Source organism: Cnephaeus nilssonii, assembly GCF_951640355.1.
Source record: "Cnephaeus nilssonii genome assembly, chromosome: 13".
Lineage (NCBI taxonomy): Eukaryota > Metazoa > Chordata > Mammalia > Chiroptera > Vespertilionidae > Cnephaeus > Cnephaeus nilssonii.
In genome coordinates, this window is record NC_137084.1 from 9,874,212 (window position 1) to 10,018,390 (window position 144,179).

Below are 144,179 nucleotides of genomic sequence, written 5' to 3' on the forward strand. Positions count from 1 at the left end.
TTTCCCTGAAGAAACCTGGTGTCTTCCCTCACTGCCAAGAATCAGAGCCCTGGCAAGTAACAGACGAAAGTGTAGAGGGGCACCTGGAGCATTGGCTAGTACAGGCTCTCCATGTAGGGAGCCTCTCTAGGAGTAAAGGCAGCATTATCCCTGCTGAGTCAGAAGAGTCTATCAAGAAAGCTCAGATTTGGGGGGAAGGCCAACTGAGCTCTGGGTTACGTGCTTGTGTTCATGTGATATGGTTGGAAAAGAGGCCAAATGGGGAAAGAGGGAGCAAGGCTTCTTCCAGCTGAGTCACTAAGAAGTTGTGATTAATAATCTATATATATATATAAAAGCCTAAGCAACTGTTACAACTGAACAACCAGAATGACCAGAACGACTGGTCGACCAGTTGCTATGATATGCACTGACCACCAGGGTGCAGATGCTCAAGACAGGAGCTGCCCCCTGGTGGTCAGTACGCTCCCACAGCCAACCTCCCATGGCCAGCCAACCTCTCCTGGTTCCTCCCCCTGGCCAGCAAGCCTCCCGCAGTCCCTCCCGCATTCTCTCCCCGAAACCAGCAGGCCCCGGCTAGCAGGCCCTGGCCGGCCTGGCCCTGATCGGGACTGGGCGAGATGTCCCCGATAGTCTCTGATCCCTGGCCAGGCCTAGGGACCCCACCCGTGGACGATTTGCATGCACTGGGCCTCTAGTGCTATGATAATACTGATGAGGATGATGACAGTTCATATTGACGGAACCCTTACTATATGCCAAGTACTGTGCAAATTACCTTATGGATGTTCTCTCATCAAAGCCCCTATATCACAGGCATGACTAGCCCCATTCCACAGAAGAGGAAAGTGAGGCTAAATACACAATCCAATGGCCCATTTGCTAGGAAAGGGACAGAACCAGTATTCAATCTTGGTTTGCCACCGTGCTACCTCTCATTCATTTTAAATTAGGGTATCAATTTCCTCCAGCTGCAAAAAGGCATGGCTACATTTCTCATATTTACCCTATGAGGTCCCTTCTGGACTTAAGAGTCTAGAATGACCTCTCTCCTCTCCACCGAGAGGAGCGTCAGCAACTAGAGAAGGGAGACGGAGTTCCAGCTGAACTTTTCACTCAGATGAAGGCAATTTGGAAATTCCGCGGCCCCGCCCTCTGGGAGCAGTCAGTTGTCCAGGCCTGGAGAACATCTGAGAGGTGACAGAAGCCGTTGGAGAATTCCAGGAGGGCCAGCTCATGCAACCACCCCTGCCTGCAGTTCTATATTTGCCTTTTCCCTTCGTTGGAGGACGCTAGGTTTTTCCAGACAACATTTGGAAGGCTAAACTCTGGTTACCCCGAATCACGGACAAAAATAGATCTTAGGTTTTACGTATTCATTCCGACCCAGTAAAGAGAGAGGGTGGGACACAGTAACGCTGTATGTGTCTGCTTTATGGAATTCGTGAGAGTTCAACGTCGTCGCTTTTCAACGTTTGAGTGCAGGAACAGTATTTACATTGGACGGCTTCATTCCGTTTATACTCTTTTTGGACAAGCGGTGTGGACCCAACCAACACTCCTGAATTTAAAGCCTGACTCTGTGGCTCAGCTTTTCTTAAAAAAGATAAGGGAATTAAATATGCCCCCTCACTGATGCTGTGGCTCAGCTTTGCTTAAAAAGACCTGGGGATTAAATATGGCCCCTCACTGCCTGGGTGGGAGGAGGAATGAACTGAACTTTAAAAAACTACCAGGAAGTAAATAATTATGCCAAAAACTTGCGTTTTTGCCAGGGACTCCGCAGTCTTCAATTCTTGCAGGGCTCACGTCAGAGGTGCTGTGGGCATCTCCACCCCAGCCTTCCTGTCTGGGCGGAGAGGCGACAGTGGGGAGAGCACTGACTGGGTGCCGGAACCTTCTCCCACCTGTAGTTCTTTGACATACAGAATCCTGGCTTCCTGTTTACGTCACTGCCTAAAAGGAGGGATGCCCAGGAGGTTCGATGTCTTAGTGGGAGCCACACAGCTTTTCAGAGACACTGCTCTTTATAGCTCTCCAATCCTCCGTTGTGGAGCAAGGGGCTGCAGCTGAAGGGCCTGCAAGAGGTTCTTGGCGCAGGTGGAGGGATTTGTACTTCCTGTAACTTTTCCTGTCAAACAACTGTTCACCTCCTAGCAAAGAGCCTGCTGAAGTCAGGTGGAGCAGGCCAGGCCCAGCACACTGCTGTTCAGAGAGATTAAAGACACACTGGGCCCCCTGGCTGCCATCAAGCTGTGCGCAAAGGCCTTACCCCAAGAGCCTGAGGAGAGAAGGCTTCTGCTTTAGACTTAAATTCCCTTCCTAAAAAGGCTCGGGTTTTGCCTGCCTCAGCATTGCTGTTCAAGAGACAGACTCTGTTAAACAGCGTATGGATTAACAGGGGTTCAACAGTGGTCCCCACATGGGCCCACTGAGGAGCCATGGACAAACAGGGGGAAGATGTGAATAGGAACTTTCCAGTCACACGCGTGTGCACACACACAATTTAAAAAAATATTGTATCTAACAGCACATGTGTCAAAATGTCCCTAGGTTATATACCCAGGAGACAGACACGAGAATGTTCAGAGCAGCACTGTTTGACATAGAAAAATAACTGGAAATGAGGCAAATGTCCTTTGGCAGGAAAATGGCTAACCAAAGTGTGGTGTATTTACACACTATATTATACAGCAGTGAGAAACGAATCAATCACCGCCACTTGTAACAACATGATGAATTGAGAGAAATAATTATTTACTTCCTGGTCGTTTTTTAAGTTCAGTTCATTCCTCCTCCCACCCAGGCAGTGAGGGGCCATATTAAATCCCCAGGTCTTTTTAAGCAAAGCTGAGCCACAGCATCAGTGAGGGGGCATATTTAATTCCCGCATCTTTTTAAAGAAAAGCTGAGCCACATGAGAGACACATGTTAAATAGAAAAGAGACATGTTCAAAAAGACTCCATGCAGCATGATACTCTTTTTATAAAGTTCAGAAATGAGCAAAGCTTGTTTAGGCGTGCGAACGTGTGAGATAAAACTTTTTTTTTTTTTAAAGGAGGGGAATGATAAACACAAAACTCCTAGTGGCACTTTCCCCTGGGGAGTAAAGCAGATGAATGGGATAAAGGAGGCGCGCAAGGTCAAGGGAAACTATTGGTGATGCTCTCATTCTTGCCCTGGGTAATGGGTTTGTGTGCTTCTACTTCATCTGGTATTACAACTTAGATATATATGTTTACATATATCCTGTTGTATGTAGGAGATGTTAAAATAATATTTAAAAATAACCTATGTGGCCCGACTAGTTGTTTTAAGTTGCTGAAATTTGAGGATCAACCCATACTGGCTGATCCACAGGGATCATTTTGATTATATACCATATTTGTCCAAGTCCCTAATTTTAGATCGCGTGACTTCAGTCTATATCTAGGCTTCCTAGGAAATATTCATTTGGACACTGCAGTTTTCAATCCTAAAATTTCTCCAAAAGGAACACCGGAGGCCCTTACTAGGAAACCAACAGTAGTTTAATATGTGAATTGAAGGCAAGACAACAGCCAAGGGAAATTGAAATCCACATTTATTGATGAGAGATATATACACAAAAGTTAAAACACTTAGTGAAATCTTGGATTCACAGATTATTTCCAGTATATAAAGAATATCCAGTTATTTTACACATGAAATGTTACAGTAATCAGTTCACATTGTTAGAAAACTAAAGGTGAAAACAAAAGACCTCAACTACCCAAAATGTGCTTTGCCAACAAGGCATCTCCTAGTACCATAGATAAGAAACAACCCAAAAAATTAGTTGAAGTTTTTACCTTTTTTCATTCATTAGTCTTTAAACACTATGTGCTATAGATGCTCTATGCTACACGACTTTAGACTAATAATGGGGATTATGAATGTGAGGGAAACAATGACTCTTATCTTTCATTCTGGACACACAAGAATCTTCAGAGAGAATCCTGCCCAAAGGCTAGCTTTCTTTCAATACGGTTTCTACCTTGAATTTGGACAGGAGTTGTAGAAGCCACATTTCCCAGGGAAAATATGGCTGTCTACCCTATACAGACCTTTCACTCCACTGAAAATTAATGTGTTCTGTGCCCTCAGGAGATCTCTTAGGCTTCACTCCTCTTGTGGAAAGAGGGGAGCACTCAGTGTTCCTAACTGCACGTGGCCATTCTTCTCTGAACTCGCAGAGGAGAAAGAGCTCGCAGGAACTAGAGACCCCACGGCATTACATGGAGTGATAATTACACAGAATGCGTGTTTCAGGCAGCAAGTGTATCATTGCATTAGTTCATCTCATCTTCAATCACTCAAAACATGCACACAGAGCCTATAGGTAGAGTTCATACTCCCTTCACATATGTGGGATCTGTGCTTTATCCGTTGCCTTTCTGCAACCCCAAAGCTGTACACTGACCACCCCTGTGCTTCTAGCGGTCTTTCTACAGACGTTTACCGCCAGGACTGTGCTTCTGTGGGGTTTGGCTTGCATGGCAGTGGGTCAGTAAATATCTTTCCTATGTCCTGACTCAAGACACCAAGGGAGACAAGGCTCTTCAGAGCCTTGAAGGCATGAGCATCATGATCAGCATGTGGCAATCAGAGAGGCAGGCCTTTACATAAGGACATGATGCTAACATGCACAGAAGCAGACTCACTTGTCTCTCTGAGCCCAACCCACCAAGCAGGGGAGGGCTGCAGATCCATGTCCTCATTGTAAACCTAGCTAAGCGTAGACAATCAGAAGTCCTACAGTTGCTTTCGCCATGCATCAGACAGATGGCAGATGAACTTTCACTAAGAATCATGGCCCACATCTAACCCTCCCTTGCTCTGAATTGCATATCGACAAAGATGCTGGATGCACACAAACTTTCCAACAATCATCGGTACAAAGGATTCATAGGTAAGTTCTTCACGGATATACACCCCCAAATCACATTAAGGAAAAGGAGAAATCATTCACCACTAGGTATCTAAGAAGGAAAAGAAGGGTTTTCAAAACACCAATCAACAAGTCTACTACATTTAGTTGAACAGCGAAAATTAACATTTAAATTAAGTTAACATCTACGCACCATCACACTGTAATTACATATAGATACCTACATTATAGCTACACAAGTGCATAGGCACTGTTCTTCATGCGTGAACCAAGTGTTGCTGTGTACACACAAGAACTTCATGCTTTGACAGCTATCTGTACTTGAAAATCACAGGTACAATCGTTGCCAGTTGAGGGGAACTTCTAATCTGTTTGCTTAATGAAGAGCAAGTTCAAATATATCCCAGTACACTTTCTATGTAACTGACTATGTCTGAAAATGTGGCAAAAATACTAGCCCTACAACCATATCAGAAAGTGTGTTTGACAGAAGGAAGACCCTCCTTGCCTTTGAAGTTGCTATTGGTTTGCCTTTGGGGGAAATTCCATAGATTGTTAGTCACCTGAGGACAGAATCTACCTGGGCTGTTTCTAAAGAATTTCAGCATAACTTTAAGCTCCCACTTACAACCCCAATATTGCTTCATTGTTTTCTAAAACGATGTGCTCAATTGACATAACACTTTGACACTTATTACCAATTTGCTTGGCAAGAATGAACTACGACAAATCTGTCCTGATTTGCTTCCTCGCACTAACCCTCAATCTCTGCTATGCAAATTTTCCCAAGCCAGTTTTTACACAAATTAGTAGAAAGGCATGGGAGATTCTGATATAGACATGATCCCGCTATTATCACCTTATTTTTCATCTTCTTGGAGAAAAGTACAATTAGAATGCTTAGCTGGCAAAACAAGGCCTGGTATCAAAAATAAGAAACCAGCACCATCCTTTGAGTTAAAAAGACTAATTATTAAGATGCAGAGCTTAACCAGTTAAGTTAGGATGTAAGGGATCGCTTGTTCTTTATGGTTCTTTTGTTCATTGCATCGCAAAGGACTGGGTCCTTATATTTTTAAAATGTGGCTGTATGCTCAGGAAACAACTGATAGCTCTAAATTGCTGTAGAAACTTCTTGTGCAATTGGTTATAATTGGTTATAATTCTACATATGTGGTTATATAGAAAATACCATAAGAAAATATCTATCTGCAAAATTACAGATACTAAATAGAGGAATTCAGTCCGCACTGAGTTCTGTATGATGTATGAAGAATAGATACAAACCTAGAACATTATTAAAGGCTAAATCAATATTAAACATATAGTATTCAGCACTATAAATACATGTTCTCCTGCTCTTTATAAATAATAGCAAAGAAGCCCGGGGATTTGTTTAAAAAAAGAATGTAAGGTTGGGCTGGAGGAATCTGAGAGTTTGGGATGCAATACTGATCAGAGGGCAATATGTTGGCCCTGGTAACATAGATTCTTATCAGGAAGCCAAAATATATCTGCTGGCAGCAAGGTCAAATGAGATTCACAGTTTGCCAGCTCTCTCCTCAAGCTGTAGAAAACAAATAGAAAAACAATATACAAAAATCCTCACAAAAGTAGTTTTTCTTTTTTATATATACAAATCTCTATAGTGACCAGATCATCTGGTCTGTGCTGTGCAACATGGAGATACAATGCTGAGGTTCACCAGGGGAAGGAGGAAGGGTGTGTGGAAGGATCTGGATGCTGAAGGGTGAGCTCCTGGCAAGGGATAGAACGCTCCCGGAGCACCAAGCAACCAGAGGGCCAGCTTTCTGATCACACATCTCAGGGAACTCCCTCCCCGGGGAGAAACCTGAGACCTCGCTAGACCGACTTCCTTGGCTAGTGTGCGCATTTCTCTCCTACCAAAGGCAACAGGCTGTTTGAGGCAGGCTAAGTGGTTGCCATGAGAAGAAACGGAGCCCCAGAAGGAGCGAGGCTCTGAATGCACATCCCCGTCTCCACGGGGGATGATGACAAGGGCAGCAGTGAGCTGTTATGTTCCAACACTCACCCAGGAACTGGGGTGTCTCCAGAGGCGGTGGGGACTTGTTGCTACCCATGCTCTGGGTCCAGTGCCGACTCTGCAAAGCAGTGGAGTCTGATCCAGCGGCAGGTTTTATTTCAGCACAGAAGGGCCCCATATAACAATCAGAAGGACTTTTAAAAATATCTAAGTGGATACTTGGTCTGGAGGTAGGAAGGTGGAGCAAGGCTGGACATAGTAAAAAAAAAATGATAGGTCATTATTGAGAATATTATTTAGAATGACTGAAATAAGAATGTGGGGCTTCTCTTACTTTTCCACAGATGCATATTTGGGTCAATTAAGAGACAGTCTTTCTTGCTGCTCTTGCATCAGGCCTTCTGCACTAAGAGTTAAAAAGCAAACTCAATCCTTTTAGTCCTGGTTTTACATCTGGTTTCCCCCAAATCTAAAGAGCGGAAGTCTTCTCTGGTGGTAAAGGTGCTCACAACACAATAAATACTAAACCCATTCCACAGTTAGCTAAAGTTTGGACAAAGAGCAAGGATGCAAGCAGTAGCCCATTGCAGCAGAAACAAAAAGTGCAACAAGGTTGTTCAAAGGCCATGTCGGCATGCACCTTGCAGACAGACCATGTTGTCTATCAGTCCCAGAAACTGAAGAGGGGTGATAGCCAGCACAACTCCATCCTTGTCAGACAGAGCTTCTCTACCTGCAATGTGATGCAAACCAAGAGGAGAAATGGAAAATGAACTCCCTCAAATTACCCTATATCTCTCTGCAGAGAAAGGTCTTGCCCGGGCTCACTTGTGCGTGGGTGTGCATGTCCACCTACAGGAGGAGAGAGAAGGCGTTTACAGACAGAGGCTGTTATTGTGCAAGTCTTGCACTGAATTTCATAAGACTGTTCAGGTTGATTTGCCAAAGGCTCCTGCATGCGATTAGGACTGTCTGGGGAGAACTGTGTGTTGGGTGTTAGGAGTGGGCCCTGTTGTTACAGCAGGAATGATGCAAGAGCTTGAGTGAGGCTGTAGACGCATCCGGTCCCCTCATGGTGACTCTGGCAGCATTTTCCCTGAGCTGAAAATGGGACAGTGAGTGTAAGCAAAGAGCAGTTTTACAGAAGTGGGACAGTGAGTGTAAGCAAAGAGCAGTTTTACAGAAGTGTGTCTGTGTCTCAAAACACCACATGGTCGATTAACATGACCACCTTCCAAGCTTGTAATCCACCAAATAAAGACAGAGGCTTCCCCCAAAGGGGACGGGAAAAATGCCAATTGATTATATTTTAAGTCAAAGGGACCCACAATAATTACTAAAGTCATATTTTATAGTAGGAAACCTCTTAGGAAAGAAACATTAGAGCAGAGATCATAATATCATGGATTCTTAGGGCTGGGAGGGGGTTTTAATCATTTAATCCAACCCCTTCTCTTTACATATGGGAAGGAATGAGGCTTGGGCATAAAGTGACTTGCATAAGTTATACAGCTGACAACTGGCAGTGTAAGTCACATGTTTCCTCTACCCAACTGTGTTACTTCTCACCATCTCTGTTATTACCTGAATTAGCTGTGTTATGCTGTACAATCAGATAACTATTCAATTAAGATTACGTCATCTTATTCTAAAACCAACCATTGGTTGTTTACAATTGTCCCTTACCGCAGCAACAATGATAAGTGGAATAAGAAGAAAGGAGGAGAAAGAGTAAGGAATTGGGCTTTTCTTTTGGGAAAATCATAGGCAGCTTTGAATTCACTCCATTCAAGAACAACCTGCCGATAATGTCACCTGCCTGGCTTGGCACTCAGTAGCCTTTCTTCTAGGTTTTAGCCAGAAGTTACCACAGATACAGAGACCACTAATCTCCTCTGACAACTAGAATTGCAAAACTCTCACTTCAGAATTACTTCAGGCTCTTAGCTTAAACTTAATCTTCCTAGGTCTTACTCTTCTTATTCAAGGAACAAGTTATTGCAATAACCGAAAATTCCCATTTGGCCCTTTTTATTGGCTTGGAATGAGTTCAGTTGGAGAATAAGCAAAACAAAACCAGCAACCCAGACAAGTGCATGGCCCCAAGAGTTTGAGAGCAGTGAAGTGGGAAGAGCTACTGCCTCCACTGGGTGTAACTGCTGAGCACGTTTAGCCATGGAACCAGGCAAGAGCTGCCGAGACTTGTCCAGCAAGAGTCTGAACTACAGGGAAGTCTCTCTGAGCGTGTGCGTTCCTATTTGGGTTGACTGCTGCATTCATGGGAAAAGAAAGTGCACACAGAAGCGTTGACTCTGACAAAAGTGAAAAATCGTACCATAACCTTCACTTTTGAGAACGTAAGGAAGTGTGGTATTTGCAAAAGCATGGCAGGGTTGGGTTTCCTTTTTGGGGACCCAGTAGATGAGTTACCCAACTCCGGAAGGGCTTCTTGACTTTCAACACACATGAAAATGACATACTTCTCCATGCACAAGTGCAAAGGACCTGACACCCCCTAATCACTCAGTGGTGGGGTTCCTGGCATTTTCTACCAGGACTATATTTCCCCGAGAAGTGAATTTCCCCTAAGCCTTTCTCAGCTTCCAGCCTAAACCCAGGAGCTGGGCATCTTGGCATCTTGGCATCCTTGCTTTAGGTTTTCATAAACAACCAGGCTAACGAGTAGTTGGAGAACAGAAGTAAATATCTGTCTTTTAGGAGACATGGTGACTTCCACAGGAAACGAGACTATAGGCTATGTTCCCACACCCAATAGCAAGTAAGGAATTGAATCTGATAGCTACCTGGTTCAGATATCCTCCCTGAAGTCCTGTATTGAGGACCTGTGTGACCGAGGTGATTGCCCTGATTGTCTGATGCCCTTTGCATGGGACGCACAGCCTCAAAGACCTCAGATAAAGCCTCACCTTGAGAGATAAGCCATTTTTCTCACTGATTGGATTGGATTGGATTCACAGAATTGTAAGTAGTTGATCTAATGATGATTCCCCTTGGGTCTGCCAATGGGCAAAAATGAGACAGGGAAGGATTAAAGTCTGCTCAGTTGGTTTTCTCCTGAAACAATTCTGATTCCTAAAAAGAGTGAATGAGTCTGTAACAAAAACAACAACAACAACAAAATACAAAACAGACCTTATAGGATGTGGTGTATGCATCTGGCCTATCATATAAATATAACATTTATGCATCATCAAATATTAGTGGGTGATAAGCATTTATATCTGTGTTGGAGCTATTACTATAAATCTATGTATATCACTGGCAGATCAAACATATCCTATTTAGAAAAGGTTGTTAGAGGTATACTCTGGATCTATTTGTTCTGTTTATGGCACATGTACTGGGCAAGGAAAATCCCAATGGGCACAGCATGAGAAGAATGAATGAGGCCTAAAAAAAAATCAAAGGACACAGTCATGTCAGCTCTATCTACATCCTGGATTTTCAGGCTTGTCTTGAATTTGAAAAAGTATTAATTTTTAATATAATTTGTTGAATCTAGATAAATATGATCCTACGTGTATTTTCATGGAACTATTCTATTGCATAGAATCTCAAACCAGAAATACCTGCTTTGTTAAACTGTGCACTTATACATTTATGATCTCACTGGGTAACGAGGAAAACGCTGAAGACAAAGCAAACAGAGACGACATCTAGGCAGCGTCTTGGGAAGATAATCCTGAGACTGTTCTATCAAGAAACATGTCAGCCTGTACATGTGTGCTAAGCTGGTCTTAAGTAGCAAAACCGCAAGCTCCTAGGTGCCTTGCCCATATCCTTCTCCTCACCATAAGTCCCACTTATAGACAAGCCTTACCAGTTTCACAGCTGCACCCGGGAACTGTCCCCCTGACGCACAGTGTCTGCTGCAAGGGATACATTTCCCACAGCTGCCTTTCAGCACATCCTGGGCCACCCTGCTCACTGTCCACCTAATGAAAATGAAGACCAATGCCATTCTTTAAAAGCAAAATCTGCTTAATACTGCTCAATAATGATCCTTATCCAAAAATAACTAGGGGCTAAGAGACAAAAATAATTGAAATCTCGGGTATTTTGTATGTTCCAAAGGTGTCTGATTTGGAAGAGAAAAGTCACAAGGACTAGGTAATAAAGGGGATGTGGTGTTCATAAACATGCTCTCTTTAGAGAATTTAGACCCTATCACAACTCATCAACATCTCACCATCCATCTGCTGGCCTCAGAAGACCACCTGCCGCCCACATGTGAACCAAAGTTCTACACACTCCTTCCAATGTGCTTTATTTCTCAGTGATTCATGTTCAAGTCCTCAGCAAACTCCCAAAGCCAGAAACTTTAGAAAAATACTGTGGGTTATTCACTAGGAAATGATAGTAGAGACACTGAAACATTTAACCTACATAATCATTCAGGATTCGTTGGGTGTCAACAGCATGCAAGGCACTGTGCTGCTCCTATTATATTATTTCCCCAAACTTTCCCAGCCTTGAAAAGGTCCCATCTGTGTTGTTCCCATTTCATGGTTCAAGGCTGCCTTGACTTTGCCATAGGAATGGCACCTTTTAAGGATTTTGCACATATGTAGTTTCCTGTTCTTTTCGACAGAGAAGACTGGGGAGGAAGAAGGTTGGCTTTGCTTCCAATGTGTCCTGTAATTGGATTTATGTGCTTTGATATAATATAACAAAAGCTTTCTACATATTAGATAAATGACAGTCTTTTGTTTTTATCAAGAGACAGTATTAAAAGAGGCACAGGCAATACAACTGTCCTCCGTGTGTAAGAAGAACACAATGACTAGGCCTTCTGGTTTACTGAGAATATGACTGAAATAATTTGGAGATAAAAAATGTCTTTTTGGTAGAAACCCAAACAAGAATTTTATGGGTAAAACAAAGAAAGTGAAGCAGAGATCAATATGATCTCACTTGATTTCACGTGGACAAGATGAATGCAAACCAAAGGCCAACAAATTTGAATATTTGAATCCGATTAACATGTATGTTGACTGTGCTCTCTTCCTTTTGTCAATATATACAGTGGTTCTATGCAAATTACATTCTAACCCATTATCAAATTTAGAGCAGATTATGCAACATACTCTGAGAGTTCAATAATGCATGTTCACAGACTAGGTGGGACAGAGCGGAGGCTCACTGGGCTCTACAACCAGCTGCCTTCAACAGGTCCACTCCCACTGCAATGCTCTCTGAAACACTGAGCTAAAAGAGCAGACAGAAGACAAATTGTCACAGTTCCTAAGACAAGTACTTGCTTTTATCAACACATGGGCAAACCCTGCAAGACACGGAAGGAGAATTACTTCTAGAGGCTCCTAACAGAATCTCTTGTGCGTAACAAGGCGAAGCATGGAGAATACTTGGAGAAACAACACACGGTGTGTCTGCTCATTACCCCAAATCCCTGGAGTGTACCACACAGCTTGAGTCACGTCCCCTGGGAAAAGAGCATCCATGGTCCTGCATCTTGAGAGAAAAGGGAAGCTGGCAAGAATGTGTCTTCAATTCAAGTGGTTCCTCCAGCAGCATCCATTCCGACAGTAACACACGCGAGAACATTAGACGGTTACGAAGCATTATTTGGCAAAGACACAGCACCATGCCTATCACTGACTCACAACAGGTCCTCTAAGCCTCGGCTAAACAGATTAAGTAAACATAGAAATATAGGTGTTTTTTTTTTTCCTTTTTAAAGAAAGCTTGTTTATATCCTCTTTTTACCATGACATACACTGGGGAGTTTCAAGAATTTGCTGAGAGTCACATCCTTATTTTTCACGTTTCCAAGGTTCTTCCTCAACACTGCCGTCTGCTGACTTCCCATTGGCTGCCAGAGTTACCTGAAAATAATCATCATCAACATCCAGCTTACAGGCCATGGACCAGAGAACCACCCCGTGGGTTACGTGGAGGAGCACCAAATCCGGCTTAGACCACATGACTTTGATATCGGTTTTAAATATTGTCCCTTCCAACCAGATTTTGAGCTGGTCTTGGGTCTCAACACTGATTTGTGAACATTAAAAAAATACTTATTTGCCTTGGGGGCCTATTGAGGGACTGGAGACACTAGGCAATTTGGGGGATAACTTCTGCTATGCTTTTAGGGTTGTGGGGGTGTCTAACTACTTAGAGACCCATCACACAGGAACGCAGTCCTTAAACAATAGTGCCCGTGTGCTACTCCATACAACCACAGAGAAAAAATCCAGAACTAGGCAGCTAGTTCTACTCATGCACGTGAAAGGTTCAGTTGCAAGAAGGCCAGGTGAATTTGACACATGTCCAATTTTAACACCAGAAGGCACGCTGGTCTGGATAGCAAATAAGCTATGCGAGCTTTACAAATGAAAAATAAAAAGGGGGCATTAAATGAGCCTGAGGCCATTTACTAATCAAATGCAATCAGCAGACTGTCTATACTCTGCTCCCCTGGCTCTGAGCGAACTGAACCCTTCCACACAATGGGAGGTTTTCCCCTCCACGTCTACATTTTTCCTAGCTTACCTTCCATCTGTCTGTCCTCAACGTCATGTGCAAACTTAAACCCACGACTGATATTCCACATAATGGAGAGACTGGATTTATGGAAGCATTAGAACATGGAGACATGACAAACGCAGCAATGTTTGAAAGAAATCTGACCTTCCTCCCCAAGTGGAAGTGAAACGCATGCGTCATGGACACACACAACATGCTGGGAACAGAAAACCCAGTGCCCCTCACGAACCAAGCGAGTGAAAATAAAAAGGAGTCATTCCTCCAGTCCCCATCAGGCCCCCACATGCAAGCAGCCACGACCGCCTCCCGTGCAGTTACTATGATTAACATACAAAAGCTATTGCGTCACTTTCAAACTACTTCACAAGGCTAGCGATTGGAAACAGAGAGACCAAGGTGAGGTAACGATGCTTGATGTGGTTAAAGTTTGACCAGAGCTGCAGCAAAGTGGCTTCCCCTTCAGTGAACTGTCAGGACAGACTGCCAGGAAGGGGCACGCGGTCTGCCTGGAGAAAGCTGCCTGTTCTCTCTGACCTTGGATGTGCCTATTTGGCTTTCAGTGAGGAACCAGATCCGTAGCTGAGCAAAACTCTCAATCACAGTGTGGTGCCTTTGGAAAACCAGACAGCACAATGGATGGAGGAGAGGGGAGATGGGGGGCGGGGGTTGTCCTTTTGTTGTTGTTGTTTTGATGCTGGGGCCTGTGTTTGAAAAGTAGCTGGGAAAAAGCAGCTTTTTGGGCATTTCCTTGTCTGGCTGGATTAAAGCAATCTGGGACTCCACTCCCCGATCCATTGCACCCCTCCTGCTCCAACCACCTGAGTAACAGGAAGGCAAACACAGGGAGGGAACTGCCAGTAAGCACTGATGTCTCCCATCTCAGTTTTTAAAAAAAGTAAGACGGAGGATGGACCAGAAGGAAATTCAAAGGCATGAATCAATGTGATTCAGGTATTCTGGGAAAGTGTGCTAATTCATCTCCATAGCTCTGGCTGCCTCCCCACGTCAGTGTCAACTCAGTTAGTTGGTCTAGAGTGAGGAGAGTCAATTTGCCTCACCTAGCAACGCCTGAGGACCAACTAACCTTCACTGAGCTGAACCCAATCTCATCACGAAAAAAATCCAAACTGCCGAAATAGCCATTAAAGCAATATGGCCACTGATTCCTTTCCATGACATGCTCAGTTTCACTACTTGACCATCTAAATCAGGGGTGGGAACCTTTTTTTTCTGCCAAGATCCATTTGGATATTTATAACATCATTCACAGGCCATACAAAATTATCAACTTAAAAATTATCCTGCCAGATTTTTGTGGATGAACTGCTGCTCTTCCATACTGCCGGCAGTATTGGAATAAATGCTCATATATGATTTTAAAAAATTACCCTGCTACATTTGGTCATTTAATTAACTCACCCCTAATGCCTTGGCAGGGACAAACCAAATGATTTCTCAGGCCTTGTACAGCCCACATGCTGGACGTTCCCCACCCCTAATCTAAATGCTAATCCAACAGCAAGTTTGCAGGTGGTTGGTTGGGTAGTAGGTTATGGAGACTGAGCCACTATCTCTATGGAATTTTCCAGCAAAAAAAGGTTACCTGAATTAAAGCATAGGGTCAAGATGCTAAAAGGCTACATTCAACAAATATTTCTAGAGCGCCTACTGCATGCTTGGCGCTGCTTTAGGTGCTAGGACACAGTACTGACAAATGGGAACACAGTTCCTCTCCTCATGGGCTTACGTCCGACTGATAGGGACAATTGACCAACATCTCCTTTTAGAACTTGAATTGTTTTGCTTTAAAAAAAAAAAGCAAATTTCTCCTGATGTACTTGATATTCTTTAATGGAAAAAAAAATCCAGGAATTCTGAAATCTAAAGATATCCCCATGCCTACATACCTTCTTCAATACACGTCCTATACAATATTGCTAAGCCTCTTATTATGTTCCAATAAAGGTCACAGCATAGACAGTTAACAACTAGGAGTCTTCTTATACATAATTGCAAAATTAGAAAATATGTGATTTCATTTTGTTCAGTACTACTATGTTTCCTTGTATGTAAGTAATTTGGGATCAAAACTTAACCACCACTTCAAAATCGTACATTCATTTTCCTGTTCTCCCTTGCCTAATTCAAGGCTTTGCAGATAATGGCCACTCAATAAACACTTGATGAATGTGATAAAAATATATCTGGTCATAGGAATGAGATGGGGTTGCTCAACTAAACCTCACAAGGCACACAATAAATACTTATTGAATATAATAGAGCATAAAGCCATTCCTTGGGAATGTTGATCCTTGTTGACCCAAACCAACATTTTAATGGGAAATAATCCAGCATTTATTTAGATGTATGAAATACTAATTTTCTAGGAAAATGGAGTATATTCTTTAGATACATCTGAATTACTAATAATTTAAGTCATTTTCACAGTCAATTAATTTATGCAATTGCCTCCTGATGGGTGGGGTCCCTAATTTGTATCAGAGCCCTGGTTCACCTACTCATGGACCTCATATAGAAGGGAAGAGCAAAAGCTGTGGCTGGTCCATTAGACTTCTGGACCTATGTTACACTCCAGTAGAGAGGGTTACTTCTGTGTCATCCTAAGTGGTCTGGCAGAAGCCATCGTATATATTTAGAATGACCCAGAAGTAACACATAAAGAAATCAACTATTAAATGAGATCTCGTCAACAGGAATTAAAAAGGTATCAGAGATATTTGTCGGGTTCAAATTTTCCTCAAATGCTACCTGGGACCATTTTAGCAACCCAACCCCCAGAGTTGACTCTGCTCACCTGCCAGGGTTTCTCCAAGTTTGCTTCGCTCTGGTCATGACACTGCCTTTGACAATGTCAAGTTAGTTACAATGAAGGCTAGAAAGAGCTTATCGAGCTTGAAGACTTAGCGCCCAACGGCTTAGGAGAGTCCAGAACATCCTTGCTTCAGGAAAGAGGGTGCTGCCAGGCAGTGTGTGAAATGTAGTGGTTTTTAGAAGACATCTGTGGATGATCATCCTGAAGGATAGTTATCCTTTACTTGAAAATGTCCCCATAATCGGAGCAAAGTGACTGCCAGGTCACAACTCACATTCCCACCAAAATAATTAACCGAAAGCAGCTGCACAGTTATGTGGGCACGTTTTTGACCAATACATGATTCATAGCCAGGAGGAAAACTTGTGCTATATAAATTAAATGAATCTGGGTATTTCTCTTGGTGCTTCACTTGAGGAACAGAAAAGTTGAAAGCCAGCAAAACCCTAGAAACCACAAATTCTTGGGCAAAATATTCAAGAAAAACAATCAAATTTGTGGAGTGGGTGGATTGGGGGAATCAGAATGAGAGTTTGTACATCATATGGACGAGAGAAGCAACTGATTGGCTCTTTCACTGTTAGACCTGTTGATTCCCAGCCATGTTAGACAGAGTTAGATGATCTGGGACTCACAGAAGCTTGGGTTACATGATCCTTTAGAAAAATAAATGTGAACAATAATACATGCAGGGCTTTGGTGTTCATTTTAAGAAATCGAGCATGCACTATCATATACAGGTCTCGATATCCATGAATGGGAAAGGTACCTTGCACTCATCTACTATGACAGAGTTGTGTGCGGCATAGACACATTGATTAGAGTTGCTTTCCCTATGGTTCTTCATGTCGTCATAAATGGACTGAGTCTTGGTCATTTCAATGTCTTCATGCGCTCGGTGCTGGGAGTCAATGGTATCCAGCTCAGACTTGGAGAGGTGATAGACAATCCCAGCCCCGAAAGAGTCACCCACAACATTGACGGATGTTCTCATCCTGTCCCTGGAGACAAAGAACAGAAAATGTTTAGTGAGGAAGCAGAATGCCATGGTAGTTGAGAGGTCAAGGTCTAGAACCAGAGGGTTGAGTTCAGGCTTTACCTTTCCCTCTGCCTGGTCTCGGGCAAGTTGCTTAACCTTAATTTCCCTGTTTGTCAGTTAGAGATAGAAGTCATACTTCTCTCATAATCTTGTGTGAAAATTAAATGAGAAAATGTACATAAATTGTTTAGAAAATTGTCTGATGAAAGGTAAGCACCCAATAAACAATAGCAAAGAAAAAGGAGGAGGAGAAGGAGGGAAGGAATAATTAGAGGAAAATAATGTGTCTAGATCTCAGAATTAGTGTCCAGGCTCCAGACACTTCTAGCTACATCCAGTATTCTTTTGTTTTTTAATCCTCACCCGAATATATTTTCCCACTGATTTTTGAGAGAGTGGAAGAGAAAGGGAAAGACAGAGAGAAACATCAATGTGAGAGAAACACATCGATAGGTTATCTCCTGCACTCACCCTGACCAGGGCCCGGGCTGGGGAGGAGCCTGCAACTGAGGTATGTGCTCTTGCCTGGAATCAAACCTGGGACTCTTTGGTCTGCAGGCTGACACTCTATCCACTGAGCCAAACTGGCTAGGGCTGCATCCAGTATTCTTGATTTAAATTGTTTGTAAAAGACTCTACTTCAAAGATTACTTCTACATATTTTATTTATGAATTCTACAGAAAAGAATAACAACCTATGAATTTCAATGATAGAAAATTCATGTTTTTGTAAGGATTGGAACTAACACTGCCTTTCCCCTGCACCCCAGGGTAACACACACATATACACAGACCCAGCTGTTGGGTAAGAAACTCAGCCACGATTTTCTTCCTGACCAATATGTGTAGTGATTATGCATCCTGGAAAAACCAAATTACTTTGTCTTGTTCTCTTTATTAACCTAAAATAATTAAATCTTCCCAAGTGCCTCTTGAACAAGAAACTGTTAAGAAAAAACCTTCCTCAAATCTTGCTTTTCAAGTTCTGATTAAAAAAAAAAAATAGGATGGTTGATAACTCTCTCTTTTAGAAGATCAGCAACCGGAAAACTAATTAAGTTCTTAAGAGTAAGCTGTGTTCTCTCATCCAGAAGTTCAAATGTTGATGAGACACTCAAAATCCTAGAGAGAATAATGCTGGAAAATGAGAGAGAGAGAGAGAGAGAGAGAGAGAGAGAGAGAGAGAGAGAGAGAGAAAGGAGGGAGGGAGGGAGGGAGGGAGGGAGGGAGGGAGGGAGGGAGGAAGGAAGGAAGGAAGGAAGGAAGGAAGGAAGGAAGGAAGGAAGGAAGGAAGGAAGGAAGGAAGGAAGGAGGATTTTCAGTAAAGATTGTGGTGAGACATCTTAGTCCACGTCAGGGAAAAAGCTGGTATTCGAATTCACATCAGGCTGCCTCCAGAGTCCATGCTTTTTCTTAAATACTATCAGGTATTTTTTTTTTTCTTCATACCCTTATATTGGGGCTTCTTAGCAATCTCTACAAGTGCCTGATTTTGTGAATGACCTCAAGACTCCATCTCTATTCATGTTTTCATGGGGAGATAATAGCTGGGACAGTGAGCTACAGAGAAGAGGAAAATAATACATGTTAAATCTAGGTGGTAGAAGCACTCAGGAGCATTCGGGATGGCTAATGAATGCAGTGAGAGGCAGAAAGTAAGAACTGCCCAAATCATGTAAGGCTTTATCAGCCCAGTTTGGGAGTTATGACTTTATCCCAAGGGTAATGAGAATCCATTGAAGAGAAAGATCACCCATGTTCCATTCTGAAGAATGGACTGATGAAGGACAAGACAGAGCAAAGTCCACTTAGTGAAGAGGTGGTGGATCTGAAGAAAGATGAATCTGAGAGAGATTTGGGAGACAGACTTACAGGACTTGAGAATTGATTGGTTATAGAGAATAAAAGAGAAAAGAGTCAAGGATTCCCTCAGGGTTCTAGTTTGGGCAGCCAGTGGACATTGCTACCATATTTATGGGTCCTAACTGATTGTGGTGGGAAAGACTCTGGTGTCATACTGAGTGAGGTGAGGGCCTTGACCCAGCAGAGGGGAGATGTCCCACAAATGGTTTGGAGTGTGGACTAAAGAGCAAAAGGGACATGTGAGCTGCAAGTAGTGAATTAGAAGTCAACACCTAGAGCGGCCATGGGTGGATGCCAAGGGCATGTTTAGTTTAATCCTTGGAGAGAATGTAGAGTGAGAAGAGCAGACAACACTTAAGGAATGTGTGAAGGAACAAGAGTCAGCAAAGGTGAAAGGAAAGTAGAAGAGTTTAGGGGAAGATTGTTTAAAAAATAAGGGTGTGATGGACAATGCCCACTACTACCTAGAGCTCAGGTAACATAAGAAAAAGAAGTGTCTCTTGGTTGTAGCAACCCAGAGGCAAGTATTGACAGGCAAGGGCACCTTTAATACAGAGGCAGAGAGAGAAGTCAACTCCCCATAGGTGGTACATTGAACAAGAAATGAGGAAGGGGAGACATTATAATCAACTTATTCAGGAAGATGACTGAGAAGGTGAAGAGAAGGAATGGTAGATGGAGGGAAACAGAAGATAAAAGAATTTTTGCTTTGTCTTTGAGGCCACCAGGGGAATATCTGGCCAACTCTGGGGAAGTCCGACTCTGGCCAAAAGCAGGATATGGGAGTTTATGGTTCACACGTGGAAAATTCCTTCACAGGCCAATACTTTCATTTTCTCTTGAAACCCTCTCTGAGCATGTAGGAAACCCTGCTGACCTCAGGAGCTTTTAGGCTACTTGGTAAAGAGAATTTTAGAGCATTTGACGCTATCCTTGGGTCTGGATGTTATGTCAGGACTGTGAGAAGGAGGAGAGATGAGAGCAGAATGTTTTATTGGATTGGATTCATGACAGGTGACATAGCTTTTGGAGCCACCAGGAACCAAAGCCAAGAGAGGGACTTGAATAAGCTGCTTCACGCTGAGGCACTGGGTCTGGCTCCCTGGAAGAAAAGCCAAGGTGTCTGTCTCTCCTGTCTATCTCTTGATCTAAATCCTCTGGCAAGAAGACATGGAATTGTCTGAAAGTCCTGCTTCTCACAGAAGAACAGAGCCAGGGAAGCAAAGCCACCCAACATTCATCTGCTTCCTTCTATTGGGTTGAACCGTATGAAATTGCCATTTCTCTAAGTCCTGTAATGTTTCATATGATTCAACTTAACATTCATACAAACAAGCCATCGTGTCTGCCTCTCAGAAGGCAGGGTGCCCAGTGTGACAGAGGGGTCACCTGAGGCCCCAGAGCTGAGAAGGCTGGCACAATTCTGGGAATCCGAGGGCTTAAGCCACTTGAGTTTGGGAAGGGAAGGAGAGGCCACAGAAGCATTGGCTGAGTGTGAATTTGGATTCGAGCCTGGATTACCATCCTGGCTCCGGCAGGGCAAGTTACTTAGCCTTTCCCGCTCAGCTTTGTCCTCTGAAAAACAGAGAAAGTAATACCCACCTCCAAGCACATTGAGAAGAAAATAACTGCTGACATGTACTGAGCGCTTGTCATCTGAGAGGCCCTCTGCCAAACTCTGCATCTAAAAGACCTGGCATGGCGCCTGACATAAACGCAGTGCTCAACCCTGGCTGCTCATCGTCATCATTGTTTATTATCATCATCATCATCATCATCATCATCATCATCATCATCATTATTCCAACTAATAAGGGGAGTATCTTTTCCTCTTTTATTCCTCCACCAAGTCTTACACATTTCTTTTTTTACACCTAGTACATTCTGTTGGGATTTTTTTGACCACATCTGTCCCCATTACTAAACTATAAGTTCTTTGAGGGCTGGTACCATGTTTTATCTCTTTAAGACATGGGCAGGTACGGGGGAAGGGGACAGGCAGGTGTGTGAAGGAGGTGTGGGGGGGTGGATTGTTAGTTTAAGAGGGCAGATTAAATCTAGAAAAATAACTGTTTGTTTGTTTGTTTGTTTAGTAAACATCAGTTGGATGTTTTTGTGGTGAAGAGTTAGGACTCTGGGAAAGATCTACAAAAAAGAGGGAGACACAGAGAGCCAAATGACCTCACCTATGAAAATAAGAGCAGTGCCCTGAGAGCTGGGGAAAGATGTGGAGACAGAGGGCAAGGAGGCCCAGCACGATGAGGAGAGACTGAGGCTGGGACTACACATGAGTAGGAAGAGATTCCCAGGGGAATGTAGGGAGAGATTCCCAGGGGTGGGGAATGCTGAAGGATTTTCTTTTTCAAGAAAAGGGATGCCTAATATTAAACTTTTACTTTTCTGTGCTACCTAAAATTATAAAGAGTGATTTCTTCAGAGAAACAAGGCTTCAGATTGTAGGGGTGGAAAAACTGTCCCTCCTTCCCTTCTAGGTTCTTCGGCTGGTCTAGTGATTAAATGAACATAAGACAGATGAACAGGAAGAAAACAAGTTTAATTTTGTACATATGGGAGCCCCATAAAAATATGAGACTCCCAGCAGTCAAGCAACGAGGCTCATATACCATCCTGAGCTAAGGGTAAGGGCTAGGGCTGGAGTTTCAAAGGGAAGGAAGAGGATTCACAGGAAGACGAGAAGAACAGATGTTTGGTAAACAGATGTTTGCCCTGCCACACAGATTAGTCTCTTCTATAAAAAGTCATCTCTGGTAAGAGCTCTCTTCCTGGTACAGGCCCCCTTTCTAAATTCTTTTAGCAGTTCAGGGGGAGGTAAAAAGTTTTTCCTGAATCTGCTGGGACTTGATTGCCTTCAACTAAAAACAATCCACATGCCAATTGGAACATTTTGGGGTGGCCTGTTCTGCTCTCCTTCATGATCGGATTGTAGGCGAAGGAGATTTTTTCCTTTTTCATTTTATAACTCTTTGGAGATTTCCCCCTCCCCTTGTTTTTCCATGAGCATGTATTTCTCTGGTGAAACATTAAAGAATGATTTTGCTGTGCAGAACAATCACCCTACTGCCCTGATCTGCAATTATACTGCATTGAATCAGGGATACTTTGTCAGTGGAGGGAAGGACTAAGTAGAAAAGGGTCACATTCCATGCTGAGGTTGACACAGACTGGAGATGAGGTAAGATGTAGGAAAAAAATGAGCAAAAGACTTCAGCCTAAACCCTTGGGATGTTCAGAGATATGGTGAATGTAAGAATACCTTTTCTTTTCCACCAGACATGTGTGTGTGTGTGTGTGTGTGTGTGTATGAGAGAGAGAGAGAGAGAGAGAGAGAGAGAGAGAGAGAGAGAGAGAGAGACAGAGAGAGACAGAGAGATTGTGTGCATGTATCAGAATAAGAAATGAGAACCCAATTGGCAGGTCTGGAACCCCCAAAGAACAACAGCCTGATCATCTGGGTTTGAATTCCAGTTTAGTCATTCAATATCCACTAAACTGGGATAGGTTACTTCTTTTTGAGCCTCAGTTTCCTCACCTGTAAAATAGGCACAATACTATTAGCTGTCTCAAAACTTGCTTCGACTTTTAAAGGAGTCCATATAAAGTGCTTAGAACAATGTCTAACACTTAAGGAGCACTCACTAAAAATTGGCTAGCTGTATCCTGCATCCTTTCCACCGGTTTTCATTGTATGGATGCATGAACTGTCAACTCTGTCAACTGGTGCTCAGAAAAGTATAGAGATGCTCAACTACCCACAATGGAGAACTCCTGCTCCCCTTCCCTGTCTCTGGACCATTGCTTCTAGAAGTGAGGTCCCTGGACAGTATCATCAGCATCACCTGGGAACTTGTTACCAATGCCCCCATTCTTGGTCCCCACCCCCGCCCTTCTGAATCTCCAGGAGATAATGGTGCATGCTCAAGTTTGGGAATCATTGCTCTATCTCAGTGGTCGGAAAACTCATTAGTCAACAGAGCGGCAAACCACGGCTCAGGAGCCGCATATGGCTCGAGAGCCGCAGTTTGCCGACCACTGCTCTATCTCTTCCAGGGAGAGATGCTAACAGGGGAGCTTCACAGTATCCACTGCAGGGTGGAGGCTCTTTAAGGCCTTCCTTATAAGTGCCATCTCAACTATATGCAAACTAGTAAAGGTGTCCCCAGAAATGGCCTCACCAGCAGTTTCATGTGATAAATGAGCCATCAATCCACTCAGCTTTTTACTTTACTTTGGCTTTTCTTTTCCCACCTGTGGCCAGACCCAGGTATTTATCACTTCTCCCTGGTACAAACTCCCAGTTTTCACTCCATCCTGTCTCCTCACCGTGAGAGGGGTGTCAGCCAGGTCGCTGAAAAAATATCTGCTAAGGATTCCCGACACAAAGAGCTTCCTGGACTCTGGGGAAGGTTCTAGTTTTACCAGCCCTGCCCATCCGGTGTTCCTAGGACTCAGGCATTTTTCGGGGCCCAGAATCTTGGTTTTCACCATGACATTTACAGAGCAGCTAGCCTGCCCTTTGGAAAGCGCCCAGGGCTTGGCGGACAGTGATGGGGTGGCTGGTCTCCAGCAGTTGGCAAACAGCGTGGCACACTAAATGTCACTGCAGGCTTTGTTTGGTTTTAAATTGAAAAATGGCTAGAGTTATGAAAGCTTATAATTCTTGCCTAGAGGAACAAACATCCCACTCTACCCCGGAAATGAGCAGCCTCCCCCTTTCTCAACTCATCCCCCTTCGCCACTCACACACTAACGGGCACCCAACAGCCATGGAGCCCATGACTAAGAGCGTGTTTCCGGAACTTCTCTGGCTGCCGGCAAAGAATGCAGCACCATTACTAATTCAAAGCAGGTCTGACCTATCTACGCACACACCCCTATGCACATTTTCCCAGGATCCTCTACCCTTCCTTTTTCTTCTCTTCTTAAAAGGAACATTCATGCCTTCTTTCTTTCTTTTCTTTCTTTCTTTTTTTTTTTGTATACAAACATCTATCACCTGTAGAATCATAGTCTGAGTCTTACAACCAGAAGGACACTCAAGGGCACAGAGTCTAGACTCTGCTTTCAAAGTGGTAAGTTATTGTTCCCTATTCACATGATGAGGTCCAGAGAGTAAGCAACCTGCCCAAAGTCCTACAGAGAGTAAGTGTAAAGCTCGGACTCCGGGCACCTGCCTCTTTGCCTCTCTTGCCCTGATCACCAGAGAGCAGCTCCCAGAACTTGAGGACAGCTCTTCATTCGCTCGTTCCTTTCCAGCCCAGCCTGGGACCGAATTTGGTGTCAGCAATATAGTTAATCCTAATGTGTCATCATTTTGGTTGTCGTTCAGCCAACTCCCTTCTGCTAGCGCATTTCAGCCCTGGAGTGAGGATGCCCCACGCTCTATGCAAGTGTGAGCATGCGAGCACCTGTGGGGTGATCTGGGAGGACCCAGCCCTCCTTTTCCATTTGCTAGCATTTGGGTCAAAAGTAGGCAGAGTCTTGGATGGTTCATGATCTGAGTCCTATCCAACAGGCTTGACTGCCAAGACCAGGCCCACAATGGCTGACCTCCTGGCACCAAAGAACTTGAATTCTAAAAGTGGCTGAGACTTTGATTGTACCCCATTTGTCCCTACTTAGGCTTTTTGTTTTGTTTTGTTTGTTTTAATCCTGAGAGGAGGAAAAAAACAGGTCAAACAAAAAATCCTCTGGTTAGCATGTAGAAGCAGCGGTGACCCTAATAGGTCTGTCTTCTCCAACCTTTCCAACTCTGGACCTCTCCACCTCAGCTTCCCACTGTTAGACCCGCTTGGTACTAACTAGGGTGCTGTGTGGGCTGGGGTGAAAGGCCTTGAACTGGCCACACAAGCTTTCCTGTGCCCCAGGCGAGAACCTGACCCTTCTGATTCCTGGTTTCCTCTGTGAAACACACTCTTGGGCTCTTTAGAAATTAATTGTCAACAGATGTGAAGAACGCTGTGGTACCCACAAATACAAGCTCCTTTTCTTCATTCCTGGATAACATTAGTGCATTTTTCCCCCAGTCAAAAGCTTTTGCATTATAATGGGGGGAGGCAGGTTCTATAATAATAAGTTTTAAAAGATGAATCTCTAACAGGTGAATTTGGGGCCTCAGAAATAAGCCCAAGAAAGGACTAGGCAATGTCGTCTTAGTAGGCAAGGGGCACTTGATGACAACCCAGGTTTGAGAGGCTCAAGGGGCAAAGAGGTGGAGGACTCAGTAAACAAAGTCACAGGAGAACTAGATGGGATTTTAATAGCTCGCTCTGTCTTTCTTCTTGTGTACAAAGGGCCCTGGTTGTTATGCAGCAATTCTGTGGTTGCGTCTATTGAACTCCTACTGGGTTTTCCCCAAACCATTGCTAATGTTGTTATTTTCCCTTTGTCTTCTTCCCCAAATCCTACCCCACTCCTTTGTCTCCTTTCAATCCTATTCTCCCTCAGTCCTTCCAACCATACCCCACCACCGGGCCTCAGCTGCCCAAGGCTGCCTTGTCTGCAAATGTCATGAGAAAGGGGCTGGGACAGGAACTGAAGAACAATCAAGCTAGCATGAGGCCCCTCCCTACCACCACCACCACCACCACCTGAGAGAGATGGGCAGAGACAGATAAAAGTTAATTTCACATGCTCTTCACCTTCCCTCGAAAGGCATTTCCAGAGAATTTCTCTGCTGACAAAAGAATGAGTCAAGAAGATTCATAACTTTCCTTACAAATCTCCTGAGTTAAGGAGAATATGTCCAGGAAGCCACTTCTCATTTTAACCTAAACCTCAATGGCAGGCAAGTTTTATGGAGAGACCAGGCTATCTTCTAGTCTTCCCCGATGTCCTTCAGCCTCGTGCATGGTTCTCTCTTTAAAATATAGCACCGGGGAAACTCAAGTCCATAAAATGTGGCTTCTGGCTCTTAAAATCGATGCCAGTCCATGTCAGAAGAACTGCCACTGGCATGTGGAGCAGTTTTTAAAATGTGTACTGTGGCTGTGGACCTCTGTGCCAGTCCTTGCCACTCTGTGCCTCTGACATTGAAGTCAATGGCACCAACCAGCCCGTGGTGCAGCTCTAAGACTGGACAGGAGGCATTTGTGTACAGCCCACAGAACAGCAGAACCCTAATGCGCCCTTAGCAAGGATCAATTACAATCTCCTTATTGGGGACCATCTGGCTAGACTGGCCCACCTTTGTGAATGTGCAGGGCATGCCCTACACTAGGAAAATGTCCTTCACTGAGAAAGGTGCTGGACCATGTGTGCAGTCAAGTTCAAGCTTCCCTTCGTGGCCTTTAAGGCTGTCCATCTTGCTTGACTTTTGACACTTCCTGCCTCACACTTTGTGCTCCAACAATACTAAACCACTCATTGGTCCCCACAATGCCTCAGTGCCTTTGTACGGGCTGCCCTGATTGGAATGTCCTGTTTCCCCTTCCATCTATGTATACCTGGGCAACTTCTACCTACCAGCTGTGATTCAGCTCAACTATCACCGCCATTATAAACTTAAATATGGTCAAAATTATGAATGTGGTTGCCTCCAAAACCAAGCAGCCCTAGGGTCAAATCTCTGTTCATTTCCAAGTCACATTACCACCCTAAACCTCAGCTTCCTCATCTATAATTTGGGAGTGATACCACCAAACTTTCAGTTGTCAGAGGAAGATGTAAGGCGCTCAGTAGAGTAGCTGGCACCTAGTGAGCACGCAAATTCAGTAGCCATGCTCATTGTTTCCTGATTTCTCCACTCTGCCTTCCCATCCTAGATTGGGATGGCGCCTTTATCCATTATCCTTTTAATCTACTCTATTGAAGAGTTATTTACACACACTACATGTAAATTTTCAATGCATCGTTTGACAAATGTAGACACCTATACACACCTATGCATAGGGAACACTCTGTTACTCCTAAAGATTTCCTTAGGCCGCTTCCTAGTTAATCCTCTAGCCCCTACCCCTGGGCTCAGGCAACCACTGATCTCTTTCTATTGCAAAGAATTATAATGCCTTTCATAGAGCTTCATCTAAATGGAGTCATACAGTATATACTCCTTTGTGCTTCATTCACTCAACATAATGGGTTGAGATCCTTTGCGTGCCGCAGTATTTGGTTCCTTATTACTAAGCTTCTAACCTTGTATTATAATTTTTATCTGATTCCTCCACTAGACTGTGAGGCTCTCAAAGATTCTATCTTTTTTTTGCCCCCTTTGGTTCCCAAATCAGCACTCAGTAAATGTTAGAGGGAAGAGGGAGGGAGGAAGCGAGGGAGCTGCAAAAAGGATCAGCTAAGCTCTTGGCTGCAACCTAGCATGTAGTTCACCCCTGGAGGCAGTATTCACGTCCCCAGCAAAACCCCATGCGCAAACACTTACAGCAGCCAGTCCACAGCCACCAGCAGGCTGATGTCCTCCGTTGGCAGGCCCACGGCTGTCAGAATGAGGAGCATGGTGACCAGCCCAGCACTGGGGATACTGGCTGCTCCGACACTTGCCAGTGTGGCCGTGAGGCTGTGAGAACAGAAAAGGTCAGGTTACAGGAAGAGAAAGTGGCCTTGGCAAAATCATCTCTGCCAATTTTAAGCTTTCATGTTCCTAGCAATCATAAATTCCCTTTTATTCCCAAGAAATAGAAAAATCTAGAGTTCCAAGACCCAGGAATTTGAGTGTATTTGGATTCTGCTTAACTGCAATGAAAACTTATATATTCATGGATTGGAGCTTTATCCCCATCGTGATATTCCAGTAGCCTAGTTATCACAGGCTAAAATAAAATAAGCGTGGCTCTAAAATCAGGTAATGAAATATTAAAGAAGAAAAACAAGTCACTTTAATGCTCCCACAGGAACACCACTGCATTCTGCTTACGCCTTTATGTCTCTTTGAACACCAGAGACTTCTGGACTACGTGGCAAGAATCTGAGACCATTGCCAATGTTAACATGAGAACTCAGAATAGCAAATATCCAGACCCAGTGGACATCGGGGGAACAAATCAACAGATTCCAAATGACATTAGGCTTCAGATGCCTGGACAGTTCATCATGGACTGGAAAATCCATCATTCAGACAGAGGGTGCCAACAAATGATAATGAAATAACGGAAGGTTTCTTTTTGAGGCATCTCGTCATTTGCTTTCCAAGCAATGCCAAGGGCACACCCAGCACCATTTTGAAGTTATCTCTGGAAGAGGGGTTAATCTAGGGTTCATGCTCCCTGTGGAAACACCAGGGGCCTCTGTGGTCCAGCAAAGGGCAGTGACTTTGTCTCCTCCTTTCTAGGTGCCGTTTACAAAAGCTGTCATTTCTAAATGGAAGGATGCTTCTGAAAAATACAGATTCCAAACTTGCTTTTGTGGGTGCTGGAAAGAAAGGGGTGCTGATTTCTTTGCAGTAATAAAATTCTAGAGTTTCTAGAGGGACTCCACCAGGCTCCTAAACTGGGGTAAGCAAGTCTAGACCATGAGTGCAACCAAGCACAGAATCCTGGGGTCTTCCAGTTGGGAGGGACCTGAATTTATCTAATCTCACTATGAGGAAAGGAAAGACCTGGGACATTTTGTGGTTAGCCTTATCTTCCCATATTGTCCTCCTTCCACACTTAGGCCTGTTACAGTTAAGACACCTTCCCTTGGAGGAATCTACAGGACTCTTCTGTACTCTTCCCTGCCCCACCAATACAGTCTTGGTGTCAGGGTTTAGAGAACTCCATTTTCCCTGGATCCATCTGGGTCACAGGAAGTAGCAATGTGCTATGATCATCATTGAAGGTTCTGGAGTTGAACGACCTGGGTTCAAATCCCAGCTCTGCCACTTATTCACCACATGACTTTAGGCAACTTAAACTCTTTGTGTTTTGATTTCCTTATCTGTGAAAAGGAGATAATAATGGGGTCTCACGCATGGGGTCCTCAGGAGCTAATAAATAAAAAGCACTTAGAAGATACCATTGTAACCCCCAATAAGTGCCCAATATTATTCTTACTGAAAAATCGGCACAGGGTGAGGCTGCTTTGCAATGAAAACTTCCCTTAAACCCCAAGAGCTGGAAGGTGGGAATTCTCAGCCACTTCCCTGACATGGATAAAGCACCAGGGAAGGGGAACTTCCCAAGTTCCAATGACCTTGGCCTCAGCCGTTTACAACCCCAGCTGCTTCTGTTATGAGTCACTCTTACACATGCCTTTGCACTATGGCCACATTGTCTGGTTACCGCTTGGTTGTGTGTGACAAATTCTACAAAGAGAATGCTTCCTGGCAGCTGGTCCCCCTCAGTTCCTCCACCCCAATCATGTCCTTATGGGCTGAGTGTCCATGCAATTCTAAGTCCTGCAGAAGCTCCCTGAGCAGTGATCTCCCCTCCATTCCTCCGTCCCTTTTCCTGTCCTTCCCCTCCCTGGCTCACGTCTCTAGGGCTGGTTCTTGGATGCTGTGCAAGGCACTGCACACACATTAGCAGAACCTCAAGATAGCTCTGCAAGGCTCATATGGTAGTACTTGCTTTCCATGAGGAAATCATGGGTCGATGGGTGGAGAAACGTAGGGTCCCACAGCTCAAACATGGTCTGTTGGGATTTGAACACTTGCCTGCCTGATTCCAATGCCATGCTGTTCCTGCTGTCCCTTGATTCCTCCCCACATTAAAACTCTGAATTAATGAATCCCAACCACTTGGTCACTGGTCCATTCTCCCATCTCTATGTTCTCATTTAATGGTGTGAACTTGATGGGCAGTGTGGTTGTCTTCAAGGCCAAGAACTCAGGGACCAGAAATCATCTTTGCTTGGCTCCAAAAGAGGGGGCTTCACTAAGGCACCCTTTTCATCTTTGAGTTTTAAAGCAAGGGAGGCTGGCAGTCTCACATGCAGTTAGGACATGATTTCAAAGGCCTGATACTCTGACCTGAAGCATGTCTTCCCTCACTATGTCGCTGTCATATTTTTCTTTCATGTTCTGGGAGTATTATATTTCATGCAGTATCAATAACAGTAATAATTCCGGTAGCTAGCATTTATTGACAGGTGACTATGTACAAGGCACAATGCTCTCAACCTCCCTAGACTGTGTGATGATTGTTCCCATTATACAGATGAGGAAACTGAGGCTCTTCTATAGTGCTGCTATGAACTGAGTTATATCTCCCCAAAATTCATTTGTTGAAGCCCCACTCTCCAATGTGATGGGCTTTGGGGAGGTAATTAGGTCATGAGGGTGGAGCCCTCATGATGAAATTAGTGCCCTTATAAGAGGAAACTTAAGAGGTCAGCTATTTCTGTCCACACATGAAGGACAGACCATGTGAGCAAAAACGGTGAGAGGAAGGTCATATGCAAGCCAGGAAGAGGGCATTCATCAGGAGCTGAATTTGCCAGCAACTTGATCTTGAACTTCCAGACCCAAGAACTATGAGAAATAAATTCTATTGTTTAGCCGTCTAGTCTGTGGTATTTTATTATAGCCGCCTGAGCTGACAGGGTGGTTGTGAGAATTGGATAAATTAATATAGGCAAGTAGGTGTGATCTTTAAGTTTATGGAGAAGCCATGTGTTTTTAATGATCTCTTGGAAAAGTATTCCTTCTAAATTTTTTAAATGATACATATGGTAAAAATAGCTTTATTAAAAACAAAACTACTTGCTATTTATTTGCAATTAAATGTTTTATGTTGACTGAGGAATCTCTTCCTTGCAGTATTTCATCATTTCATCCATCACCACCTGGAATGCTGAAGGGAGCATGTTTTAATGAAAGACAAACTGGATCCAGAATCAGATAGCGTTGGCCCCAGACTCAGCCCTGCTAGCTCATTACTAATGACGTAGCCTTGGACAAACGTCCAAGCCCCTCAAAGCCTGCACTTCCTCATCTATTAAACGAGCATAGGGAATAACTGCCTTGCGACATCACAGGGTTGTTAAGATTCAAATAATATCAAGTTTCCAAAGCAATCTCAGATGCCCAACACAAGCAGAAGGCATTGGTATGAGCCTGCTTCTCCCCTGCCACAATCTTTTCCCTCTGAGACGGCCAGTCATTCCTCTCCTCTGTTATTTCCTTCATCATTCTCCTGCCAGGAGAAATGAAATGCAAGTGGCCCCTGTCAAAGAGAGTTCGTGTGGAAGGGGACAAGGTAAGAAGGTTGTTTCAGGGCTTCGCCCCACCCACCTCACTCACCTCACGGTCACAATCTGGCCTCCGTCCAGGACAATACCATTCATCTGGGCAATAAAGATGGCAGCCACGGCTTCGTACAGGGCTGTACCGTCCATGTTAATGGTTGCTCCGACCGGGAGGACGAATCTGGTCACACGCTTATCAATCCCCAGGTTGTCTTCCAGGCAACGGAAGGTGACAGGCAAAGTTCCAGCACTGAGGGACAGAGAGAGAGAGAAGGAGAGGGAAAAGGAGGGAGGGGGAAGAGTTAGGTCCACTGTAGAGAAGCAGAACAAAGAAACTTGAATGCCACCACCACGTCTTTGTTCTTCTGTTTCAGTTGAGCAACGTGACATGCAAAAATGCAGAGTCTGGAGCCAAACTGAAAACGAGTAATTTGGAGGCTCAAATTCACTCTTATTAACATGCTAATAGGCAGCAAAATATTTTCGTTGGTTCAGGTTTTTTGAGATCTACTCAGAGCTGCAAGTTCTCTTTTCCCTTTGGTCACTATTTCCATCTTGGATTAATATTGAAGCCCACATTAATTGGAATGGAAGGGGGAAAAAAGGTCAGAGAAGAATCAGCTGTCAACTGTGAAATGGAATGAGGAATTATTGAATGACCCATAATTTCATGTTAGAGGCACTGATTCCAAGAAGATGACTATGTGGGTTGCGTCCAGCCCCTGGGAACTGCCCTGAGCTGTGCCTGCTAATTTTGCAAAGACAAACACATTCAGCACCATTCAGCCTGAACCCAAGCTCCTAACAACTCACGGGGGACCCTCACAGGCATTCCAACTCCCTGATAAATGGCCAACTCTACAGTCTCTCCAAAGACATAGGGCAGAAAAGCATGTACTTTGTAGCTCATCAAAGACCCAATATGGAGTGACTTCACTCCCACTCCTCCCAGGCGTCATGGGGATTCATGACCACATGACCCAGCTCTCAGGTCAGAATGCCTGACAAGGTCATGCGTCTTCTAAAACAAGAGACCTGTAGGATAAGGTTTACGGAAGGCCAGGATATTATTACCATGTTAGTAGAGGTGCCTGGGAGGGTAGGAGGACATGAAAAGCAATGCAGAATACTCATAGTGCCACTGGAGTGCTTTGCGGTCTATTCTATCATGTGTGGTTTTTTTAAAATATGTTTTTATTGATTTCAGAGAGGAAGGAAGAGGGATAGAGAGATAGGAACATCAATGATGAGAGAGGATCACTGATTGGCTGCCTCCTGCATGCCCCACACCCCCGGACGTGTGCCCTGACAGGGAATTGAACCGTGACCTTATGGTTCATAGGTTGATGCTCAGCCACTGAGCCATGTTGGCAGAGCCTATTCTCTTGTTTTTTTTGGTGTGTTTTTTCTCTCCTGCATTTATATCCTTAGTCATAGTTCCTCCTTTTACTATTTAGAATTAGGGCTCCAGCCAAGCTGCACTGTCGCCTGCTGAGATCTCAGTTTCTCAGAGTGGGAGAGGACCATCACCTTCAGAGAACCTACCTGAAATGCAGGTTCCAGGGCCCGCTCCGAACCAAGGAAGTGGAAGCTGTAAAACTCAGGTCACCTAAACCTGCATCTTATCAAACCACTGACCCACAAGCTACCAATACCAACCTAGAGAAGCCAGAGTCATCTGACTGGAACGTTCTTTGTGAGTTCAGGTTAGGGGTCTGTCTCGGGCCCCCTCCTTGGGCTTAGGTAGGGAGAAGAAATAAACCCAGGGAGAGAAGTTGGAGTCTGGCTTCATTCGCAGGTGGATATGCCATGGTACCTGGCTGGCTGTCCCCACTGCTTTCATGAGAAGTTAGCGTCCCTTTCTCACCTGCACCTTCCCCCTCCACCCTTTCTGGGACCCCTTCGAAAGGTTGCCAGGACACCACGACTGGCCCAAAATGGCTGCCCAACCAACCATGGCTGGCGGCCAGGATTATCAATGGTGTGACTCTAAGGACACTTTTGGGAGGACTGGAATACGTTAATTTGTATTATTTCATCCATGTCCCCAAAATGTCATCCAAGGGGTCCTTAGATAATTAAACAGATTAAGGAAAATACTGATAAAGCATGAAGACATTCTCCCTTTCTATACGGGACAGGCTGTGTGCCTTCACAATCCGTATATACCCAACCAAGTCAAACTGATTCCTGAGCATTTTAACTCTTTCCTGTCCTTCCACATCCATTGTTTTTTGGGCTCCTGCCTCAATGGCTGATGACAGTCTTCAAATGTTGCCAATAATAACTATCAGATACTTGAGAGTTTTTTCCCCCCAGGTTAGTTTTAACAGCGTGCACTGGAGTTGGAGGGAGGCAGAGAGGTGTGTCCCAGGCCATTCCCCCTCCGTCCGCCTCCCTGACACTGGCCTCTGTGCCCATTGAGAAAAGCAGGTCAGCCCCTTGCACATCCCCATTCAGTCCAAGGTCCCAGGGGCGGAAGGATATGTAGCTGGCTGTCCTGCGGCTCTGTATTTTCCCCTCTGGCCATGATGGCAAAGAGACTTCTTGGTAGGGTGACTCCTGTCACATTGGCTTAAAAAGTTTTTTTCTTAAAAAAAAAAAAAATTCCACATCCACATTTTAACTGAAGATTAAAACCACACTGGTTTCTTTTTCTGTTTTCAAATGAAATACAGGGTAAGGAGGAGAAAAGGGTCTCACATTTGGTGTGGCTTTGGTCAAATAACCCTAGCATTTGTCTGATTTAAAGACAAACACGCCTTTAAGATTTAGCTTGTCTTGTAAAGGTACTGGGTTACATGTCTAGTTATTCAAAGAAAGGGTAATAGTAATATTTTTGAAACACTCTCACGATCAAAACCATAAATGTATTGGAACAAAATATAAAGTAATGTTTTATAATCTTTTGTGGAGATGTTCCTAAGCAAAACTGAAATTCTAAATACTAAAGCAAAATACTGACCGCTCCAACGACACACAAATTAAAAACTTCTATTGGCAGAAAGTATTGTAAAATTTCAAGATAAATGCAAAGTAGAGGGAGACCTTATTTGTCACATTTGACACGGGTTAATATTCTGACACATGGAGAGAGTTGAAAACCAATCAGAAAAGGATGAATACCCCAACAGGAAATTAAGGTCACAAACAATTCACAGAGTGGGGGAGCGGAGGGCGGGATGGTCAATAAGAACACAAAAAGATGCTTCCTCTCACTCGTAATCAAAGAAATGCAAGTCCAATGAGATCACTTTTCACAATAAGACTGGAAAGTATTGAGGTAACTGATACCCGCTGGTGCGGGTGAGTAGGCGGTGAAAGGCATCCTCTCACACCCATGTAGTGGGACTTCAACTAACATACTTTCCTGACTAGCAATCTGGCGATAGGTTTTAAGCCACCAACGTGCTGACCATAGCACTCAGAAATCCCACTTCTAGAAATTTATCCTGAGAGGGTCATCCGACAGCCTCGCGGAGATGTAGTTACAAGGATGCTTGTCACCGTCCAGTTTAATAGACACGCCTTCAATGTACATCAAGGGGTGTGATGGGGGCGGTAGTGTGGTACATACAGAGTACTGTTATGTAGTTTTTTACATAGTGGAGAGATCTATATTATAGGATAGGTATAATTTTTATGATGTGTTGACCAGTGAAAAACAGCAGTCTACATATCTATGTATAGTAAGGACTGGAAAGCTATGTAACTGTAAAGATTAACTAAAAGGTTACCTACCACCAATGATCCCTGGGTGGTGGGATCACTGGTGATTGTTAGATAGGAGCAGAGCAAGGACGATGCTCCAGGGACAGAAACTCACCAGGGCAGAAAGCCCCGGATGCCTACCAAGGGGCAAAACTGGGAAAACAAGAACCTCGCCTCCAGAGTAACCTATGCTCCCTGAGCATATCACTGGTCAGGCGGTTTAGACCCCTTGACCTTTTCCTCCCTAAAGATAACATCTAGGCCTCAGTTGTATTTCAGCTCCAGGCCCAGAAAAGTAGCAAAACTAGACAGGTGACACTGTGGCTGCCTCAGGACCAGCTGCATTGACTTATGATCCCCTGCCCTGACACTGACCAACCAGTGGAGACCTGGACCCTGAAAGACCACACCTGGAAAGCTGATGAACCTTCTATTGACACACTCCCCTGAGCCCTCCCCTAAGATTCCCACCTGCAAGAAAGAGATAAATATACCCCTGATGCACTGACGATGCAGGACCCAGTTTGCACTCTCCCTCCAAGGCGCATGCCCATGCCATTCCCTCTTCCCTTCTCCTTCCCCCACAGGCATGTATCCCCTAACCTCCATGGGACCCCATAAGACTTGCAACCAGGGGAGCATTGGGCAGCGACAGCTTGTCCTGGGTTAACCCCTTGAGCCTGTCTCCAAGGCCCCCTTTTCTCTGACTTCTCAGTGAGCTAAAGCAGTCCAGCCCAGGCTCTGCTGTTACTTCTTCGGTGCCCTTCCTTGTTTCACTGTCCCAAGTATATTTTTGCTGCGGTCATGACCCCAATGCCCTTTGGCTCAGTGCTGTGTAGCCCTTCCCTTTGGACAGCCTCATTCCTCTATCCCCTTTTCCTTAAATAAATTTAATTTTTCTTTATTCACCGTCTGAGATGGCTATTTAGACTGCCTGCGCACTACCAGTTTAACCTTTCAGTGATATTCATTGTCTTCTTCAAAAATTTATTCACTGTCTGAACTTTTCACAAGGAGCACATACCGTGCTCATAACCAGAAAGCAAACATAAAACTCAACATAATTGTTTTTACGTTTGGAGGAGGAAAAAAAAGATTTACTTTTTCTCCAAAGAGAGAGGATCTTTATGGATAGAGATACATAGCCATAGGGAATGTATAGGTCCCCAAAAAGAAAAAGAAAATTTTGAAGTGTTTCCTTTCACCTTAGAAAATGATGCAGAATCTAGAGCCCAGGATTTAGATTTCAGATTTTCCTGAAACTCCACATTCTACTAGTCCTGAATCCTCATTGATTTGCAACATGGAAATATACTTTGGCTTCCCAAACAGTCACCACCATGTGCCTGTTAGGTCACTTAAGGAAAACCTGGCTGCCTGCTCAGTCGCCCTGTGTCACGGAGCGGCCACCTCACTGGCAGCGCGGGGTCACGGGCTCTGCCACAAGGGCCTGCCGACGTGGCTGCAGAGATAATGCTGAGCCTCCCTGCCACCTGCTTCATGACCTCAGTCTTAGCTTGTGACCCAAGGAAATACAAACCACGACTGCAGACCGGAAGAATAAATTACCAGGCATGTCTTATGTATCTGTGCTTGTTTGTTTTGGTTAAATTCAGTCCAAGATGATATAAAAAAATGGTTTTCTCTGAGTATCTCTGGGTCCTCATTGGCTTCTGAGGTGGCTGAACTAGTTAGTAAAGGAGAATGTCGAGTCAATGTCAAGCCTGATTTTCTCAACATCAATGCAGCAGAAAGGTCAAAGACTGGACTGATTTCTGGTTTGTTTGAAAACTCTCACCCAGCATACCATTTATCCTCTAAAAGCTCATTCTCCCATTTTTGAAAAAATTACTCCAATAGACTGTATTTTGTGATAGCATTTTTTTCAAATCACAGGTGGCAGAATTTCTTAAATAGAACAATACCCTGTTATACCCTTTTGAAGAACATTTAAAATAACTAAATGCTACATGTGGCAAGTTAGGCATTATAGATTAACTAGAGGCCCGATGCACGAATTTGTGCATGGGTGGGGTCCCTCAGCCTGGCCAGCGATTGGGGCCGATGGGGGCTGGCCAGCGGAGGGGGGCGGGGCGGGAGGGACCATGGGAGGTTGGCTGTGGGAGCACACTGACCACCAGGGGGCAGCTCCTGCATTGGGAATCTGCCCCCTGGTGGTCAGTGCATCATCATAGTGACCGGTCAACTGGTTGTAATGGTCACTTAGGCTTTTATACATATAGAAAGCATGCATTCATCTGGTAAATTTCATGTGAAGTCATGTTTCCAACACAGTTTGCCTAGCAGCAAAAATGTTGATAAGAAAGCTCAGAAGTTCCTAGTAGGAGTCCAGAATACAAAGTGTTCACCTTTTTCAAAAAATATCTTACTAAGATGTGAAAAGTGTTCTCACTGAACTTTGTGTTGGGAAGGATTTTGAAAACGAGGAAGTGGCAAAGAGGGTAAAACAGTGAGCAGAGAGAAAGAAAGGTGATTTCTGGGTTCTCTACCTGGAAGCGGTGCCCAGGGCAGTGATCCAAGCTTGGAAAATGCCAGCAAAAAAGGTGAAAGGGTTTTTCCTGGTCACTAGAAAGTAAATCAAGGGGAGAAAGATGCCCCCATGGATGATAAGGCCCACAATCACCGTGACCATGTACATCCCCAGTTGCCGAGCAACCACTTCTAAGTCCTTGATGGCAATGATCTTCCCACAGATTAAGCAGGCAATACCCAGCGGGGAGTACCTGAAACACAGAAAAGGAAAAGAAAACACTGATGAAATCATTATGGGATTCAGAACTTACATCTGGGCCTTCCTATGTTGCTGCAGCCTGATGTAAACTTTGCATTTGGTCAGAGTTTTGCTGAAAAGGCATGAGACTCAGTAGATGCCACATGTTGCTTCAGACTAACTGCATCATCTGAAATCTGGCCCATTTGGTGGCTCCTGCTGATAAAAAATCCAAAAGCAAGCATTGTTGCTCAGGCAATTTTTTAGGAATAGCGGAGACAAGCTTTACCATCTCTTCGGGAAGCACCAATCTCAACATTGAGAGACCACAGGTTACATCTTTGTGAGTCTTGTTTGACTTGTCTTTCCACAGCTCCTGCCTTGAAACTTGGGAACAAATTTTGAGTTTCTCAGAAAGCTCATTAGAGTTTTGACAAATTATGAACTGGTGTTTGTAAATTTGCTTTGTTTTCACCTTGGAAGATAGGAAATCTATTTAAGAGGGAGAAAGAGAGAGGGGGGAACACAGAACAAGAAAATCATCTGAGTCAAACGGTACCTTGAGAGAAATGTGGTTTATCACTTCTAAGTCTGAAAGTATTCCTTTCCATACTGACTCTAGCAATAACACTGGCTCTCTAACAGAGCCCTCCACACACATCACCTCATTTAATTCTTACCATAATCCTAAAATATAGGTATCGTTATCTCTATTTGGCAAATGAGGAAATTGAGGTTGGACAAAGTTAGATAACCAGCCCAAGACCATGAAAGTAGAAAGAGAACAATCTCAGATCTGTAAACCTGCATGACTAGGGTTTTTCCCCCCTTACCAAGCCAAACCACTTCCCTTTAATGAGCAACCGTAGCTCTTTGTAGATAAGCAGACGATTCACTCTGTACCGATGTATCCTATATAAGCTCATTTTAACATCTTCATTATTATTATTTTACAGAGCACTTGGGAGCAATGTATTGCTGTCCTCACTCTTCAGTAAGCTAATCATGTTCTCTCTCATTTCAAGGGTATTTGTCACATGTTTGGCGACATCCCTTTTTTCTTGCCCAATTTGGGGCTGTTGGAGCTTGAACTTGCTCAGGCTGCAACACTGTCTGACTGAAATGAAAATGTTTGTGGGAACGATGCGATCTTATTAAGAATTATGAGTCTCTGAGGAAAATGAAATCCTGGGATGGGGCTCCCAACTGGAGTAAGGGAGCCAAAAAAGGGAGAGAGCACCTATGACAGATTCGGGAGGTTGGTGTTTTTTTGTTTTGTTTTTGTTTGTTTGTTTGTTTGTTTGTTTTTGTAACTGTGCCTGGAGCAAGCCCTTCCCAGGCTACAGGGAAGCTGTGCGGAGTAGAAGAGAGTCATATACACAATTACATAAAACATGGAGCTCATCCAGCCACTTACCAGCTGCATGACCTTGCTTAGTGACTCGTTCCCATTTTACAGATGTGCCAGTCGAGGCTTAGAGAGACCCCTCCAACCTCCAGGGGTTGCTGGGAGGATTACATTGTGAACCCGCACATGTAGGCACTGTCAACCATCTTCCCCCCATCCCTGCCAGCACCATTACTTCTCTGACGCCTGACACAGGAATCCTTATATGTTCTGTTTCCCTAGATACACCTGTGTCCTCTCCTCACCCATGCTTACTGAGTCAAGTCTGAGTTACTGAGGCTTTCTAAAACATCTCACAGGCTACTGTCACCCAAGTGTGGATGTTTTTATAAGCAAAATATTTTCTCAAGAGGAACCTTCTCCTGAAAGAGGCACGTTGTAACTGAATGAATTCGTTAGGACATTAGCACAGCAACTGCCCTCCTCCCTGAGGAGCTGCTGCCGGTAACCGCACTTCTCCTTTCCCTGGGGCGGAGGCTGACCACGTGTGAGGGCTGCTTCCGCAGGCATCAGGAGGTCATGTCTTTAAAGCCCTGGCTTTCCCACCATTTTACATGCTGCTGCCGTGCCTGTGGTCACAACAGCTCACAGATCAGCGGGGGAATCTCGGGGGCCAGCTCCTTGTTCCCTGAGATTTTAAGTAACTGAGCAAAATGTGCCTTCCCATAAAGCCAGCAAGCATTTGTCTTCATAAGCCAAGAGATTAATTCTTTCCAAAGCACCCATCACCTTTTAAAGATGTCTAAAACACACACACACACACACACACACACACACACACACACACACGCTGTTTGGGGTGCCATCCAATTTTCCCGCTCTTTGGGGACAATTTGTAGACTGGAGAGAAAATGGTTTCAAGGCTCTTTGCCAAGCAAGACCAGCTACAGAGTCCCCTGGAGAACACACCTGAACCAGAGCCAAATGGATTAGAGAGGTAACAGGTTGCCTCGGAGCACTCAGCTCTCTGGAAGAAACAGGAGTTCCCGCTATAAATGGGGTGTATTCAAAGGCCAGAAGGTAGAGTGTTAGGGGAAATAAATACGGCAAGCAGGGCTCTAGCTGACCCAACACCTTGATCTCCGGAACTAGAATGAGCATTAATTGGGGCAAGGAAAGAGTATGTTTTATGACATATTTTAGGGCCATTACTTCTCTGCACCTGTTTTTAAAACACGTAGCTGAAGCCTCAACTCAGAAGCTGAAGCTTTTCAGTTCTTGGGTTTCCATATTAATGAATGATCTCATTGAAAACGACCCGGCATGGAAAAGAAAGGGCACATGCCCAGGGTCCAAGGTCACCACTGGAAGCTTCTGAGCCGAAGCAAACCATCAAAGCCATAAACCAACGAGCATGAAGAAGCTGAGGGCTCCAGCGAATGTTCTGAAGCCAAATGATGCCCAGTAATTGTTGGACCAGTTTTTAAATGAGGAGGAAATAACTACAGAGCTCATAGCCCTTAGATTGGTTGTATCTTTAGCTCTGGGCACTGTTTTCAAAGTCATCAATTCATCCAGGACTGGCCTGTCGAGTCTCTTCCTTACTGTTTCATCACCCATTCTTTCCTCTGGGCACTTTGTCCCTCCGTCCTTGCCATCCTAAGGTTCCCACCAAGATGCCTCTCTTAGAGTCTGCTCTCTAGTCCCCAAACACAAACTCATTCACAGCATTTCTGGGTTCTCTACCCAGAGCTCAGTCAGTGTCTCTGTGCCTTCGTAGACACCTGCTTCAGAGTCACCTGGCGTGCCTGGTAACAATATGGATTCCCCAAGCCCATCACATACCTACTGAGTTAGAATTTCCTGGAGCTGGCCTTGAGACATTAACATTTTAAACAAGTTCCCAAGGTAATTCTGATGTGCTTGGAAACCAATGTTCCAAGGAATTAAATCTGATCTGCAACTGAGGTAATGCAGATATTGCTTGGTTAGCCTTTGGAAACCATTTACTAAGCTTCAGTTTATTCAAGGCCTGTTTGGTCTTAACCCACTAAATTCACTCAGGACTTTCGGGCACAGGACAGATGGTAGGCCAGACACTTGGAGTGGAGGTAAGTGGAGTTAAATCTTTAGGAGTTTTGGTTTCAATGAATTAAAAAAATGTCTCAGTCTTGCCATAAAGCCACTCTGATTCTGTCCCACACATTTCCAACAGCAATGCCAGCCTGCCAGTTTGGAATGGATTTCAAGAGAACGCAGACTTGGAGGAGTAGCTCAATAAAGAGTTAAAGATACATTCCAATTACTTGCAGGCACTGTCTGTGCTCAGGCTCAGGAAGGAACACAAATCTCCAGTTTGCCCACTTAGGGAGAGGTGGTCTGGCTATCCAGGGAGTGACTTTGGCTGAGAGTTACCATATGTGGGTTAGAACTTTTCATCAGAATGGAAAAGGCATTAGTTCATAGAGCCTCCAGGCTGCTAACCCTCCGGGGACTGCCTTTGGCAAATGCATAAAAGCTCAACTCATGACGGTGGCCTGTGGGGCCCTGTGGGCTGCCCACCTCTCCAACTTCACCACCTTCCACCACCACCCTCCTTACCAACCACATTCCAACGACTCCAGACCTTCCTTTTGACTCTCTTCCTTTTGTTCCCCCTGGAAAATTCTCCTCTTGATTCTTCTAGCGCTGCCTCTCTCTCAGTCTTCAGGTCTTCATCAAAAGTCACTTTCCCAGACAGCCCTCCCTGACCCCACCTGTGAGAGTTCACTCCTTACTCTCTATCCCAGCTCCCAGTCTACTGACTTCGTAGCAGTGATTACTATATGGATTTTTGTTTCCTTCCTTTTATTTTTCCCCCTCTCTCCTTTCAATAGAATGTAAGCTCCATGAGGGTGGGAATCTTTCTCTGTCTTATTTAGCATTATATCAGAAGTGTCCGAAATTCTTATTGGCATTGAAGGAATATTTGTGGAGTGAAAGAATAGATGGATGGATGGATGGTGGGTTAACTTAGAGGGATAATTGAAAAGGTGAGCAAAGATTTCACTTCTTACTTTATGTTTCTATCATGGTGAGATTATAAAGAGTTTCCATTTCTGTTTAAGTTTTTACGATTAAAAAATATTTGAAAGAACTTGGCAAAAAATGAGGATATGAAAATCACACCAAAATCAAGGGTCTCTCACTTTCTCTCTCTTTTCTGAGAATCAGAGATTTTTTGCAGGCTTCTTAAAGAATCCATAACAGAGAGAAACGAAGGTTATGGATTGAATTGATGGTAGTAATATGAATCAAAATACAACAATAAAAATACTAGTGCATGTAAAGTGCTTAGACAGGTGCCAGCACGGAGGAAAAGTTCCACAACTATTGGTCGCAATTTCACTTAATTCTCACAGAAACTCTCTGATGTGGATTTTATAATCCATCATTTCACAGATCAGGAGGTGGGGGTTAGAGTGTGTTTAACTTGCCTGAAGTCACACAGCTGGTAATACTAGTAGGAAGAGGACCCTGGATTCCATCCAGCTTGAAGTCAGACAGAAGCTGAGTTAGGTACGACTTCCACGCAGCTCCTATCACTTAGGCTGTGCAACACTGAGCAAGCCAACCTCTGTGCTTAGTTTTCTCATCTGGAAAATGGGGCTAACTAAGTACCTATTTTTCTTAGGTATTATTGTAAAAAGTAAATTAGTTAATGCATGTAAAGTACTTGGAATAGTAGTAAGACTAATTCAGGAATTTGGTGAGTCTTAGTATGGTTTAGTAATGATTATAGCTTGGCCGGCGTGGCTCAGTGGTTGAGTGTCGACCTATGAACCAGGAGGTCACGGTTCGATTCCAGGTCAGGGCATATGCCCGGGTTATGGGCTAGATCCCCAGTTGGGGGTGTGCAGGAGGCACCTGATCCATAATTCTGTCATCATGGATGTTTTAATTTCTCTCTTCCTCTCTGAAATAAATAAAAATGTATTTAAAAATAATGGTTATAATAATGTTATTATTATCTTCTCAGTAATAAATAGGTGCAATACAGTAATTGAAATAGTACAATTGCATATGGCAAGAAGTTAATTACGCTAAGCTATAATTTAATAATTATTAGAATAATAATAATCTCCTCAATGTTAAATTTGCTATTATTACTATTCTTACTAAAACATAGAGAAGAATACACCAAGAACTCTATTTAAGCTTTGAGGGAGTCAGTTAAAGAGTGGTTGGCTCTTTGTTATCAAATGCTGACAAGGCAGCTTAAGAATGAAAGAAATGTGCAGAATTGGCATCTCATATCTTGTAACACCCTCCTGACTGCCTAGATGAGATAACTAACAGCTGTCAGAAGTCATCCCGTAGGTCTTATTCCTGACTCACAATTGCTCTATATCTCCTGGGATATGATGCTACATCTTTAGGAGTTCTGATTTCAGTGAATAGGAAACTTCTTGATTCACACCACCCTCTCTCTATCCCTGGGGAGAAGAAAGGCTGCATTTTATCCCATGACTCATCTGATTTCCTAGAAGATTCCCTTTCTTTCACGGGCTCAGTGGAAATGACGTTGGTGCAGATGAAGGAAGGAACTTTCATACAACACCCACATCATTAGCATCATAAGACAGAGATCTGAACTGCATTTTAAGGGCAAGGATGCTCATTCTGCCATAAGGTCTAGGAAACAAGAGTTCTATCCTGCTTGATGTAACACCATTTATTAAACTCTCTGTGAGCTCATAATGGATTGAAAAGACTTTTTAAAATTTTTACAGCATCATATTGTGCATGACTTTAAATCTTCACACGAAAGAAATATTCAGAAACCTAGTATTACCCGAAGAAGTGGCAGAATCAGTACAACAGACAACCACACAGTAAAACAATGATCTGAACAAGCCAGGTGTATTAAATGTGGTTCATGAAATCACGAAGACCATCTTCACGATCTGAGACTCTGGGGTCTTCAGCTAGTCCACTCAGTTCTGAAGTTTTCCTAAGACCTTAGTACTACAGGCACATCAGTGTGTTCCATTTGGTGGAGATTAAAAAATCAAGAATAGATTTTTGCCTTTGTAAGGTGGGAGCCGGGACCAAGGAAAGAAGAAGAAAGATGGTAAAATTTCATGGAACACCACAGAGAAGGGGAAGAGGACCAGAGGGAGGTTGGGGGCGAAGGTGGGTAGGACTGGGACATGAAGAGATGGGGAGTTCGTCACCCAGAATTCCTGTGGCCAATGGAACACAGATGTGGTTTGGTCTAATGTTTTGTTTTGTTTTGTTTTCTAGTCAGGCATACAGGACCATCATAAAGGTCTGAAACAAATGCATGTAAAAATCTGTCAGATTCGGGACCACTAGAAGGTTCCAGCAACAGAAGATGGCACGGCTTCCTTGATGAAGGAGTGGACACTCATGATCTCCTGGGCTACCCCAAGACTTCAGAACACAGGTCACAAACACACATGAAATGAAATGGAAACATTATTGCTTAGGTCAGTGGTCGGCAAACTGCGGCTCGCGAGCCACATGCGGCTCTTTGGCCCCTTGAGTGTGGCTCTTCCACAAAATACCACGGCCTGGACGAGTCTATTTTGAAGAAGTGGCATTAGAAGAAGTTTAAGTTTAAAAAATTTGGCTCTCAAAAGAAATTTCAATCGTTGTACTGTTGATATTTGGCTCTGTTGACTAATGAGTTTGCCGACCACTGGCTTAGATGATTCAAATGAAAGTCTCCCACCCACTTTCCCATCAAGGATTTTTATAGCAATATGATGAACTCCAGCTCTCCCTAGCTATATAATCTTAGGCAAGTCCATCCACCCCAGTGAGCCTCAGTTTATTTTTCTGTAAAATGGGAATAATAATTCATCTTTGCAAGGTTGTTGGGATTACATTTGATAGGTACTAAGCACCTATCCTGGCTCTTGGATGATAAAAGAAAATCAATGAATGATAGCTTTTATTATTACCATCATCATGATGTTAAAGAATCAAAATTTAGTGTGTTCAGGCCACAGTTTTCTCTTCTGTATAACTAGAGGTGGCCAGATTCCTAAGCGTACTTACAGTTCTAATATATCTTCTGTGATTTCACTTTTGCTTGCATGGTCTGAGAGCTGCCTTTTTTCTTCTATTTGTGTCATGAGTAACTAGGTCAAAGATGCACTGCTTTCAGACACCAGGATACTGGAGCAGTGGGTCATGCCAAATCCCTGGTATCTTGGGCTTATTTTAATTTCCTGATACTGCTCAGCTTCATTATTACTGATTGGTTTTTCCAGCTTATCTCTCTTTCTCTCTCTCTTGTATTTTCCTCTTCCAGGACAGGGATCAGCAAACTCTTTATGGAACGGGCTAAACAGTAAATATTTCAGGTTTTGCAGGCTACACAGTCTTGGTCAGAGCTACTCAGCTCTGCCGTTTAGCACAATAGCAACCCTAGACAATATGCAAATAAGCAGGGGTAAGCTGGTGCCCATAAAACCTTATTTATGGCACTGAATGTCAATTCATATAATGTCCGTGCATTTTAGAACATTATTACTCTTGATTTCCCCCCCTCCCCCCAAGCAAAATAAATACACAAAACCCATTCTCAACTATCAGGCCATACAAAACAAATGACAGATAGAATTTGGCCCATGGGCTAGTTTTTCCATCCCATTTTTTAGAAGAAACTCCAAAAAAATAAATAAATAAAGATTTGCATCCCTTTCTCAAAATCCTTCCAGAGAGCTCTTTGCTTGGTCCACACCCAACCCACTCTTTCCTGCTGGGGGGGCTCTCATATTTTCTGGGGACCCCAAGACCTCCTCACCCCCACCCCCACCGCCACAATGAAGGAAGAACAAGCCCACTCACCACATGATCATGATCACTAACTTCATTACAATCTCATTCAAAATGCTGAAGAATTCCACCATCAGCTTGGCTTGGTCGCCCATCTTCCCCATGGCGATGCCGAAAGCAATGAAAAACCCTATCAGACCTGTTGGGTGAATCACATTGCACAGAAGGACACATTATAAAGTCTGTGTTTCTTCTTGCTTGTTCTTTACCATCCCCGATGTATGGAGCCACATGCTCATGCCTGCTACCCACCCTGTGAATGAGGCATGAAGAGACAAAAGCATTAGATGTCAAAAGCATTTGTCATACCTTCCCCCAATAATGATGGCTTTCCTCAACACTGTCCCTGAGCCAGTTGAACTATCCGCAGTGTTAGCTCCTTAAAGAGAATGAATTCATTTTCATTCCAAATTAAAAAGTACTCTCTACTTTCTCCTCCTCACTTATGGTTTAATGTGTAAGCAGATTTTATTAGTGCATAGATTAATGAAAAAAAGGTTTGTTGGGACTTGGTGATTAGCATGCATACTTTGGAGTCAATATGAGAATAGGAGAGACCAATTAGCCAATAAAGCCTCTGCCAGGGTTATGTCTATATTGGTTCGGGGTTATCCCAAATTAATGCATGGCTGGTATGTTTCACTCTAGGAAAATGCTAAACATAACATTATTTTTCTACGGCTACTGCCTAACCTAAGAAGGAAGAGGAATGTTGAGAAATCAAATGGAAAGCAAAGAGAAATCCAAAACGGCTGGGAAACCCCAACTGACCTAGTTTGTTGGGTTTAATCTGTTAGTTATTAATTCATCATATTTTTTTTTTCATGGTCAAAGATAAGAATGCTTTTTAAAATTGTATTTTTTTCAGGATCTTAAAGACAGAATTTAGAGTTTGTTACTTCCTAGCCCCTGAGCCCTTCTCCCTTCACTTGATATTTATCAGTTTGCTTACATCTAAGTCCAGCCCCACTTCAGCCTCCAGGGTCCATCTTAACACCCCCACCAGAGGATTTGAGGAGCTCCATCCCCGTCTCTTAATGTTAGCATCAAATTGCAGTAAGGCCTCGACCAACTCCTACATTCAACCTTAGGTCTTATTCCTGTGTTTGTTTTTGCCTCATTCCCTGTGCCTGAGTTTTTAGTGCTAGGAACCCACCCTATACTTTAGTTCCTTTAAGGCCTGGCTTTTCTCTCCTCACCACCGCCAGTCTGGCCTGGAGTCTCACTCAGATCGCCCTGGGATGGAGTACACAACATGGCTAACAAAAGTCCCCATGACTGCCTGGGGACTGTCTGGATTTCTGATTGCCAATCAACATGTGCCCACCCACCCGCCCCTCCTGGCCCAGTATTGCTCCTATTGGGGCTCCATTTCTGACAACTTGCAAGGACTATACATCAATGTTTTTGTCCCCTTGGCTACAGGATCTTGCTGCCCATCTGCCTTTCCTCTCTGACCTGCAGAGGGCCAGCCTCTCTCCCCTCTCCCTTCCCCCTCTTCCCCACCCTTAGCCTGTGCTAGTTTGGCAGGCCTAACTTCCAGTCCCTCCCTCTGATAGCCAGTTTCCTGTGGTGTCCAGTTATACGTAAAGTCTTGAGCTATATCAGGGAAATTGTAATATAATCTGATTCTTAGAGAGGAATTCTTTCTCTGAAACTCTGATTTCACCTTTTCCCTAGTCACCAAATCCACTTTCCACCCCACACCAAGCACATATCAAGCCAGATTACTCAGCTGCCCTTCACTGGACCCTCTCCGTCTTCAGCAAAAAGAATCCAGTACTTGCACTGGGGCTTGTTAATCCTCCACATTTACTCTTCCCCTTTTCAGCTCCTGGCCAAGAAGATTGACAAGTGACTTACAAGGGAGTTGTTGGCCATGAACGCAAGGGCTCAATGAGAATTAGATCCAGGAGAGAGTGGCCTAACTCAGCAGCAATGTACGAAATCAAATCCACGCTATCCTCAAGCCCTTCTCTTGAGCCCAGGGAGAGGAGTATGCGGGGTGCATGGCGAGAAGTAATCTGAACTTTCTGGCCGAGAGCAGCTAGTATTACTTGGTTAATCCCACTTGGAAAATTTAAGAGAAAATGAGCAAGTTCTCAAAGTCCCAAAGAACTGGAATTAAAAAGTTCCCCTTGCAGCGTCAGCAGAAACTGGAGGTATCCTTGAGTACGAGAGAGAGCTGTTTAAAGGAGCCATCAGTGGGTCGAGCAGCCTAAGGCACTGGATTAAAGGCGCATTCTCCCACAGGTGATTTAAGCAGTTGGGATTAGTGTGCAGCCCAGAAGTGCTCTGGAGGTTTTCTGGGAAAGAAATGAATCTTTAAAAAAAAGTGTGAGGCCAGAGCCAGGGTTTTATCTTTATTTATTGCAATGCTTGATTGATCCTTGGGACTTCCCAAAGCCAAAAACAAAACACACAGAAATTCACCATCTCCGCCTTTGGAAAACCATGGAAAGAACCGTTATTTCAGCCGTGATTTGTAAATGGGAAGTTTCTCAGCAGCCTAACGTCCCTTGGCTTTCCAGAGCCTCAAAGTGCACTTGAAACCCCTGTCCAGCTCGCGATTTCCCTCTGGAAACACTGACTCACTGCACTCACTCTGGCACGGTGCTGCTTCATTTGAACAAAGCCCTCTCAGACTCGGTCACTGGGATTGAGAGAGTAGTGAGTTGTGCTGAAACTCCCCAGTACAGTCAAAGGTTGCGAGAGTCTGGAAACGACCTTGAAAGTCTTCTGAATGATTCACTCCAAAGCTCTGGAATTACTCATGGCTTCAACTTCCTCCAGCAAGACCAGGGAGCCATGTGGACCGCTGGGTTTGGGAAAGCAAGGGTAGTTGGGAAGGTCCCGAAATAGTCACAGATATCTGGGCAGTGGGAGACGTGAGCTACTCAGGGGTGGATGCTGAGGAAGTTTGCAAACCCTCCTTCTCAGAGGACTCTTCCACTCTCTCCTCTCTCCTTCCTCCTTCATCTCACACTGATGTCAACAGTGTTTATTTATCTTCTATTGCCTGGCAACCAAATCAGCTTATCACCACCCTTACTCCTACTTACTCAACACTTACCCAACCTGCTTCCTGCCAGGCCAAAAAAAAAAAAAAAAAGGAAAAGAAAAGAAAAGAAAAATCTCTACTGAAATTTCTGCTTTTCAGTAGCTGGACAATCCCACCTCTTCTCCCCCTACCTCTTCAGACCATTCTGGATAAATAGAAGTAGGGTTATCAAATTTGAAATAAACAAACAGGATACCTAGTTAAAATTTGAATTTCAGATAAACAATAAATAAAAAAATTAATTGATTTTAGAGAGAGAGGAAGGGAGAGGGAGAGAGAAACATTGACCCACTGCCTCCTGCACGCCCCCTACTGGAGATTGAGCCAGCAACCTAGGCATGTGCCCTGACTGGGGATATACAACGACCTTCTGGTGCATAGGACAACATTCAACCAACTGAGCCACACTGGCCAAGGCACACACACACAAATTTTTTTTTTAAATATCAGTATGCCCCATGTAATATTTGGGCCATACACTAAAAAAATATTTGTTGTTTATCTGAAATTCACATTTAACTGGGCATCTGTATTTTATCTGACAAGCCTACTAAAGAGACAAGGGCATTCAATCTCCTAGATGGCCAAGTGGAAGGACCACTGAGCTCTCCCTAAACGACTCTCCCTCAAATCCTTAGAAGTCTTGCTTGCATGGATCAACATACTTCCTCCACCCAGATTCCCCATTTCCCCCAGTTTGTGGCCAATGTCCCTCTTTCTTGTCTTGGAGACACCATTCTAATAGTGGATGGGGATTAGGTAGGGAGTGGACCCTGGGGGAGTAAACTGAGCAAACTGGAGTCGCTCACATTATGGGGAACTCTCTCCTCTGGGGAGGGTGTTTCCTTATTGAATTAGTTCCTCAGCTCACCTTTAATAATGATAGTAGCTCACATGCATGAAGCACATGGCATGTACAATTGTGTTCTACATGCACAATCTCATTGAGCTTCATAATGATCTGCAAGGGAAATGCCATCCCATCCCCACTTTACCAATGAAGCTCGAGAAGTGAGGCAGCTGCCTATGGTCAGACAGCCCGTGAGTGGTCCATAAGGGACCCAAACCCAGTCTGTCCAACTACAGAGTCTAAGACCCTCTAGGATGAAATGCGAAGAAGGTTCCAGGCTAGGGGAAAGGGCTCATTCGAATTCCAGAAAGTTAAAAAACAAGATAGTCTCCTTGTGATAAACTTCTTTTGACACAAACACTTTATGTTCCTGATGGCACTGCATTTGTTTATAGACTGTGAGAGCTGGGGTGGGACATCCCCCATGCCCAGCACAGTACTGGTATACAAGGGCAACTCAAACACAAATGCTCAAGAAATGAAAGATTTGGATGTGTAACTGCATGAAATGGAGCGTCAGAGAAAGTGACTTGCCAACGCCACGCAGAAAGGCAGGGATCGTGTCCAATGCATGTTTATCCTGTCTCTTTCCCCATCCCTGACCTCTACTCGTCATGCCCCCTCCTGGTATTGCTGCTGCCCATCTCCCTCTTCCTAATCCCTCTGCTATCGGCCCCAGCGGTCCTCCAACCACTCTCCTGCTCCACCTAGCGGACAGCAGAGTCCTTGGTTTCCTGAGGAGGGAGTGAGGGCTGCTGGGCTGCTGAGATGCAGGAGAGGCTGGCCATTGTCTCTGAGGCAGAGATGCCTGCCCCAGGGAGATGAACACCAGGTTGCCTACCTAAGACATTCATGCCGTCCTTGAACTCCAGACCCTTCTTGATAACCATCTTCATTTCCTCCGGTGCCTCTGTCGCAGTCTCGGTCAGCAGGGAGACCACAGAGGTGGTGACGTTGCTCTCCTCTTCTGACTCAGGTGCCTCCAGGACTTTCTTCGTCACTGTTTGAATCTAACGGAGTGAAAGAAAAACACAGAAAGATGAGGTTTGCTCTAAAAGGTTACCAGAAGCCTGGCTGCTTACGTGTTTTAAAGTTCTCAGGTTAAAAAACAATTAGGAAATGCCAAAACAAGGTTATGAAGATGAGGGAACATTTTATGTTTGTGTTTAACAGAGTTCTTTTTTTTTTTTTTTAACACACATTTGGTGGGATACGACTGTCCTCGTCACATGACAATTACAGGGCTTATAACACGCATTGGTACCATACTACAGACAGAAAGCTTCAGTAATGGGACATGAGCTTCAAGTGTGTGTGTGTGTGTGTGTGTGAGGGGGTGTCTGATTCTTTTATTCCGGTGATTGTAGCTCTATCCCTCAGCACAAGGTCAAATGTCCCACATGGACATTCTTCATAACTGTGAGGCTCCGTTGGATGACCCTCCCAGCCCCTCATGATGGAACCTGGTCGAGAAGAGGAGGGCAGGGTCTTGGTGGGAGGTAGACCAGCACCACGTGATCTGCCTGTTTCGCTCTTTCCTGTGGGACAAAGTCTGCACAGACCAACTCGTGTGGGTCCGCCCAGGGCCAGGCTCTGCTGGGATCTCCATCTGGGTGCCAGATGTGCCAGCCGCCAGCAGCCACCACGGCAGGGGTGTTGGCTTGTATTTCAGATCCAGATGTGAGGTGGGGAGACATCTGCTCCTTCTAGATAGTGATGCCAAGCCTTACTCGATGTCCCCTAGCATCTCTGCGCAAATGGCCTCCCAAGAACCGCTCATGCTATTCCTCGATGTCTGTGGCAGCCATTCTATTTTTAAAGGTGCCAGGCACCCTGCGTGCAGAGTGCTGTGAAAACCCACATCTGAGCCCAGAGAAACACTACCGCCAGGAGCATTAAAATAGAACTCATGCGGGGTCCTAGAATGTCAGCACCAGCACGTAGTAGGCAACAGATGGCTGAACCCTGAATAGCTATGGAAAAGGAAGCACGGAGAACTCAAGTGACTTGTCCGACGTCATAGAGTTATTGGCAGAGCTGAAACTTGAACTCAGATGGCCTGACCACCACTGAGTTCTTTCCTCCGCATGTGCTACATGATAAACTCTATGGGCCCAACCCTGCTGCAGCTGGACCCAAGGCTAGGCAATGCTTGTCTGAGAATTGATCTGAAATAGGAGAGAATGAAGCACAGGGCTCTCCGAGGGGTGGCAGGGTGCTCTCTGCTAGCCTGGCCACATGCTCTTGCTCAGGGAGGGAGGAAGCCCAGGCTGAGTGTGTGATGTGGGGAACAGGTAGGTGTAGACCCCTTGGTCTGGGCAATGTTGGCATGAAGACAGAATTCAGGATTGCCCAGCTGGTGTGGCTCAGTGGTTGAGCATTGACCTATGAACCAGAAGGTCATGGTTCGATTCCCGGTCAGGGCACATGCCCAGGTTGCGGGCTTGATCCCCAATAGGAGGTATGCAGGAGACAGCCGATCAATGATTCTCTATCATTGATGTTTCTATCTTTCCCTCTCCCTTCCTCTCTGAAATCAATAAAAAAAAAAATGTATTTATTTTTTTTAAAAAGAGAGAACTCCATGAGCATCCATGACCAACAGAGCCATGCTCCCAGGAACAAAGGGGCCACAGGAGCCAACTGCAGACCTATCCTGAGATACTAAAGCAACAAGGCTTGAGTTCAAAGCAAGTGACGTCATCTTCTAAGCAGCTGGCTCAGGGGCCAGCACATTACACAGAGAGAGCGCCAGTAAGCACCCTTTCCTTAGCCAATTTCCATCCGCTCCCCATTCGGCTTCCCCAGCCTGGAATGGTTCCTGTTAGTATGGCTCCTTGTTATAAGTGGCACCAAAGTGGCATTGGGAGGCAGAGGACAGATCCCAACCCAGAGTAATTTAGGATCAGCAGTGGTTGGCAATTGCATTTTGGGGGCAGCTGGGAATATGGACTTTTCCTCTCAGTGACTATTTCCTAAGGCTATTCTTCTGGGATCCCCTGGAAATGGCTGAAGGAAGCTTCTTGCTTCTAGTTTAGTTTCTACTGGAGCTGATGGGAACTGAAGTGTATTCCAACCTGAGCTGGCCTTGGGGCCAGACAGCAGGCTGGTGAGTGGGCGCCACACAGCTATTTCAGCGGTTCCACTCAGCAGAATCATCTGTTTTTAAGAATCACAGTTTTAAAAATAGATGTGCCTATTGGCAGTTGGTAGAAGTATACATCACTGTAAACTTTTGTAGGGCCGTTTTGCAACACCCAGCAAATTCAAAGTAGAAAACTCTTTGGCAGGACATTTTTGCTTCTAGGAATTTATCCTTTAGAAATACTATGCAATCATGACAAAAGGAAGCAGGTGAGAGGGTGGGGGGGGCGGGGGAGAGAGTGTGAGATAGAGAATGCTAAAACACTTACATTTTTAAAAAATAAACCTTTATTATTCAGATTATAACAGATGTTTTTCTTTTGAGATGGGACAAAAAATCTTACACCTATGGATGAGGACAGTGGCGGGGGGTAAGGGCATGGGGTGGGGGTGGGGAACCGGGTGGAGGGGAGCTTTGGGCGGGGGGAAAGGAACATCTGTAATAATCTAAAACACTTTTAAATGAAAAAGCAAAGTGCAACACAATATGTATAATGCAGTAGCTCTTGGGTGGAATTACATTTTAAACATTAGCCCTGGCCAGTGTGGCTCAATAACAGAGCATCAGCCTGAGAACCGAAGGGTCTTAGATTTGATTTCTGGTCAAGGGCACGTACCTGGGTTGCAGACTCATTCCCCACCCGCTCCGGGGTGGGTTCAGGAGGCAACCAATCAATGTGTCTCTCTCACACAGATGTTTCTCTCTCTCTCTCTCTCTCTCTCTCTCTCTCTCTCTCTCTCTCTCTCTCTCTCTTCTCTCTCCCATTCTCCTTCCTTCCCACTCTCTCTAAAAATCAATGAAAAAACATCATTGGTGAGGATTAATAAAAAAATTATACACACATGCATTCTACACATACACACACAAAGTCAACATGAGTAGCTCTAAGGAAGGGAAGTAAAGCCTTGAACTTTTACTTTATTTACATCTATACACTTTAAACTTTTCACAAGTCTCATGTGTTACTTCCACCATTTTAAAAATACCCCATTCCCAGGTTTTGATTCCGTTAAGCATATGCATTTTTTAAACACACCACATGTGGGTTAGCTATACTGCCAAGATCAAGAACCAGTGGGAACTCTAGAGGGTTGTGGGCAAAGGTGATTAAAATGTGCCCTTGAATGATGCAGAGATGGGAACAAAAAAGAAAGGCAAAAAATAAAAAAATCCACAATAAAAAAATCCAACCCTCAAATCACCTCACACACCCCTAAAACAGAGATAATTAAGTGCTAAGAAAATCGCTCTCCAGATATGATTCCTTAAAACAGATTCTCAGTTAGCACCGGTGTAACTGGGCTTGTGGAGAGGCAAGAACATCAAATCATTGGCGTTACCTGTTGAAAACAGGCTTGGACAAGATTTTCCGGGAAGAGATTTCGAATGAGGTCCAGAAAGGCATCCAGGCTGGACACTTCGTCATTCTTCTTCCCAGGCCCCAGCTGCTTCTTAAGCTTGGGGTTCCCTGGGTGGATAGCCAAGACCAAGATGACGCCCAGGACTGCGGCGATGATGGTGGTGGACATGTAATACACCATGGCTCTCGTGCCCAGGCGCCCACTGGCTTTAGCATCCAGGCCTGACAACCCTGGATTGGAAAGAAATCGGAAGGATTAATTCCGTGATGTTTCTGATAACTACCCATCTCTGCATACCTAGAACTTGGCTTCCTACTATTCAAATGCATCAATGCTAAGTTAAACCTCTTTCTACTAGCTAGCTGGTCAACCCCACAGTTTGCAATTCTGTTTTGCAAGGACATGTTTGACAGAACTGGGGAGAGCTGGAGACCTCTGGTCCAGAGTGTAAACACTGGTTGGTGACTACTTTTTATCCATCTGCAATGTTGAGTTCAAGTTGAATCAATTCAAGTTTTAATTCTGAGATGATGTCCTTCCCACTGATTTGGTGTCAAAATATCCCTTCTTTTACGAAGGCATGGTGCTGGTGCATGCTAGTTTTTTACTTGCCTTCTTTGTTGTTGTTGCTTTTAATGTCCTTACGTGGGAAAATAAGAAGCTGGTAGCCCTATGTCAAGCCTCAACATTTTTTACTATGTTACTGGTCATTGAAACGGAGCCTGGAATACTGATGTAGCATAGCCCTCTTCCAGTCTCGGTCTTGTGTAGGGATCGAAGGACACATGCATAAGCCACCCCAAAAAGAGGGGTGCTTCATCTCTACTGGGGGTGGTTCTGTGATTGTTGAAGGAAATCCCAGCAAGTCACAAAAATTCCAGCCTTCATGGGTATTTTCCAGTTGTTACTTTAGTTTTTCTACTTCTCAGTTTCAGTTCCTGCTTTTACGACACAGAGAGAGTGCACCCATTTTTGGCGCAGGGAGGAAGTCATTGATGTTAACTTTTTTGGATTAAGCTGACCCACATATGACCCACTTCTCCTTACGACCTACATTCTAGCTAATGGAAGCTAGGTTTCCTCACCAGGTTGGCCAGTGTACAATCTGTTAAACAGGCATGGAGAACGTTTTGTCTGTGTTGGAAAGGGGCATTTAAGGTGAAAGCACCGCTTCACTCAATCTGGGCTGAATGAAATGATAAGATTTTCTGGAAACCGAATCCCAGCATTTCCAGTCACGGGGCTCACTGGTCGACCAGCTATGAGACTGTAGAACAGCCTGGCTTAGCCTCATAATGTCTTGGAATGACCAGAGTCCCACTTTCTTCACAAGGTGGGCAGTCCAGAGGGACGACTTTCTTAAGGCCACCCAGCCTGTTGGCACCTAGATATACACCAAAGCCCAGGGTCTCACCCTTCACTCAGCACTTAGTCTCTAAACTATTACAATATATATACTGTTATAATAATATCATTTGATAAGAAGGCGAGTACCTGTATAAGTCCATGGAGAGAAAAAGATTCTTTCATAATTTTTTTTTCAGCCAAAACAAGTGACCATGAATATACATAAGGGTAACTTTCTTCTGAAAAAGTCAAACAGCTTTTATATCTAGTACTTCATTTATTTTAATACTTACTTCCCTCTACACACAGTTAAATAGTAAAGAAATATTTCCTTTCCTATTTATTACCTTTATCAGTTTCTGAACAAACTATAATCTAGAAAATGAGAAAAGTATACATTAAATATTGAAAGCACTACAGATACCATCATTTAACCTAAGGCTGTTTTCTTTTTATCATTTGTTGCTGGACAGATGGATGGACTGACCAATAGATGGCAAACTTATTTTAGGGTTGATGGTCCCCATTTTAGAGACAGGAAAACAAAGGCTCTAAAGTGAAATGACACAGATGATCACATTCACCCCTTCAACTAAACTGATATTCAATGGTCAATCCAAAAGCCAGCGCAAGAGTAGGACCCACTTGGCCAGGCACCAGAGAAGGACTTACCTGTGATTAAACTGGAGATGATGAGAGGGAGAATGAGCATTTTTAGCATCCTCATGAGTATATCCCCTGGGAAGGCTATTAACATAACCACATCAGGATGGATAGGAGATGCCAAGCGGAGAAGCCCTCCACTTACTGCCCCCAGGATGACACCTATAAGGAAGGGGGGAAATCTGGATTTATTATTGTTTCTTACTCTAGTCAAGTAAACAGCTTTAAGAACTTGTTTCAGTGATATTCCCCTTTCTCATACTTCTCTTTTATCAGATGATGAATAGCATGTAACAAAAATACCACTGGGTAAGTGAAGCAGATGTTGACTAGTAAGAGAATATTTTGTATCTCCAGCTATTCTAAAAGGCAGCTCTGGGAGAGTCAAGGAGAGCGTTCTCAAGGCTTTATGGGAAATACGTCATGGCAACTGGACTCCAACATTTTTGAGGCCATCATCCACGTGTAGAGTCAGAGATTGTCAGTAGAAACAATCCAAGTGCCAGACATTGCTTCTCCTTTCAGCCCAGGCCTGGCCACATGGCGTGGGGTTGAATGTATTTCTTTCCTTTTTTAACTGGATACCTGGTAAAAGGAGCATTTGATTGACTAAGCTGAGGTGAGTTTCCTTTTTTCTTCCAATTCCTTTAATTTCCAATAATTTCCCCGTGAGACTTTTGTCCTGGACTTCTATAGCCTCTTATATATTCGTTCGACTTGCTGGTCTTATGGGAGATCAAGGAGGGTCTCTAAAAAGGTGTCATTTGGGAGGAAACAATTGGGGCAGAGATGCTGGCTGGAGCCTTTCGCTTTGCATATTCAGGGATTCCACAAGAAGAGCTTCAGATCTCTCCAGACAGGAGGCCAACCTAAACAGTCCTTGTGCCAACCACAGGTCATAGCACCACAGGCTGTGAGGGAGGGAGGGAGGAAGTTCCAGGATCTTTGGGCAATCGTGTTAACCCCTGGCTTGCAAAGGGAGGGACATGGCCCAAAGCCGGATCTTTGCTTCTTCTCCAGGGGAAGACTGTACTTCTTCAAGCCCTATGATGAATGACTTGTGCTTTTGTGGAGGGTAACCCTTGGAAAACCCTACCAGGCCTGTGGTTTCTTTTTATGAAGTGAACTGAGCTATGGCAAACTCCCACCCAAGATGACTGACTCAAAGCAGGAGCCATGGAATGAAGGGTGGGCGTCTGTGTGTGGGGGTGGAGAGGTGAGCTGTTCATTGCTTCTGTGTGCTGCCCAAGCAAGAGCTGAAGAACAAGGGAGGGGTTAGGGAAGGAAATGGTGTGGTAGTCATTACAAGAAACTGCAACCATATTTTCAATAAACCCTGGTTGAAAACCTAAGGCCAAAATTATACTAACAGTCACACATAAAAAAGCAACTATGGCGTGGGTGAGGCCTGAAGCAGGGGAATAAGACTTTTGAGACAGACCAGGAGCAGATCAAGGCATCAGACAAGCCTCCCCGCTGCTGGCCTCATTAGCTAATGTGCTGAATTAACGTAAGTCAGTGAGATGTTTGAAGAAGGTTAGACTTCGGATGCCGTCTTAGTGGTTGCCTTTGTCTTGATGTGGGTATTGCTCTCCATGCAGTACACTGACCACCTGCTTTGGAATCCTCTAAAAGGTTTGTTAAGATACAGAGTCCAGGACTCACTCCAGGTGGCCCAAAGCCAAATCTCCACAAGTAGGTGTCCCTGGGGACCTGTGTGCTGCCACACTCGGGGGCAGTGTCTGTGCAGACTGAGACCTGAGGACCACTAGGCTCCCTAAGAGCAAACACCTGGCTAGGGCAGGTGAGGGGGATGGTGACACCACTGAGGCCTGGGCAAACGGGGCCTTCGCAGAGCGCTCGGAGGGCTGGCTGCAGGAACCAGCTTCCCCACGGAGCCAGGAGGGAGCCAGACAAGAGGGGCCGGTGGGGAGGCGCCCGCCACCTACCAAACACTGTCAGAGTGAGCAGCAGGTTCTTCCCCAGCTTGCTGCACAGCCGCAGCCCCAGGTTCCGGTGCTTGGGCGGCTCCTCCGAGCTGAGGTGGCTGTGGGGCATCCGCACTTCGACCTGCTTGGGCATGTTGTTGGCACTACAACAGAAGGGAAGGCTGTGGTTAGGGACCGCTGGGCACCGCCCTAAGCCATCGGAGGGGCACAGCTAAGAGGAGGAGTAATGGCCTCCCCCAGGCACACCTGGGAATCTGGAAACATTGGCAAGAAAATAAAAACAAAGGAAGCAACTCAGGGTACCCTGAATTCCAGTTCACCGATAAGCAGGACACTAGGTCCCACCCAACAGCTACCTGCCAGGTGCTTTTGTCCCTATTACCTGGGATCATCATAGCAAAGAAAAGAAAGGCCAGAAATATATATATTATTCTTAGAGAGAGAGGGAGAGAGAGGGAGAGAGAGAAACATCGATGTGAGAGTATAACATCAATTAGCTGCCTCCCGCATGCCCCCTACCAGGTATCAAGCCCGTAACCTGGACATGTGCCCTGATGGGGAATCCAACCAGCAACCTTTGGGTGCCTGGGACAATGCCCAACTGACTGAGCCACACTGGCCAGGGCAAGATGGGGGTTTTCTAAGAACTGCCCACCCCGTAACTCTCAGAGGCAAGTGTCCCTGTCCCATTTGACAGAAAATCACTTGCCCAGGAATGTGAAAGAAATGGAGATCAAACCCAGATATGCTCTTGGCACGAACAAAGAAGTGAAAGTCATGGTTAGAGACCACTGGGCAGAAGGAACGAGCTCTAAAACCTGAAGCTCTAAAGTGCATAGTGGCACAGCCTAAGTCTCGCTAAATTAAAATGCCTGTGAGCTCAAGCCTTCCCTGTCCCGGATACAGAGAAGTCATATAGGATGGTAGTCCAAGTTTTGTCTCTCTTTCAGAAAAGATGGCTTATCCAGTTTTTTTTTTTTTTTAATTTAATCCTTTGTGGTTTTTAAAAGATCACTCGAATGACCAGGGTTCTGCTAAGCTGTCCAAAAGTCAATACCACTTAACGGCAAAGAAGTGTGGTCGGAAGAAGCGTGTGATCACCTTCATTCCCGGATGCAGCCCAGCCCTTTTCCAGATAAACCCCAGTGACCCAGGCTGTGCTGGAGTCTGCAATGGAGCCCTTGCCAGGAGGACGCGCATACTGCCTCTTCTCCCAGCTTTGTCATTTCCCAGGCCAATAAGGTTTAAGCTTGAGGACTGACATACAGAGGCCAAATTTTGACTTTGACAACTTGGGACACTTTCGTTAGCTGCCATCTTGCAATCACCATCATTTAATAAAAGAAAGACTAGTCTTTAAAGACAGGCTGAAGTCTCTGAAGACATGACAGAGCCTTGTAAGAGGGGGTGCTAGCCTTACCCAGATATTTCCACCACAGACTGGAGAAAACGTCCTTCAGAACCAACACCCATCTGCAGACCAGTGGCTTGCCATCACTGGTTATAATGGAAAGAGCATGGGTTTTACCATCAGAGAACCTGGGTTTCAGACCCGGACTCCATTACCTGCTAGCTGTGAGGTGTGTAGGAACAAGGGCTTGCTGCCAACCTTGTGGAAACAAACCTGATTGTATATGGCAGAGGCCTGGCATGTGACACAGGTGGCTCCTTTCTCCAGAGAATATGAAGAAGAGACACGTAATACTACTGAAGTTCATGACAAAGGTGACATTTAACTCAGGGATCTACCCAGGTGCACCACCATTCCAACAAGGCACCACGCTTAGCTTCTAGTCTCAGAGTTAAGGCCAGGGACCCAAATACAGCTGCGTACTTACTTTTACATAACAGGCTGCTTAATATATTTGCTAACAAAATGCTTTAAAATTTGGAATAGTGTCGCATGGTCTGGTAGAATACCCAGATGAAATGATTAGTCAAAATATAGGCTTCATACTGTTCCCCCAATGCCCTCATTTTGTACTCATTTAGTTAGTTTTCGGGCAACCTCTGACTTTCTAACATATGTGTGTGCTAATGATCACTCAGACCATCTAAAGAAGAAAATAGGACACGACTGCTCCCAGCAAGCAGATGAGGTCCTTTCTGATCAGCGAGCAAAAATACCACTTCCTCTCAGCACCCAGTGAAACACACAGAAAAGTTCTTGTTACAACACAGCAGGGGAAAATGATCAAAATGATCTTTTCAACGTGGATAGACCATATTTTTATGTTTGCATTGGGATCTTTTAATATATTTAAACATTTTTCCAGCCAGTAATCTGAAGCTCTAAACCAGAAAATTGGCAACAGAGAATAGCGGTCACGAGTGTTTGGAAACGGTGACTGTGTTCCATTAGCCAGCCCTTGGCAAAACCCCGTGAACCCTTCAAGGGTGTCATCCCGCCTTCTGCTTCCATGGGATCCCTCCTGCCATTGACGTTAGAATCAGGCACACGGTTGGTACTGAAGTAAGACCAACAAGTACTTAAAGCAAACATTCCGGCAAGATCCATATGATGTAATGAGAGTGTCAAGCATCAAAACAGCCACGTCGAAGTGAAAACACACAAATGTTAGGTTAACGTACACAACCAAGCCAGCAATGTGGTTGGATGTCTGTTGCACACAGTTCTTAGCTGCACAAAACTGCTGCGTGTTTAATGGTGTGTTTCTTAGGCCATGACAAAATGTCCCCAAAGCCCTGAATCAAAACAGCCACATCAAAGTGGCAACATCAAAATGCTATAAACCCACAAGTATTTATTGAGAGAGTTAAACAACTGCTCCAGGCCCATCGGAGTTCCTAACTTCTGCAAATAGAAATATAATTTTTAAAGTACATCAAGGCTCCAGCTTGCATCTGGGGACACAGGGGGCCCCTGAGAACTCTCTGGAAAGGTTCGATACCAGTCTAAGTGATCACTGCATCCCCAGAGCCCCCGAACTGGGGAAGATGATAGAATATAATGCCACATAACATTATATAACACAATATAGAGATGCATCTAAGCCTTATATATCTTCAGAAGAACAGATACAGTTTTTAAAATTAGATCACACACATACAGAGCTACATAAATCCTGGTTACTGAATATGCATAGCAACAATGGCAAATAAGAAGGATACCGGTATTTATTGCGTTCTCTACTCGGTAATGGGTAAGGGGCAATCCTTGCTCTTAAGGAGCTCATAAGGAGAGACAGAAAGTGCATTGCACCTTACTGGTCTTCTTCACATATGGGCCATGATAAAAGTCTGCCCAGGATGCTATGGAAAATGGTAAGAACGGTACCTAACCTAGCGGTAGAGAAGAGGAAGAGTGTTCTAGAATGGTCTCCAGGAGCTGCTGATGCTGAGTTGGATCTTAAAGCATGGATTGGATTTAAATGTCTACATCCTCCACCAATCTGTGAACCTTGGGAGGGCAGGACTGTGATCTTGAGAACCTGGTACCAAGTGCTTGATAAACGTTTGCTCAAAGCAATTAAGACCTGGAAAGCAGCTATGAAGGACACCTTGCTCTCCCTGGAGCGAGGCTCTCAGCAAGCCTCTTACCTTCCTGCCTTTGTTCCACACATTTCCACTGGGCACGTATTACAGGCCCCAAGCTGTTCTAGGAGCCCAAGATATTGCAAATCAACAAAATAGACAAAGCCCTTGCTCTCACGGCGTGTACGCTTTAGTAGAAGAACAAATACATGGATAAATGCATTTCAAGTGGAGACTGCTGGGAGGAGAGGACCTGTGGGAGGAAGGTGGAGGCTCCTGCATCCGGGGCCAAGGAAGGCATCGAGGATAAGGAGGCATCTGAACAGAAACCTGGAGCAAGTGAGGGGTCTCCTAGTTAACTGTGCAATGTGTCCAGAGCTTAGCAAATACATGGGATACACACAGTTTGGAAATTGGTAGTAAATTCAAACTAGAGCCCAAAGCTCCCACCAGATGTGACTCCTGGTGTCCATGTGCTGGTTTTGAGCACCGACTCAAATGAGTGACAAATTAGTCATGCCGGGCCCTATTACCACCATGAATATGATGGGCTTTCAACGACTCTCCCCGCTCCCAGAGGAAGAAAATCAGTCCCAGGGAGGGGAGAGCTGGACATACAGGCAGGGGTCTGAGGTCACAGTAGCCTGCAGTTTGCTTCCCTGGCGATAGGCAGAGAGGGCAGGAGCTGGACTGGGTAAGTCCACTGGGTAAGCACAATAATTATTTCAAGTGAGCACACTTACCCCTTATGAATACTCCCTTCCTACCACCTGTGGCTGTGCAGTCAGATCCCAACACTAAGCACCTGGAAAGCCCAGGGGTGGCTTGGTTAGACCAAATCCACCGAGCCTGATGTGTTCCAACACCAGGGACCACCTCTGTTTCCATTTGCGTGTCCTCTGGATGGAAGATTTTGCAATGCAATTCCTTAGCAGTGGAAGTTTCTGTGAGCCGACACTGTCGGGTCTCTCTCCATTGCACGGCAAAGTAAGGCCATGTGACGAGACAGTTGTTTGGATAATTAGAAACTTGAACAATGAGCCTATAATTTTCTTCAGCCGTAACTTCTCCATTAAAAGATTTAAACAGCTGTTAATTTTGCAGTGGCTGCCCCGTTGTTCTTTCTTATGCAAATCCACGGATCCTGCTTCAAGGACAAGCTGGAAAATATATTTGTGTGTGTGTGTGTGTGTGTGTGTGTGTGTGTGTGTGTGTGTGACTCAAAAAGGAACATATAATGGGGCTGGTGCTAAGTTTTAAACTATTCGCAGAACCTGCTTTGTATTAGCATTTGATTTCCCAGGCTCTGCCAAGAGCCTCTAATAATAGGCTCATTAGATGTGGTGGCGGACTCAGATCTCCTGCCTGCACACTGCAGCATCCTCTTATCTGGCACCAGATTCTTTTCTCCTCCTTCACGGTTCAGTGTGGTGCTAACAGAACATTTCCCGAGGAGCCTAAAAGCAACTGGTGTGTATTTTGCGTGAAGGATGTGAGGTCTGTGACAAGCATCACCCATCGGCCCTCGGCTGCCCAAGTCCAAGAACCTGGGGAGGCAGCAGGAGATTGTGTCCAGAAATCGCCCTAGTGAGGAATACTAGGTCAGACCCTTGAGAACAAAAAGGGGCTTTCCCCTAAGATACCTAGCGTGTTTGGAAAACAATGCTGGAAATACCAGTGGTGTCAGCTCTGAGCACTGGACACCATGAAGTGGTGATTACAGCGGTGACAGACCCACATCTGGGGTTTTCCAAGCTCCCTAAAGAATGCCAACCTTTCTGCAAAAAGACTGAAACTCCAAAACAGCTGGGCATTTCCAAAGCCCTCCAGTCCCTCCACCCTTGCTGCGTCCTACAGGACCTGGTTGATGTCAAGGATGTTCACTGACCAAGAAGTCAGAATCTCTGTCTGACACAACTGGGTCTCATAGATCCTGAGAAGGAAACCTAAAGGTTCACAACCTTCCAATCGCCTTTAGTTCCTTCTTCTGTTCATTTTTAGGCACTGTGTACATTTCCTGATCATAAGAACATGTTCGGGAAATGAACTCCGGACTTCACAAATGAAGTCCTGCCAGTGAACTCCGGACTTCACAAATGATCCATCTTTCCTATAGCTTCTTCCTGAATGGTGGATGGTCCAGCTAATGAGCACGGTTCATAGTTGTCCCTAGTCATGACGGGATGGGAACTAGTGGTCAACATAACACTGAAACTCGCAGCGGGAGGGGGGCGGGTTCTAATTCCAGGGCTGCTGCTAACTGGTTGTGTTGGAAATAGCACGAGTATAAAATGGATTAAAGTGACTTGAGCACAGTCAACAGACAGAAGGGTAAGGGCTACGAAATGATAAAAACACACTCTTACTGTAAGAATGTACCAATAGGGTTCAGGTATCAATTTTGGTTGATTTTTATTTCTTTAGGTGCCAGGCTTTTCATCTTTAAAAGGAGAGGGTTGGATTAGAAATTCTTTAATGTTCTAAATTTCTGTGATTCTCTAATTCTCGGAGGGAAGGGGGTTATTAATAGGCATCAGTTCCAGAGATAAAGCCTCCATTCTATTCTAGTATATCCAGGACTGAATAAGCTTAGAATTTACCATGAGACAAATCATTGCCTCAACCACAAGGTCACAGCCCAGTCACTGCATCACGAGCCTCCCAGCGAAAGGCAGACGGGTAACTTAGAGACAAGAGACAAACCAACAATAACAAACATTTCTTTGCCTTCACCTCCCCCTTTCCTATCTCTGCTACAAAAGCATAATTTTTTAGCACTACTAAAGCTGAGTTAGGGGTCAAATTCAGTACACAATTCATACATAGGTATCTTCTTAATCCCCATCCATGCTTGATCAATTATCAGTCTAGATTTCTAAGATGGGCAGGTCAATACCATGAGAATATAGTTGAACAGGTGAAATAGGATTGGGACCAGCTAAGTCACCACTAAGTCATCAAAAGGCCACCCATCTCGTTCATAGTCAGCTCCTTAGAATTGGAGAGGCAGTACTCACAGAAACATCCAAGATGAAAACTTGAGGGAAAGGAATCTTCCCTCCATATCACTTTCCAGGTCAAGGCACCCAAACTAATGAGATGAATGGCAAATACGGAGCCAGCTGAGGCCTTTGGGTGTCCTCACATAAGGGGAAGGAGGAAGTAGTAGTAAAATTGTGAAGGGATCAATAACAATAGCATTCGTTTTGCCCAGGAACAGAAGTTAAAACACCAGCTCTGATTAGCAGCTTCCAGAAAACAGTTTAGTGGAATACAATTATATAATTACATGGCCATTGGATCCTTGGTTAAAATCTCCATTTTCCAGCTGTGGCTGGGACAAGGCATTTATTTGCTCTCTTGAACAATAATACCCAACTCACTGTGTCGTTATAGAGCTTAAATAACACTTATGAAAGCAGGGACAGTATTTAACATAACTGATACTCAATTTTAGTTTCCTTGTCTTAAGTGACTAAAATGGTGCACAACCACCTTTAAGCCAGTTTATTTACGGTTGTGTTTTAGTAGATCACTTCGGCAACAAGTGATGCTTGTGCTTTTTACAAAAAGAAAGTCCCAGATGGGCCCACGTGGCTGGGGGCCTGGGAAGTTCCCAATGTTGTAAGCTTCCACACCGTGGAATGACTGGACAAACTCTCAGGGGACATCAGGAGTGCAGCCTTAAGTGTAACACCTCCGGACTTTTGTGAAATCCTCCCCAGGGTAGAGACTTAAGCTGGCCTTGACCCAATGGGTTTGCCCATTTCCAGAAAGGAAAGGCTCACCACCAAAGCAGAAATAAGACTCCAAGGAACAGCAAACCTCTAGGCCTGAGTGAAAGACTGGGGTGGGGCGTTTGATCATCCCAAATTGGGGACCTCTTCTAAAAATAAAGATTACACCATGGCCAAGGCGCACACTGGCCAGCCCAGTCCCCATAGGCATGTCGATTCTGAAGTAATTGCTACCCGCCTCTGGTTCATGGAACAACATGAAAATGCATTTGAAAACTTCACACAGCTCCAACAAACTGGGGGAGATTCACTGGCATTCATTCTGCGTTTGAGCCACAGAGAACGTGGCCCCAGTTCCAGTGTGCCTTGAAGCAAACAGTCTCCTCCAGCTAAAATGTCCTCCCTACCTCCCCTCCAACCAAGTTCTTAGTCTAACTTCTATTTCTTCTTCGAAACCCAATTCAAGTGCCATTCCCTTGGGAAGTCTCTGTTGACTCCCAAGTTTGTTTTTTAGGTGCTCCTCTTGTAGCTTCCCTGTGCTTATCTGTGCTTACCTCTCTCAAGGTATTTCTACCTGGGCTGACCTCTTTCAAGGTATTAATTACAATTTACTTGTCTTTTCCCCACTAGAATATAAGCTCTTTGAGGGCAGGATATTGATTTATTTGACTCTCTCCCCCACATCCAGCATGGTTCCTTGCATATGGTAGGTGTTCAACTATTATATGTTGAATGAGTAAATTAATGAGTAGGCAAATCGATTTTAAAATATGTTATAGCTACAGGTTCTGTGTGACACTCAGTTTTAGGGGGTAGAGTTCTGAAAGACTGGGAAATCTGAAAAGAAGCAAGAAATAAGAGCAAAAGCACAAACAACTGCATGAGAAAAACCAGTGGGTGGCAGGAAGGTGCTGGTCAGCACCTCACAGGACTGGTTGTTCCCTGCTGGTGGCTTTGATCCAGCTGCCTTGCCGTAGGCTTGGTGGCCCCAGTGCTCATGGAAAGATGCAGCCATGAACCAATCTGGGCTCAGCTAACGAGGCCTTCAGGGGAAACTGCTAAGGATACAGGAAAACAACCAATTGCTAAGGTCAACATCTCTACATCTGGACCCTCCAAAATATGGTCCTTCTACCAAAGAGCATGAGCACTCATGACAGTCATGTCCAGGACTGGATGGAATTTTGATTTTGAGGAGCTCTCTTGATTAACAGAGCTCTGGATTTGACCCTTGGGCCTGGGAGGTTCTTTCTCTTGCCCCTGAAGCTTCCCAAAATGAGCCTTCCCAATCAGTCCCCTACACAGGGGAGTGGTTGGGATGTGGACTGTGGCTTAATTAGCTGCAGTACCTTTAGGCACCAGCAGAAACCCAGGCAAGATGTACATAGCTGCTTGGCTCCTTTTGAGCTAGCAGTCCGTGTCTCATTTAGTTTCACCATGTATAGATGAGGGCTCTCCTTTTCCTAAATAAACCCCCCGCAAAAGAGCAAATCTTTATTTGCCACGCTATAAAGTAGGTATAGTATGGTTCAACAGAGTGAAACACGTTGTTAGTAAAGATGCCACATAATTTACAACTTTGAGCAAAGTTTCCCAGGGGACAAGTGTGAAAACATAAAAGCAAGTGACCTGGGATCTCACCTTCCTTGACAGAAGGTAGAGGTGGTACATGAGGAATAATCAATGACTGGCTAGCGGATGACACAGGGCGGAGTAGGGTTTTCACTGTCTTCTCAGCACACCTCCTTATTATCAGTAACCCGAAGATTAGAACTCTCCAGAGTAATGACTCAGCATGTGCTAAATGCTGGGAGTGACCTCAGCCTTTTTTCTTTTTTTTTTTTTTTTTTTAACAAATCTACAGTGGGGGACTGGCATGCAGATTTGGTAATTTGGACTCCAGCCTGTATGATCAGGCTGGACAGCAGCTCCTTCCAGTATCTCTTAAGGAAGATATTTTATACAATGTGAGGAGTGATCATTAGTCATTTTACAGATGAAGAAACAAGATTAAGTCATTTGTCTATTGTCAAATAGCCAGGAAAGGGCAGAGTTGAGAATCACACCCTGGTCTGCCTCTATCAAAAGCCCAATCCTTTGTCACCACGATATGGCAGCTGAAGATCCTGGAACTTTAAGATGAGAATATATAATCCTTAGATGTTTCTTCAGTTAGGGCATCATAGACCAACCTCAACCTCATAGCTCATAATTCTTCAGAAATACTTATAAAACTAAGTTATTAAAAATTATATTCCCCCAGGATGTTGAGCATATAGGTGGCTTTAGGCCAAATTCTTTCCAACTTCAGCCATAGCAACAAGAGATGCAACATCAAGGGCAGCAGGATGAAGTCACCGGGAACTAATTAGCCGAGGTCCCAGAGCTCCTATGGCCTGTAGTCTCTCCTCGCCCCTGGATCTCAGGCCATGTTGATGTTCTTGACCTGAAACAGATCATTTAACTTAACTCTATGGTTGAAGAAAATGTTCAGAAAAGAATTTTTCATTTGAGATTTTTCACTGAATGATGTGAGGCCTCACTTTCTGGAGAAAGGAAGGTGGTCAGTCATGCTTTAGCACTAGGGTCTTAGCAATAATGCAAAGCAAATATGACACAGGCTCAATTTTTTCTCATAGAAGATGAGAGTGAAGACAAGTTACTGGTTAAACTACACTACAAAGCTGTAGTGATCAAAACAGTGTGGTATTGGCATAAAAACAGATACAAAGATCAATGAAACAGAATAGAGAATCCCATCTAATAATAGACAAATATGCAAATTGACCATACCTCCGACACACCCACAAGCCATGCCCATAAGCCACGCCCACCATCCAATCAGAGCGAGTATGCAAATTAACCCAAACCAAGATGGCTACAGCCACAGAGAGCAAGGTTTCCTAGGTAACAGAGGAAGCCAAGCTTTCCATCTGCCCTTGCCAGGCCTAAGCCTCCACTCAAGCTACAAAGTTTCAATTGTAGAAGGTAAACAAATTCAAACAAATGGTGGCAGGATGGAGCTTGAGAGAGCAGGCCAGGGTTGCCGCCGGCAACAGGGGAAGCAAAGCTTTCCGCACACCCTGGCCAGGCCCACCTGCTTAAGGCAACAAAGTTTCAATTATAACCCCAACACAAATGGTTGCCGGCCTTGGAGGGAGCCCCAGGCTTGGCTCTGCTCCAGGCTACAAAGTTTCAATTGTAGAAGGAAAATAAATTCCAGATACCAGGGCCTCTGCTTGGGTTGCCAGGGGGCATGGCCGGCCTGCAAACCACCACAGGCCCCTCGCTCAGGCCGCCCCACGCCCCAAGGGAACCCCTACCTGATCCGGGACGCCCTTCAGGGCAAACCAGCTGGCCCCCACCCCTGTACCAGGCCTCTATCCTATCTAATAAAAGAGTAATATGCAGATTGATCATCACTGCAACACACAATATAGCTGCCCCATGTGGTCAAAGATCCTGCCCCCATGTGGACACAAGATGGCCAGCAGGAGAGGGCAGTTGGGAGGCACCCGGCCTGCAAGGGAGGGCAGTTGAGAGGGACCAGGCCTGCGAGGGAGGGCAGTTGGAGGTGATCAATCCTGAAGGAGAGGGCAGTTAGGAGTGACCAAGCCGGCAGAGGAGGGAAGTTGGGGGCAAACAGGCTGGCAGCGGAGTGGTTACGGGGTGATCAGGCTGGCAGGCAGAAGCGGTTAGGGGCAATCAGGAAGGTAGGCAGGCAAGCAGTTGGGAGCCAGCAGTCCTGGATTGTGAGAGGGATGTCCGACTGCCCGTTTAGGCCCGATCCCACTGGGATCGAGAGGTCCCAGATTGGAGAGGGTACAGGCCGGGCTGAGGGACAATCCCCCTCCATGCACGAATTTCGTGCACCGGGCCTCTAGTGCAGAAATAAATCGATACCTGTATGATCAATTAATCTATGCCAAAGGAGGCAAGAATATACAAGTGGAAAAGGACAGTCTCTTCAACAAATGGTGTTGAAAAAACTAGACAGCCATATGCAAAAGAATGAAACTGGACCGCCATTTAACACCAAACACAAAAAATTAACTCAAAACCTATTAAAGACTTGAACAGTATTAAAGAACTGATACTAGAAAACTCATAGGAGAAAACAGGTAGTAAGCTCCTTGACAGGTGTTGGTGGTAATTTTTAAAAATCTGACACCAAAAGCAAAAGCAACAAATGCAAAAATAAAGCGAGACTAACTCAAACTAAAAAGCTTTTGCACAGCAAAGGAAACCATCAACAAAATGAAAAGGCAACCTACTGAATGAGAGAAAGCATTTGCAAATTATGTCTGATAAGGGGTGAATATCAAAAACATATAAGGAACTCAATAGCAAGAAACAACAATCCAAATAAAAAACAAAACTATGAAGAGATATTTTTTCCAAACAAAACACACAATTATTCAACAGGTACATGAAAAGCTGCTCAACATTATTAATCAGCAGGGAAATGCAAATAGAAACAAAATGATGTATCACCTCATATCTGTTAGAATGGCTATTATAAAAATAAGATAAGTAGCCCGGCTGGCATGGTTCAGTGGTTGAGCATCGACCTATGAACCAGGAGGTCAAGGTTCGATTGCTGGTCAGGGCACATGCCCAGGTTGCGGGCTGGATCCCCAGTGTGGGGTGTGCAGGAGGCAAACCATCAATGATTTTCTCTCATCATTGATATTTCTATCTCTCTCTCCTTCTCCCTTCCTCTCTGAAATCAATAAAAATATATTTTTTAAAAAGGTAAGTGACAACAAGTGTTGGTAAGGATATGGAAGAAAGAGAACTCTTGTGCACTGTTGGTGGGAGTGTAAACTGTGCAGCCACTATGGAAAACAGTATGTGTTCCTCAAAAAATTAAAAATAGAACTACCATAGGACCCAGCAATTCTACTTCTGTGTATTTATCTAAAGAAAACAAATCCACTGACTTGAAAAGATATATTCACCCTCACATTATAGCCAAGAGATGGAAGCAACCTAAGCATCCATTGATGGATGAATAGATCAAGAAAATGTGAGAGAGTATTTTGTTAGACCCTTAAAATCATGTTTCCAGGCATGTCCTTGGTTTGGTTGAAATAAAATCTAATAGATGCTTATTAAATTTTCCATAGGTTTCAGTGTTCTAATATTGACAAACTCATGGATAAAAGAACACTCAAGAGCAATTAAAATTATTTTGTAATAAATGGACATGAAAATACAAATTACCCAAAGTTGGAGGGTGCAGCAAAATCAGTCTCTATAGGGAAATTTATAGCATTGAAGGCCTATGATTGAAAAAAAATCTATAATCAATGACCTAAGTCTCTAACTGATGGACTTAGAAAAAGAAAAGCAAATTAAACCCAAAGTAAACACATAATGAAAAAAATTATTAAAATCATTTTAAAAATTAATTAAGTTATAGGAAATCAATTGAAAACAAAGAGAAACACACACGTATGCATGCATGCGCACACACACACACACACAATATTATTCAGCCAGAACAAAAGAATGAAATCCTGCTATTTGCAAAAACATGGATGAACTTTGAGGGCATTATGCTAAGTGAAAAAGTGAAATTAGTCACACAGAGAACAAATACTGTATAATCTCACTTATATGTGGAATCTAAAACAAATAAATAAAGAGAACAAAACAGGTTGATGGTTTCCAGCAGAGGCGGAAGGTGGAGGGTAGGAGAAATGGGTTAAAAGGGTGAAAAGAAACAAACTTCCAATTATAAAACAGCATGATGCCTATAGTCAACAATACTGTATTGCATATTTGAAAGTTGCCAAGAGAGTGGATCTTAAAATGTTCTCATCACAAAAAATATTTTTTATAACTATGTAATGTGATGGGTGTTAACTAGACTTATTGTGGTGATCATTTTGCAGTATGTACATATCATTATACTGTACATCTGAAATTAATATAATGTTATATGCCAATTATGCAGCATTTTTGGAAAAAAAAATAAACCTACACTAACTTCTGCAGAGTTTCCCTTGTTGAGGGAAACAGGCATTCTTAATAAATGATAAACATTTTTAAAAGATGGTTTCTTGGCATTCCCCACCGAATTCTCTTTGAAAGTTACAAGCTGGGTGTTGCTTAACTATATACTATTGAATGGTTTCTTTTACCCATTGGACTTGATTATCAATAACAGTACTGGGGGTACTACTTCCATTTAGAGAGCATAGTAGCTCTGCAGTGACTTTCTTTGCTTGATCCTCAAAACAAGTCTATAAAGGGGACTATTATTATTCCCATTTTATAGATGAGGAAACCTAAAGAACTAACATACCTAAAAATTACCCAGTAAGCAGAAGAATCACAGAAGCACAGAGCTAAGCCTACATCTGTCCAACTCCAAAGCCCAAGTTTTAAGGATGACATCAAGTAACTGAGCAGCCAATTCAAATACTCCATCTTTGGTCTGCTCTTTCTAACTAACTAGAGCTTAGAGCAGGAGTCAGCAAATAAATCATGGCCCAGCAGATGGCCACAAATCCTAAAATATTTACTATCTGACCCTATACAAAAAAAGTTTGCTGATTCTTGGCTTCGAGGAATGGTAAACCAAATCCCAAATGTTCCATTCTGTTTATTGAGTTCTTTGTAGTACTTGGGATCTATGACTTGTTTTTGAGGCATTAAAATATTTTGTCATTGACCCTGAGTAATAAAATAAATTGGGGGTGGGGGGACAATAAAAGCTAAAGAGATGTGGTTCTAAATATTTACCTCCTGGATCATGGCAGGGCTATTGGTTAACCAAAACCCAGGAGGGTTTTGCCAGTCATGAAGAACTTGGCCAATGGGGTGGACCCACTGAATGTAGATCAAAGTGCCCACAGGCCTCTCTCTGTCCATGTTGATGGGGGATTTCAGGGGCATCCTTTCACCAGCTGGCAGCCAAACTGAAAACTAGCTGTTTAGAGGGCTGCCAGCATGCTGAGCCAATAGAAACAGTGACAAAGAGGGCAGAAAGTGAGGCAATGAGTAACTATTTATTTTATTCATTGTTTTCAAACATAGAGAGAGGTGTTTGGTAATCTTCATGTAAAACAGACATCTGAGTCATCCCAGAAGCAGGGCGTTCTCAAGTCATAAAGCACACGGTGGTCCAGAGTCAGGTCTTTCCACTGGCTTACGACTGTGCCAAGAATCTTACCAACACTAAATTGCCACACAACCCGGTTTGGATCCAAAACTAAAAACTAAAAAAATCAATGGTTCTTTATTGTCTGACTCCACGTATGTGCCGAAGATTGACCTGTAAAATGAGGCACTGGCATTGGATACCTCCGTGGGTCCTTCCAGCTCTATGAGTGTGTGGAGTGGAAGCTCCACTAAGAGTGTAGAAATAATCCTGGAATACATTGCTATTCCTCATGATTCATTATAGCTCCTTTACCCAATTAGTGTTCTTATAATTATCATCAATGTTATCATTGTCATTATCCTTACTTACAGCATAAATAATAAATAGCCAGCATTTGTTAAGTGCTTTGAATGTACTAGATGTCATTTGTTGAGGTCACTGGAATATGTGTGAGAACATTCTATAAAGGGGTCAGTAAACTATATCCAGCCCACTGCCTATTTTTGCAAATAAAGATTTATTAGAACACAGCCAGGCCCATCGTTTGTTTACCTATTGTCTGTGGTTGCCTTTGCATTATAAGAGAGAGTTGAGTGGTTGCTGACCCCTGCTATGCACACCTGCTGCTGCTCTTGCTTACCTAATATCAACTTACTGCTCTTTTGGTTGTAGCCTCTTGTCTTCCCCCAGAGAACTTCTCCTGATTCTGTGGTTTGGGTGGAGTTGACCCATTGCCTATCTCAGGCCTGGCAAATCAAGATCCTCACTCCCATGGCCGCAAATATTCAGGGTGGGATTGGTCCTAAGAATTTTATGGGAAATGGTAGGAAGGAAAATCTCTTTTTGCTGGAGTTTCTGAGCTACTAAGATGCAAGTCCAGAGCTACCAAAAGCCAGCATGGAAATGACCTGCCTGTAGTTGAAGACAAAGAGAAATGGAGAAAGAATGAGGTCTGATCATTGATTTTAGCTTCTAGATCCAACTATGCCTGATGCTACCTCTAGACTTTTCAGCTAATACGCCAATACATTCTCTTGTTAGCCTAAAAATTAAGTTAGGTTTCTATCACCTGCAACAGAAACAAAACAATCCTTTGAAATAGACATAGTTACACTCCAAACTAAGACTTACTTGCCCAAAGTCACATAGCTAGTGAGAGGCAGAGGCTAGGACCCAGTCTACATTGAGCTCTACAAGGTGAAGGAACCAGTCTAGAGCTCTCCAGAAGATCTAGGACCAGGAACAGAACTAACAGTTGGTTTTCCTGTGTTAGAAGAGGGAACTTTCCAAACCACATCACTGTTCTCTAGAGGGAGTTTCTTTGGGGAATCATCCTGTTTTCTACTTGTGACTATCCCACAACAAGGCCCAGTGGAGTACTGGCTTCTCATGTGGCAATTTGGAAGAAGTTCTAGAAAAAAGTGGTTCCACATCCACTTTTCAGCTCCCCCATTCTTGCCATACTCAACTGGGACAAGAATTTTCTGGGGAGAAAGCTGACTTCCCTCTATGGAGCATCTAGTTATCCAGCAATCAACATATGTAAACAGTCTGTCTCCATGCAGGGAGCAGGATTGTGGGCCAGCCCCTTCTGTAGAAAGAAGTAAATTAGGGTAGCCTTTGCTGAAACACAGATTCCATGAAATCTCACCCAGCTGGAACCATCCATCCTACACGCATCTTCTTACATTCTGCTTTGAAGAGATGGAGATGCTCCAGGAGAAGGACAGGGCAGGACATGGAAACAGCTCTCAGGGAGGGCTCTGGTGGTGTGCGGCTCAATGCCACACCGTCACCAGCTGGAGGACTTTGAAATCAAGACGAGGCCTCGTGATAAATGAGTCAAGATCTTGGGGGACATGCAAGACCCTCCTGTATTCTGGTGCCAACACACTAAACCAAGAAGAGGGTATTAATTCAGGAATTTCTAACAATTTTCAACCAAAGAGTTAAGTGTAAGTTGAAAAGAAAGGAAGGATAGATGGATAGATAAGTGGATAGATGGGTGAATGATTAGATAGATTAATAGATAGATAGATAGATAGATAGATAGATAGATAGATGATAGAGATAGATAGACACATAGATAGACAGATGATAGAGATAGATACATAGGTAGATACAAAAACGACATACTTACATTTGTATTTACAAAGATTACAGACAATATTTCTGGAAGGTTCGCAGGACAAGTTAATAGTGGTGGCCTCTGAGGAGAATGCGTCAATGGGCATCAGGTGGCCTCTGAGGAGAATGTGTCAATGCATCACTGGTCAGTGCACATCTTTGGCAGAGCTTAAATGTTTTGCCATGTGTTTATTACTATTTCAATGTAAGAGCCAAAAATAAGAGGGAAATATCAAAATACCTAATGACAAACCCCTCTTGGCTTCATCTCCTAATGACCAGAACCCCATTTCCTTGCGCTTCCTGGTTAAGCTTTTTCCTCTGAGACTCTGTTATATAGGCCATTGCAGAACTTACCCTGACGTGAGCTCTACTCACGTGTCATTTCACCTCGTGCCAGGTAAATAAGTTGCATGGCACCTGCTATTTGGGGGTTGGCCCTAGCTCAAAGGTAAAGGAGAGAGGGTGGCATGAGAGTCCAAAGTTCGGGCCACAAAGCCCCGGGTCACCTGGGCACAGCCAGGTGCAGAACAGAGTTTGGTTTCCCTGGCTGGTCTCAGCCTGGTCCCCAAGGCACTCGAAGTCCTCAGGAAGATCTGAGCTCCCAATTGACTTTCGATGGTGGACAAAGTTGGCGACTTCAAGAGAATGGGATATGAAACAGAACTGTCCAGCATTACTCCATGCCCCGTGCCCAAGTCTCTCTCCTCTCTCTCTCTCTCTCTCTCTCTCTCTCTCTCTCTCTCTCTCTCTCTCTCACACACACACACACACACACACACACACAAACACATGTTCCATGGGAATAACACGGATGGCTTTGGTGTTATAGCCCAGTGCTACCACTCTGCTGTTCCATGATGCCCAGCAACTCACTTTCATCCTGAAACCTCAGTTTCTCTTTCCAAAAGGAAAGGGAAAGAGAACTATGGAGAAGGTTACATTGGATGCAATAATTTCTGCTAAGGAGTGTACCTGCCACATGGCAGCTATACTGCCCCTTCTTGCTTCCCCTTCGGCTACTTCAGAAACAAGGGAATGCTTTGTAAAGAATTCAATGACTGAAAGACCACATAAACCTCTGTCCACATGAACTTCCAGGCTTAGAAAACTCTGCAGACACTCCAGAGAGTCTCTGATCTCTGTACTCTTACGTAACAAGTTACATAAGGGCCATCTTATTCCCCCAACGTGCCCTCTCGGATTACAATGTGCAGGCTAAGGTCAAAGGAAATTATGTAAGCACAATCCCAGAAATCAGCACACAGAGCAGGGACCAGTTCAAGAAGCAAACCAGCAGCATGTATGTTAGTGTGAATCGCTCAGAGGCCAGCAACTGCTGCACATCATAAAACATAGGTTCAGTACATTTGGTTGAGAATGGGGAGGAGATCATCAATATATTTTTTAAATGGTACCACAGGGCACCAAACAATCTGAATAGAGGCTGGGACAGCAGTAGACCCCAGTCTTGAAGGGCTACATGTTAACCTGTTAAGTGCTGCCTCCCAGGGAGGTGGGGCAAGGGCCAGAGAGGCTGTGGGTGGAGGGAGGGAGGAGTAGCGAGGGAATTGAGACTTGGGGCAGGGGCACTTTACCAACAAGTATGAAAATATTTCAGTATTTTAACCACCAATGGCTTATCAGCCCTGGAGGAGAGACAGTTCTGAAATAGTCCTATTAGTGAAAATGTTTGAAACCATGTCAAAAAACCACCAACACATGAAGCATCATAAGCAACACACAAAAAGACTCTCAATCACCTTAGAAATCAGGTTTTTCAATTTGATTTGCCCCACCCTGCATTTTTGTACATTTTTTTCTTTTTTCAGATTTTGACTTTTAAAACAATGCTACATTCATGTGCCATGCTGTATAATTAAATTTTATTTTGAGGAATGGTGACTCAGCTGTCTAAAGAACGGTATCTGGAAGAGATACTGGAAGAGAACAGTATCTATTTTTTAGTGCAGGAAAATATGAACTTTCTACAAGAAAAAACTAAGAAGCTGTTGTTTATAGAGGGTGTTGTCCGGGAGGTCCTCTGCTCTGTGCACTGAATTTACTTCTGAGCTCCCCCAACACAGATATTGACAAAAGATAACCTCTGTCTGAAGTGACTCTGAGGTTTCCCCTCAGGAAACAAAGCTGATAACCTGCCCAGAAGAGATCAGGGTTTATTTCTCTCCAAGGGAGTGTACCTCCTGGAAGAGTGTGGTACCTTTTACTCTCTCCTTTAAAATTAGGTGAAAATGCAGACGGTCTTTTCCTAGTCTCAAATCTACTTCCCCTGGTGCACAGAGGCAGTGGTGACCTAGTCACACAGGAATCCATGCATCAGAAAACAGTAGCCCATGCTGGTTCCGGACACTGCAGTTCAGTCCTGGGGCATCTTCCCCAGAACTAATAATTCCGGATGCAAGTGGGACTTCCATCACGGCCCTTCTCTGACACATTGTGAACCTCAAACAAGTCACAAACACCCACACTGGCACATCTGTAATGTCAGCAAACCATCTTCGAGTGAGGGCAACCCATTATCTGTGCACCAAAATAATACCAATTAATAATAATAATAACATCTGTAACATCTGTGCACCAGGATCTGAGCCCTCCATTTACACACACACACACACACACACACACACACACACACACCAACCAATCTGGTGTATTTGAAAGACGGATGAACTTAATGATATTCCAACGTTGTGAAATTCCTAGAGGACTTCTGCCTAAACTTCTACTATAGTGCCCAGTGATAATTTCACAGCAGATGAAACATCTTTGGGAACCAAAGTACATGCCTGAGAATTGGTCCCACTGAGAACTCAGACCTTTGTTTTCTGTCATTTAAAATATATATATATATATATATATATATATATATATATATATATTATATATATTTATATATATACACAACACACACACACACATATTTTTTTATATCTGAGACACAAATATTATCAGAGTTATTAATTCGTTCTTTCACACATCCGTTCATTTGACATTTACTGAGTATCTACTCTGGGCTTGGCACATGTGACAGATATAGCAGTGGACACAATAGAAGCTTAAATACTACAGGAGGGAGAAAGTAAACTAGATTAGTAAGTACTGTAAAAAACAATGAAGTGATGTAGTGGTGGGTGGGATAAAGAGTATTATTTTATATAAGGCAGTCCAGAGGGTGGCATTTAATCAGTGACAAAGAAAGTAGGGGTGACCAGAAGGGATCCTAGGGAAAAGTATGCTGAGAATAGCAGGTGCAAAGGCCCTGGGGCAGAAGCAAGCTGGTGAATTCTAAGAACAGCAAGGAGGATCTCCTCACTACTCTGCCCACAGGCAAAATTCTGTGAGTGCTTGTTTAGTGGGATTAAGGGGCTCTCCCTGAAAATGCACATACAGAAAAGTATAGCTTACACCTTACGACCCCCGAGGCCTTTTATTCTGTGGGCCCTGGTTAAGAACCTGTTCTACTCCCGCCACTGAAGACTGTAGCTTCACAGCAGCTCCAAATGACGGTGTCCTGGTTGCCATCCCTCATCGGGTGAGAGAGAAACAAAGAGGAGACACATCCATTCCCTAGGCCACGTGCTGGGCTGAATTTCCAAAAGAACAGGAGGCCCCGCCCTCAGTGTGGGGCTCTGGGAAATTAACCCGGGGCAGTGACCAGCACAACCATGGGCCTGCTCACTGCCCCCGTCTCTCTACAGAGAAGAGCCTGAGGAGTCCTGAGCACCTGATGGGCCCAGAGTCCACCGCTGCTCTGAGTTGGCAGGAGGTGGTCAGAGAAGTGAAGCGCTCCGTTAGGTGAAGCAGCTCTGTTTCAGACAGAGAGCAAGTAACCGACTGATATTTTGGGTCAGTCTCTAAGTAAAGCTTTGCATGCCCCAAGAGCAAAAAAAAAAAAAAAAAAAAAAAAAAATTAATAACAGGAATTTAAAAAGCAATTAAGTAGGGCGAGTCAAGCAGCGTGCTGAATCCCAGCCACCCACTCCAGGACCAGGACGCTTAGGGCGCCTGTTTTACATTCCGGCTTCCCTCCGACCCCTCGGGACTCTCTGTGCTAAGACCATCACGCCCAATAATTCTTGCTAAATACCAGGGCTCCAATTACAGTTCCACCATAAAACACTTCATAAAACGTGTGGACTTTGCTCCTGCTTTTTGCAAACACAGCCTGGCCCTCCCTCTTGCCTCCCCTTGGCAGGCACCCCACCTTCCTGCTCAGAGCCCTCTGCGGAGCCCCAGGAAACCCAGCCCTCGGCCTGCTACTGTACTGCCGATGATGGCATCTGCTGGGCGGAGGGACCGCTGGCTGATTTCACGCCCGGATCACAGCGCGAGGCTCGCTGGGTGCCAATCGTGACACCATCCAGGAAGGCTGGGGCCTCCCAGGGACCCTGCTGTGACTGGGAGGGTCCAATGGAGACAGGCAGGGGGAGGGGTGTTGAAGCTTATCCCCCCACCCCCACCAAGTGCACCAAGAAATACACGCCCCAGGCAAAGGGCAGGGGCTGGCAAGGTCAAATATGACCCCCTTACCCTCCAGACTCTTGCCTCCCCTTGGCAGGCACCCCACCTTCCTGCTCAGAGCCCTCTGCGGAGCCCCAGAGGGCTCTGAACAGGAGAGCCTTATCTCTTAAAAAAATAACAAAACAGTTTTATCATGCTCTGCAGATTATATAAATAACAGGCACTTTGTTTACAGAAAATGAAGTGCTTGTTATTTATGCATTTTATGAAAATCACAATAAATTCTATTGCTGGTGGAGTCTAAGTAACAGCCAGTGTTTGAAGCGCTTTACATTCATTAAACTCATTTTCTCATTGAAGCCTCACAACCATCGTACAGGGGTGGCATTAGTTTAAGACCCACTTTGCAGATGAGAAAACTGAGGCACAGAGAAATTAAATAACTTGCTCAGGTCTCATCGTTGTTAAGCAGAGGAGCTGAAATTCATACTCAGACCCATGTTCTTAATGCATTTTCACTACGACTGCTGACTGCTTTCTGTTTGAGGCTCCCAGCTCCTGCAGCTCTGGGGTCTGGCGAAGAGCACAGATGTCTATCTCCCTGAGCCTCCATGACTGGTCCTTCTCCTGCCAGCCCTCCAGCCCTCCGTGAGCTTCCCAGAGGGCCGCATAGTCACCAGAGTCCCCAGCAGCCCACGCAGAATGGGCTGAGCGTCTAGTAGGTACACAGGACTGTGGGGGGACACAATGGTTGAGACCCAGCCCCTGACCACAAGGGGATTGGTTTATAGCAGAGATGTGACATGTAAACCAGGGCAACTAACCAGAGAAATGTGACCAGACTCCAGGCTCCGTGAGGGCAGGCTCATACGGTATTCACTGTGGATCCCTAGAGGGTGGGTGCTCGGGAACTGTTTGTTGTTTGACTGAAAGAATAAAAGTCAGGACCTCAGCCCATGAGGTGTTCTTCTGGCTTGCTCTCTTCTGAAATAACCAAGTCAGGAATGACTTTCCAGGTGCAGTGACAGTTCGGCTGAGACGCCGAGGCTTGGTAAGATCTGACAAAGCAGACAAAAGGAGCAGAGGAGTCGGGGCGAGACTCCCCATCCTGGCTCCACACGCCTTGGGCCGAGGCTAGAAGAGCCTGTGTTCAGAGCAGAGGTCCTGTAGGCAAGGAGCAGAGAATGCTGGGTAGTTGGAAAGATAGTTTCAGATCACACAGGCGCCCCAAAGCCGAAGGAAGTTAGACTTTGGGGAAAGACATATCTGAAGATAGAGATTTAAGATTTAACTATTTCAATTAGCTCTTCAATGGAGAGAACAGGCAAGAAAAAAAAATAACCGTAAGAAGAATGAGAGTTGAATCTTGCAAAACAGCTCCCTGTGGGGAAAGCGGAGGAAGAAGAATCCTCCGAAACTCAGACAGGAAGGAGCCGTGAGGGAGTGTGACATGAAGGTGTCATAAGGAGCCATCCTAGGGGGCTTCCCCAACAGCAACTTTGGAACACTCCCACCAAAGGGGTCCCCTAGTCTAGTCTGCACGGGACAGATGTGGCTGCTCTGTACGCTGGCTCTTCTGAGACACCTCCCTCTATCTCCGTGGCCCTTGGACCACCTTAAAGACAAGCACAGATTTCAAGCTGATTTTCTCCCAGGGCCAAAACCCCATCCAGTAATAGATTCTGCCCGGAGCACTGTGCTGAGAAGGGTCCTGAAGCTGAATCCAGAAACAAAGTTCTAGGATTGATCAGCCATCTCTGCCATGGACACAAAATGGTGTTGTGGCCACATATGTGCCATCCTGCTTTCAGCAACGTGCATTTACTTTAGTTCTTAGCTCCAGGCTCCTGCGTTTGCTTTACTTCCTAGTTCTGGGCTCACTTAGAGCAGAAACTATGGTGTTTAACTTTGTGTCAGCCCCCTGCTGGGTAGACACTGGGGAAACAATGATCCCCGTGCTCAGTAAATGTTTGTGAAATGAATGATCACACTCCTTTGTTCCTAAGAAAAATACAGACAGAAGCTGGGTGCTGGGAGCTTTAGGAACACAGAAGTGACAGAAGGGCCCTCTCTCTGAAGCCGGCTTCCCATTCTGTCCCTGCCTGGAGCCAAACTCGCCATGACAGGCCTAGGCTCCACTTGGGTAGAGGGTGGGACATTGCTGTTCAGGGAAGCGCCCAGCCCGTGGACAGCACCCAGCCCTTGTTACCGGAGGCGGTGTTGCTAACACAGCGAGTGAAATCTGGAATGGAAGAGTAGAGCCTCTAGGAGCAGCCTGTGAGCCCAGACTAACAGGGAAGCATTCCTCGGGCATCTGCTTTGAAAAAGAGAGATACTCAATGCAAAAACAGGAGCAAGCCCGGCTTGGCTTCCTCTGTGGTTGGTGACAGAACTGTCTCGAACTGGGCTGGGCCAGTGAACACTCATTTCTGAGGGCCTCCTCTCAAGCAGTTATTGATGAGCAAACCCAGTATTCCTGTTGGCTGTCCCCCAATCCTCAGCAGGGTGTCTCATAGGTAGGGATTACTCAGTGAACAAGACAGAACTATTGCATTTAAAGAACTCCTCACTAGAAGGAGAGGAAGGCAAACAGGTGAGAAGTTATGGTCCAAGAGATAAATAACGCTCTAGGAGGAGATAAGAGGAAGATAATGATTAATTGCCTAAGGAACCGATATAGACGCATACCAGGGCTGCTGGAGTTACGAAGACAGAGATGGATGGAACAGTTTGAAACTGAGTCCCGAAGGAGAAGGACGTGTGCTGGGTTCGGAGACTGTGGGTAGACTTCCCACAGGGGGAGGGATGGGGAGAGGAGACATCAGGCAGAGGGAATGGAGAGCGAAAGCTCAGAAACAGGATGGGAAAGGCAAGGTTCAGAGACAGGAGCATCATGGGAGATGAATCTAGGAGCAAGAGTCGAAGCAGAGACATGAAGCAGGGGTCACTGCAGGAACCCAAGCAGTGAAGTAAGAAGCTCGAATTAAAGTGTGGACTATACAGTTGAAAAGAAAGATTAAACACCAAGGCCACATTACGAGGGAGAATTGGGAAGACATCAACGATACAAAGAGAATCAAAGGCCTAAGGCCATGGGGAAGAAGAAATGAAAGGAAGTGATGGATTAAGGGGCACTTTGTTTTGAGTCCTTTGAAACATGGATTCTTTCTGTGGCCCACAGACCACCAACTCCTCCAGCAAAGGCCCAGGGCTTGGTAATCAACAACTCAGATGGTTCGTTCTGGTGAGACCATGGAGCGGTCTTCCATGTCTCACCGCCTTTTTCTCTGCCTTGTCCTCATCCCAGATTTTCAGGGCCCTTCCCTCCACCCCAGGAAAGTCCTGGGCAAGTCCTGGTCTCTCCATATCGAAGACAAGTATCCAGTGCGCTTACTCCTCAGAGGACACCTGCGTTTTACAGACGCCTGGCCCAGGTGCTTGGATTTCCAATTGGTCGCTCATGACTTCTTACTTGCTGCGTGCCTGGGAGGGGGGTAGAGAGGGCAACATGCAGTCCGTGGGCTCAGGGCGCTCACAATTTAGCAGTTACAAAGGCCATTCTAGTCCATTTTGTGCTTATTTTTTCCAGGAGTGGGCAGATGTCCCATATTTGGGATGGTTATGAAGATGGGCTCTAGAAGCAGAGACCTAGATACAAATCCCAGCTCCACCTCTTACCAGCTGAGAAACTTGGGGTGAATTTCTTAATGTCTCTGAGCCTCGGTGTTTTTCCTTTTTGAAATGCAAAGCCCGAGGGGCTCACCCATGCAAAGGGCTCAGCACAGCTCTGGGGACATGGTAGATACTCGGTAGCTTCCTGCCAGGATGTGCCGGGAAATACTGGAGCCTCGCTACTGATTTTCAGGAAATGTGGGCTGGCAGTTAATGACAAGAGGGCATCCCCCCGGCCCCCAAAGGCTGAGGGAACCGGTAACTCATGAACTCTTCTTGTTCCAATTCCTTATTACAGATCAAGAAACCAAAAACCTCTTCCCAATCCTGTTTTATCTTTCAGGATAGAAGACGCTGTCAACATTTACTTTGACATTGCCTTCGTCAGCCTGGTGCTGGCCACCTCACAGACTTCCTCTCTTCTGATCCCTACAAAAGCCCGTAAGGTACACATGTTTGCCCTGGATTAAGAGAGAAGGTAAAGAGAGACTGTGTTTGTGAAACTCACCCAAGGTCCTAGAGCTAAGAAGTTGCAGAGCTGGGATTCAGACCCAGGTCTCGCTCACCACCTCATGCTGCTTTCTGCCTCCTGCCTTGAGCCAGACCTGAAGCCCAGGCACCAGGGGCTCCTTCCACAAAAGTGTGCCGAGATAAGATTTATCCCAGCTTCTCAATTCCAGGCCCTTGGCTGAAGCAACGAACCTTTTGATGATTCATTCCAAAACCCTTAGCTGCCCTATCAAGCTTGATGGGGAAGATGCCTGACTGGGGTTGGAGCATCTCTCTGGTCTGGATGTAGACCTTGGGGTGGGAGACCTCCTACCAGGCCTGGGAGGCATCCTCAACTCAGAGCCTAGAAAAGGTCAATGGAAGGAACCTTAAGATTCCCTTCTTTGACCTCCTAAACCTTGAGCCCACCATCTCTCTGGAAAAACATGCTAAGCCCACCAACATTTTTATTTCCATATAGAGATTGTCTTACAGAGTGAACCCATCTACCCATTATCCTCTTCTAATGGATTCAGCTGACCCACCTTTATTTAAGAGATTAACCATAATAGTATACTAATGATCACTAGCATCTATTGAGTACTTAGTCAGCTATCCCCCAATAACCCAGTGAAATAGATAGTATCATTGCTCCACGTTATAGATGAGAAAACTGAGTTTCAGAGGGTTAGGTGGGCTAATTAAAGTGTGACAACTGGTTAGTGTGGCAGAGACAGAATCCAAACCAGAAATACTTTCCTTAGGAGCCCTCACTCTACTCACTGTCCACTGCTTTCTCCAGGGAGTAGGGCGATTCCCCAACCCTTCACCTCCCTGAGGGGCCGCACATCTCCCCTCTCCCAGACAGCACAGCAGCTCCTCCTGGGACTGTGGATCTGTCTGAAGGACATTCCAGACCGGAGCATCTTCCCACCCACATGGACATGTGTGCCACCATCCCACCCACTCAGCCCTGGCCACAAGGATGTCAATCAGCTAAAAACGGCCTGGTTTTCAGGTAATATGTGATGACCTCTTAAAATACAATACCATTGTGAGCACTTTGTGTGTACATTTAAAATGCAAGGCAGAAAACTGCATAGGATCGTCGTTTTATAAAAACTGAATGTGGTATCGAGGTAGAGAATAAAAAGGCCCAGAAGGGTTCCAGTGGCTGTTCGTGAAGTTAGGATGATAGATGGCTTTTATTTCCTCATTGGCTATTGCCTTTATGTTCAAACTTCCTACCACAAACACGAATTAGCCTTTATAATAAGAAACCAAAAGTTACCAAAATAAGCTGATTGACCATAAAAAGTGTCTGCATTATTCAGGGTAAGGACAAAGAACTCCTGAATCTATAGGTCACCTCACTGGCGCAGGCTCCCTCACCTTGCCGCTCACACATCCTGCCCGGTTATGAACGGACTCTCCAGCCTGCCGCTGATGCTGAGCGGAGAATGTCCGTGTTGGGAGGGAGCTACCTTAACCCGTCCACGGCCCCTGTCCAGTCCAAGCCACAGCCTCCTGCGGAGGGAAGGTTTAATTCCTGAAAGCCCGGTGACGCAGTCAGCCAATTTGGGGCTGGCAGGTGGGGCAGGTTAGCTGGTTACCCACTCCTGCCTCAGCCCAGCCTCAGAGGTCACAGGGAGGAGGCTGTTTCATCCTGCCCTGCTGCCAAGCCCATGTTTCTAGAGGCCACTCCAACACTGCCTCCCAGGAACCAGCCAGGCTCCAGCTCACTTCTCCCAAGGCCTGCCACGCTTCCCACTCCAAAGGTACCACCCCAGCTAGAAGTGTGAAACATCGTGGGGTGAGCTCTACTCAATCAGTGGGAGAGAGAGCAGCCCTTGTTTTATAATACACCTGAATGGACACATTTCACTATGAGGGTTAGGCTAAGATGGTGGGAGCGAGGTAATGAGATGCGAAATGCACAGAAGGAGAAATGAATGGGAACTCAGGGAACTGGGGCCCAGTGATCAAGGGAGGAAAAGGGAAGGGCCTTAGCAAGGCCCAAGAGGTCCTATCAACAAATGAGGGAGCCACAAAATGAAACGATGACCAATGAAGACCATCCCAACTGGTACGAGTGGCCAAGGGACCGTTAATAATAAATCCCCATTTAAGAGCACAATATGAATTTCAATAATTTTCTTGCTTTATGAATAAATCTGAGTCTCTAATATAGAGCCAGAAAACAGAATTGAGTCCTATTTCAGAGGATCAAAAGTTCCTTTCAGTCGTCCTTGGCAAACATCACCAACAACGGGGTGGACATGAGCCAGCTCTTCGGAAGAGGAGACGGGCTTGTCACCTTCCTACCAGCATTGGCCCATGTTGATATCTAATCCACTGCATGTTAAATGATACGTAAGCTTTATTTTTATTGGGGCCTTTTGCTCTACTGGCTCCTAGTGACTCCTTTTTACTCACTCCTGTTTCATTTATAAGCCAAAGCTCATTTGAAAGGCTGTCAAATAAATAGAGAACATGACAGCTAGGTTTAATGCAACATTAATATGCATTGTAAACTGAAGAAAACTTCAACAGAGGTATTAGAACGGTGATACAGGTTGTCATTATTAATATTCTTTAAAATCCTATAAGCTTATCAACACATTGAGAAAAATTTCACACCCAGAAGGGTCCCTAGAAACCCTGGGGTCTGGCCATTTTGCAGATAATGGGCCAAAGACACAGTCAGCTACCAGATGACAGAGGTGTCCTACTGGGGACCCACTGGGACAAGAGACCCCTGGAATTAAAAAAAAAAAAAAAAAGCTTGAGCCCGGCTAGTGTAGTTCAGTGGTTGAACATTGGCCCATGAACCAGGAGGTCATGGTTCGATGCCTAGTCAGGGCACATGCCCGGATTGCGGGCTCAATCCCCAGCGTGGGGCATGCAGGAGGCAGCCGATCAATGATTCTCTCTCATCACTGATGTTTCTATCCCTCTCTTCCTCTCCGAAATCAATAAAAACATTTTTTTTTAAAAGAAAAGCTTGAAACCAAAGGCCCTGTATTGGCCCACTTCTTCAGGGGTGTCTCTTCTGCCCTAGCATCATGGCTTTCAACCAGGGGCAATTTTGTAACATCTGCAGCTATTTCTGGTTGTCCCAGCCAGAGACTACCGGGATGCTATTCCTAGATAGAGCCTGGGATGCTGTTCAACACCTCCCACAACAAGGAATTATCTGGCCCCAAATGCCAAGAGTTCCAAGATGGAGAAACCCTGCCCTCATAGAAGTCAGAGAAGGCAGAAAGACCCAGAATGAGCACAAACATTCCTCACACTTCCCATCCCTGACCAGAGCCCACTCCCCACTCTCCACAGCCAAGGTACTCGTCTAACCCCATGTGTACATGAAATATACCAGAAGACAGGCCCAGCCCTACCAGAAACATGCCACATCTCTTATTCAAAATTCACTGAGTTGCCTCAATTCTAAGATATACACTGTCCGCACATTTTTATATTTCTGAAAATGGAATGTGACCTATAATTAGTTTCCCCCCAAAAGGCTGTTATGAAATCAATGGAAACGTTTATGAATAATTACACATTAGATCAGAGAAACATGGTAGTTTAAAACATAATGTTTAGACTGAAATAGACTCCAGTAGATGATAGCGCGTGATGTAGAATTTGCTTGAATTCCAAGAACAAGGCTCCCAAGAATTTCTCCCTGGGCAAGCTCCTGCGACCAGTGTGAGTTCACACTCCTCCACCTGTTGGCAGAAAAGCTTCAAGCACAGACTTTTCTTCAGGATGAAAAAGGGTCAGTGGCCAGAGGGCTGGTGGGTGAGAACAACCCTGTGGGCTCACCTTTACAGCTCAGCATCCCGGAGGCCCGCTCTCCGTCCTCCTGGCCCTCAGTGCCTGCTTCCCGCATCTCCCCTCTTTTTCTCTCCCACAACCAGCACTATTTCCAGGATTAGCACTTAGGGGCATAAGGGGGCTCACCAAGAGCCCCTGGGTCCTGCCTGCTGACCATCTTGTGTCACTGCAGGGATGTTGAAAATCTGCAGGGGGTGCTCCCCACACCAGCTTCGGAGTGAGGCCGGTCCCAGACCCAGACTCAACACCCTCGCTGACTGTCTCCCTGGACAAGCTAGGTAGCTCTGCGGGGGGGGGCCTCGGTTTTCTCACGTAGAGAGTGGCAGGGGATGAATAACAGTCCTGCCCACGACAGACTTGTTTTTCTCTTTAGATGGAAATAAAATAATTCTGTGAAACACAGGGCACATGGCCAGCTGCCCACTACAGTTGGTGGGTCTTCTGATCAGGTTGTAAGACACCCGGTGACAGTGATTCTGAAGACTCTTCAGCCTTGCACGGGCCACCCTTTGGGTTTCCCGAGTGGATGGAATGGCACCAAGTACACAGGAGTTAGGGGAGCCCAGGACGTTTGTTTTTTCCAAATTCATCCTCATAAACCTATAATCAACCCATAGAAATCACAAGTTTATTTTGAACAGAGATGTTATAGGCAAGTGTTGCTTTGTTCTATAAAATTTACAAGGATAAGACCGTTAACATCCCTCTGGTGTCCCTGGATCATAGAAAGGCTCAACTGGAAACAATTCACTCATGTTCATGTGCTTCTCTGGCCAAGTGTTGTGGCCATGCACGTGCAAAGATTGCTAAGGCTCCAGGCAACCCCAGGGCTCACCTGGAGCTCTGGGCAGAATGCCCGTGGTTGGGACATGGGCAGAAAGAGAGATACTTTTGGTCAAGAACATATTGCAACTTTTCTCTCTGGGGCAATGAAGTTCAAGGACCCTTCTCCATCACTTGAAAGGAAAATGGTTCTGAAGGTCTACAATATGACTTTGCTCTTGTCTAGGTTTGTCTGGAAACATATAGGGCAAGTAGGTGAGTGGCACTGAGAGATGTAAACTTTCTGACAATTTGGGGAGAGGATAAAAAAAGGGAGAGAGATGAAAATAGAAGCAATCCTTGTTCTTTCAGGACTTTTCCCAAACATGAAGTCACTATGGTAATTTTAATTTTCCAATAACACATTATATTTATTGTCTATGTAGGTAATAATGAACTTGTTACTCATTTAACCTGTATATTTTTATTGTAAGCATTGTGTGTAACTCTTGCTATAAAAAGGTAAGAATTTAAAAAGTAAATTCAAACCTATTGAACTCAGTTTTAGATCCCTCTGAAAGCAGCAAATATGAATAACATGACTTTCACTAGACAGGATTTGGCTTTGTGCAAACAAGTTCATTTGGAAATCATGGGTGACAATATCAATTGGATGTAGTTTTTCTGGAAATAGGTAAAAAGTCTTAAAAATCTGTTTATGTTCATGGACTTGATAATCTCATTTTGGAAGGATGTGCATAAAACAAACTCCAAAAAGAAATAAATTCAATTCAAACAAAGATGATCATTTAGGGATCTAAAACTAAATTAAATAGGTTTCAGTTTACTTTTTAAACTCTTAACTTTGTGTAGTAAGAGTTACATATAATGCTTACAATAAAAATGTCTAAATAAAACAAGGAAATTGGAAATAACCCAGTTCAATCACTGCAAAAAGGTTAAGCAAATGATGCCACAGCAATAGTGAAGTATAATAGAACCATGAAAAGATATAATTTCTTATCCATATTCCCATATGGCAACCTAATGCAAGTTCATAAAGCAGGTCCTATACTAGTACATGGCCCACACAATATGAGAGGGAACATAAGAAAGGAATATAGAATAAGAATTTATACTAAAATGGTTTAAGTTCTTTTTCTTGAAATAAAGGCAGGGGTTGGCAATCTAAAAAGCAGATCTAAGCCTAAAGGTATGTACCATGATGTCAAATATGCATCATCATATATTATGACCAAAAGGAGATGCATTTTAATAGTGATAATCTCTGGTAGAAGGAATTGCAGGTGATTTTTTCCCTTATTTATACCTTTAAATATCTTAACAGTTCTCTCCAATGAGCATATAAAACTTTTATAATCACATTATAGCCTTTAAAAAATAAAACTATAAACAAACTTTAAGGAAATAGTTTTAAACAGTGAGACTAGGCCAACATGTAAATAGAATAAGTCATGTATGTTATTGTTAAAAGGAAAATCATTAGGCTTTTCACAACTCTGTATCATCCACAGAGCCAGGCACATATGAAAACCCTCACTCAAAACCCAACTTTTCCACAGTGCATGCTTTCTGACTTCTTAAATCATTGCTATCAGCAGTTTCTGCTTCATTTGACTTATTTTTTTTCCTACCCTCTCTTTCAGCTTCTGAAAACAGAAATCAACATGTAAAAGGATGGAGAATTTGAATATTGTCCAAATTCTGATAAACCAGAAAACTGTGCCCAAAACATAGTGAGCACACACAAAAAAAATGTTCTGAAGGACTAAATGAACATCAGCCATTTTCTTGCCAATTCTGAAGGAAAAAAAGAAGCAAATTGAAGAGAATAAATAGCACGAGGAACTGATGATAATTGTAACACCCACACTCTGTGATGTAAGAGGAAAGAGAAATGCTTAACAGGGTCCGAGAGTAGAACATTGGAGCAAATCTATAACAACAAAAGCACAATATGCTAATTAGACCAGACGTCCTTCCAGACATCCTTCTGCACGAGCTTCTGGATGAAGCCGGGGCTGTGAGGGAAGCCCGGGTCCTGGGTGCCAGAGGGAAGCTGGTGCTGGCAGCCGGGGGAAGGAAGGCCTACTCTTGCACAAATTTCGTGCATCGGGCCTCCAGTGCCTTATATATTTAGCAATGTCACATAATACCTCTCCACCATAAACCCACCGCACCACGCACAGGTAGCAGTGCAATGTCACTTGCCTCTGAATCTGCGCCCGCGAGCCTCTACAGTGGGGTTAACTGGCTGACAGTACAATCTTTTTTTTTTCCTTTTCATTTTAAAATATATTTTTATTGTTGATAGTATTACAGATCTCTCCCATTTTCCTCTGCTTCCCCCACTCCCAGCCCCTACCCAACCCCCAAGGAAGTCTTCACCACCCTATTGCCCATGTCCATGGGCTTCACATATCTATAATAATAAAAGCGTAATATGCTAATTAGACCAGACGTCCTTCCTTCCAGACAAAGCCACAGCGGGCGGGGCCACAGCAGAGGCGGCAGACCCCTCCTCCCCCCCCCCCCCCCCCCCCCCCGCCGCAGCCGCGGGCGGTGACCGGGGTCAAGGTCCTTGCACAAATTTCGTGCATCGAGCCTCTAGTAAGCATATAAGTTCTTTAGTTTATCTCTTCTTGTCCCCTAACCCCACACCAAGGTCTGTCAGTCGGTTCCATGCCTCCCTGCCTTGGGTCTCATTTTTGTTGATCAATTCATTTTGTTCATTAGATTTCACAAATAAATGAGATCATGTGAAGTCATTCACATCGCCCTGCACGTGCAACTGGAAATACAGTTACCGCACAGCAGGTAAATGACAGAGCTGAGACTCGTGGGTTTTTATCTGGATCAATTCCTTCAACAGGGGTTGCCAAAGACACTAACATTAGAACCTTTAGAAAGAGACTGGGATTGAATGCAGAATACGGATCATTAAGGACGACGTCTCATACTTTCTGGAAGCCTAAATTCTTCAAAATGCAATCCCAGAGGGTGATTTTGGTAGAAGGTACAGCTTTTCTAACTTGTCTCTAAACGTCTTACTCATGTGTTTTGTAAGTAATCATTGAGAGGGGGGAAATTCTATATGGAATTTTCTATAAATTCTATTTATCCATTCATTGATTCATTCAACACATATTCATTAAGGAGCATGCCATGTGCTTGGTATATTGTTAGGCACTGGGGTGTGGAGACCTACACATTTTCTCCACCATCCTGAGACATTTCAGAACCAACTGTATTTCTGATAAACCTGTCATGCTTTCTCATTTTTACTCTTCTTCCCCTGAATCTTGACATTTTTAGGGAAGACCTGGTTCACAGGAGGAAGCTCACATTATTTCAACCCCTAGGAAAAGCGAGTGTTCCTCCCAAATACCAAAATAGGCTCCAATGAGTGTTTTATAATAACCTACTGTTCCACCTTGCCATTTCCCCCCTTTCTCCAGGAGTAGAAGCGATTCTGTCCTCCTCACTGGCCCTCGCAGCCCACCGCACCCCACCCTAGGTTCCTGACCTGACCATCCTCTCGCCTCCAGGAACGCACGGGCCACCACGTAGCACTGGAATGAGCTCTGTCTTCCATCAGGTCCTCTTGCACCTGGGAGGAACATCTGTCAGGAGCTTTAACGTTTACCCAGCCAGTGTTTGGATGCCAAAGAGGTAACAAACTGTTTATTGACTACTGTCATTTGATTGGAGAGCTCAAGGCCAGCGAAGTGTAGTTTGAACGTTGGGAAACTATGGGAGTGAAAGACCTCATTGGGATCATCTCAGGCCTTGATGTCCCTTCCCTCTCCTTAAGCAAGAGCTGCGGCTATGTACTTTCTGTTTTGTGAATTTCCACTGGGCTATCCCAGCAGCTCGCTGGAGTCCCTCTCAACCAGTCACTCTGTCACCAGATGATCCTCCCTTGTCACTCAGCCCTCTATTGCCATCCTTCCAGCCACCCGTGGTCTTTAACCATTTTAAACCTGCCAGCCTGGCTCCCTAACATTTAAGCTGGACTCATCAAGGTGCTTTGTCTTTAACATCTAATTCCCAATGCAAATGACAGGAGTCCTTTGATTTTTAAGGTCCAGAGGTGACCCAGCCTTCCAATCAGTTCTCTATGCTTCAATTCTAAATGTTCTATAGCTTAATTTATTCATGGATTCTGTGGAGGGACCTCTGTTTTGCTTTCTAATTAAATGTAAAATGAAAGATCAAGGTATTGTTCTGAAGTAGATTTGAACACCGGCCCCCACGTTACCTTCAACAGCTTCCATGGATAACAGCACCGTTTCTCAGAGAGTGTCCCTTGGAACACTAATCCCCTAAAGGGCTCCCGGATACAAAGGTTAAGGGGCCAAGTAAGATTGGGAAGAGCCGCTCACCCCTGAAGGCTCACAATGTGTGTTAGTGCAGGAAAGGCTTTGAGAAGTTCAGAGGAAGGAAGCGTGCTCAACCAGGCCACACCCCACGTTACCCAGAACACGTTCTACTTTTTGTTTTATTTTTCTTACGTAAGAACTGTATACACTTTATAGATTTAGGGATCCAAGGAACACACGCTGGGAAGCCAACGGTCTGCTACCTGAAGACCAAGAGGGCTCTGAACCTAGACTACATGGTTGGATTTGTTCTTGTGGCAGGGAGGAATAATTAAAGGCTTTGGGTCAAATATGAGTAGGATTCAGACCTCCTTGATTTATAATCTGACCCCAGATCAGTATAGAGAATGGAGACTCAGTTCTTCTCAACTGGGAGAGGTAGCAGTGGGGATGGGGCTAGGTGGCTATCTGAACCATCATTCACCCTACACAGCAGACACCCCAGAGTTTTGCAGGTGGCCTAATGTAGAGCTCCCCATGATGGGGCCTTCCAGGATCCTCATATCCTCAAGTCTCAACCCACACCATATTCGTGGCTCCTTTACAAATTTTCTCTGGCCCTGCTGTGGACCATTTCGATACCAATCTGAAATTTCCACAAGAGCTATTGCATCTGGGCAAGGGTTGTATTTGAGTTAGTTCCTAATTGCAGCCACAGATCAGTGGGTAGCAGGCAGGGGATCTCTTTCAGAGCTTCCCCTGAGATTTCAATCCCACTTCCACCACTCATAAGCTGTGTGATATTGGACCTCAAATCCCTCATTCATAAAGACGGATTAAAATTGGTAATAATATCTCATAGGATTATTGTGAAAATTAAATAGTCAATCTGTATGGAAGTGCCTAGAACAGTGGTTCTCAACCTTTCTAATGCCGCGACCCTTTAATATAGTTCATGTTGTGGTGACCCCCAACCATAAAATTATTTTTGTTGCTACTTCATAACTGTAATTTTGCTACTGTTATGAATCGCAATGTAAATATCTGTGTTTTCTGATGGTCTTAGGCGACCCTCCTAGTGGTTCTCAACCTGTGGGTCGACCCGCTGCTGTAGAGCCTAAGACCATCAGAAAACACAGATATTTACATTACGATTCATAACAGTAGCAAAATTATAGTTATGAAGTAGCAACAAAAATAATTTTATGGTTGGGGGTCACCACAACATGAGGAACAGTATTAAATGTTGTGGCATTAGAAAGGTTGAGAACTACTGGCCTAGAACATAGACAGCATGCAACACATAGAAACTACTGTTATCACCATGACTTATTCATTCCATAAACACTTCTCAGGCAAAATAGCCATTGCCTCTAGGAGCCCTTATTGTGCTTCAAGCAATTGTGCTATTAAGAGTTGCCATTAGAAGCCATGGCAAAACCAGTCAAACTGGATTTTCAGGTATTAGGATCTCCCTGGCAGCTTGAGCACATTCAGTTCTCCCAGCTGCAGCATCCACATCCTCGTTGGGTGACATTTATCACTGTAGGCTGTTGATTCTAGCTGACCTTCACTGAAGACTTCCTCTGAAGTTCACCCAGCAGCTCAATAGCAGAGCTAGGATCCAAACCCTCAAAGCTGGACTCCTGAGTCCCTGTCCTTAACCATCACACTACCCTGCCTCTCCCTGGAGGGGCTTTCTGTCTCTCTAAAGAAGGGGCAGAGTGAGTTGTGAATATGCAAGAAGGGATGGAAAGTGGAGGAGGCAGGGGTGGGCGCGCATGAGATGTCACACAGGGAGAACAACCAGCCAGTCATTAGTCAGGCCCAGGCTGAGCGGCATTCACATCCTGCTGCAGACAGCAGGCTGCTGCCTGGCAGCGAGGAAAGGGGCCCAACCCGGGCCTGGGACACAACTAACAAGAGCAAAGCTGCTGTAGATGCCTCTTTGTCTGGGTTGCCAAAGGTTTGGTGTGGGTTTTTTCAATTGATTTCAGAGAGGAAGGGCGAGGGAGAGAGAATCATTGATTGGCTGCCTCCTGCATGCCCCACTGGGGATCAAGCCTTCAATCTGGGCTACGTGCCCCAACCAGGAACCGAACGGTGATCTCTGGTTCATAGGTCGACACCCAATCACTGAGCCATGCCGGTCACCAAAGGTTTTTGACATTTGTAAACTAGGGGCTCATCAGAGGGTTTCAAATACAATTTGGGATACAGAATGGAGGGTGCCTTATGATCCCTCCAAGCTGTGGAAGTCTAGGATGCCAGTTCCCCCCAACATCGCCAACCGATCTGGCTGGATCCCCAAATGACAATAGAAGAATGAACATTCAGAGCACTTTCTGTAAGCTGGGTGCTAGAGGCTGAATTCTCCCTGCAGCTTCTGCACAGAATTACTTTCTCCACCTTGCTGATGAGGCATGGACAGAAAAAGTAACCTCCCCCAGGACAGGTGATCCTCAAAGATTGGAGCCAGGACCTCAGCCAAAGATGGGAGCAACTCACATCCAGGTGTAGTCTCTGCACTGAGTAGGTGGTGTTGGGAAAGGATTTTCATTGGGGCCCCTAGGATGGGCCCAGGACACAGAGCTGCACACAGCAGACCAGGTGCCCGCACCTGACTGAGTTACACTGTCTGGTCCTGCAAGGAGAGCCATCAGTGACAGCTTAGCAATGACAGGCAGGAGGGCGTCCCCGGGCCCTGGGACCCTGCCACTCTGTACTCAGAGGCTGGATTGAAAACCAGTCCCTGGCACTGATTCTGCTCCCTCACACTGAGAACACCATATGTGTGCCCACACAGAGGGAGGGAAGACAGGCTCCCTGCTGTTCTGGAGGTGGTGGCCAGCAGGCTGGCAAACAAGCTCCCAGCCTTTTCTCTCAATAGCCCGGGGGTGGGGCGGGGGTGGGGTAGGGGTGGGACTGGGGGGCGGTGTAAGAAACTGAAAGTTTCCCTTTGTGTGGCTCTCACAGACATTTCTGGAAGGGGTCAGTTGTTTCGGGTGCTTCATCATCTGCCCAAGTTGCCTCGCACGGAGAAGCCAGCTCAGACACTGCGGTTAAAAATAAATCTCTGCTCGCCCACCTTCTTATTAATATTCTCTAAGTGTTCTAAGGCCCTCCCGCCAACAGTGAGAAAAGTTCATTTTAGCTCATCGTGGCTACACTGGCTCTGATGAGTTGGTAAAAGTAATCTATAACTAAGCCCCGAAGTTCATTTCAAAAAGTGATGGGTCCCTGGCCAGGTGGCTCAGTTGGTTTCAGTGTCGTTCTGTGCACCAAAACGTTTCTGGTTCAATTCCCAACCAGGGACACATACCTAGGTTGCGGGTTCGATCTGGTCGGGCACCTTCAGGAGGCAATCGATGGATGTTGGTTTCTCTCTCCCTCTCTCTCCCTCTACCTCCCTCACCCCATCCTCTCTAAAATCAATAAACATAGCCTCCAATAAGAAAAAAATATGATGGGGAAACACTAAATATTAAACCATCCAGGAAAAAAATCACTTGCTTGGACAGTCTGCTGGCGTTTGAGTACCACTCACTAACCATACACATTGCTCTGGGAGTCAGTTTCTTCATAGGTGGGACAGAAATCATCACACCTATTGTAGTCATAGGTTAATACATACAGACTCTCATGATGGCGCCTGAACATCACTGCACTCAATACAAGGGAGCTATCATTAGGCAACTCACCCCAATCATGGTATTGACGGGAATGCCTGACCGTCATTTATTCCTCTCTCACCGTGTGCCAGGCACAGGGCTGAGAGCTCACGGTGCGGGCGAGTTAGTCCCAGCACAGATCTTACAGCCGGTCACGTGCAGGTTGGAGTCCTTCCTGCTCCAGCACTTCCTAACTTTGGCAAAGTCACTAGCCCTCTCTGAGCTTGTTTCTTCAGCTGCAGAATGATATTTATAGTCCCTACCTCATCATGTGAAGACCTGTGCACCCCAAGACTCTTGGCCCACACAGTGTATGGAAAACCATCTGCATTATTTTTGTAGCTCTTAAGACTAAAATTATCTAAAAAATTTTAAAAATTAAAGAGTGGGGGGAGGAAATAAAAAAATTTAAATGACAAAAGGATCAAAGCCACTGACATTCTCAGTGTGTAAACTGATGTGTTTATCTTTGTACTTGTAACCAAATTATATTCTTTCCACTTCTCCACGTGAATAAGCACTCATCTTGATTTGACATTCAATCTGTTTTAAATGGTGAATAACAAAAACAAGCTGGCAGGGCTTAGATTTAGAAGCCTGGATCTGCTTCAGAAGAACAAATTACTTACACGTGCTTCAGGGTGTGACCCCGTCATCTTCCCCTGTGACGCACAGCCTCAGTGTTGCCTTTGAGCAAATCGAATCGGCCCCCACCTGTGGATGCTGCCCAGGAAAGGACTGGACCACTTGGAGGTCAAAGGACCACTTTGACGGCAGAGGTGACCTTCTAGAAACGCAGCCGGTTTGGCACATTCGGAGAAATGGGCAAGTCAGGGAGACCCAAGTGTCTTCATGAGGGTCAGGATGGCTGGCAGCCGGAAAGGTAAAGGAGAAACTTAGGCATGGGTCCCCGCGCTGTGTGCAGGGTGCTGCGGTATACACGCTGCCTGCCTTAGCTCGTTTAATCCTCACCATGCCTCTACAAGGAAGAAACCATCATTATCATTCCCATTTTACAGATTAGGAAATCGAAGATCAGAGAGGTTAAGCAACTTCCCAAGGTCACACAGTAGTAGCGTTGGGATATAGCAAGAAAACGGTATATCTTGAATGACTATAGGCATCTCTTCTTTGCTCACTTTCCTAATTGAACCAATCCTGGATTGGCCATCTCTAACAACGCATCCTCTGGTCGGTCCTCAACTCAGAGAGTGGGATGTAGAGTGAACCAGCTGAATGTCACATAACACACACTACGTACCAGATGCTCTACATCCATCAGTCCATTTGATCTTTACAAAAGGGAGTGGTTACCAACTCCACATGCAGACAAGGTAACTCAGGCTCAAAAACGTTAAATGACCAGGCAGCTAAGTGGCTGCACCAGAACTCAAGCCCAAGCTTCCCAATGGCCAATGTCCATGCTCTTTCCATTCATTTTATTTCCAAGGAAGACTCACAAGGTGAAAAAAAAATCACCAAGCGGGTAAGAAGAAATGAACCCCTCTCAGCAACCCTGAAGAAGTAACCTTCCAAGACAGGCCTGCTCTTCAAGAAGATGTTGCCATCATCCGATTGATTTTGCCTTCGTATTGATCAAATCCAGGTAATTCAGACCTTAAACAGCTGAAGTAATTTTTGTTTGTGTCTGTTTTATTTTGTTGGTTTGTTTTCTTTGTTTGGGGCCCAAGTCACCTATTTTAGAGACCTACGTGATCTAAATTATCTAGAAAATTGCAACTACTCCTTTCCCTCATCCCAATGTAGGTTCTTCTTTAAGAAACACAGATTCACAATCCCTTTCATGAAACGGGCATTTCTACATGAAAACACAGGCAAACGGAACCGGCATTGCCCTTGGGTGTTCAGCCAGAAAAACAGAGCCACAGCGAACCAGACAAGCTCCCCCAAGTCCCAGCCCAGTTCGTGGGATTCACACTTGGAAACAGAATCAGCAATACCTCTGCTTCCCACCCATAAAGCACATTTGTGGTTTGGGATTCCACATTCTGAAAGGAAGAGCAGTAAGTGGATTTGGCAAAGGCCAGAGCCCCCAGATCCTCAAACACAGGCTTACATGGAGGTGGCCTGATTCCTTTGCACAGCATTCCTTCAGGGACCGATTACTCTGAAACGTTGTTTGGGTGATGATGCACAAGACACTCGGGGGACCCTGCCTCCTGGGAAGACAGCAGTCTTTGAGCCACTCGCTGCTACGCATTACACATCTCTCACCAAAGGCAGAGAAAAAGCCAGAAAACAACCTCGATGCTGACTAATCGGAAGCATTTTAAACCTCCACCAAGCTGGACTGATTTATTAAAATCTTTTTTTTTTCTCTGAAAGAGCTCGCCCTTCCCATTCACATCAACAACTTGACTCTTTACAGCAACTCTACAAGTCCACTGCCCTGCTTTTCCATGAAACTGAACTACTTAGCTCAAAATGAGAACCTTTGGAATATGTTGGAGGCACGAAATGCAGAGGGAACAAAGTGGGTCTTCGTAACTGAACCTCTTACTTGGGATGATAAATGGTGTGCTTTAAACTCACTCCCACGGGTAGGGGGGCAATGGTAAGATATGTACAAATATAATACCTTAATAAAAATGCTAATAATAAAAAAATACTGCAATATATGACAACAACAAAAAATAATAAGTAAATAAATAAATAAATAAATAAATAAACTCACTCCCACAAAACCAAAAAGGGTGTGAAAGACCAGTGTGTCCAAACAAACACGTAACCCAGGGGTCTCTTCAACTAAACTCGATTAAAAGTCTAGTCTGTGTGATGCGGTTAAAAGTTGGCAATTCCCTGGCCATCTTGGTAAGAGCGCAGAGCCAATCTGGCTCATTTTAGCTTCTGGAAGGAGAAGGAGGAGGAGGAGGAGAAGGAGGAAGAGGAGGAGGAGGAGGAAGAGGAGGAGGAGGAAGAGGAGGAGGAGAGGAGGAGGAGAAGGGATGAATCTGAAATTCCAGGCTGTGGAATAAAAAGCATTAAAACCTGTGACACACAGAACAGTGGCTGGCACATAGGAGATGCTACAGAAATGTTAGCTGTTGTTGCTGCTGCTGCTGTTACCGTTACTAAGATAGTTGTGAGGCTGCCCAGACTCACAAAACTATTCAAATCCTTCGCCACATCTAGGCAATTCCATTTAAAAACAACAACAACACACACACTCACACACAAACACGGCAGATTTTTTAAAGAAGGCAGACCTGAAATCCCGAATGAGCAAACTCCCACCCACAAAGAGCAAGGCGCCCCTGCCTCTGCCATGTTCCCGGGGAGAGACCACCTAGCAATTTGGGAGCTCCGGAGCTTGTACTTGAGGCTTGAGAAGATGCCAAGCACTTTCCATGAGAACCAGTCTGCAGAGACATTTGATCGCATTTTCCAATGAGAAGCATGTGTCCGGGTACACACGCATCCTCCACTCACGTATGGATGGAAACAATGCTGAGTACATTCTGTCCCAAGAACTTACTCATGCTCCCTCTACAAGGACCAACTTTTTCATTTAAATCCCAGAATCCTGCCAGAAAGCGGCCAACTGAAAGGTTGCTCTGAGAACATCTTCTGCGCAATCTATTAACCTCGTGGCCATTCCCAACAGCTAAAACAGATATTTCCTGTAGTCCAGGAAGCCAGAGAGTTGTTAAAAAGCTGTGTGGTGGTGGTGGTGGGGGGGGGGGGGGGCAAGTTCCTGCTTTCCATGATCACCACCAGCAACATCTAATAAATTCCATTTAAACACCAACAGCAAAAGAATTTACTCACATGCTTGCATTGGGTTCATTATCTTGTTAATTCTTACAGGCAATCTATCAAAGGCCAGATCTGTAATCATTCACATATTTTCATAATCCATCTGCTTTTATCATTTAATCCCTTGGTTAGGTTTCAAAAACCCAAGTGCTCACTGGTTTGATAAGACAACCAACACTGAGCAGGTTCCTAAACAGTAGACGCAGGGCATGCGAAATGTTAGCTGTTGTAGCCAATATCCTTAGCTCCTCGGTCCCATAAAGTGGGACACCTCCTTGAAGCAAGAGAATCTCCCCGGATGATCACCTCCACTAAAGAATGCCTCTGAAAGGGGGTTGTTTTGTGCTTTGCGTTGGAAAAATAAGCCAGGTGGTGGCCCTGGTCATTTGTGAGCACTAACCTTCTCCGAATATGGTCCTCGGGCCTCTTCATGGACACATACGTGGGTTATTCTAGGTGACCTCTTGTTAAAGAGTTTTATTTTAAATCCCAGCTAACCTCTGCTGTTCCCTGGACTGGTCTGATCTCTTGACACTTCATAGTTCAGGTCTACAGTGAAGCTGTGAACAAGTCTGGTTTGTTTCTCTCTTTCCCTTTCTTCCAGTCAATTCTGTTCCATCAATGACCCCTGTCTCCTCCTCTGCATAAACAGCGGTATAGGTGAGCCAGAACTAAAAATAAAAAAGTGAAGAAAAGAGCTGAGTCCATGGCGCTCTTGACAGCGACCGTGTTGAGACAAGTTTGAGCACTGGGATGTGTCGGCGCCTGCGCTCAGGAGCTTTCAGTTTGCTTTGAGTGCCTCTGGGTATTTTTAGAATCTGTAGGGAGAAGGGTGAGCTGCACAGGGCGACTGCTATGCTACTAATGACACCCTGAGCTTAAAGAAGCAGGATTCACAGGATTGTTGAAGCTTTGGGTGGTAGAAAGCAACACTTGACTTAAGAATCACACATGCGTGAGGGTGGAAGGAAAAGGGAGGGGAAAGTCCTGGATAAACTAACTAAGTTTGCAGCCTTAGGTGAAAGTCACCTAATTATGAGACTTTGATGAGTTTGTAGTAGCCATACCTATTTCCCTTGCTTCCTTTCTTCCTTCCTTCCTTCCTTCCCTCCTCCCTTCCTTCATCATTCTTCATTATTCCTTCTTTCTCTTCTTTTCATCTTCCCAGCATCTCCCTGGGGAACCCTGTGAGCCAGACCTAGCCAATCAGACAACCTTTCTACAATGGTCAGACCAAAAGCGAGAGTAATCAAAGTCTGGCTAATGAGACTGTTCATTTCCTGAGAGTATCAGAAAAAGGGCACGTTTTATTGCTGGGATCATTCGTTGTGAGGATGCTGTAAGCCTGTGCTGCCACAATCCATCCTTGTCTGAAAGGGACAACCTAGGAAGGTCCAGCCAAGAGAGATGGGGAGGGAGACAAGATGTCCAGGATGGTGTCTGTGCCCTTGGTCCTGCTCTGACTGCAGCCGCTAAATCCCCAGACACTCCAGTTACCTTAGCCAATAAAGTTCCCCCTTCTTTCCCTTGGAGCTGGGGTTCTACCAAGAGCACCCCAAAGTATCCTAATTCAGAGCTTCTTTCAGAGCAAGTAAGAAGTGGAGACAGCGTTCCAAGTCAATTCCATGCACCTACGAAGTCTGTGTTCAACCACTCTGTATTGTTCTCTTCCCACTGAATCACCCACTGCTTGATGGACCTTGACTTGCCATTTATCTCACACTGTTTTCCCTCCTGGCCTTGTCAGCCTGTCTACATTTTCACCTCCACAGAGTTCCTGCCAAACGCGTTCTGTGTCTTCCTGACTTCCCTGTGTTTGGTTCTCCACAATCTTAACAAGCTGGTTCCTCAAGGTGGGCAAGAAGGGGCAACCAGGCCAGCTAACCCTCGGTGAGATCATGAATCCATTTCTCAGGAAGAAGAATCCTAAGAAAAAACCAAAATCATCACTTCTAACATTTCTCCTAAAGAGTAGAAGGCGAATCATTCAGATCAAGTTTTAGATACTTAAGGTATCACTGTTTCAGTTCTCCAGGAGTGGAAGGAACTGAAACGGGTCTTTTGAACCTGTGAAATCTGATTCTGATTTCCCCACCCAAACACCACAAAGTTAAAAGCCTACAACCACTTTAAAAACTAATAAATATATATGAAAAAATGTATATACAAAGACGTGAGGCTTATGACAGTGAAATGTTAAAATTGACCTAAATGTCCAACAATAAGGGATTAGTGGAGTCAATTGTATGGTATAGCTATGATTTTAAAATATGCAAACCAATTGAGTCATTAAAGTTATGTCAAGGAAAAATATACTGGGGGAGAGGGAAACTAACATAATCCTAAATGAAAATGTCAGACTTTTAAAACACTACATAAACATGCAAATTTAAAGGACATAAAATTGTAACAGTAGTGGGATTATGGGTGATTTTTTGCTTTCCCTGTGCCTTTTGTAGTTGAAAGGGTTTTTGTTGATGTTGTTTCTTTTCCTTTGAGCAACATGTTCTTTAGGTTGTTATGAAAGAGATATGCCTCTAGCAAAAATCTGCAAGGATGAGGGAGATGAGGATACTACTGAGATTATCAGAGAAAAGGAAAGTACAAGCAGAATTTGTGTGGGTGGGAGCCCAGACTCTGGAGTCAGCTCTCTGGATTCTAGTCCTTTTATTCATTAGCTAAGCAACTAAGTAAGTTACCCAACTTCTCTGCGTCTCAGTCTACCATCTAGAAGACATGAATGTTAAAAATACTTACCTCTTACGGCCAGAGGGATAGCAAGGTCACCAAGAATAATTTGGAGGTTGCCAAGGACTTGTTTTAAAGTGTTTTCAAGTCTGACCGAGAGCTCTGACATTTGGGGGGAAAATAATACCTACTTCATTGGGTTGTTCTGAAGGTCACATGAACTAACATATATAACACATTTAAAACAATGCCTGGCATAGAGTATGTTCTATCTAAGTTGTTATCATTATAGTATAAACCACTCCAGGGCAACCACTCATTCATCTCCACATTTCCAGCCCATATCACAGGGCCTGGCACACCTGGGCACTTGATCAGTGTCTGCTGAGTGGAGCCCAGGTGGATTCCAGAGGGCAGTGAGAATGTTTCAAGGAGTGGCCACCATGATACCATCTCACTCATGATATGAATTGCCCAATCCTTGGACATCTCCCTCCAGACCCTGTCCACAGGGCTCCTTGGTGCTGAAGGGACAGCATTTGTTCTAGGGGGGGCTGTCGAGAGCACCAATGGTTAACCGGATAAAGGCGACAGTTGAGACACTATTGCCATCTCCCTTTTCTGTCCTAGTCAGAACTTTTTTGGTTGACTGAAAGAGAAACGCACTCACACACATGCTAACAAAAGAGGAGAGGATGATATTGCTAGGCATAGATATCTCATGGAGTCCAAGAACAAGAAACAAAATAATAATAGAAGCTCTCTTGTCAAATGCAATTCGGACTAGTGGTTGGATGACTACACAGCAAAATTGGTTAGAGCTGGGAATGATCTATAAACATTTTAACTGAAAATGTATTAAAACATTCATTTGCCAAACTCTGGATGACCTCAGATCCCTCATGGAATATGGAAGATGACTGTTCACATCCATGTAGCTTATCTCAGTCCTGACCTCATCCTTAGAATCCCACGAGTCTTTGAAAAGTAATATACATATAAGTGAATATGACTCTCCTCGAATAAGAAAGACCAACCCAGAGGCCATCTGCACAGCATATGCCCATCATTTAAAATGATATGTACACATTAGATGCGAGTATCCTAAATGAGTCCCAGGCAGTTTCAGCTTTAGGCCCAGTGGATTACAGAATATCAATTCATCGTTGCAGCTTACTCATTTGCCGAGTTACCTACCCATCTGGCACTGTGGCATGTTCATCAGCGTCCTAATTTCCAAATCTTCAGAACACTGACTAGCTTTGGGGGAGAAAAATATCATCACAAAAGTCTGGCCATGTATCTGCTTGTGCTTCTCAGTTAAACAAAGGACTGAGAGCTTGAACTATAGAATTTGGAGGAAGAAAGGGATTGTAGAATCCCAACCATTGACCTCATACTTTACATATGGAAAAAAAATAAGCCTAAAGAAGTCAAGGGGATGTGCCAAGGTTAGGAAGCCTACAGTCACAGAGTCTGAGTGCAGTATGGTTTTCCCTACACTACTGTGTACCTAATTGGGTAACCATCTGCCTAAGTATGGCACAATTCACAGAGAGGCACTTGCATCAATTTCCCAGAACTATGTGGGTTTATAGGAGGTTAAACTAAAGAAGTATGTTAAAAATTTACCCACATGCTGAATGACTGATAAGATCATTTTACAGGTGAGCCTCAGAGTGAACTGACAAAAGAGTGAAATAGAAACCTCCAAAAATAAAAGCTCTCTCCTAGCCTTTTTTCCTAAGCTGTCACTTAGGAAGTCCAGTAACTCCCAGCTCAAACCATCCTTACCCTCCTCTTTATGAATTAGGCAAATGGACAGCTTTCTCAGTATACAGAGTGGGTAATAGATGCTGAGAGCCTCCAGGAATTGGTCAAGTGCATGACAAGCGCATCATAGATGGTTTCTTACTTCATCCTCATCACAACTTTGCATTGAAAAGTATTTTCTCCTTTTTATCAGATGAGCCAACTGAGACTCAGAAAGGTCAGGTGACTGCTATGAAGCCACACAGCTAGCCCGTTTGGTTCCTAAAGCCTAAAGGTTTTGCAGTGCTTTGCCTCCCATTCTTCCCAGGCAGGAGGGCATGGTTGGCAATAAAATGATCTTTTCAGAGTACCTCACAGATATACTGCTTGGGCCATGGGAGTGATCTCAGAACACTAATTCACAATGCATCAGGCCAGTCCATCTGCTCTCCTGACTTGATCTTTCCCCAAGGGTTGTGTTTCCCTTCAAAGACACAGAGCTTAGTTTCATTTCTCTCTGGTTCCCTAGATTCTCCTTAGCATCTTCTAACCAACCTATATAATGAAGTTGTAAAATCTTGACCATCCAGGAATTAGTCTCATCAGAATTGGAAGAACTTAGACAGAGGGAACAGAAAACAAAAAGCAAAATCAGCCTTGAAAATTTTCATTTCCCCTGGCCCTTAACCATGCTCCTTGCTACTTTTCTTTCACATCGCCAGGTTTTCCTCTTCGATGGGATACCTAAATTCTCAGGCCCATCTTGCCTTCTCTCATCCCTCACTCTTTTACTGTGTCAGAAAGAGAACATGTCTCTTAAAAATGGGTATATTTTCTAGATACCTTCAGACATGACACCCTCAGATACCACTGCAATGAAATTCAGGGATGTTGGTGTAAACCAACACTGAGGAAAAGATGTATGTTATTACTTGGGTGGCTATTTTAAGCATTTTCTTTTAAAAGAGAGCAAGAGAAGAAAAGCAATTTTTATTTTTGAAAATGAAAAAAATATCAGCTTTAAAAGGCTGTATTTTGAATATCCTAACAGATTTCAGGATATTAGACAATAGAGAAACACTGGTACATATGGCCTAGGTATAAACTGTTTAAATTGCAATAGCTAACATACTAAGGGCTTGCTGTGTGCCAGGCCTCTTCATACACTTCCTGTGCATTTATTTTTTTATTTCATTTTTAAAGTAGATATAAATTTTTTTTATTGATTCTAGAGAGAGTGAGAGTAAGAGGGAGAAACGTCGAGGTGAGAAACATCGACCAGTTGCCTTCCTTTTGGTGTACAGGAATAAGTTCCAACCAACTGAGCCACACCAGCCAGGAATCTCTGCATTTATTCTCCTAACCACCCCTAAAATATTTGGTTCTATTATTGAACCATTTTACTCATGTGGAAACTGAGGCTCTGAAAGGTAAGTTACCTTAAAGTTAACTTGTCTGAGAAGCCACTCATGGCTAACATGCAGGGCTTCTTACTTTTACATAAGAACGAGGGCAGCCATTTATAGCTCAATGAGTTGCAAACATGCCCCCTCTGACTTTCTCATCTGGCCTCTCTTATTCTCTCATGGACTTGGTATATGAATTTATTCCTGGACAACCAACTGCTGGAGATGGTTGTCTTCGTTTGTGGGAAGGCTATCTGAGCAGCAATGGGCCAAATCTTTCTGGAAATAAAAGAAAGTGCCAATTTTAGCACCCTGCTTCCGGTAAAGTGACTCAGAGAGAGGCCCAGCCTTTTACACAACCCTGAAATGCCAGGAAAATGGGGTCTTTGGCCGCTGAAGAGGATCCCATGCAAATGGCCGGCTCCTTCAGGTCTTTCCCAAGGATGGGATGAGCAGGCCAGCAGTCCCCCACCTCTCGGCACTGTGACCACTCTTGCTATTAGAGCCAACATTATCTTCCCCTGAGGACAATGGGTGTGTTTACTGACCATGTCCTGGACAAAGCTCAGGAATAATTCCCTTCTGGATAACTGTCAGGAGAGTGTTGGCTGCCATGGCAACAACTATAAAAGTCTTTATTTGTTGTTGTTTTTTTTAAGTGTCCAAAAAATGTAGCTATTTTTTGCGTGACTGGAATTCCTGACAGAGACTGTACTTGTGAGCGTGAGATATGAATGGGTGGAGAAAAGAGGCCTTTAAGATGCAGTCTGCAAGTCATTACTACTTTTATCAGGACAGGAAAAGAAGGGAAACAAAATGCGTTTCTTGGCTTCACACTGCACCCTTCTGGAAGGAGGAGGAAGGGAAAAAACACCCCATTTCTGTACTCCATTTGCTATATTATTATGAAAACTGATTCATATAAAAATTCACATATAACAGCACTTTTCCAGGCTTACACCTTTTTTTCGCTTAACATATCATTTCCCCAACTAATCTTTGCCACAAACTTATGAGGCTATGATTATTATTCCCATTTTACAGATGAGGAGTTGAGTCTGAGAGATGATGGCCCGAGTCCCACAGCCTAGAAGGGGTGCAGATTTATACCCAAGTCAGCCTGAATGTATTATTTCTACTTATCAATCCTGTGGGAAAGGAAGAAAACTGAATCCAATGAGGGGGTGAGGTTACCCAGAATTGACTTCAGGAAATGGGTCTTCCCCTCTGCATTGTGAGCCGTTCGAGCCCAAAGCCTGAAAAAAAAAACTTTTGTTTTGGGGTGCTCAGAAAAACTGGTGGAAGAAAAATCAAGAAGAGAATGAAATAGCTTAAAGCAATATCTCTAACTTTCACTTCATACATTCAAAAATTCTAAGCAACAAATGACTCGTGACACTGAAATCACGGGGTGAATTGACCCAGGTTCCCTCTCACGTGCACAGGTGGAGCCCCAGCATGTGGGCTCACGGCCTTCCCCATTCTCATCCCAAACCACTGCTGAGGTTGGGGTCTTGGTTACACATTTCCCCGCACCGTCTCAGTGTGTTACCTGTGAAATGCGGATTCTTCGAGATTAAGTAAGGAGAAAGTAAAGTTTAAGGTTGGATATTTTGATGTGTATTTTGTAAATGGTCAGCGTGACATTTAGTAACTGGTTTGGCTGGTTTCAGACATTGATTCCTTTGATCAGCAGAGGGCTTTGACACAGCACGGTGCAGCCTAAGAAAGAAGCCAAGCACCTCAGTCAGCGTGACTTAAAAAACAAAACAAAAAACTTGACCTCCATATGGGAAGCAGTGAATTTCAAACATGTTTCACAACAATCCACAGGAAGAAATGGCTTATGTTTCTCATCATGACCCAGCACACGCACGTTTGCACACAAACACACGCATGTATGCACACACAAAACTGTAGAAACAACTGATATCCTTTGTGTGTGCAATGTACTCTGATAGTTTCTGCCCTCCTGCACTTCATTTTTTAAATGTGACTTTTTCTACTAAATGGAATTCTGGACCCACTAAATGCTTACGGCCTGCAGTTCAAGAAGCACTGTCCGAGGCCGTGTCACTCAATACCGTGCCTGAGCGCTTGAGATGCAACTAGTATGAAATGAGCGGTGCCTTAAGTTTAAAAGACACAGCTGATTTTTAAAGATAGCACCAAGTATTAAAGTAAAATACCTCATTGATGATTTTTCACATTGATTACATGCTGAAGCGATAATGGTTTGTATAATTTGAAGTAAAAATAAAACATATTACTAAAACTAATTTCACCTGTTTCTCTTTACTTTTTTCCTGTGGCTATAAGCAAATTTAATATTACCTACGTGGCTCACATTATATTTCTCGTGGACAGTACTGACCTGGAGCAGGGTCAGCAAGCTACGGACCCAGGGTCAAACCCACCTTGTCATCTGTTTTTGTAACTAAACTCCTTTTGGGACATATGCACGCTCCCTCCCTTACATATTGTTGAGTAGTTGCAACAGAGACTGCATGGCCTCCAAAGCATCCGGCTCTTTGCAGAGAAAGTTTGCTGATACCTAACAGTATTGGGTGCTGTTACCTGCCAGCCATGGTGCCAGGTCATATATACACTGAGTGGCCAGATTATTACGATCTCTGAAGACATAATAATCTGGCCACTCAGTATATATATATATATTAGAGGCCCGGTACATGAATTTGTGCATGGGTGGGGTCCAGCCAGCCTGGCCAGGGGGAGGGGACATGGGCAGTTGGCCGGCCTGCCTGCTGGTCGAACTCCTGGTCAAGGGGACAATTTGCATATTAGCCTTTTATTTATAGGATATACACTGAGTGGCCAGATTATTATGTGTTCAGAGATCATAATAATCTGGCCACTCAGTGTATATCTTACTTGACCCAATACTGATGACAATCCCGCAAGAGGAGTTTTATTACTGAATTGATAAATGAGGCTCTGAGCGATTAAGTAATTGCCCCAAGGTTACACAGCTGGGCAGCAAGTACCAGAGCTGGGATCTGAACCTGCGCCAGTCTGATGACAAAGCCATTTCTTCTTTGCATGCTCCTGCCCCCAAACAACCCCTTACTACCTATAGAGCTAAATCCCGCCTTGCAGCTCGGAGAACCAGCCAGCCCATCTGGCTGCCAATCAGTCCACAAGGAAATGGTACGAAAAGGAGGCCTGTCCTCAGGGAATGTAAGGGTTGTAACTGCTCTTTTAGTTTTAGGAAGAGTGACCTGCCTTCTACCCTCCAGAAAATTAAAACTGCTCAGCTTCTACTCTCGGAGTGAGCAATCTGTGATCACTCTAAGCCTCTCCTCACTTCAGTTAGGAATTTGCCGTACGATGCCTTGTTTTTTCATTTTCAACCCCAATATCTTAGGGCTTCAAACCTCAGTGTTGATAGTCCCAGATATCCAAAGTCACTTTGGGGAAAAAATAAGTGGGGATGTCTAAAAAAAAAAAAAAAAAAGTTTACTGGGGCGATTGTTAAGTGAACAAAGTGAATAAAATCGTTTTCAGAGTAATACACTAACTTTGGCAAATAAATAAAAATCGCTTATAACTGTCCTATTGTGTGTGTGTGTGTGTGCACCTGTGTATGTTGAACACTACTCTCAAGGGGTATATAACAATATAACATTTGTTTTGCCTTTTATGTACTTTTAAATGTTTGTCGCAATAAGAAATGTATTGGTGGCAAATGTTTTCCGTGTCCTGGTTGGAGAATCCATGCACATTTTGTTTGTTTTCTAAGGGCACTGCCAGCCTTCCACTGGTTTCCACGTGGGGAGGCACAGAGAATGTGAAACCAGGCAAGTACAAAGGAAGCCCAGGATCTTTCCGGCTCAGCAGGGAAGCCCAAGGGAGGCCTCCAGCCATCTTTGAGGAAAAGTGGAGCTGCAGCGCCCCCCAGCGTCCAGGGCCGTGGGTGCAGGAAGCCGGCCTCTGCTGCTTTGGGGCAGGAATTCCCAGGGCCAAAGAGTGTGCATGCTTACTGGGTTTGTTATTCCTACTTCTTAGACTTGCCAGGCCAGACCCGAAGAGAAAGCTCGCACTCCCAACCTTTTGGCTGCCAAATACAGGCTTGCAGGGTTCCCGGACTTTTTCCCGTGGCAGCAGAGGGGGTCGGGGAAGACACTCGAGGGGGTGCTCTGAGTCCTGAACAGCAGCTGCCTTCCTCTCTGGTTCCACAGCAGCTAGGTGCACGTGGAGGGGGAGGATGCATACGTGTAGCAATAATATACTTTGAAGGTGTGCTACATCTTAAATGCTCAGTGTTAGGTGTTCCAGAGGGAATACAACCACAACGGGACTATGTTTTAAAACAGCCACCTGCTTCTGAGCACCTGTGTCTTCCCGCACTGGTCCAATGACAGGTGACCTTCCTTACAGCCCTGCAAAGCAGATGCTATTTTCTCTACTTCACAGTAGAGACAGAGGAAGAACCTGGAGCTCCCAAAAGCCAAGTCACTCATCCGCAAAGTAGCTGGTCCTAGATTTAAGCATCTCTAGCTCCTTGGTGCCAGGCATCCTATGCAAAGGTTTTGGCCAGGGCATAGGGACAGTGGGTTGCAGAAGACCAAGGTGCATTGTCTCCAGGCACTGCACTGCTGGGCTCCATTAGATGCCTAGGTGTGACTCTCAGAGGGCCCATCACTCCACAGGTACCTATTAAACCAGTGAATGACACCACAGTTCCCTGCAGCTTCAACTGGCGGTCATGTGATATTCCAGGAGGCCCTCTGATTCCTCAAGCTGCCACGCTGAAGAGCCCAGGCCCTGATCTGGCCTCTGTCCCATCGCTAATACAAAAGTTCCTTCCCTGGCCCCTTCGAAGACACATGGCTGCAAGTGACCCACAGCCCATGCTTCTGCTGGAAGCCAATTCCGGCATGTCATAATTGCAAGAATTTCATCAAAAGGTTGATGGAACTTGGGGAGTCAACAAGGGCTGAGTCACATATGTTGTCACCTGTTGGAATAGCTAAAAGGGCATTTCCCCAAAAACTGAATAGGATGATTGTTTGCTGCCAGACAGCTCAGGGCATCTTAATCTACATGTTATTGCCTCCTACTGGCCAAAAACCTGAACAGCCGTAGGCTATTCCCCAATCTGACAATGCTTCTGTACCCTATCCTTTGAAGTGTATTATCTCCACCTTGCCTTAGGACAAATTGTGTTAATAAAAAGCAAGGGGTCCTGAAACAAGAACTTAGAACTTAGCTCCTTTAGCTAGAGCTCCTCTGACCCCCAATACCTTTTAAAATTATCTTTCGTCTTTGGACTCTTCCTTAATCTGCTCACAGCCTTCTCCAGATTTCTGAACCCTTCTGAATGCTGGAACAAGAACCCCGGCATGCTTCTATTTTTTTCTGCTGCCTTATTGTCCTGAGTGGAGATGGCAAAAATAATTCCAAAACTGGTGTTCACTGCTAAGCCTTTCATCGAATTAGGATTTGGTAACCAGAAAGAGGCAGTCAGACAAAATGCATGGACATGTCACACATGTGCAAAAAAAGTCAACAACCACTTTTCCTCTGAGCTTGGAGCATTCCCTTCCGTGATTTGTGAGCAGCCCGGGACCAAAAATAACCAAATAAAAATGATCATACGTATGAATAAAACATGCACCTTACAATGGTCTGGGGACATTATAAAGGTTTGTTTGCCTAAAATGTTCCACTTTTAAAAGCTGGGAGAGAATAGAGACTCCCTTTTATGAGCGTGTGTTTCTTTCACACATTTCCTCTTCCTCCCCGTGGCTTTCTTCTCCTGGGAATGGCTAAAGAGGTCCCACGGCCCTTGAGACTCTTTTGTAACCATGACTGAGCATTCTCCAGTCCCTTGTCAAAAAAGAAGACTTCTTTGTTCAATGGAGCCCTTCCTCCCTCTACAATTTGCAAAGCTTACTTCCCGTCTATCACCAATTCCTGTCTCAGCCCCTGAATAAACTGAACCTTCATCCCAGGGCTAACTTGCTTCCGAAGGTAAAGCCTCTGTCTTATAGAAAGCCCCCTGCATGGGATCCTGCCCCCGACCCCCAGCTGCAGGCAGCAGTGGTGCCCTGATTTGTTCGGGACGTCACAATGAAGACCTGAGATCCACTGCTGCCCCAGGACGCGCCCTCAGCCAGGTGTGAGGGATCAGACACACATCAGCTGGGTCCCCACAGCCTCCACCGGACACCACAGCCACTGCCTGGCTGCTCTCACCTCCATGGCGACCCTACCCTTGGACGGTGGGCATGCAGATGGGCAGCCTGTCCCTGCTGGAGTGAAAGACCACTACCCAAATGTATGAAAGACCAACTCGTTAATTTAACCCCCCTGATTAAAAAAAAAAAAATTCCCTAACTTCAGTCAAAGGAGCATGACCTTTTTGGCCTGTGGAAAACGATTGCGCGTCTCGGCAGGAAAAGCCAGAGCAGGCCAGCGGGGCCATCCCTTCTCTTGCGCACCGTCTCACCCTCAGTTCCTTTTCATCCGCTGGAGGACCAAGGTCCCAACAGCCTTCAAAGGGAGGGAATTCCAGAAGATTCACACCTGTAGACTGTGATTTAGTCAATGGCTATGATGGGGGCAGGATGCCTTGGGCTTAGAGGCACAATACTGGCCCCAAGTCTGTCTCATCCTGAAGCCACTGGGTGAACTATGGCAGCAGGAAGAGGAAGAAAGGACAATGCACAATAAAACTAAATGTGCTCTCTGTGGGGGTGGGGATGGAGGATATGGCTGCAGTTCACGTTGCCTTGGAGGAAGACATTTCTCTCCTTGGTAGATAGGTAGGTATGGAGGGTGTACTGGCCCCAAGGACCTCTGTTGACCTTAGGAGCTCATGTGTCCCCCACCCCTCACCCCTTTGATAAGTGTGGGCTGTGCCCTGTAGTGACTCAGAGGGTCCCAGAGGCCCAGGAAGGGAGCTCTCACTGGGGTGAGAGCATCCTCCCTGCCGATGCTCTGGCTGCGCCATTTAGTGATGAACTCCGACTTCAGGAACCCCCCACATTGAACAATTACAGGCTATCCCTGAGCAGGGTGGGCCTTGGGGATGCAAGAACAACACCCAGCTCCCTGTGGGCAGCAGTGGGGGGTTACCGAACGGGAGTGGCGGTTTGCGGGAGCATCAGGAGTGAGTCACTCTCCTAGGAGACCTCCTGTCAAAAGTTGAAAATTTTTTCATCTCAGAAGCCCTGAGAATAGTAATTTTTATGCTTATCTCTCTTTTTTAAATCAATATTCTCTCTAGTTATTCCCATATCTTCCATTAAAAATGGGACATTCACAACCCCCTCGTGTGTGAGAGGCCCTGGGAATTCGGGGACAGGGAAGCTAAGGGAAGTCTGGCTCTGCCACCTCAGCCCTCCACCGAGACGGCTGGAGGAAGTGGCATCCTCCAAGGGACAGTCCCAGGGACAGTCCGGAGGAGCCAGCATCCAGGGAGGAGAGGGAAGAGCCCAGGTAAAGTAGGTGACATGTCTTCTAAAGCTCACAAGGAGAAGAAAAGCTCAGACTATGCCTGAGCCACAGTCTTTGACTTTAGATGGAAGAACCTCCTGGCCTCCTTTCTCCCAGCCTTTAAGACTCACAGAACATTCTGTGAGATAGGGTAGCCTTCCGGTCCAGATGCCCAGGGCAGAACAAGAACTACGCCCTGGTCTCAACCTGCTCTGCCTGTGGGCCTCGGGATAATGAGGGGGCTGGGCCAAACGGCCTGGAACATCCTGAATCCATGATGACAACAAGCAGACACAGCTTATTATCCTTACCATGACCCAGAAGCCTAGTCCGGATTCATTTCCAACTTTCCCGTGCGCTGATGACTCTCACTTTTAAAGGGGACAGAGCAAAAACATGGTCTGAGTTTGGCCAAGGAAACTCAGCCCACACTTGAAGTGCTACTGATGGTGAGTAGTCTGACGCCAAGGATCCCAAGCATAAACCACAGAGTATCAGGTAATAAAAGCAATGCCTCTGCCTATCTGTCTCAGAGGGGTGATGTGAGTTACTTAATCTTAAGAGAGCTAAATAAAGGCAGTCTTACCCTAAGCACAGAGGGCTTAGCTTCCTACTCAGCTCCGTTGGGCGGCGAAACAGGTGAGATGAGCATGTCTCGCATGTTAGAGAGAGCCCATTCAGAGCCCCCTGAAGGGGAAGGAAGGGTACCACCCTAGCCCTGCAGACCCTGCCCGTGGCTGGGTCACGGTCACAGCCCAGTTCCAGGAGTGGCTTCACCTGGGAGAGTTGATTTGCATCAGCCTGCTCGGTATTGTACTTACAAAGCAAACATTTTCAGCCAAAATCTGTTCCTAGCAGCCTGGAAAGAGCAACCCCATCCACATGGACCTTTACCAAGTCCTTCATACTCTTCTTTGTTGCTCTTCCCTCTGCTTCCTGAATCACTGTCTTCCCATGTGGTTCACCTTCATCCTGAAGGAGGTCAAGAGTTGACCTTCCACAGGCACTTAGCCCCTGACTGACATCTCCTACGGCACCTGGGAAACTAAGTAAAGCAATCACCTTGAGCTTGACCTACCGAGATAATGAAGCCAATCTGGATGATGGCTTCCAGAGCTTCTAGGTTGGTGTACATATCAAAGGGTTGGGAAAGCACCATGGCCCTTTCCCCATACCTTGCCCTATGCATCTCTTCCATTTGGCTATCCTTGAGTTGTATCTTTTATAATAAACAGGAACAACAATAGTAAAGTGTTGCCCTGACTTCTATGAATTGGTCTAGTAAATTTTCACACCAGAGGAGGGAATTGTGGGAACCCGATGGATTTATAGCCTGTCAATCAAGAGTACAACCTGGGCTTGTGACTGGCATCTGAAATGGGAGCAGTCTCCTGGGACTGAGCCCTTAACTTATGAGATCTGATGCTAACTCTGGGTTAATTGTGTCAGAATTGAATTGAATTGTAGGACACCAAGTGGTGTCAGAGAGTTGGAGACATAGTGCCAAAAAAAACCACCACAAACACCATTTTGAGTAAGACATGTAGTGAGTAAAACTAGTTCAAGGGTTAAAAGCACATAAGAGAAAAATCTTCTAACAAACCTTTGCTAGTGCAAATACACCACCCATAAGATAAAAGAAGTCCAGGACTTACTTTCTAATCTTATCACCTGTGGCTCTATGAGAAATAGCAAACAGTACTTGTTCGTATGCAGCGAGTGTTAGCAACCTAATTTGCAAAGCCAGGAGACTGATGGATAACCCAATCTAAGTTCAGCTGGCTGAAAGTAATACAGTCATGCTATTACAAGAAGAAGAACGACAGTCATCAGTACAGGGTGTCCTCCATATCCCAGCACTATGCTCAGTGATTCACACAGTCCTGCCTTAATCCTTTCCAAAACCCTATCCGGTGGGGCTACTGTCCCTTTTTAATAGACAAATAAACTAAGTCTCAGAGAGACTAATCAGCTTCCTTGAAGTTATACTGTTAGTAAGTGAAGGAACAGGACATTTTGTTTAGGTCTTTCTGAATATGAACACACTAGAGGCCTGATGCACAAAATTCATGCAAAAAGTTGACCCTCCTTCCCCCGGCTGCCGGCACCAGCATCCCTCTGGCACCCAGGAACCGGCTGGCTTCCCTCCAGCTGCCCACATGCACCTGGGACCTGGACTTCCCTCCAGCCCCGGCTTTGTCTGGAAGGACGTCCAGAATGATGTCCGGAAAGACTTACGGTCTAATTAGCATATTACCCTTTTATTATTATAGATTCTTTTAACTGCTGTGCAACACTGGCTTCCTGAAGCTGTTTTATGCAAAGTACTATATCTCATTATTGGAATATTCTAGTGCACTGCAAGAGATCAGGTATCCTCAAGGTTATCATCTTTATCCTGGTCACTGTCATCATTAATAGTATTTCAGCCCTGCCAGTGTGGCTCAGTGGTTGAACGTTGACCCATGAACCCAGAGGTCACGGTTCGATTCTCAGTCAGGGGCACATGCCTGGGTTTTGGGCTTGATCACCAGTAGGGTGAATGCAGGAGGCAGCCGATCAATGATTCTCTCTCATCACTGATATTTCTATCCCTCTCTCCCTCTCCCTCCCTCTCTCTTTGAAATCAATAAAAACATATTTTTAAAAAATAGTTATTTTATACAGGCCTCCAGAGGTGTGGCTTCCCTAAAGGACTAGCCACATAATTCGTGGGGCCCAGTGCAAAATAAGAACACAAGGTCCCTTTTTTAAAGAATTTCAAGATGGCAACTGCGGAGCGTTAAACCAAGGACAGGACCCGTCTGAGCTCAGGACCCTGAAGCTGACTATGTTTCCCTGTTTTCCTACATTTCTACTCAAATAATCTAAGATTCTCTTGAAGGAGGAATCAGAAATTCCTGTGCTAAATAATTCATCCAGTGAGCTTTTTGACTGCTTTCATGTATTTATTCAACAAATGCCTGTGATTATAGGACATGAGAAACTCGAAGGTTAGACACAAATTATCCTTTCTGCTCCTTAAAAACATGGGACCATCTTCATTGCACTGGCTGGCCTCAGCAGTCAGCTTAAAGGGGAAGCGATAAAGTCCTCTTTAGGCAAACATATGGGCACATGGGTACGTTCCTGACTCCTCTAGGGCTGCCTTCTGAGGGAGCGAACCTATAACAAAAACGCGGCATTTTTCACGCCTATTTTCATTGTGTCGCCTGCTTCCAATGGAGCTAAAACACAAGCTAGATTTCTGTTTTCATGCTTCCATTCTTGCATTGCTTATTCTGGGGCCTTTCCAACCCTTTCAAAATGTACTTTTCAATCCCTCAAGTGTCTTTTTCTCCCACTTCAAAGGCCTCTCTTCTTCCCCACGGTTACCCCCTCACCTCCAAATGTCTGTCAATAACCCAGGCAAAACCAGGATGGACATACCCGAGCTCAGGAACCAGCAAGTCTTGTTGGAACCCCGCTGATGACTCTCAAGGAGAAGCCAGGAGGAGGACGACAAGGAACCCAGACCACAGTGGTAAATGGCGACCACTGTCAACTCCTCCACCGCTGCCCAGTTGTCCCGAATGCAGTCTTGGGCTTTAGAGAGCTCTGCTGGTTGATTTAACAACTCGAGGTCACTTGGAATGTAAATAATCGACGTGGCATGGCTTCCCTTCTTAAAAACCAATGCTGCAGCTGCTGCTGGCCTGGGAAAGAGGGAATTCTCCTTCTGGCTCTTTCTTCAGAACAGCAGGAAAATCACTGTGGCCTGCAGCTGCCTCAGTGAGGCTCCACAGTGCCCCCTGCTGGACAAACTGGTTTGGTCTTGCTGATTGCTGAAAAAATGATGTGTGGACTGTGTGTGGAGAACTGGAGTTTACTTTCCTGGGAACCCATAGACAGCCTTCCCCGGGAGAGAGAAAGCAAATAAAGTAAAACCACGATCTGTATATGCTTGGTTCTCCCAACTAACAATGGCTTCTATGTCAAATGAAACATGAAAACTCAGCATCTCTACTTGGAGTCTATGTTCACCTAAAAACCAACAGCAGTTTGCAAGCCCTGGCTCTGAATCGAGGAGGACTCTAGCACTGGAGTGAGGATGGTGAGGGTGGTTTCCGTTGAAGACTTTCCTGTAAGGCTTGGGTAGGGGTTCCATAAACTGGCCCCTCATCCAGTCACAGGGTTCTCACTGAGGGTCAAGAAAGAAGATGCTGGGCACAGTTTTTATTGTCTTCTCCCACCAGGACACAACAAATACCCCTCAACTTGTCCCGCCGCCAGAAAACTCCAGGAAAGAACTCCACTTCAGGAAGTATGGAAATTCCAAACATTTTCATTTAGGTTACCAGGAACCACACATACCAGCTATGAGACATTCTTTCTAGACTCTTTTTTCTTTTTTTCTCTCCAATTGCAGTTGACATTCAATATTATTTTAGTTTCAGGTGTACAGAATAGTGGTTAAACATTTACATAATTTATGAAGTAATTCCCCCATTAAGTCTTGCATCCACCTGGCACCATACATAGTTATTATATTAACTAATATTCCCTTACCTGGACTTTCCACCTTTGTGACTATTTTGTAACTCCCAATTTGTACTTCTTAATCCCTGCACCTCTTTCACCCAGTCAGCTACCCCATGTCGCTCTGACGACCATCAGTCTGTTCTCTGTATCTTTGAGCTTGTTTCTGCTTTGTTTGTTCATTTATTTTTATTTTTTTAGATTCCACATATAAGTGAAATCACATGGTATAGATCTTTTTCTGTTTGACTTATTTCACTTAGCATAATACCCTCTAGGTCCATCCCTAAATGGTAAGATTTCATTCTTTTTTAAGGCATGGCTCTTATTTTCTAACCACAATAGGAAGCCAGAGCAGAGAATTCTATTGGTGATGGTTAAACATTCAGAATCTCTTCAAAGGTTAAAAAAGCATCCATTTAACAACATTGTTGTCAGCTTCTGGGCACTTTTTCTAAATCAGTTTTTCAAGCAGTTGCACTGTTGAGCCTTGGCTTTTATTCACTGGTGAAATTTAAATATCATCTTTGACTTGAGAAATCCTTTGTGTCTGAATATCAAGTGCATGCTAGCTTCTCCTTGCTTTCCTTCATAAGCAAGGAAAAGGAATAGGAAGACATCGTTCTGAGAGGAGGCAGGAAGTCCTGGGAAAGATGGGGCACGGGGAGTGGGCTCAAAGTCTCATCCGATTAAACTTCCTTGCTTTGTAAAATAACAGCAGCTCTAGGAGTTTGTCATCTTTTCCAGACAGCAGCAAGGGAGCACGATTGAGTGTGACAAATACATTTTTGGCTTCACAAGATCAGTTGCTCTCCAACTAATTATTCTTGTAACCTATCTGAATCCTATCAACCCTTAGCAGTCAAAGCCTGGTTACTGACCCCTGGGCCAAGAAGTTCATCTGACCAGAACCTTAAAAAGAGGATGTGTCTCAACAAGCAAAAGGACATGAATTCTCAACCTTGGCCCTATCGCCCCTTAAAACTATCTCCTTCTGCCCTCTATGTCCTTGGCGTCTCTTTCCCAAGGTAGACGATTGAATTACTCTAACACAGAATTGTAATAATGATAATCAGGGCACCAAGGAATTAATGTGGTCCTGATCGTCAGAGAGATACCAGGATGTGAGCAGACAGACAAGAAAACACTCAGCACTCGTTATAATGAAATGCTCTAACAGAGGTCTGAACAAAGTGTCATGGCACAAGGTCCTTGGAAGAGGCCCAGCTCAAATGTCACCTCTTCTGAGCGCTTTCTCTATGTAACCCAGGCTGAGTATTCAATCAGGAAGCTTATTGAGTACTTGGTGTCGGTGTCTACGGGGATGCAATGATGAACCAACCAGCCCTCAGAGTGCTTACATTCCTGAGGTCGGTCGATACCAAGAAGATAAACAAATAAAATCTTAAAAAATTCTAACTGATGCCATGAAGGAAGCAAGCAGGGGAAATGAGATAGAACCAAGAAAGGCAGACCTATTTTTGGAGGAGTGATGCGAGAAGAGCTCTCTGGGAAATGGCATTTAAGCTGAGAACTAACGGATACTCAAGGATGTCAGCCACCTGAAGAATGGCAGTAGGTGGAGGGTGGGAACAAAGGAAATGGGTCCTAAGGTGGGCAACACCATGGGGTATTTGAGGAACTGCCGGTTAGGAGACTGTGTGGCATCCAGTAGGGCAATGGTAGTTGTCTGGGGGTGATGCGATGGCCATGGCAATGGAGAGAAAAGGCCAGACTCAAGGGACATTTTTGAGGTAGAACTGAGAAAGCTTGTAGGGTGGGGCTGATGGAAGAGAAGCAACAGGGGTTTGAATGTCTAGGTAGATGATAGTGCCATCTACTGATATGGAGAAAACTTGGGAGGTAGTAGGGATGCATCTGTGGGGAAAAAAAATAGCAAGAGTTCCATTGTACCCATGGCAACTCCAGCTGTCACCGGTACATTGAACATAGAGATGGCAATTAGGTGGTAGGATGTATGAATCTGGAGCTTGGAGAAAAGTTCTGAGGTAGAAATGTATCATTGGGAAGTTACCAGTATACAGGTGTCATGTAAATGCCCAAGAAGTGATCCAAAGAGAATGCAGAGCTCAGAGAATGGGGATCAAGACTGAGTCCAAGGAAGTTGAACAAGCTACTACGCAAGAGTGCAAACGAAGGATTAAGGGGGGAAAGAGAAGAATTCCAGCTAGGGGACTTAGAAAAGCTTGTGGAAGGTAGGTCCCCAAGCTCCTCCTCCCTGCCCCCATCAAAAAATAGCAATGCCTACTAAAATCTACCCAGCTCTAGCTGGCTGACTAAGGAAGCTACAGAAATCAGGAGGAGCTCGTAGCCCCATCTGTCACCCTACAGATCACCCTGGACTGCACGGATCTGGGAGTCCTGACAGGTGACCTTTTCCTTCCTCACTGTTCTGAGCTGTCCTTCCCTATGCTGTGGGATCAGGAAGACTGTAGGAAGCTCTGGTCAAGCACTCACAGAGCCGCCTGCCCTGCCCTACTCTGCAAGCATCTCTAAAGCAAGCCAGGGTCCAGATTCTTTCTTTCATGAGCTTCTTGCACAAAGGGTACTCAGGACCAATCATCGCTGAGGACCAAAGGGTACTCAGGACCAAACCCTTCCCTTAGCATCTAGACATGCTTATAGCACAGCCACCCAAAAACTAAAACAAAAAGGCCAAATGTACTGATAGTCTTGGTCTCCTCTGCATCTGTTTTCCTATGCCCATCCTCCCCTTGATGGACACTCTTGAAAAACAATTTACAATCATTTTCTCTCCACCCATTCTCAACCAACACCAGCATGGCAAAGTAGCCACCACTTTGCTGACCCATCTCTGGCACAAGCCAGTGATGCCCTTGAAATTGATTAACCCAATGACCACTTTTCAGTACTTAGGTTATTTAATTTGTCTACAGCTTGCGGCACGATCACCCACTCCAAGATACCCATTCTCCCTGACTCCCCTTCTTACCACTCAGCATCCTGTGCACCCCGAATCACCTCTCTCTGCCCATCTATAGATGCTAGAGCTCCCCAGGTTTTTCTTCCCTCAGCCCATTTTTTTTCTAGCTTCATGATCTATCTGAGTGAGCTCATTTACTTCTATGATCAGAAATACCACTCCATAAAGGCCCCAGCCTCTCATGTATCCAATTGCTCAGTGAGCATCTCCACCCAAAAATTCGAACCCAGTATGCTGAACTAAATTCCTTACCTTCTCTTTCAAATTTACCATCTCTCTCTTGAATTCCTTTTCTGCACTCTCCCCTACCACCCATTTGCTCAAGCCAGAAACCAAGAGACAGCTTTATGCCTCCCTCTTGCTCACCCACTACATGCATTTGGTCACTGAGTCCTTCTAAATGTCCTTGGAATCTGCTAATGCAAACATAGCCCTATGCCCTAAATTGGACTATTACCTCTCACCTGAATCATTGCTGTCACCTAAATCATAACTGGTCTCAGTGTCCCTGCCCCATCTACTCCTCCAATTCATATTCCACCCAATGTTGTCATAATAACAGAGACTTGGAGATAACCTGTCTACCAATCAGGGGCTGGTTAAATCAATTTATTATATGACCATACAGTGGACTATTATCAGATACATATAACACGGCAAATATACCCAGAAGTATAAACCAAAAAGCAAGTATAGGATGGTACAAGATGAATATTAAGAATAAGATGTTTACATGGCATAGAAAAATGTCTCAAAGGATAAACCAAAAAATGAGTCCTTCTAGAGAGCAGGATTGGGATGGGAGGCAGTTTTACTTCTTTATTTTTATGGCTTTCTGTAATATTTGAAGTTTGGGGTTTTTTTGGTTTTAGTTTTTTTAATGATGTCATGTGTTCTGTTATGGGAAAAGAATCACTGATCCAAACCACAAAAAGTTAAAAGTTTTTGTTAAAAGTAATTTCTTTGAAAGTAAACAGTGAATCCTTCATACGCCTTTATTTGGCTGGTAGAGAAAGCCTATGTGTAAAATGTGTTTTCTCAATGTAGAGTGAATAAATCACTGTTGTCTGTACCCAAATACTGGAAACATGGACAATGTCTTATCCGCTGTAGTAAATACCAGATTTGTAACTTACAAACAGGTAAGGAAAGGAAGCAAAGGCAAGTTTCAATGTTGGGGGCTTTACCTTCTATTACTCTCCAATGAGCCACTTGAATTAAGCAGTTGTGCTAATAAAAACACAAACACATTGATAATCAATGTCCTGGTTTCAGAGAGCAGAGTCGACTACTCTGAGAAAATAAGGGGAAATATCCACAGGTATCACTTCCAAGGCCTCAGATTATGTACAAAGGCGTTCTTTCATCTCTGCACATATCTCAGTATTTACCAAGGGAATAGAGAAATGTCAACATCCGAGCACCTTTGGCCGGAGGTTGACAGAATGCATGACTTTTTGAATCAACAGAACAATCAGTGGCTATTGCAGAAAGGGGTGAGCCAGTTCACTGCCTACCTTTTCCCAAGGTAGGGACTCCATGGGAAATAACTCTGGTAGGAATACAGAAACAGCTGCTGTCAATACTGGGAAAAACACTACTAGCTCTACTCTGCTTCCCTATATATCTGACTGTGACTCCTCGTGGCCCCTTCCATTAGTTTGAGTTGATTTCCCTTTCTAAGGCAGCAATTTCAGACAACCATCCTCCCACTGGACCAAGCCTTTAGAAGGTCTGGAGTGAAGAAGAGGGCTTCTGACGTCAGTCCTTTGGGGCTGTGTGGGTCACAGCTAACACTGAGGAAGCTGATGCCTGCGAATTCTCCCCATCCTTGCCCACCAGAATTCACCCCCCCCACACACACACACCTTTTTCCCCCCTACCACGCACTTCTTTTAAGGTATAGTATTTTGTTGCAGATGGTAGATTTACGGAGGCATGAATATTCAGCTTGAAAGCAACCGTACCCATTATTTTATTATCTCTCAAACACTTGAATTTGGAGTCAATAATGGATGCAGTGGCATGCTGCCCAGACCCCCATCCCCCACCTTCAGGACTGAGGCATTCATTCCCCAGCTGCTGGGAGTCTTGATAAGTGATAACATTAACCAACTCAATCACCCCCAAAGCCTGGCCATCTACTCACCCAGGGCCACCCCCACTGCCTGAGCACAGCCTGGGTCCAGAGGCTGATCGATGCAGTGGTAGACAGACCAGACCTCTTGCCTCAAATCTGGACCATCCCAAAGAACCATCCCTGTACCACAGCTTCCTGTGACTGTTCCAACATCTCCCTCTGCCCGCCCTGGCTCCTTCTCTCTTCCACAGGATTTATGCCAGGAGCTCCCCTCAATAAACTTCATGCACACAAGTTTCCACCTCAGAGTGTTTCCCAGGACCAGCCAGCAACAGTGCCTCAAACCCAGTGTGTCCACGCCCTGAAAAGAACCCAAATTTGAACACTCTCAGACTAATAGATAAGCTCATACAAATGATTAGTCCTTCACTGGAAATGATAGCAATTAATCACGAACGAAAAATCAATGATTCCATCAGCACTTCTCTTCTGTGATGATTTTACTAACGTCTGCTGATGGATGACCTTGAATCCCAGAAAAACACCAGGGGAATAGATTCAGTCTATAATTCTATTACTCTCTATTCTATTCTTGGAAATTAGTCTCATAGTTATTTTTGACACTTTTTCAAGACCATATGTTGCACCGAAATATAAAAAATAATAACTGAACCGCAACCCCCGGGGAACTTCAGTGTCAGAGCTGAGTGTTGTCAGCTGATATCCATCCGTCTCACCCCTGGACACATTTATCTGCTTGTGCTTCGTTCATGTTGACTCCCACCCTCTCTCCTAACAAAGCTGGTTATCAGATCACAACTGCCCTTTTAAGTAGACTGAGATCAAGACAAAAATACAATTTGTCTACAGCACTTGCCCTTGCCCGATGCCTGATAGAGAAGAATGCTTTTCCTATTTTATCTGTTTTCTTTGACCTTATCTCCCTTCATGCACTGGAACTCCCTCTATTTGAAATTCTCTGGTTTAATGTCTACAAGCTGGGGTCTGACCATCCTTCTCAGTTGCCCAATCTTAGTTTTATTATGGTGGCATTTTCTTTTGAATGTCACATCTCCGCTTAACAAGTTGACTTCTTTCTGTGTTCATTGCTGCCTTTCTCGTGCCTTGCCTCTTACATTCTGCATTACCTCTTTTTGGCTATCTTGCTTCCTTGGATCAAAATGATTCGAGACACCCACTGGGGCAAAAACAAACAAAGGGGGAGCCTGTTAAATTTTAAGGAAATGTGAATTAATAGCAAAACGTGGATAGTATGGAACACCGTAGATGACAAAAAAACAAGGCACCCAATAACAGCATAAAATCAAAATTTCTCAAAGCGTCAATTTCTGCATCTGTAAAATGACAATAATATTTCATAGGAGTTTTCCAAGGATTGGCGGAAATCATGTATGTATAGTCACACCGACTTGGAATAAGGAAAAATGAATGGTTCTAGTTACATTTGTATATGGTGATATCTCTGACAACTGTTGATACATGACAATCGTCTCAGGATTTCCACATGATATATTTGGTGGAGTCATTTTTTAATCAAAAGTGAATGGAATACTGTGGGAATTGGGATTCCCTAAGGACCCAGGGGTTTCCAAAGGGAGTCAAAGGGAGACTGGTGAGTCTGGACAAAGGGCTGTCATATACTGCCACCTATTGGGTGATCAGCAAACTGTGCCACTCTTAAAAATACATACACAGCCCTAACAGGTTTGGCTCAGTGGATAGAGCGTGGACCTGCAGACTGAAAGGTCCCAGGTTCGATTCCAGTCAAGTGCATGTACCTTGGTTGCAGGCGCATCCCCAGTAAGCGGTGTGCAGGAGACAGCTGATCAATGTTTCTCTCTCATTGATGTTTCTAACTCTCTATCCCTCTCTCTTCCTCTCTGTAAAAACACAATAAAATATATTTTAAAAAAATACACAGAAATGCATCTGAAAGATTTCTTCCTCACTTTAAAAGGCACCCCTAGCCACCACGGTTTGCATGTGTTGCCAAAAACACCCAACAACAACATCAGCCCTGCTCCTAACGGGGCAAGGCTAGTAGCTGTTTTAGGAAAATGGGTAAGTCACAACCTTCAATAGCCACGCTTGAAAATCACATAAGAAAGGATAAATTCAGAGCCCCCCTAAATGCTCAACTACATTTGCCACTAAGAAGTGCATGCCCAAGGCTCGATATTCCAAAGAACGGGACCCAATGCTGGGCTGTTTCAAAGCACTGCATCTGGGTAAGACAATGCTATTGGCGTCCTGACAACCAATAATTACAAGAGAACTCTTCATGAAGGACAACCCAGAGCAAAGGTAAAGAAATCGCAAAAGGTAGTGGTAGGGGGTTAAAAAGAAAACGTAGCTGGAATTACCTTTCATGACACAGAAATGGGATGTTGAAGAATGTCTCCAATCCACACTCACTAGGCAGGGGCATTCCCTATGAGGATGGAGCCCAAGCTCGCAGTCTCCCCACGGCTGTGTTAGAAAAGTAAGGGGTCAAGCAGGTAACAGGAGTGAATGGTCTCCGAAAAGGCTGTTCCCATCCTGAAAGGCACACGCCCTGTCTCAGGACAGCCACTGCTCAGCCTCAGCCCTGCGGGCCTACACAGTGTGGCCAAGTGACTAGGGGCCTAGAGCCAGGCTGCCTGGGTTTAAGGGCTGGCTTTGCCATTTACTAGCTGTGAAATCTTGGGCGAGTTACTTAATCTTCCTGTGCCTCAGTCTCCGTGCCTGTGAAAATGGAGATAATAATAGCCCCTGTGCATCATATTGTTGCAGGGATTAAATAAATTAATAGGTGTAACGGGTTTAAAACAATGCTGGACTGTAATTACCCAATACATAGTACCAAGACAAAAGGGCAGGTCCTTGGTCATCAGATCTGGCAATTTTTGACAGAAGCCAGAATCAGGATTTTTTCTTAAAAATTATAAGCAATTATAATTTTAATTAAAATGTAAACATTTTCAAAATCCTGTGGGAGCCAAAAACTAGATGCCTGTGGGCCACCTGCTGTCCACAGGCATGCACTGCCTCCCGTCCGGGGCTGTGGGAAGCGCAAAGCTGGGGAGGCAAACGCGCCTCAGACCCACCTCCAACTTTGCCACCAGCTCTGCGGAGCTGACAGCACAGTGGCTGGAAAGCCGGGATGGCAGGAGGGCACGACAGAAAGTCCTGTGCCAGATCACAAACAGCGAGGGACAGATGGCCCTCCCGACCAAATGGAACAGAAGAAAGTCCTCTCAGCGATGTAGATGTACCCGCAGCCTCTATCTATACAGTGGGGTGTGGGTGTGCGGAGAATCCCTCCCTCCTAGTCCCAGGGACTTCACTCAAGGTCTCTAACGCCCACCAACCTCTATCCTAGAGGGAGCCGGGATTGACACAGGTCAAGTCCAGCCGCCAAAATGGAGTTTGTTTCCTTCACTCCACGTTTAAAGGACCGTCCTTGTTCAATGAGCCTATAATCCAAAGCAGCTGCCACCATCGCCAAAAACACCAGACGGCCATCCTATCTGCTAAGTGAGACATTCGGTAAATATATGAATGGGAGATAAGTAAATAAATGTCCGTAACGTTGACAAACAACCGTTAAGAAAACATAGTCCTAAGAAAATGAGGTCTTTTTTTTTTTTTTTTAAGTTTATGGACCTTCCCTTTTCTTCCTTCTTTTTGAATGCAGCTGCCCCCTTGTCTTTTCTGCCATTGTTTGCAGCCAAGCAGACAGATTTACAACAAGCTGCTAGCCCTTTCCTCTCCTACGGACAAACATGCGGCCCATCTGCCTCCAATCAATGATGGAGCACGTGGAGATGGAGCCGTGAGATATTTTTAAACACTCCTTTAATTAATTCATTCCAAGGAATTGGCGCTTGGTATTGTGGTGGAGGGGTGAGGGGCCGGCAGGGGGAGGAGAGAGCAAGCGCACGATCCTGGTAAATAAAGAGATTTGCCTTAATCTGGATTCTAAAACCCTTGCTCTGAAGCATCCTGCTTGCCCCCTACAAGCTGTTAAGGGCACGGAAGAGAAGACCTGCCAGCAAGGCGCAGTTATGGCACTGGGTAGATTTTTGCAGACTTCCAGGACAAGTTCTTAAAATGCAAACCAAACTAAAATGTTACCTCTAGAATGACTCTTCTGCCGCCTATTGCTAGAAGATTTTAAATTATCCCTGTCTTATTTGATTAAAATATTATAGCGGGTGATTGAAATGAAGAGTAGAGTCAGCTCATTCCGAGAGGCAAGCCAGACCCCATGGGATCAAAATCAGTATGGAAAACAATTTCCTTTGCCTTTAACAGGGGGAAAATCAGACACTGGGTATGGTGTGATACAGCTATGGATGGGGGGGCGGGGGGGAAGAGGGGAGATTTTCATTGAAATCAACCTGTGTTGTGCTTCAAACTGTGAGAAGGCTGTGCAGTCCTGTATCTGCAGGATTTATGGCACAACTGACCCAAGAAATCTCACCCTTTGCTTCCATATTGCTTGTTCCTGCAGCCGAAGCACCATCTCTTAAGGACTTTTCCTTGTCTGACAATTCCCTTCCATCTGACCGAAGGAGACAGAACCTACTCACATGGCCTAAGAGAGGATGAGAAGTGGCCATTGAGAGTGAGGCACAGACCTGGTCTTTTGGTTTTACACAACCCGGCTTTTCCACGTTACAAGCTTCATTTGGATTTGGAAATTACTTCTTGAGGATTAAGCTTTGAATCACTCACAAGAGGCTGTCTTAGTCAACACGAAATGGCTTTCTCCTGGTTCCGCTAATAGCTATTTTACCCAAGGAGGCTGATTGTTATATTCTTGAAAATGAGAAATGAAAGCTGGAGCCGAGCCTGAGGCATGCAATATGCAAACCCCCGTGGGCCCCCAAGACCCATGCCCTCCACCCGCTTTGCAGTAAGTCCGCTCCCTGGGCTCTTCCTCCAGCTGACCTCAACCTCATTCCCGAGGGCACGAGGGAGGAGGCAGTCGTTCCGTTTGGCTTTTGTTTGCTGGAAATAATAAATCCAGAGGTCTCCCTTGCCAGAGAGTTTCCCTTGTCAGCAGTTTTCTGTCTCATTTGCTTTCTAAGTCAGACTGCAACCCAAGCCCTCCTTGGCTTTCGCCCCAACCCCTTGCTTCTGGGGGCTGATCAGAAGACAGATAGCCCGTGGGTCCCTGACATACATGGTGACTTAGCGTCTTCCACCCCAAGAACGTATTTCTGAAACGCCCCCCTCTACAGCATCTGGGTGCTCCACTATAACTCAGGCAATAATGGACATTAGCCTGTCTGCCACCAACTACTTATAATCTCTTTCCAATTTGGGTCAGGGACCTAAAACCATAATTCTTGCCATGTCAGAGGATAGGGGGGGGGGGGGGCGGGCGGGGAGGAAAAAAAAACAACAACAACAATGCTCAACTATCAAATTAGACTTTGCTTTACAAGAAAATGCCTCTCAGGGCATGGGAACTACCTGAGTCCACTGCTGACATTTACAGAAACCGGATGCTAATCATCCCAATTCCAAATGAGAACCCTCAGGTAACCAGACGGTGTTTGAGTATGCTTTGCAAAGGCCAAGTACACAGGATGATATTAAGAATATTCCAAACGGCAGTTTGTGTATGCCAAAGGTTTGAGAGAAAGCTGGTGATCTTCTCCACTAGATAGGCCTCGTAGACTCTTCAGCGATAACTGACATTTCCAGGTGATACCCCACAGTTCTGCCAAGTCTTGGAATTTTCCTGGAAAGATGGCATTATAGTCTATATCATTTATTCTTAAAGCCCATTTTCATTGGACACCCCTGCTTCACAGTTATTGAAAGCATCAAATGTGATATACACGAATGAGCTTTGAATGTGGAGTGCGAAACAAACATCAGATGTCACTATTGCTTCTAATACTTTAAAAATTGGTAATCAACATGTTGTTGACTATAACGGTATCACCAAATAATCGGTAACCACAATGGTCAGTTTACCATACTATCCCATTCCCCAAACATTCTGGAGCAAACAGAGTTGAAATGAAAATACATACATTGAAAGCATAGAACTCTATTGCTATTTTTGCTTCCTTCTCAGTAATGTATGTTTCTTTTCTTTTTTTGCTTTTATTATTTTTAAATATATTTTTATTGATTTCAGAGATGAAGGGAGAGAGAGAGAGGGTGGGGGGAGAGAGAGAAACATCAATGATGAGAGAGAATCGTCAATTGGCTGCCTCCTGCACGCCTCACACTGGGATTAAGACCGCAACCCAGGCATGTGCCCTGACCCGGAGTTAAATCGTGATCTCCTAGTAACTAGTTCATAGGTCAACCTCAAATTTTCTCACTGAGCCACACGGGCTGGGCAGCAATGTATGTTTCAAGGAAACAGTTTCAACTTTGTAGAGCCGCTAACAAAGGAGACCCAGCCTGAGGATGCTTAATGAACTTCCCTTTATGAGGCACTTTAACCAAAGACATCAGAAGAGGCACGGGAATCTCACCAAACCCCGCGAACAATTTACTAATCAAAGCCCTCCATAGGAGCCAGCCTTGTAAAGGCCAGCTCCCAGACCCTTCAGGTCTTGGTACCTCCTCAGAGAGCCTGCCACCTGAGGTCTATCCAGCACGTACTCAGTAAGTGCATCTGGAAGGAGAGACGGAAGGAAGGAAAGACCTGGGCTTCTGAGAGTGTCACCTGCTCATCAGCGACTGCTCTGAAATGAGAATGGGTTCTAGGTCTTTCTGTATTTGTTCCCAAGCTTTTCAAATGTTCTCCACTCTTTCATCTCCTCAATACACGTTCCCCTGACCAATCTTTTCTTCATTACCCACAGTGCACAAATACAGCATTTTAAAAAAATACTGCAAATCCCATCTGCTCCACGTGTAATGTCAAATCATCTGGCAGCTCTCATTTAGGACAAAGGTGAGATAAACACACTTAATTGGATTTCTGTTGTTGTCTTAACCTCTCCCTTCTCTATCTGGCCATGAGAACAAGGAGTGAGTTGGATACAGGAGTTGAAAGACCGTCATCATTCTTCTCTTGCACAGATGTTTTCCAACCGGGCCTGAACAAGCAAGGGGTAAATCCAGAAGGGCCCGAAGGAAGCAAGGAATGCCTTCATGTTTTTTCTTATATGAAAGATTACTTAGTGAAACAGGGAAGGCACTGAGGTTGAGCCAGGTGGGCTCTTAATATTTAATTCTAGAGACAATACACCACCCTCCTACTACACAGTGCCTTCCCAGAGCATCTTAATAATAATCAAAACGGCCCAACTGCTGAACAGTGGAGATGAAAAGGGAGAAGCAATCTCCTACTATCACAAGAGGCCAGGCTTCAGAGGACAGAAAAGGGATGCGTTCTAAACACAGAGAGACAGTCTTAGGAATAGTTGCCTTGGTGGGAGATTGGAGTCTAGAGATCTGACTCTGGGACCACTTCTTACCCCGTCCCCCCAAAAGAGCCTGCAGAGCTGGCAAAATGTATTCAAGAGAAACTGTGGAAAGTGCCAGCATCATCCTTGATGCTCATGCACGGGCCCAGAGACGGGCTGATATTTCCCTTCCACACGACCTGGATCGCCTGCAAGTGGCCGGTGCAATTTTGTGACTTGACCAAAGGGCCGAGCTCCCCAAACAGTCCTTTGATTCCTACTCAGGCTCCCCTGAGCTGGAAAAGTTTCCTGGGAGACGCCGGTCAGTTCAGGGACGTTGTTCTGGACCCTTCCCTTGAGATCTGACTATTGGGAGGGATCCTTTCGCCCCTTGCAGCCCCATCTCCCCCGTCTCCCTCTGGGTAAAGACAGTTGTTCTTTTTTGTCGCTGGGAACAGTCTCCATCCAACTGCAGCCTCAGAAGGCAGGCGAGGACTCCACAGCCCCGGGGGCAGGAGGAAAAGGAAAAGCCGACGCTAACCCGCTGATGTCTGGGGACTCCTGTCCTTGCCCCAAACCACTTATTTCCCGCCTCTTCCCGGGAAGCACCCAAATCTCTTCCCCTCTCCCTCGGAGCTGGCCAGGGAGATTCCGCCGAGCAGGGACCGGGAGCGGCGGGAGCAGGCCGGCGTCTGTCCGCGCTGCGGACCTCCAGTTCAAGGCGCGCGCCAGCTCCTCGCCCCGCCCCGCCCGTCCCGGCTCATTCATCGGCGGGTCCTCACCTTCCAGCCGGCGCCGCGCTCCCGGCGCCGCTTCCCCGGCGAGGTCCGCCGCTCCCGCCGTGCCCACTCCCTGATGGCTTTTCAATCTCAAAAGTCACCTCAAGAGTATTTTCCCCTCACTTCTCACACCCCCGATGTACCCTTGAAATACAGAAAACCTCCCACCTCGCGCATCCTCCAAGGGTTAAGCAGGAGGCTTGGCCAAAGAACACCCATCCCCACGCCACCATCCCACCCTTCCCCCGCCATCAACCCGACGCCGTCCCCGAAACCCGGTGCGGACGCCTCCCGGTCCCCAGGCGGGACAGGGGGCCACCACCCCGCGCGGGGCCCCCGCTCTCCCGTGGATACAAAGAGAAGCCCCCTCACCCTTCCGTGGATGCCATGGTGTGGGGAACGCCCCCTCCTCTTCGGCACGATCCGGCGGCGGCGGGCGAGGGAGCGAGTGGGCGCCGGGCTGAGCGCGCGAGGGTGGCCGAGCGCGGTATTTAACGCGGGGCCTCTCCCCGCCCTTCCACCCGCCTCCGGGGTAAGCCCTTTAGCGCCCCGACGGGCTCGGGCGGCTCTGCGGGCGCTAATCCGCGTCTCGGCTCTCCTCCGCGCGTCCTGCTCTCCCTTCCGCCCGCCTCCGCGGCGCTCGGCGGGGCGTGCGGTGGGCTCCGAAGGTGGCTTCCCGGCCCGAGCGCCGCCCCGGGGGCTGCGGGAGGCTGGCGGGCACCGTGCGTCGCCGCGGACACCTGTGTTTGCAGCGGGCTTGTAGGCGCAGCGAGTGGCGGAGGGTGGGCGCAGAGGGTGGTGGCAGGGGAGGACGAGGTGTGCGTGTGTGTGTGTGTGTGTGTGTCCGCCAGGGGAGGCGGAGGAGGCTGCTGCGCCCTGGCTCGGCGCCGGCCAGGGAGGGATTGCAAGGTTTAGCCCCGCCGGAGCTGGGGATTTGCAGGCGATCCCTCTCTATTTTCGTCGAGAGCTGACATCACGCGCGACGCAGCCTCTGGAGACTTCTTTCACCGCCGCCCCCTCGTTCCCCCCAACTCTAGACGCGGCCCCTCCTCTGCCCTCCCTCCCCCCGCCCCCAGCCTCTCGCCATAAATTAGCCAAATAAGAAAAGAGACCTCGCCGGTTGCCGGGGAAGGCCTGGGCAGCCCGTGGCAGGAGCCCAGGACCTAAGGAGTCGCTATTGTTCCCGCTCAAGCCCGCGTGGACCCGGGTCACCCCGCAGGGGCGGCGCAGGCTCTAGCGCTGAGACCTGGGATGCCCGTCCGGCCCAGCCTCCCTCCAGCAGCCCGGGGCGCGCAGCCTCACTCCTGGGCGGACTCGCTCCGGCTCACGCTCACCCCAAGCGCACCCGCACCGGCGGCACACCCACTCCACCCTCCCACGTCCCGGGTGCCGGGCCCCGTGGAACGCTAGCGACCTAAACACGCGGGCGGCGTGGCCAAAATGAACCCAGCTGCGCGCCCTCCCCCGCCGCGGCTCGGATAAATCTCTGGCCTTAAATTATTCATTGAATTTAATATGAATGCAGTTCCCTGGGGGCGGCGGGCGGGATGCAGAAGGCTGTGGCGTTTTTGAGTTGAGGGGGAGAGGCCTGGGGGCGCTGGCTGGCAAGGCGCGGGAAGAGGGCCCAGGTTAGTGGCCTGGAACGCGTCTCCACCCACTTGGCTCCGCCGGCCACGGGCTTCTGAGCCCCAGGGACAGCGCACGGAGACAGATGGGCTGGGGCAAGGGAGGGTCTGAGATTCCCCTCCGGCTTTGCATAATAATGAAGAGATCCGTGCCGATTTTATTCTTTGCCACCCAGATGACACCTACAGCTATACCACCTGCCGGGCAGGGAGGAAGAGCCCCATTTTCCCCGTCTGCAAAAGGGGATCAGAAATAACCGCCTTTGCAAGCCCCCTTTGCGGAGAGAACTACACAGGCTCTCTTGAGAGAGAGATTTGCAAAGTATAAACGCACCAGAGAGGTCAGTGGAGCAAGCCTGTGGCTTGGAACCTGCCAGGCTCCTCCAGGCTGGGTCTCAGAACCAGTGATGTCCACCAGACCCAGGTCTCCCTAGTCAGCTCTCCTGGGGGAGGCACGCTTCCATTTTGACTGCGCTGACTCTGGTAAGAAGACGGAATGCGTCTAACTACGTGAAAACTCCCAGAGCTCATCCCAAGCTTAGTGGTTCAAGGCCAAGCATGGGTACCTGAGAGCTTGAGTTAGTTCTTCATCAACTTCCAGTGCCGTCATCTGGGGCAAAGTCCTCAACTTCTCGGCATCCCATCTATGAAATGGGAGTCACAGCCTCAACCTCACTGTGCCAAGAGCCAAGAGAACACAATGAAATGTAAAAGATAGGCAACGCTCTTAAGCCAGAGTCTGGCACCCAGTGACCCCTCAGAAGATGTTCAGTTAAATGGAAGGGTCTTTGGAAGATAGTTTCTTGAACACAATATCCAAGGACAAATAGGAAGTTGAGAGAAAGGACAAGAACAAGATAAAATAAATGGACTTGAAATTTAAAATAAAAAAAAAACTGGAAAAAAACACCAAAAAAAAAGAAAAGAAATGGAAGTTTAAAAAAATATCTCTACTCACCTCCTCCCTTCACTTCCCTTCCCAAAAATCTGAGTTCAAACATCCTCCGCCATCCATGCCTTCCTTCATCTCTCTCCTCCCCCCTCCTCCCTTCTCTCTCCTGTCTGCCCCATTAGATTAACTAGGTCTGTATCTTATTCAACCTAGGATTTTCACAACCCCTCTAATTTTGCATTTTCCTTTTTAATTTTGTTATTAAAGTAATGTATAAATCTGTATTAAATTTATGTACTCCGGTATATGGACTTAAAACGAATAATTTGTGGATGAAAAGCTACTGTCCTGCACCTTGGTGTTAGACTTGATACTGCCTTCTCCTTAGTCCTGCCGAGGACTATGACCTTGTAGCTGAAGTTGTTTGGTGCAAAACCTCTAAGTCCCCTTTTCTCTTTACAGTGAAGGATTCGACTTCCCGCTCTGCTGAGGTGGCAGCTGGAGGAAAAAAACCACAGGACTCTCTCTGATCCCAGCAGCCTACTGCAACCCCCTTTAAGATGAGCATGAATGAACTCCCCATCACAATCCCTCCATATCCACACGCAGACATGCCCAGCCGAGCAGCACCAGCCAGTAGCACTCTCCGCAGAGAGCAAGGTAGATGGTGCTACAGAAACACAGGGTAAGTAAAAGGAAAGAGAAAAGGAGTGGAGTTATTTTAAAACCATCCAGTTAAAAGACTCTTAGGGCATTATGCTAAGTGAGATAAGTCAGACAAGGTATGCTATCATTTATATGTGGAATTTAAAACAACTGAACTTGTGAACACAGAGTGGAATGGGGGTTTCCGGGGACAGAAGTTTGGGGGGGGGGATTGGGGAGATGACATTTAAGAGTACAAACTTGCAACCAGAAGGTTAAGAAGTCCTGGTTGATGTATGCCCAGCCTAGTGGTTATAGATAACAATGCTGTACTATAGACTTCAAAGTTGCTAAGAGACTAGATGTTAATTGCTCTCACCACCACACACACACACACACACACGCACACACATGCACGCACATGCACATGCATACACACATACAAAATAAATGATAATTATGTGACATGATAAAGGGGTTAGCTAGAACTATAGTGATAATCATTTTGCAATATATAAATGTATTAAATCAACACCTTGCACATCCCAAACTTACACGATGCTATATGTCAATAAAATTATATCTCAATAAAATTTAAAACCACTCAATTATGTTTTCAATGTTCAGGACCCGAATCAGGTAAATCATCACGCATGGCCAGATTAGATGGCAGTTCGTGATGTCACTTTGCCCCTTTCTCTATAAGGGACCATCTTTGGGAACCTTGGCATTCCATCCTACACTTGAGAGGCATTTGCCTTCAGCTGCACTTGGAGACGAGGCCGATTAAATCACGTGGAATGTGCCACAGATAATTCCGGATAACATACGTTCGTTAGCTAGAAGGAACTGATTCTCTTTGCTCTCACCAGAGGGCCCCTGCCAACATTCCCACCAAGCCTTCATTTACAGAGCACACTGGAGCGGTGCTTGGCAATGCTGGCTGCTCATGAGAATGTACTGTGAGAGCTTTTCACAAAACAACAATGCTCAGGCCGCCTTCCACGGATTTTGGTTCCATCAGCCTGGGATGTGACCCTGACTGGTATTTTCTAAAAACTTCCCCAAGTGATTGATCCTACTGTGCAGCCAGTGTCAGGAGCCAGTGGACTAGAAATAGTTCAAGATGGAGAGGGATCCAGAAACAGGGCCCCCAGAAGTATCTGGAGAAAATATGCATGTTTAGCTTTTGAAAAGAAAAAAACTATACAAGGCTGACCCTCCTCTTTTCAAATACAGGGAATTAAAATTTTTGTCCAGACAAATACTTGTGTGTTATTCTGCACAACGAATGTGGGAAGCTATAGAAACATAGGACTTTCTTCTTAGGTTGTACACACGTGGAACATGGCGGCTAAGCCCCTGTAACTACACCGCCCCACCTCAGCGCTGGGTCAGAATCTGCCTCCCGGGCAGGCAGACCTGCATTAAATCCTGCCCATGCGTGTTAGACTCTGTGATACCTCAGGCTGGGTACGTTATTATATTTTTAAAGTGAATGTTCATGCCACATGTAAATAATGACAGTTTTATTTCTTTTTTAAAATATATTTTTATTGATTTCAGAAAGGAAGGGAGAGAGAGAGAGAGATGGAAACATCAATGATGAGAGAGAATCATGGATCGGCTGCCTCCTGCACACACCCTACTGGGGATGAAGCCTACAACCTGGGCATGTGCCCTAACTGGGAATGGAACCATGACCTCCTGGTTCATAGGTCGATGCTCAACCGCTGAGCCACACTGGGCAAGGCTGGGTACTTTAGGTTCTCAGCTTCCTCCTCTAAAAACTGGAGAACATAGCAACGGCCACCTCAGGGCTGCCATGAGATTCAATGGGACAATATGTAGGAAATGCTTAGCTCTGAGCCTGGCACATAATGAGGACTTACTAAAGGGCCATCCTAGACATGTGGGAGCTGCCAGCATGCGCCCAATTGAATTTATCAGAGTTCACTTGAAAACCTAGCCTCCCCTAAAGCCATCTAAATTGTGACCCTCTTAACCCCTTCTTATCCTCACAACGCACTGTAAGCCTCCTAGCCAGCATTAAGGTGATGGAGCCTTGAGGTGAGAACAGAACCAGGTCAACCAGACCAGCTAGCAGGAACCATGTGAACTGTCCGGCATCGCTCAGTCTCCCCCAGGGAGCCCATGGTAAGGCAGGAGCAGAAAGGGGAGATGCTCTGACATTTGCATATAGGTTTACCTTTCTAAGTCTAGCTTATTGATTCTCAAACAGTGTAAGAACCACTCTGCAGGGCTGAATACAAAAAAAAGAAGAAGAAGAAGGAGGAGGAGGAGGAGAAGGGGGAAGGGGAGGGGGAGGGGGAGGAGGGGGAGGGGGAGGGGGAGGAGGAGGAGGAGGAGGAGGAGGAGGAGGAGGAGGAGGAGGAGGAGGAGGAGGAGGAGGAGAAGGAAGAAAAGAAAATTGTACTATAACTCCAATAGGTAACTTAAGGAACTTTCAAAGTTAACTTTTACCATTGGATTTTCTTTTTCTTTTTTTCTGGTGACTTTTTGATTGGTGAATTGAAGCCTATCACAGTTATGAGAAGTTAAGGTAAAGTACTGTTTAGGCTGGGAGTTCATGGTAGTTGTAATATTACCCTAATGTTTACTGAGTCCTTATTGAGTGTTCAAATTATCTTAATATGTATAACCTCATTCGATTCATAGATGGTCTTCTACAGGAAATATTATTATTAACCCCCATTTTACAGAGGAGAAACCGAGACCAAGAGAGGTTAAGGAATTGATTAATGTTGCACAGATAACGCGTGGTGTATCAGTCAAGGTCCTAGCTAGAAAAAGATGGTATATTCAAATTAAGTAAATTGTACAAGGTTTAATAAAGGGACTATTTAGGAGGGTATGGGAAGGGGGTAGGGAAACTCTAGGGTAGTGCAGACCCCCTGGGCTGGGAACAGGGGGGCACCATTGCCCACTGTAAGCCTGAAGGGAAGTTACTGAAATCTAGAGGGGAGTGCTGTACGGAACAGAGACCTTTGTTGCCACAGCAACCTGCTGGAAGAGGGCCTGGGAATAAATAACTCAACCCCGCTTTCCTTCTGTTCTCTCCCTTCAAGGCTTCCCTATTGGCCAAAGCTGGAAGCTGGGAGTCCTTGCAGTTCAACCTCTCAGGGGAGCACAGCAGGATGGAGAGAAGTGGAGAAGGGATCAACAGGGACCTACATGGATGAGCTGGAGTGAAGCCGGGGTTGGAATTCCGGGAGTCTTCCTGCAGAACCTTGCTTTTAACCTCTGCTATGCAGCCTGTAGCATATAATGCCATAATTATTGGAACAGGTTGCTCCCAGGACCTGCAGGACCCTCTCCGCCTGAGAGGATCTTCTAGCTGAAGAGCCAGAGCATTTGTTAGAGATGAGAAGATGGCATATTTATACCATGGAGGAACTCATCCTATGTTCCAGTTTGAAATTCTGTCATTCCCAATGTTCTTCTCCAATCATTAAAGGAGCTTTGTTGGACTATTCTGTGCTCTTCTAAGAAATTCATTCCCTGTCTTGGTTCTCCTTCAATTGCTGCAGATTGCTTATTGCATCTCCATGTAAGGGGGGTGGGGTGGGGGGGACTCCTAATATAGAAAAGGAAAAAAAGGTCCTACACTGTTTTCCCATAAAAGGCTGTTCCATAAGCCCATTGCCCCTCATAATGACAACAGAAGAGAAATGTCTTAATGTTCAAAGTTTATCAGAAGAAAATGACCTAGAGAGAGAAATAGCAGTCAAGTGACCCTAGAAGGGACTGTCATTTAGTAATGTCTGAGAAATAGGAATTTGACTCTTTCCCGCTGAATGCAATAACCATTTCATCTGCCTTGTTCTTAAAGATTAGTGATGCTGTCCAGAATTCAGAAATAAGGAAACCACCCAACATTAGCTCCCTAGGTGGGACATTCACGCCTGTGGTTCTTTGCAAAGTCAGAGCCACCCAGTGAGCAAATGTGTTCTTTCAGTTTCCATGCAGCTGTTCTAGTAAGCACATCTGGGCTTTGGAGTCGAACACTGGGCCTGTGTTCAAATCCCAGCTCCTCCGCACATAGCATCAAGTGGGCCACTCAATCCTTTTGAGTCTAAACTCTCTCACATTTAAAATGGAAGCCATGCTGGTAGTTGCAAATATCTATACTAATCTATACTAAGAAAAGGATAATATGCTAATTAGACCGGGTGACTGGACATCTTCCGGACATCCAACTTCCTTCTGGACAAAGCCACAGTGGTGGGGGCCGAGGCAGAGGTGGTTAGGGGCCATCAGGCTGGCAGGGGAGGGAAGTTGGGGCCTAAACAGGCAGTTGGACATCCCACAAGGTGTCCCGGATTGGAGAGGGTGCAGGCCGGGCTGAGGGACCCTCCCCCCAACCCCTGTGCACAAATTTCCTGCACTGGGCCTCTAGTTATATCTATAAAGCAGATATCACAGGGCCTGCCACATAGTGGGAACACATTCAATGCCTGTCCCACACCCTCCTAAAATAATAAAGAATCATCAGCGGCATGTCTGCATCTGTCTTTTAAATTTTGGGCCCAATCATTACTAGTAAGACAACAAGACTAGACAACTTAAGGTTTTTAAAAAAATAAATAGAAGGGATGTTGTGGCCCTTTCATCCAATTAATATAAGTATGCTAATTTTTTAAAAATGTGAGGTATTTTTAGGATGAATGAAAAAATGTGAATGAAAATTATTGTATAATGTTTCTATTATAAGAAGATACTATTCTCACCAGCATTGGCCCTAAAGACAAAAGCATCTGAGAGAGAGACTGAAATGAAATTGAACATGTAAAGGCTTTAGAAAGGAAAGGAGGTTTAGGGTGGTAACTGGTGGGAGAAGAATTTTCCCATCAGAAGCCCCAGATCTTTGTAATGAAAACGCTAAGGTGGTCCCAATAGGAGTTACAACACTGGCTTCAGCATTAGACTGACCGGGACCATCCGTCTCAACCATGTGTGGAGCAGTGAGTTTCAAATTGAGTTCGTTATCCCCTCTGTCCATTTTGAATGACCTTGAGTAAGTCACTTAACCCTCTGGGTATCCATGGGGGAGAGTAATGGCCCCATCCACTGGGCTCAGATGAGAACTAAATGAGGCAATGGCACACAAAGTGGTTAGGACACAGTTCCTGGCACACAGTGACACCTATTATCATCTTTATTATGTCCGCCTCCTGGCTGCTGCTGCTGCTCTCATCACTCAAAAATGATCACAGTGGTAATGCTTGGGACCCAACAACACAGTCCAGACCAGCCTTTGGCTCTGTTGGTTCCATTGTGGTCACCAAATAGAGAAAAGGGAACCATCCACTCTCGGGTATTTGGAGCAGGAAGACACAAGTTGAACTCATTCACTCTTTTCCTGTTAACACACGTGATCAAAAGAGAAGCAAGAGAGTGCTATTTTTACCTCTCTCTCTCTACACTATGAGAAGAGAGATGTTACTTCATCAAAATCTCAATTCAGACTGAGAACTTGGTCTAAATATAACCCATTCTTCAGGCAGAAATCATCTTATTAAGTTGAAAACTCGGGGAAGACTAGAACATTTGTTAGCTACACTCATTGCCTGATGAATTCTAATGGAACGAGTGTGAATTCATTCCATTTATTTAGTGCGGATGAAAGAGGAAAGGACACAAAAAGATGAACTGTGAGTCCTGGGTATATCATTCTTACATGTCAGCATCTTCTGCTATGCGATGACTTGAGGCTAAATGTCAGGTTTGGCGCAAATTCTTTATGCCCACCACAGAAACCATACAATTTTGAATTAGAGTGACTGTCGTTTTTTTAGCAGCTTGCTCCTGAATAAAGTAGAAATACTTTTTGAGAGTGATTGCTGGTATTTTAATCCCCAGTTTCTTCTAATCGTGGCAAAGAATTCCAGTTATGCGTCTTTCCCTTCCCTTTGTTCCACTGGGACATTGTTCAGTAGTAGCATCTTTATGATGGGCAAAAGAATGGAGAGAAAATATGTTTTATTTTCTGACGGGATTTCTTTGCTTGACATCAGCTCACTGAGGTTAAGTGCTACATTATTTGGCTCTTGGGACCTCAGAGAAAACCCATGATGTTACTTTTTCTGTTTTCTCTATCCACTTCTTTATCAAATTACTTGGTAACTTTGAGAGAGGCTTTGTACCAAATCTCAAAATGTATTTTTCTTATTAAGTTCTTTTCTTTTTTTTAATTTTTATTGATTTCAGAGAGGGAGAGGGAGAGAGAGCCAGATATATCAAGGATGAGAGAGAATCATTGATTGGCTGACTCCTGCATGTCCCTCACTGGGAATGGAACCCGCAACCTGGGCATGTGGCCTGACCAGGAATGGAACCATGACCTCCTGGTTCATAGGTCAAGACTCAACCACTGAGCCACACCAGCCAGGCTAAAGTTATTTTCTTTATTAAGAGGAAGAGAGAGAAATCCACCAAGCAATTTAGCTCAAAACTGAAATTATAGATACAGAGATTTCTCTTAATCAAAGGCTGACTTATGCCTTGGCATACTGACAGTAAATTAGAAGGATCCCAATTCACTGGGTGGTTTCACTTATCAGCACCTGAAGAAATACTGTTTTATTTGTAACACCCTGTTCAGTTTTCCATGTAAGAATTAAAGTTCTTCCTTTCTCTTGTGTTTGGCATTACCTTTTCCTCAAAAACCATAAGTTGGGGAACATAACACTCTTACTTTCCTCTGAGAATTTAATTTCTAATATCATTCTTCTCCTGACAAAAGCTATTCCCTATTTTTATCTGCTGACTTTTTCTCCGTGGTGTTGACAAAGCTCTCCATCAAACCGAGTCCACAAGCCACTCGGTGAATTGGAGTACAAACGTGAAGTGAGCCCTAACACACTCGGCCATTGAGGCGGTCTTCTTAAAATGCTGGGCCTCAGCAGCACATCCGGGCAGAGCCCTGCCAGGGAAAGCAGGTCCTGCTGCCAAGAAAAGCAAAGAGAGACCACAAATTGCTACCAAACTACTGCAAAATGTTCTCATCTCTCCAGCAGCTCTGAAAAGATAACCGTCCCCAAGCCCTGGAGATCCAAAGTATTTCACTCAAAATGTTCACAGGATACTGAAGGAGAAAAAATAAGGCAGGAGTGAAGACGCATGTGTCTCACTTCTTTGCGTCTTACATTGGCCGTCAGCTTCCCTCTTTTAATTCATCTTCACTTCCGATAATTCTCGGTTAGAACTCCATGCCCCTGTGTGAGTGCAATGAGGCCCAAGGTCTTCATTCATACCCAGGTTAGAAACAAAAAAGACCCAAAGTCATAGCCAAAGGCTGTATCTGATGTGTTGATGACCTCACTGATAATTCCTAGTGCACATGTAGGAATTCCTGGGCTTTGATATGTACAGTATGGTCCTGGCTGTGCCCTCTCACCTTGTTCTCCCAGCTTCCCAAGTCGCCATGCACCATGGGAGTCCATTTCCAGCCTCACATCACACCACTCTCCTCCTCACACGTTCCCTCCTGGTTTCTTTCCCTCCTGGTTCCTCAAATATGCCAGGAGCCCCCCATTCTCAACATCTTGCACATAATCTTCTCTCTGTCTGAAATGACTACTCTCCTTCTAGTAGTCAACTCCTTCTTAACTTGGCCATTACTTCCTCAGGGATGCTAACCTTTTACCTCATCCCTTCCAGATTAAATCCATTACCCATGTTGTACAGTCTCACAGCGTGCTGTAATTTCCTTATCAGTGCTTATCATGATTTCTAATTATGCACATATTTCTGGGATTATGAGACTAAGGACAAGCACCAAGCCTATTTTGTCCACCTTTAATCTTTCAGTCCTTGGCACACAGTAAGCAATCTATACATTTTTGCTGATGAATAAATGACAGACAAGTAGAAAATCAATGAAATCGCAATTCTTGATTGAATTCACGACGGAATAGATTTTTTAAACTAATATTCTGATATAGAAGGTAAATATAGAATTCCCATTACATTTTGAGTAGGTGGCACATTTGACAGTGTGAAAAAAAATTTTTTTAGTCTTTAATTTTTTAAAATGTGATTTTAAAAATTGATTTCAGAGAAGAAGGGAGAGGGAGAAAGAGATAGAAACATTAATGATGACAGTCATTGATCGGTTGCCTCCTGCATGCCCCCTACTGGGGATCGAGCCTGCAACCGGGCATGTGCTGTGACCTCCTGGTTCATGGGTTGATGCTCAACCACTGAGCCATACAGCCAGGTGACAGCATGAGAATTCTTAAGTCTCAAAGAACTGTAAAGATTCATAGTCAAACCCCATACCTACATCTCCAGAAAGAAGAGAAGGAAAGGGTAAGATGACTACAAATTTTGTACTCATTTAGCTGAGTCTGGTCCCTTTTAGTTAAGTCCAGCCAGTACACAACCCCCAACATACATGCGTGCACGCAGATACACACACACACACACACACACACACACACACACAGGAAATGTAAAAAAAAAATCACCCTGGCACTTTGTCTCAAAAATTTATTATGCTAACTCCCACTTACACAATCCCATTTCTCCTTGCTCTCAGCCTTATTGGTTCTTCCATGGACCCATTTCTTTCTGCCCATATTATCAACCCCACTCCATGAAATTTCAAACTTATTTCTGCATGCTTGGAACTCAACTCAACAGCATTCTAAAACTTCTCTTCCTTTCTCTCCTCCCTCCCCACTCCTAAGGTTTCATATCACTGGTTTCTCAATCTTCAATCTCCTTGTCCTGAAGAATAACAAACCACTACCGTAATTGTGGCCAATATTTATAGAGTGCAGTGGGTCAGATACTGTTCTACATACTTAACTCATGTACGCATTAGCTCACTGAATCCTCAGATCATTTCACTCCTGTTTACAGATGAGGCAGCTACAGGAGAAAGATTGAATGTCATGCTCAAGGTCACAGCGTATAAGTGACAGAGCTGGGATTTGAGCTCAGGCTGGCTTTTCCAACCACTGCCTCTGTCTAGCACTGCCAACCTAATGGGCTTTTCTAGAATTCCAATTCTATCCTTTCACTCTTCTGGAGACATCAAAATGAACTTGATATTTGCAATAAGAAGCCAAATTATTAATCCTAGCATTTGAGATCCACCACCAATTGACCACACCTTGACTGGCCCTGTCTTAATTGGCCAACTTCACCTGTCATTATAATAATGGCTTCATCTTGGGAAATAACTGGCTCTTCTCCAAGCCATCCCCCTCCAGGCTTAATCTTATGTACTTTCCAATGTCTTTCTGTACTTAACAATATCCTACTTCCTTCCCATCCACCACTCCAAAGACTCAACTGAATTTCTAACTACCCTGTGAATGACAAGTTAACTGAAAACGCTGGCCTACTTGGACTGTCCCTTCCTCTCAATTCCTGTTGGGAGTTGATGTAAGCGAATACAGGGTGAGTTGATTATTCAGTTATTCTTGAAAGTCTACTTAATGTGTAATCCTGGCCACTCCAAGGAAAGTAAGAGTGTACCATGTAATAACCAATACTCATTTAAGTAAAACCTATGTGATTGAGGCAATACTTATACATACATACACACACTTTTTTTTCCCCAACGTCTTCCAGCCAAAGACCACCAGATCCTGCTTCGGAGGGGATCAGAGTCATTGATTTCTGAGATGACTCGAATGTGAACCAAATCTGAGTGGTGAGGCAAAGATGGAAAATGACACTAAGTAGTAAAGAGGATGTCAAGAAAGTAGGGGACGTGCGATCCAGGGGAGGGGTCAGGACAGGGTTGGAGAACAGAGAGTACAAACTTGGTACCCATGTGAGATGTGCCCACAGATGCAGATGTGGTGGCGTGATGGCACTGTGCCCAGATGGACAGCCTTGCCCCTGCCAGGTAATCTAGGCACCAACTATATGCCATGTATTATGTTCGGTGCTTTATACAATATCTCACTAAATCATCACAGCTACCACACAAGACAGATCTTATCGTGCCCATCTAACAGATGGTGAAACTGAGCTAGAGAGGTTAGTTGACTTGCCCAAGATCAATTAGAAAAGGAGCTGAAAGACAGGAATTTGAATTTAGATCTCTTTGATCAGACTTCCATTGCACCTCTCAAGATCCAAGCTTCCTAGGTTTAAAAAAAGCAA

The 144,179-nt window shown here is 45.0% G+C and overlaps 1 protein-coding gene across 1 annotated transcript; it reads right to left on the reverse strand.

Moving 5' to 3' along the window:
- Positions 1–12,676: 12,676 nt before the first annotated feature.
- SLC1A2 (solute carrier family 1 member 2) lies at positions 12,677–58,461 on the reverse strand (the record flags this gene model as incomplete). Its single annotated transcript, XM_079786985.1, has 10 exons — positions 12,677–12,782; positions 17,046–17,277; positions 27,571–27,705; positions 31,369–31,563; positions 37,535–37,768; positions 45,965–46,091; positions 50,705–50,873; positions 54,349–54,599; positions 56,389–56,541; positions 58,329–58,461. 10 exons carry the CDS (start codon positions 58,459–58,461, stop codon positions 12,711–12,713), a joined length of 1,701 nt encoding a protein of 566 aa, XP_079643111.1. The 3' UTR covers positions 12,677–12,710.
- Positions 58,462–144,179: the final 85,718 nt, after the last annotated feature.